Genomic DNA, 109,163 nt, shown 5'->3' with positions numbered 1-109,163 from the left:
CAGTTCTTGAAAGAATCCAGAATCAATTCTGTGAGCGAATTGCCACACGCTCCCAAATCGCCTAGTTCTTCAACTAAGTCATCTTCCATTTGATCGTCCTCGTCTTCTTCACTGTCGCTGTATTCGTCTGGAGGTTGGTATTCATCTTCATCTGTTACTTCGGATTTTTCAACATCATCTTCAAAAAATCCGCCACTTGTTTTCTGGATATTTCTGGTTGGACGTTTCTCCGCTCTAATCACAACGTTGCGATCAGCATCCCCTCCTTCCTTATGAAGCTTTTTCCCCTTCGGTGGAATGGTTGTACTAGCGGCTGCATCCCACAGTGTCGACTTTGGCTGTTCTCCGTGAAGACTGTCAGCCTCTCGATTGGGCAGTTTCTCTTGGTAGAAGATGCTTCGTTGTTTAGAAGGAGGTGATGAGGGGATGATGTCTTCATTTGCTTCATTGCTTACAAACGATTTATCTTTATTGTGCGAGCGCTTTTTGCGTTGGACTGGCGGAGAAGAGGTACTTGAGTCTGACGACCACGGGCTTAGCTTTGGAAGTTGAGGTTCTCCCCCCGACCTTCTCATTATAGATTTCGCTCTATCAGACTTTATCATTCTCAAGTTTCTGAGCATTTCTTCTTCCTCTTCAGATGACAACGAAGGTGAGCTCTGATGGTCATCATCTATTTCTATCTTGGCATCACGCTTGTTACGGCTGGCATGGGCATTATCCTCTTGGTCACTTATGTCAGACGCCGAAGATATAATCAATGGGTCGTCGTTAGTGCCTTCAAGCTCTACAAATCTTGCGTCTCTTAAGTATTCCTTGTACCGAGGGTCTTCTCTAGACAACTTATGCTTCCCGACAGTCAGATGGTGATGTATTTTACGAACGACCTTGTGGCACCCAGGGTAGGGGCATACATGGCGTTTGAATTCGCGTTTCTTCTTGTCTGAAGCTCCCTCTTCTCTTTGTGTAGTGGGCTGACACATAGCAGTTTCAATTTCTTCTTCGTTCATCCCATGCGCCATTTTGAGGTGACGATGTATGTCAGCTGCTGACTTGCTGCAATCTTTCACTGGACATAGGCCTTTATTTGCCTTGGCTCGCAGATCAAAAACTGACATGGCTTCCAGCGCTCTATCTTGCTCCCATTTATGTACCTTTCGAAGGTGACGCGGTATGTGTGTGACACTCTTATTGCACTCTTGGCAAACATGCTTTTTGCGTTCGTACTTGCGCTTCTTCTTAGTTACACCAGTGTCTGCCATCAAATTTTTAAAAGGAAACCACGCCTTTAATCATTTCGTAAATACTTTTTGGCCAGTTTATGCTAACATAGTCCACCATCATAAAGGGTGCCTGACCTTGTTTTGGTGCCGTTCATGAGCAGACACAGCCTACTTTTGTCAAAATTAAGCTATTAGTGAACATTGTCTGTTCAAGTATTAATAGCAACATGATTAGAGAAGCCCTCTGACGGGTGGCTCGTTACCTATTTTTTAGAGCTTTTTTTGATATTTACTTGTTTAAAAATTGACGTCTAAACTCGCAATCCCCGATTTCGTTCATGCTTTCACAGGATATTATTTAATCATTGCTGCTTAATTAACTACTGATTCATTTTATCAGATTCTTTTTCTTTAAATTTGAGGAGAGACATTACTTATACTAAGGAATGATGGTAATCTTAGTGGCAAGTCTAAACTGACCATGCAAATGTTTTTTGTCGCCATACTCCATTTTGTACCTTTGTATTGCGTTATCTTTCAATGTGTTTCAGAGAAAGCAAATACACATTTGTTGTTTTCACCCCATGAAAGCTTAGTGGTTGTCTTTATATGTACGCAAAGGGCAGGGTATATAGATTATTTCGATTAGACATGACCAAAGGGTGATTTCGTACAACTGTTATTTTGAAAACTCGAAATAAGCGATTTCTCGATACCTCGTTTTCGATACAGTTACTCGACAAGTTATGTCCCTATCCCGTCAGACAATATCAATAATGAACAAATTTTTACCCGTTTTCTATTCCGGGCCCAAAAACTTGCTCAATGGAAACCCTCTAATTATTCAAGTTGTAGGAGACATTTGCACGTGCAGAGACATTTCGAAAGGGAATAACGGGCGCTCTATGTATGGTCATGCAGCAAACTGATTATAAGATTGCGTCAACAGGATCACGGACAAAAAATGGGCAGAAGCGAGTCACTTAACCGTCTTTTTCATCGTACACCGCCTTAAGTCCTTGCATATGGTCGCAGGGCTTAAGGCGGAGTATGATAAGTTCAGCACTGATGCGGGGCTTCTATAATCAGTTTGCTGCATAACAATAAACGCCCGTTATTCCCTTGCGAAATGTCTCTGCAAGTGCAAATGTCCCCCAAGTCCGCAACATGAAAACTTTTAGAGGGTTTCGTTTGAACATAAGTTTTTTGGACCCGGAATAGAGAACAGGTAAAAATATTGACCCGGAATAGAGAACAGCTAAAAATCACTTCATTCTTGATATTGTTTGAAGGGTTCCCTAAGCTCCACTAAAATAAGGTATCACGAAATTGTCCTTTGCGTACATATAAAGACAAACCAAGGTGTATTTGCTTTCTCTGAAACACATTGAAATATAGCGCAATGTTGCCCAAAGCAAAGGTACAAAATGGAGTATTTAATGCACAGACAAAAACTGCGCATTCGGCAAATCGCGAGATTTTTTTAGACACAAAGTTGAATATTTTATGCAATAGACAAAAACTTAAATGTTTTGAAGCAAATTGTCTCAGTTCGTGACGCCAAGAGTCAGATATTGTTGGCGATTTGCATAATGTGCCATGACGCAAGCCTAAACATCCAATCGTGTGTGACAAATAGTCACATGTCGTTGTGCAAAAAGTCCAATGTCGTAACGCAAAAAGTGCAATCTCGTGAAGCACAAAGTGCGTTTGCAAAAAGTGAGTTTTTTTCTACATAGACCAGCATGCTTTGCGAATATACTAGAAACGTAATTGCAAAATCCTGAGCTTAAATTGAGATATATATGTAAATATAAACATTAAACCAAGATTATAAGCCATAAAGCTCAGTGAAATAAATAGCATTGTTGATAAGACAAAGTAAAAAGTTCAGCATTGCGACCTATTGTGAGTCGTTGCGATTGTCAAAAAAGTTAGATGTTATTAGTATTAATGCGATGAGCCGCCTAAGTTAAAAACAAAGTCAAATGCCGTGATTTATCGTTTGGAGGAGAGGCTTCCGATGTAGAGTAATCACTGGGGCCTTAGTCCCGACGGCGAGCTAGAGGTACCTGCATCTGTAGAACACTGAATTAAGCTCGAGCGGGTTCTCAACCAGTTCAGTCTTTGATCCCGTACCGCTAAGGCTTCTTTTCTTCGGCCTATCCTGAAGTTCTGTTTAGTTTTTAGACCTTGTAGGGAGCTCACAGGTCATTCGTATAGAATCCAGTTATTTGAAAATTTTCTTCAAATTTGTGAAATGAAGTTCTAAAGCACAAAGTTAAATTTTTTATGCATAGACAAAAACTGAAATTATTTGGCCATTCGGCAAATCGCGATATTTTAAAAGACACAAAGTGCCATGTTATAAAGCACAAAGTTAAATATTTTATGCAATAGACAAAACCTGAAATGATTTACGCATTCGGTAAATCGCGAGATTTTTTTAGACACAAAGTACCATGTTATGAAGCACAAAGTTAAAAATTTTATGCAATAGACAAAACCTGAAATTATTTGCGCATTCGGCAAATCGCGAGATTTTTTAAGACACAAAGTCCCATGTTATAAAGCACAAAGTCAAATATTTTATGCAATAGACAAATAGTTTTCTGTTATAAGCACAAAGTTGAACGTCGTGAACGATATACTGAAATGTTTTAAGCAAAGGCAAAATGATGCGTTTTTTAAGACACAAAGTGCGATGTTTTGAGACACAAAGTGCGATATGGTGCGATATAATAGTTCAAAGTCGTGACCGAAAGGTGATATGTTGTTAACGAAAACCTTGAGTGGCCCTCATGGGCTTCCGTAGGTTTTCGTCCAGAGGATAGCAAGGGAAGTGCACAAAGCAAGACTCTGATTGGCTCAGAATGGTTTTACTGACAGAACAGAAAACCAAAACAAATCGTGTTTTGAAAACGCGGGTCGCGATACAACGGATTCGACAGTAATGAAACTTCTTGCAGATTACTTCATGCTTACCCTATGAGAAAGCAAAAAAAAAAACTATTAATTAAGATGGTCTTTGTTATCCATCATTATGATCGAAAATCTAGCATGTCCACAATGCCCATTACATTCTTGCAAATGTTTAAACGGATAATCTAAGTATAGTTAGACAATGAGTTTAATAAAGCCTCTTGCAGTGTAAACTGAATTACAGGCAGTGGCCATAACAAAAAGCCATAAATATATAACAGTTGAACCGCTGACCATCATGGCGGCCAGTCACGTCTCCCTGAGATCTGTCATCATTTTGTTAGCTATACGATCCTTGCTACTTTTTGCTCAGCCACCTATTGCTAATCGCAATGGCAAAGAGACGTCATTCTATATATGGAGATTTTGCAAAGTGGGTTTCTCTAATAGGCCTGATTTCGGGAATCAACATCATTCCCTGTTTCGCCCAAGACGGGACTTCACCAGACCAAACTGCTACCTCGTTGGGCTTCTGCTTCTCTGCGGAGATGTTTCATCCCATCCTGGCCCACGGGCGTTCTCTAGAGGGAAAAGTTATTGCTGTACCACCGTGAAATGCTTGTATATGAATTCTAGGAGCGTCGCTAAAAAACGGAGCGAACTCCAAGCACTTTCCATTGGCAAGGACTTAATATTCTGTGTGGAGTCTTGGCTGAATCCAAATTATCTGGACTGCGAATTATTCCCTAGTTCCGCGGACTACACCATCCACAGACGGGACAGACAGTCCCGTAGAGGAGGAGGAGTGTTCCTGGCGGTCAAAAACAGTATCGTGAGCCTCCGTCGATGTGATTTAGAAACCGACGCTGAACTTTTAGCATGCGAGCTCCGTCCTAACTCACGACGCAAGATTCTGGCTATCATTTATTACCGACCGCAGGACACTGACCTAGAGTATCTAAAACAACTCAAGAAAACTCTGCGCCTAGCTTCTAAAGCGAAATACGATCAGTTAATAGTGATTGGCGACTTCAATCTCTCTGAGATCGACTGGACGACAGGAGCCGCTAAAACCGGCGATTGCCTCACAAACTATCTCTGCAAAATTATAAAGGATAACTATTTATGGCAGCTTATTGATTTTCCAACAAGGGGAAGGAACATTCTCGATTTAATTTTGACGAGTATCCCATCCAAATTTCATCACATACACGGATTCGATGACATTATTTCTACCGACCACAAGTTGATCAGTTTCGAACTAGACTTGAATATCTCTAAAAAAACAAAGACCAAACGCGTTGTGTACAACTTCAAGCGTGCAGACTGGACGGGACTTAATGAGTCGCTGAAGAACATCCCGTGGGACCTGTGTTTCTCTCAAAGCGATAACATCGATTCATCACTCGCTAATTGGACTGATCTATTTCTCGCCGCTGTTATCGAGCATATTCCAAAATCCAAACCAAGGAATGTGAGCGATTACCCGTGGATAGATCACGAACTGCGTTCTTTGCTCAAAAAGAAGGATGCGCAGCGTAAAAAAGCTAACAAAACCGGATCACTGGCTGCCGAAAGAAAATACAATGAGCTTCGACGCGCTGCGAAACAAATGCTTTCCAAAAAGAAAAAAGAGCACGACGAAAAACTAAAATCTGTTATATCCGACAACCCAAAGCGTTTCTGGACATACGTAAAATCATGCACTTCTAACAAGCCTTCGCCGAATTTTTTTCGCGATGGCCACGCCTTCGTTACAGATACCAAGAACATGGCTCTGTTAAACAGACATTTTCACCACATATTCAGTCCATCCGCCAGCGAGGAATTTGTTAGGGCCCAGCCTACCAACCGTGAGCCCGTGTTGGGTCTGGGCTCTATCCAACTCACTGTCCCTGAAGTACTGGATGTCTTACGAAATCTTGACTCCCATAAAGCCTGTGGAACGGATCAAATCCCTGGTATTCTGCTGAAAAACACCGCTCATCAAATCGCACCATCGTTATGTCGGTTGTTTAATCTGTCGCTGTCTCTTGGATCTGTTCCCGCGCTTTGGAAGGACGCAAATGTCACACCTGTGTTCAAGAAGGATGACCCCACCCTGGCAGAAAACTACAGGCCTATCTCTCTTCTGTGTATCCTGTCAAAAGTCCTTGAACGCTGCGTCTTCAAGCGCTGCTTCAACTTCATTTCCCCCCATATTTACCAGCTTCAACACGGATTCCTTAAGAGAAAATCCACCATGACGCAACTTGTTGAAGTCTATCATGACATCGTAGACAGACTAGCAGGGGGGCAGGACATTGATGTCATTCACCTAGACCTTTCCAAGGCCTTTGACAAGGCCTCTCATCATCTGCTTATTTCCAAGCTGCAGCAGTATGGAGTCACGGGTTCTCTGCTGAAATGGTTTGTGTCCTACCTAACGGGAAGGAGGCAGCGTGTTGTCCTCGATGGTGCGTCCTCCTCTTGGCTGCCAGTGACCTCAGGGGTCCCACAAGGATCTATCCTTGGGCCCCTGTTGTTCCTAGTATATGCCAACGATATGCCTAACTACGTGCAGCAAGGCTCAAACATCGCTCTTTATGCTGATGATTCTAAGCTCTACCGCTCTATAGACACTGCAAGTTCTTCAACCTCGTTGCTGGCTGACCTTGACTCCCTGTACAGCTGGAGTCTAGAGCACGGCATGGAGTTTAGTGCATCTAAGTGCAAAGTGGTGCACATGTCAAAGAAGCGTTCTACCAAGCGTCCTCCGTACCCTTACCAACTATGCGGTCGCACCCTGGATCCAGTAGCGCAGGTGACTGACCTCGGCGTTACAATTACTAACGATCTGTCTTGGGGTCCTCACATCGAGCCTATGTGCGCAAAAGCAAACAGGGTGCTTGGACTAGTGAAGCGGGTCTGTTCTGACATCCTCGACCCAACTACAAGACAGCTGCTGTACTGCACCCTTGTTAGGCCCCACCTGGAGTATGCTTCTTGCATTTGGTCGCCTTCGACAGGCAAGCACAAAGCTCTGATTGAGAACGTCCAGCGTCGAGCATCCAAGTTTATTTTGAACTATCCCGCCGATGTTTCATACACAGAAAGGCTGAAAACTCTTAAGCTCCTCCCATTAGAATATCGAAGAGACATAACCGATCTAGTTCTGTTATTTAAAATAAAAAATGGTGACGTGAGCATTAGTTTAGCTAGCCTTCTCTCTCCAGCCACGTCCCGATACAATACTCGAAATTACCATCCTAACAATTACCGCCTTTTTTCCACTCACAACCAAAATTATTACAGGAATTCGTATTTCCCTAGAACTGTCAAACTTTGGAATAGTCTTCCTTCACTTATGAAATCTTGCACTACGCTTTCGTCTTTCAGGTATCAGCTGACAACTCACTATTTAGAGAAACTTGCCTTTTACCAACCTCCATAATTTCAAAGATCTTAAATTTATGTAATTCAATTTTTATTTTCGTTTTAGAATTCTTATTGTTTGTAATTTGTTGGGAAAGAATTTCAATTGGGGCTTACGCCCTGTTTTCTTCTCCCGTCACATTGTTTCTTATTTTCTTTATTTTGTTTATTTCCTATTGTAAACCATAGTATTTTTTTTGTGTGACAAAGCCAATAAACTAAACTAAACTAAACTAAACAGACGCAAATAAACTCTTAATTGTTCACAATGTCCCTGACGAATTTGTGGTTAACGAAGTCTCTTAACCGGTTGGTATTACTGGTCTTTAACTGTGGGACAGTGTTTCGTTGGTACTAAGCACCTGAATGTGCCAGCCTGCACTTCACAAGATTATATGGGGAATTTCCTTAGGCATATTGCTAATAAACTTTGCGCATGCAAAATCACGTCTGTCAGCAAGTGATTCAAGACGGCTGATACCAGCGCTTCAGCGTATGACATATTTGGGTAGATGGATGCAAGTGCGCGCGTTTTCACTTTCTCAATAGCTCGAGAAGTTTACAGTCACTTCGTCCACAAACCATGTCGTCCACAACCATTTCGTCCACAAATTGAGTCAACTCGTCCACAAGTAGAGACAACTCGTCCACAAAAATAGAGTCAATTCGTCCACACATAGTTTTCAAAAAATGTAGCCTCATAAGTGTTTCATATAAAAACGGCTAACTGTGAAAAAGAGAGTCTTTTTAACTTCATATGCACAGTTATTCGGAACACCAATTCGACATAAAACATTGCATCAAAACGAACCCCTACGTAACTAGCACCGAATCAATCCCTGGAATACGTAGATTAAGGATTGTGTAGTTATTTTTATGGGATTTCAGTGAAGCGGCTAAGATTAGCGATGTCTTTCACACCGCTTCGAGACCGTTGTGTTGTTTGACAAGAAAACACTGCCGACACACATTCAATACGAAAATTTCGCTCTTATCCCTTTAATACATCACGAACCCCTACGTAACTAGCACCGTATTAATCCCTGGAATACGTAGATTAAGGATTGTATAGTTATTTTTGTACGATTTCAGTGATGCTGCTAAGATTAGCGATGTCTTTCACACCGCTTCGAGACCGTTGTGTTGTTTAACAAGAAAACACCGCCGACACACATTCTATACGAAAATTTCGCTCTTATTACTTTAAGACATCCCGATAACTCTTATTGTGGTAGGTTTGCAAATACCCCCGAGGCGTATTCTAACAGGTGACACAAGATATGGGTTCATTGCTGAAAAAAGTTGTATTAACATCTGCGCAGTCTCGTTCCCAGATCTTCTGGGGTGAGGGATTGAGGTGGATGGGAGACTAGGAAGAGGTAAGGGGAAAGCTTGAGTGTAGAGAGGAAGGGAGAGGAGAGGGAAACGCGCGCACGGAGAGGAAAGGATTTCATCTCCCTCTCCCCAACATGCACTATCAGCCTTTTTTTTTATTGTGTTTCGGAGGGGGGTGGGGGGTATCCAGAATCCTGTTTGCAAATTTGCAGAAGCAAGTATACACCAAAATCAAATGATCTATCTCTGTTTTAACATACAGGCACTAATATGAAAGGTATAAAGGTTATATCATCTATGTGACACAACTTACTTACCTTATCAATCAATCAATCAATGGTTTATTACACCATTTTGCAGCTAAAGGCTGAATTACAGTGCCCGTCAGCAGGACACGAATAATATTTAATACATTTGAAATTTAAATGTTACAAAATCGTAAATGCGGTTTGTCCTCGGCACTGCTTGCTTTGGGTTATAATCATCAGACTAGATCGATTGAAGACCACTCCCGACTGTCGGGCATATAGCCACTGCATTAATTATACTGGTAAAAATGTACCTAAAACATATAGCCTCCTCTACATGCCAATGTGATAACCATGTGACAGAAAATGGGCAAAACTGGCTTGACTATTACACTTTAACTATTACATTTTGTTGCACGGGATTTTGAAAACCGGATAAAAGCCGGATATCCTTTAAAAAAAGGATAATTTGCTTGACTTGGTAAGTAAAAAAATATATATATAATGGTAGCATCTGCCCCCACTTGCCTTGCTTATGAGTGCTTTGATGCAAAAGATGGCACGCATATAAATAAATAAATGAGTGGTACTGAGGAACAGTTTACGTATTCATAGGTGACTCATCATTGCTAACTTATTGTCTTCCAGTCCATCTATTATTCTATCAATGTGGCTAATTTTATAACTTTTATTATTAATTAGTTCTTTATATGAAAACCCTAGAGGATTTGCACTTTACCACTTTACTGTTAAGTATGAGATATTTGTTACTTTGGCGCCACAGAGCCGCTTAACCTCATCCCACCATTTCTTTGGGTTTTCGCCCTTTGGTTGTTTCACCTTCGAATCGTAAAACCGGCTTCTGCAGACCTCCCTCTCCCTATTCATCATGTTTCTGAAGAACTTGAATTGAACTGACTCGGGGCCGTGATTTTTAAAGGCCTCTTGTCTCTTGAGTATGATGGATTTAAGACCTGGCGTCATCCATGGTGCGTCAGCTGCACAAATGTGGTACTCTTTCTCGGGCATGATGATGTCAAGCCCAGTACTCACCACTTCAATAAATGTATTCCACATTTGATCGCAGTCCGATAAAAGGGCGAATAACAAGGACCAATTAATGCTGATCAGATATCTTCCGAGTGCGGCCTTGGAACTGGTGCGCAGGTCCCGCTTTATGATAGCACCGTGTTGTGGTCCGACAGACCAAAAGGTGGCGCGGCGTAATGATCGTGCATGTAGTAAGAATCAAATCCAAGGTTGCATCTTTCCGCGTTGGCACCTTCACAATTTGCTTCAGGCGAAAGTGTCTAAGCAGGCCGCTTACGTCCAGACGGTTGAAATCGCCAGTAAGCAGTATGCCAGAGTTGGGGAACTTTGACTCCACGAGCGCGAGGGACTGGAACAGATGCTCCCGCAGTGACTGGTCGTCTGCGCTGGGTGGGTGATATATTGCAGCGGCAATAATACAGTGGAAACCTCGAGGAAGGCGATTAGGTCTTAAATGCACCCACAAACTCTCATGATCTTCACAGCAGTTCAGCTCTTTTAGATGTTGGAATCTACAGCCATCTTTGATATACGCGCACACTCCACCATGCATCTGTTCCATCCGATCACGGCGTACTACACTAAAGTCAGGAATATTAATGACTCCGTCGGACACGCTTTCTTTTAACCAAGTTTCGGTAATAAAAACAAGGTCGGCTTCTTTGCGCAAAACGAGTTCTATTACTTCATCGATTTTTGGAGCAAGTGACATAACGTTAGAGACAATCACATTTGGAACTTTGGCGCGTAAATGTCTCCGAGTAGGTCCGGTTTCGGTTTCTCCAATGTTGTTTTTGTCGCTGGGCTGGGTGTCACATTGAATATATAATAAGTTCTGGTTTGGAGTATGCAAATTGATCCCTTCATTGAGGTTGGAAATATCGAGAACCGAATGCATTTCTGCCAAGCCAGGAACTGCACTTCCCTCTCTGCGACTAGTAGAACCCAAAGTAGGTCTTTGCTTCCGTTGTCCAGCCCGTTTGCTCAGACGAGTAGGACGAAAACGTGATATCTGTAGCCCGTTTAGAGTATCCCACAGGTTACGGCTGAGTGGTTTCGCCTTGGCTGATGTAAAAACTGCTTTTAAAGCTTCCCTGGTGTAGAATAAGGCCATTTCCAATCAATGAAGAGTAAAACACATGTAGGGAACTGTGTAGGTCTAATGGTGGTACGGATTTGGTCGTAAAACTGCAGCCGGTTAGGCGCACAACATTCATTTCCCTCAAATCTGTGTGAATAATTGTCAACAAAATAATTGACCATATTATGATTACTGATGCTTGAAGACTCTCTGTACTTAAAAGTTAATTACTACATCTGTACTTAACATTATTGCAAATTACCCAAACTGATTGCATTATTCTCATTACTCTCAATATTATTTGCATATGTAACAACAATGAATTCTGGTAACACTGTTATTAGCAAATGTAGATATTCTTTTTTTCTTGTAATTTTCTATGCATTTACTCAATGGCTTGGCCCTCTACATGACTGATTATCTTTTTCTTATTCATGAAATGGTTCAAGAGAGTTACTCATATGTAATAATGGCAGGGGAGAGGGCTTTGAATATTAAAATGTAATTTTATGAAATATGGATGTTTGTTATTAGATGGAAGATGGATTTCAAACAGGATATAAGAGAAAGGTTGGTGTATATAAAAAGGATTTGATTTATCAAAGATTTGTAGTTTGGTACAATTGATATAGCAATTAGTAAAAATGTATCAAAGGGATGAGTATGAGGTGGTGTAGAATTGAGGATCAGGTATTTTAGGGTGTTGAAAGTTTCAACACCCTATATAATTTTGGACTCTCTAAGACCCCATAGTATGATAATAGATTTGTAAAGAACTCTATAAAGGATATAAAAAAGTCTGTAATATCATCCTTTTTAGTACTCTTTACATATCTTTAATCATACTACTTCGTCTATTACCAAGTGCAACCAACCAACCACAGCATGCTGAACACTATCAAATATTGTATTGACTGTGTAAATCCAGTCATGATTTTCATTTTTGAAGAGTTTGAGAGCTCTATATACTGTTTACTTTTCTCTTATTTATTCAAGGGGAAAATAAACTTGAGGGAACTTATTTAGTATACTTCTCTGAAGTATACTAAATAAATAAAACAAGACTAAAATAAATAAATAAATAAGTGTGGACAAATTTAACAAGATCTGATTATATGGCAAAATAGAGATATATTTTCTGTATCAGTTGTCTATCAAGTACAACTCTAGACTTCAAATCCCTCTTTTTAAGCAAATGTGTCCTGAGTAATGTCTATAAAAACTACGAATAGTGTCATTGTTTTGGGTATTCTCTAGAAGGATTGGGAGGAGATCATTTTCATAATATAAAGAGTAAAAGTTATAAGCCATGTATTTTTATGCGTTTAGGTAGGGTTGATTTTAGGGAGATGGGATACCTGGAGCAAAATCAAAGTGTAGAATCCTGTTGTTATGTCCCTCACTGAAGTTTGGTCTCTTGTTGGGGGAGGGGGGTTGATGGGGACATACCCCTAAGTTAAGAGTAAAAAAATGCTGGCTCCGCTTTTAGGCAGTGCCTAAATCTATATATTTTATTATAAACTTGGGCTTGTTGTCCGTGAGGAAACAGTGAATACATCGTTGAAAACTTGACACCATGCCTGGCTAATCTTCGTCACCATTTGTCTTCAAGATATATTTGAAAAACTTCGCCAACAAGTGGTTGAGCTCGGTAGCTGGTAAGTGAAGAAAGTTGCTTTTCCTTTCTCTACCGACCAAAAGTAACGCTGGATTGTTTTCATGTCACTTGCTGCTCATTTTGTAAATATAACGTAAAAAACATTACAAAAAAAAAAACAACAACAACAACAGCAGATTGTGAAAAGTTTTCGTAGGGCAATACGCCCTCAATGGCATCAAGGGAATGTCATGACCACCAAATAGCCAATCACAGCGCGCATACAGTAGTTGCCATATAATAACATTATTGATTGACAGTGCCCAGGAAGATGGGTTATGGAAGAGTATGATAATTTTAATATATCTCGCCAGGTGCGGATCCATACCTTTTCACTTCTGTTTACTTAAACAGGTCAAAATGTTTGCAGTTAGTATATTTAGTATGAGCTGCATGTATTTATTCTGTTTATTGCGTTTTTGTTTTCGTGAACAGGTCAGGCTTTTACCTGGATCCGCGCCCGCCAAAGTCTTTTTTTATAGCGATGTACGGTGCAATGTACATTGCGTAGATGGATTAGGGTACAGGACAGGGTGTGGCGTTATACCTACTCTGTAGCCACATCTAGATGTCATGCTTCTCCGTAGCTACAGTATTGAATGGTATTCAGCTAGCTGTTGCGGCATTAATACCGAGGGTACTCTGTACGGTATGCAAGTTTCGTATAGATGATAATGAATTGATAAAAATGAATAGTATACATAAAGTTTATTAAACGATTTTTTATGTTTTAGTCTTTTCCAAAGCATCTCTCTGTGCTTGCCCATTTTCGCGGCACTTTTTTTCGCGTCAATTCATTTAAGCGAATTTTAGAAAAATCAGCGTACAAATATCTTCCAAAAGTCTCCGTCTGTCACTTGATTTAAGTTGTCGTCGCAATTTTTTATAACCGACAAATAAATAAAGCCATTGTCAAAGATCGCATGGTCATACATCCTCCTATCCGGGGCCAACCGGTCTGTTTCTCCCCAGACTCCCACATGGTAGTCGCCGCTTGCGTCTCTGCCCCATCTCGCACACCGACCGCTTAGCATCGAGTTGTCTGTGGCGCCCTTGGTGAAGGAGTCGCAGGCACGTGGGAAGTTGTTTGTCTTCGCGGTGAAGAAGTCCACGACGGCTTTTCCCTTGCTGTCAGGGGTGGTGATGATGTGCAGAGTTCGCCCCGCTTGCTGCTTGTGGCAAACGAATCGCATTTGGGTGAATGAGGTCAAATGTTGGAGTTCTCCCAATGCATCCGTGGTTATGCCTAAACGAGGGAGAGATGGTATATCAATACATCCGTTTTGGAAAACTTGTTTTTTCTAGTTTGCTCATTACATACCATATCAGGGAGTCCGCTTCAATAGTGTTTTTGCTATATTTTTTAGAACAGTGTAAGTCGTGAAATTTCACATTAAGTTATAGTCTCGATTTCCAGCTCGTTTCTGTGAGCCCGCAGTACTGCCCCCATCAACGGCTGGATAACTGGTCTGATCGTTTGTCTTGCGATAAGGGATTTCAGCCAATCAGAAAGCGCCTGGATAGCTCTCATGCAGAAAACCGCTAACCATTAGGAAGGCTCAAGTAAAAGCTTCAAGTCTTGAATTCAAAATCCGATGGATTAGGCGTGTTAAAATGTTTCCTATTAAGTTTTTTGTATTCCCTGTAAATGGCTTTGAATTGTCTTTTACACAGTTTACAACGTTTATCTTACAGGCTTCGGAGAATCGCTCGGGTTGAGAGTAGGAGCTTTTATAGGGATGTTTACAACCCTTGACCGATGAAGCGACGGCAGAACAATGAAAAAGTTCGAAAGTGTGTGAGGATGAGCGAGTTTCATACTTCACGGCCTCGGTAAAAATGTTTCACAGCTAGTCAAAATCCTTATTTTACTTTACTTTACTAAGGGACGAGGTCATAACAATCAGCCAAGCTAGGGACCCGATTTAGGAGGGTGGGGTATGACCCGCCGCCTTCCACCATTTTGGGGATGGGGGGGTATGGAAGCCCGCCGGTAACCTTACGACCCGGTGATGGCGGGGGAAGAGGGGGGTATGACAACTTTACGAGACCGACCGATGGTGATGACGGGGGGTGTGGTATGACCCGCCGCCACCCACTATTTTGGGGATGGGGGGGGGGGTATGGAAGCCGGTAACCTTATGACCCGATGATGGCGGGGGAAGGGGGGTGTGTATGACAACCTTACGAGACCGACCGATGGTGATGAAGGGGGGGGAAGACAGCCCGACGATTACGACAGATACACCAATTCAGGGAGGGTATGGAGCGCTTCCACTGGCAACTAGATTCCCATTTGAGGCAGCTTTCCATGCATAGGGCCTATTCGCACTAAGCAAATGTTTGTTTGTTTTGACAAAAAAAACTGTCAACGCTAGCGGGAACAAGCGAATGCGTTTGTTCCACCAGGACAATTTTCAACGATCTTCAAAGGCTACGCTGGCCTGTTCTGGAGGCGGCCAGAACTAGGTCAAACGTCAAGTTTTTCAATTCACACCAAGCTTTACTTGAGCAGAAGTTGTTGTTCTTGATATTCATAGAATGAATTTACTTCCAGTAAGGCGATGAGTCTAATAAGGTCTAACTGATATAAATGATATTGATTAGTATGATTAACCATACTGCAGGCGAGGAGTATTCTACCAAAGCAGACAAGGCTAGCCTAGCCGGAAACGGTAAAGATCCTGGCTCACTGAAAGAGTGAGAGCGAGTTCAGAGCGACTCATGGTGGAATTACTATTTTTATTTTGGGGCAATACAAATAGAGAATCTAAGGGTAGAGGCAAAGAAAGTAGCTGTTATTTACTCATTCTTTTTGATTGAACAATACCGACACAATTTCGAGCCTGATCCGAGATTGGTTTCCATATTTTTTCGTGATAACTGAAATTCATTGTTAGTTAGATAATCGAAAACCACAGTAAAGACAGTACCTGATTTTCAACATTCTCTACATGTGACTGGGAAGCCATTCAAGATTTCGGTATTGGGTTCATTCACTGTTACTGTTAACTCATCCATATTCAATAGGTGATTCGACCAATCGGATGACCCTCTTTAGACACGTGAGTAGGCTTTTACATAGGCAAGTCCCCAGCGATATAACTGTGTCCGAATCAGTTTCAAATCCTTGCACTTTCTCTAAATCAATTACAAAACAGCGCTATGCTGTTTTTTTGCGGACCCTTATTTTCTCTTACTATTTGCCATTTCGTGTAATTTCTGATCGACTTTGGATTACATAGTCTTCCAAAGTATTTTTGATCTTCAGTCTCAGGAGTTTGGCGGTATAAACTGCGACTTCGGAGGCATTTTGTTGTGAACTCAACAGCGCTCGAGGAATGCCTGAATTCATTTTAGTGTCTACTGTAGTTATCTGGATTCCCAGGAACGCAACATGCATACTTTTGACTTTTCATCTAATCAATGAAGTACTATTTTAGGCATTGAGTGCTCTTGAGTATATTTTTAATTCACTGATGGACTAGCTTTGATTCCCTGATGAACATAGACTTTGTGTTTTCACCTCGATTGGTCAAAAGCGCCTATTGAAATTGGATGAGTTAATCGTAACAGTGAAACTGGACCACTGGACTTAGCACCGAATTCTGGAAATGGCTTCCCAGTCGCACTTAACATTCGCGTCACGTGTTTTATCGGGTACGAAATTTTATACCCGATAAAACACTGCTACTACTGCTCGTGTTTTAAATAGTACATCGATACTAAGTGAAGGGAAATTTCTTGCTGAACATTCTATTTATTGTGTATCAGCCTTACAAACGAAAGCCATCAGCGGAAATAAAGAAAACCACGGATTATGCCTGGCACAACGCAAAAGCGATAATTGCCGATAAGAGTTGCCGCAGTGTCGCTCGATGTCCTGGGAAATCTTTACATAAAATCTACAGTAGATATCTTAAAGCGCAGCTGAAAATATCTGTAATTTGGGCCGTGTCGCGTATTGTCCCGAAATAAACATAATCATTCCACCATGAGTCGCCCTGAACTCGCTCGCATCCTTTCAGTGAGCCAGGATCCTATTACCGCAAGTGTCCGATGTCAGCTATGCTAGCCTTGTCTGCTTTGGTAGAATACTATTCGCCTTCACTATGGTTGATCATACTAATCAATGTCATTATAACTGTTAATAAATGGGACAGTTTTCCGTGGAAAAGAGGTTTACCCCTCGGAACCAAGTATAATAGAGAATTAGACCTTATTGTGACTATAGATAATAAAGCGCTTTTGACCTTTCAAACGACGCGCTATAAACCGCCGCCGCCTGGTAAATAAATAACACGACCCCGAGCGGCGCGTTTTTTTTCCTTCCCCATATATAAAATAATGGCTTTACCTCGGTGTAAGAACCTCACAACTGACGTCACAAGCCACTAACAGTGTTTATGCTGATAACATGTTATATCAGTACCTCTCAATCAACTGCATAAGTTATCTCAGGAGAAACTGACTCGATGGAACGCTAGATCCGCATATCTTTAAATCGCTAGACCGTTGGATCACTAGACCGTTGGGTTGATGGATCGCTGGGTCGATGGATCGCTAGGCCGATGAATATCTGGGTCGATGGTTCGCTGGGCCGATGGATCTCTGGGTCGATGGATTGCTGGGCCAATGGATCGCTAGGCCGATGAATATCTGGGTCGATGGTTTGCTGGGTCGATGGATCGCTGGGCCGATAGATCTCTGGGTCGATTGAAGAGGCCGCGTTTTTCGGTCTGCCTGTGTGGCTAGGGTCCAGTCGAAAAGGCTTCACGGCCAAGATGGCGGCATCAGTTGGACTTCGTGTTCGGCGTGTAACAAACGAAGAAATCACTTATATGTGGGTAAATGGCCGTAGTTAGTGAATAAGGTCACAATGTTGCTATTTTTAGTTATTCTGGACATTTTATTTTATTTCAGACTGAAGGGACTACCTCGGACCGATCCGAGGGCTCAAGAAGACCGCTGACAGGTCTCCCCGGTCGGCCATCTTGGATCACGGTCATTCGTAATGCTCCGAGATACAGAGACACACTGACTCTTATTCGTAAGTTTGTTACCTTAGATGATTAGCCAATTGTTTGTTTTAAGTGTTCATACGTTTGCATATCGGTTTGTATTGTAGAATCGTATCATCGTTTGTGATTAAAGACCATAAACAATCTACAATCGAGGAGTTTTCTTCATGGACAATTTAAAATACGGCTGCGCAGGAACCCTACCGATTTCGAGAAATTTCATCAGAAACAGCAGATTGTAGTAAAAAACAATCTCAAAGTAATTTCAGCAATTGTAAATAAACCCTTTTAAGGGGTATTTTCAAAGTACTAGTGAATTCTATGATTGTATTGCTTGCAGACATAATTGTTTTGTGTGGAAAGTTGTTCGGTACAATACACTCCAGGCAATTAGCTGAATAAAATTCACAAAGTGAGAATTAAGTGAGAATTAAGAATTCAAAACTTTCGTAGATTTGTTCCCAGACCGCTGTATTCAACAAGGCAAGGGTGTTCCATTTTTTGGCTAACAATAGTGTTCCTGATGAAATGCATGGGAGGGATGCTAAAGTAATAATAGAAAGGGAATAGGAAAGTGGATCTCCTACACCTCCAAAATATATATGGGTTACCCTGGGTACGCCCTTATTCACAATCTTTCATTTTGAAACAACTTTGGTTCACAGGAAGTGGCAACTGTCCCTTTATAATGAAGAATACAGAATCCACAAAGGAAAATTTATAAATACCAGGAGTTCAGCATTGTGAAGAACATGTTTCTCACAGTTTTCATTTATTTCTTGTTTCCTTATAGTAAATAATAAGAACTATAATACAATTCATTGATATTCATAACAATAACGTTTTGTTTCAAAGCTATTTACAAAAACATTAACTTGAAATATAGCAGAATATGAACATTTCTTTGAACAAGAAAAGCAAATAAGTTTTAAAAGTATTATGTACATGCTTAACAAGTCACTGTCATCCTTAGCCCATCCTCTGGTCCCTCATAGGGGGGTACCTCTGGCTGATCATCCTCAAAGACAACCCCACGTGGGGGTCTTATAATAGCAATGTTGTGCAAAACCGCACAAGCCCCTATTAGCAGGGTTGCCTTTGAGGGATCCACCCTGATCTCTGTATGCATGAGATGGAATCTCCGCTTAAATATGCCAAATGTCTGTTCAATCTTCACCCTTGTCTTTCCCAGTGCTTCATTGTAGGCCTCTTGTTTTGGGGTTTCAGGGTGAGGGAAAGGGGTCATTAAAAAAGGCTTGCAGCCATACCCACTATCACCAATTAGAACACCATCTTCGACGCTCTTGTGCTCCAGCTGCAGCTTGTCGTGTATTCCACTGTCTTCATGGGCATTTCCAGGCCATTTGGCTCAACATTGGTGAATAGCCCTAAGAGTGAAAAAAAAAATATTTATTACAAAAGATATTTTTCATTTGTTTGATGAGATGACAGAAAACAAATATTGTAAAAGATAGTTCATTTGACAGTATTTTTTGATCGTGGATAATTAATAATACAGTATAAAATACAGTAGCTGTGATTATTTGTTTGAGAAAATTCAGTTCGTAATTTAGAAAGGGTGGACCTATTAGGGAGAATGTGGATCTGATTTTCTTACAGGGGGCTGTCATACACCAAAAAGTTCACTAATTGGTCCCACCACCACTACCCTTGTTTATTATGAAACTTTACTGCCTTTGTTGTCACAAATGGCTTGAACGTTGATTGAATGGAATCCTTTCCTTTTTACGAAGTCGTTCTCGTTCCTGGGAGGTCCTTGAATGCGAACATGAGTGCCGTCGATGCAGCCTATCACTCCAGGAAACCCTTTTTTTGCGAAAAACGACTTTTTGATTTGTGTTTTTTCCTCGTCGCTTGGCCAAGCAATGAATTCTTTATTGTTGGCAACAAGTTCTTTTGAAACGTCAGTAATACACCGTGATACTGTAGACTTTGGAAGTCCAAATGTGTCCCCATAACCTCAAGAAAATTCCCTGAGGCAAAGTACCGAAGAGCAACAAGAACTTGCAAGGTCGGACTCAGTGCATGGTTTCGCTTTGTGCTCCTCGCTAATTGTGGTGAAAGTAAGTCCGCAATATAGCGAATAGAATCGCTATTGAAACGGAACCTCGACTTGACATTTTTATCATTATAGTAATCATCTAATTCTGTGCGGAAATGACGGAACCGACGCGGTTGAGCAGGCCTTTCTGCAAGATTACCAAACAATAACATGTCCGCCATTTTGTTTGTTGCTCGACTTTTATTCCCGGATTAGCGAGTTATACCCTCCTCGCTAGGTGGTATAAAGTTATGCCGATTTTATGCCTAGATTAGCGCTATTCCCGCTTTCAGGAACGCGATTTAATCCTGGTTTAAATTTATGCCCAGATTAGAGCAGATTTATGCCTGGATTAGCGCTAATCCTCTTTTCAGGAACCGGCCCCTGTTTATTATACATCATTGAATTTGTTTCATAAAATTCAAAAACAGCATTAAAGCATATTGTTTTCTTCACATGCAAATATATCAAGTTAACGTGCAAGAGACCATCTGGTGTTTATATAATAAAATGGAGGATTACATTGCTGTGTGGAGTTGAAAATGTATCCGAAGAGTGAGCACAATGATTAAGTTATTTAGGAAACAACAATGAGATAACACCAAATTGTAATTTTTATGAAACCTGAAAACAAGCATGACGCACATGCCAAATGTGATATTTCACATGTGAAATGATATGCCATTTTCATGTGTGAAGATATCAAGTTTTCACAAGGGAGATTACCTGGAGTTTCACTGTTGTTTATATAAATAATAAAGAATATTAACATCAGAAGGTATTGTCTAGTCATCTAGGTCAACATTTTGGTCTCTAAAATATTAACATCAGAAGGTACTGTCTAGTCATCTAGGTCAACATTTTGGTCTCTAAAATATTAACATCAGAAGGTACTGTCTAGTCATCTAGGTCAACATTTTGGTCTCTAAAATATTAACATCAGAAGGTACTGTCTAGTCATCTAGGTCAACATTTTGGTCTCTAAAATATTAACATCAGAAGGTACTGTCTAGTCATCTAGGTCAACATTTTGGTCTCTAAAATATTAACAACAGAAGGTACTGTCTAGTCATCTAGGTCAACATTTTGGTCTTAACATCATTTGTCTGGGGGTGATTTCCCAGCATGGACTGCTTTTGCAGAGATGTCAGCAGATCATCACTAGCTAAAAACTGCCCCTTGTATTCATTAATAGCAATATTGAAATTACCCAGCTCATGCTCTCTGTGCTGGAGGACAGACGGTAATTCTTTGTAAAAGACAGTCATCCTGCCAACCTTTTTGATGGTGCCCAGTTGTGCAGCCTTTAAATCTGACATATACTCTTCAACCTTTTGTGGCGATGGCCTTGCCGTTGAAGAGAAATGACTGTAAATCCTTTTACAGTTGCTGTAAGGCCCTGGGGTGGTAAGGATTCTGTGCTTCACATCCTGCTCTGAAATAGACATCCTTATACTTGCCCCTTTTTTCAACTGCAAAGACTGTAAAATTAAAAATTCAGTCAGAAAGTATTTTTTCTGTACCTGTCAGGGAATATTTCTAAAGCAGACCAGTGAAGCACAAGACAAGAGTGCTTCACTGATATCTTACAAAATACTCGCCAACATTTGAGAGAAATACATTCCATTCAGGGGGCACCAACCTTAAAGAAAAGAGCTCAATAGAGTTATGCTTCACACTGAGTAAGCTTACCGCTTCAGCAATGCCTCCAAACTGCAGCATGGTGTCATGTAGTGTCAAAGCATAGCCCATGGTAGTATTTGAGATTACTTGTGGAGTTGGTCCTGCCAGCCGATCCAGTGCCGCACCTAGCCTATGCCAAAGCACGTGAAGTGCCAGGGCCAGTCTGATTGCATTTTTCCCCGCCTTTGCATTGCATTCGGGACTGAAACCCCCTGCAGCTTCTGCTCCACTGCTCTTCTGTTTGCAGTATTTGTAATAGCGCTCCCTGGCAGAAGCACTTAGTAGATACTCTACTGGATGTTCTTGGTGGTGGTCGTTGTAGAGTTTTTCATACACAGTCCCAAGTGACTTCACCGCACATTCTTTGAGAAGTGTGCAATTCTCCTCCATCACCTCGATATCACGATCCTGGTTTTCCTGGTACCAAATTAAAATCCGGTCGACCAGGCCATTTCTACAAGAAATCATCTTTGGCCAGATCTCTGTCAGGAACCTTCGTGGTGTTGTGAATGTTACCATTCCCATCCTTGCGCTTGGGATACCGACACGTTTCCCCTTGCCCTTCACACAATACCAATAGTCCCCGTCGTACAGTTTGTACATTCTTTCCATGGTGAGAGTAGTTTGCGATGACGATTTCGATGTCGATGTAAGCTTGATCAAGAAGGTATAACCTTCGTCTATGCAGAGTAGTGTCACATGGTCTCCGGTCGGGCTTTGCTGGCTTACATAGTGATTGAAAAGTCCGTTAGAGGACGTTTCATCGACGAGGAGACTCCTCTCGACACGTGGCTCCAGGTGTGAAATTAGCGGACTCACACAACCGATGTTGCATGCTGGCGTTTTTTCTGCACCTGATGGCGCCAGGCCAATTACAAAGAAATTGCCATGTTCTTCGAAGCTGTCGAATAGTTTTACAGTGGTGTTGCCGATTAGGGAGCTTGAACATTACAGCATCGACGCCAAAAGCATAGCAATAGCATCATAATGGCCAAGACCAGATCGATCGAAGGCTAGATAGAGTGGTGTACTTATCACTGTACCTTTAGTTGGTGAAACAGGGACCACAGGGAAATTTTGCATTTGGGACAATAACACTATTGGCATTTTCAAAATATTTGCCATTCCTAGAACCATGATATTTCCAATAGCTGCATTGAAATATCCATCATTTAAAAAGGCATTTGCTTGATCTTCTAGCGATTCTCCGTTTAGCAGAAATAGCCTGTATGGTTCTGGGTCATTTAGCCACTCGTTAACATTGAGTAACCTCAACTTGAATGCCATATCGTACATGCCTTGTTCACCATGTAACCCAAGAGAAGACAGGTGCTTCCCAATATCAGATGAGGAAGTTATATTTGGTAAGCCTGTCGTAATAAGGCCATGCGCCACTGCATTGTAGAAACAATTTCCATCACCAGGGACTGGGACTTTAGTCATTGCAAAGTTTGCAAGTATGTCATCTAAACCTGAGGAGTTATATTTACCAGGCAAACTGGAACTGACTAGACCCAACATGCTACTCTCAAACATAGCAATGCTTGGTTTGAGCTTTCCATAACTCCCCTGAGACTGATCACCAAAATTTCTTATTAATTCTTCATATGCCTTCGATGTAGCACAAATAAACTCCTTCTCAGCATCCCCGAGACTGAATTCATGCTACTCAGAATCTTTGACATCTTCACTTCTATCTAATTCTTCATCTTCTGAAAGGTTATCACAATTTGTATTATAGGATTCCTGCAGTCTAATTAACACATCTAAAGCTGCATCCTCATTTGAAAGAACATCCTGTTCTCTCAAATATTGGTTGAAAATTGCATGATGTTCTGTCCCATTGCAATATGTTGTATCATTGAAGTGTGTTTCAACTGGGGGAGTAACCCTGATCTTTCTCTTTTTGTTTGTCATAGACAGTTTCTCCTCATTCCAAATATAGAAAAACACCTCAAGCAATGCCAAAGCATACTGTAGGCGAAGTCTCGATCTTTTCAGTGTTTTGTTGAGTACTCTGTGTATACCTTCATTACGATTGGTGCCACCTGAAGGAGGAATTCCAGATAAGCAACCTTTTCTGATATGAGCCAGCAATTTGTTTATCTCAGCTATACCTTTCTCCGGAACAATCTGTTCACCTTCATACTCAACACTTTCCCATTGCCTCAGAAAAGAGTCAATATTTGCTTCCATTATATTGCTTGATGGTGTTGATTTTACTCTGTCCTTCCCCTTGTCAGTTGGATCCCTCAGAAAATAATTAAACTCTGCCAGCATCTCAGATCTCAACTTCCTCATTGGCGAATTGTATCCACCTTTCTTCGGAATTGTAGAAGTAAAACGTTGTATAGCATGGAAAGGATCCAGCTTAACTGAAGATGCATCAAACACAGAATTAAGTTTCTGGCCCCATTGGCAGCAGTTATCTACATGTATTTATTCTATTTGGCAATTGAGTCTATCCAGATTTGCTTTCAGATCCCATAGCAACTCTTCAATTACTACAAAGCTAGTACCTTTACAAAGCTTCCAAGCCACAACAATTCCATCTTCATTCATCACAATAAAGAGGCTGTCATAAAGGCGGACCCACTTCTCATTTACCCAGCAACCAACATTGGCAGGTACCTTGAAAGTATTATCAGCACTTAAATACTTTGCAGTCATCTCTTGCATTCTCCTTTTGTACAGGTTACCCTTCTCAAAATAATCCTGAACAAAACAGGCAACTATTATTTTTTCTCCAACTTTGCTTGGCTGGGATATGAAATCAAGAAATGGGGAAGCAGTTGCAACGTTAGTTTTTACAAAAGAAAGTTTCCGTAAGCCGTACTCATCGTTTAACATTTGCTGCCAGAGTACCTGAATATCGCTAATTGACATCCCTGTTCTGACGTGTGAAACAAAAAACTTGAAGAGGTCCCTTGTGATACCACACTTGTGAAATAAAACAAACGGGACGTGTTCTGATCCGAGGGGTGTTACAATTCTCTTGTCGTGGCTAAGGATCTGATGTTGATTGTGGCAAAAATATACCCTGCTTACAAAAAGGGCACTGTAAACCAAATAGCATTCTTGGCTGGTCATGTACTGTTGCCCCATCCTTCCATCTTGTGGGACGAAGGTACTCTATTTCCGATATCTTCAAGCATGGTGGACACTGGAAAGAACTATCTGGGAACGCTGAAATGGGGTCCCAGAGAATAACGTCAGGGACAAGAAAGGCTTCTGCTGAGTTTCCAAGGGCTGTCTGAACACGTGGGCCGCGTGGGAACGCAGTTATAGGCGAAAATGTACATCTATCGATGTCGTCAGTAGTCTCAAGTACCAACTTGATAAATTTTACACTTTCCTCATTGATGTGGGCCGAAGAACGCATAAAAACAGCAACATAAAAGAGTAAAATCGGTAAGTAATAATAGTAGTTTACGATCGCCATGTTGTATTCCCTACCGCTGTCCAAAATACACAGGAATACCAACAAGTGAGAAATTACTTTTCTCTAACATTTATTTTTTCGTTTTTTTTTTCACGCAATACTTTACATGAAAACAATTAGCATTTGATGCTATAACCTTTTTTTAGACGGGGTCTTGCTTTTTTAAGATACAATATTAAATCATTTGATTAGTTTTATACGTACGGGGTCGACGGGATGCCGCCATCTTGGCCACACAGGCAGACCCAAAAATGCGGCCTCGACGACCCGATCGATCCATCGGCCCAGCGATCCATCGACCCAGAGATCCATCGACCCAGAGATCCATCGACCCAGATATTCATCGGCCTAGCGATCCATTGGCCCAGCGATCCATCGACCCAGAGATCCATCGACCCAGCGATCCATCGAACCATCGACCCAGCTATTCATCGGCCTAGCGATCCATCGACCCAGCGATGCATCGAACCAGCCATCCATCGGCCCGGCTACCCAACGGTCTAGTGATCCAACGGTCTAGCGATTTAAAGATATGCGGATCTAGCATTTCATTGAGTCAGTTTCTCCTTAGATAACTTATGCAGTTGATTGAGAGGTATTGATATAACATGTTATCAGCATAAACACTGTTAGTGGCTTGTGACGTCAGTTGTGAGGTTCTTACACCGAGGATCAGAGTAGGCAAGACAAGTTACTAGGGACAGTGATGACGGATCCGACCTTATCAAAACAAATCCAACCACCAACGCCCTCAGCTGGGACTGCTTTAGACTTGTCTTCACAAGGGAAATGTTCACAAAAGCGGCAGAGAATCTATTTGATAAAATGCTTTAGCTGACTTTTACGGGGCTTTCCTGTTCAATTTTATTGAAGGCAAGAATGAAACTTTGAATTTAACTATAAAATCAGTCTTATCTCTGTGTTGCATTCGTTAATGGCACACGGTGTCGCAACGTGAGTTCGCCGAAGTCCGGTCAATGAATAACTTGACAATGTGCTGGAGAAACGATAATTTTTGTGTTCCTGCACTTGCAACGCATGTATTGAGATGAAAGCCATTGTGATCTCAATCAATTTCCTCTAATCATCTCCGTCTTAAACAAGCATTTTTGCCTTTGGAGCTGAACTAAAGTTTAGTTCAACATCATAAATAGGACACAAAGGACTATTTATCGTTATATAGCCCTCCTGAATTATGTGAAATTTGCCGATCTAAAATTTGTACTCAGGGAGTAAGAAACTTTATTTTAGTTAGCTAAGGGGCATGATTGACTCATTTTTAGTGAATGAAGATGAAACGTAGTATTTCAGAGCTCTACATTTTTTTCCGTTTAGAGTGTCATTAGACCGGTACCCTGGGTACCAGAGGCTCCGAGCTTCGCGGCGAAAAAGATTTGTTGTCGCCGTGTTGGACGTGTATCAAATGGCAAAGGCGCTGTCCAATGTTTTAATCCTGAATGGCGTTTTCCGCACCTATTTCCTCTGAGGGGATTCCGTTTCAACTTGTAGCTTAATTAACTTTTTAATTGATCAGCAAGGAGTCTAAAGGCTTTAACGACTTACAAAATATCGTACTGCAAAAGGAGACTATATACCATAAAACGGTCGCGAGCCAAATATACGGATTGTGATTGGCTCGTATAGACAGTGTGTCAAGTGTATGTTGCAACAACTGTGTGTGTGTGGGAGGGGGGGTTATACAGCCCGCCACCACTGAAGTTGTGGGGGGGGGTATCACCCGCCACTAGCAAACTATTTTAAAAGTCGGGTCCCTAGCTTGGATGGTTTCTCGTCACCATGTGGGTGTTGATGGGGGGGGGGGGGGTATCACCCGCCACCCATCAACCTTTTTTTAAAGTCGGGTCCCTAGTTTGGAGAATTGTTTTGACCTCGTCCCTAAATGCCCGACAGTTTCTAATTACTTAGTGTTATAAGTTCAGATCCTCACGATTATGCTTTCAATTCGTGGTTTAATTCAACTAATATTTCTCAATATCTAAATTACAACTAACTCCGAGCTTCAACGAGGAACCAGCCCCTACGGGGGGTCCCAATCAAACATCAGAGGCCACAGGGAACCCAAGGAGGGCAATATACATATTACAACATCTCCCCCCTTTCAAAACTTCAATAAATGTTCAAAGAAAACCCAAAAAATGTTCTTAACATTGTTCAATAAGTCTTTGTGGCTTCTTCACTTCACGACCAGCTCTTGTTCTGATGGGTGAATGTGCTTCTGTTTCTCTCTGATCTTCCTGTACTTTCAATGGACTTGGCGGTTCATTGATCTGCGCTTTCCTAGCGACCACTTGAGGTTGAGGACTCATGTATGTGGGAGCCACTGGCATCTTCGGATTCATGGGTGTGTCCTTCGGGACAGAAATGATGTGCCTTCGATTTCTTCGAAATACACGTCCTTTCTCATCTTCAACTACATATGACCTTGGCAGGACTTCTGCTTTACACCATTCTTTATCTTTGTTTACACGAACTCTAACTTTGTCCCCAACTTCCAAAGGGGGAAGGTCCCGGCTGTGTTGATCATAGCTCATCCGTGAACTTGCTTGTCGATGGGCTAATGCCTTTACCACTCTGTGAGGGTCTACTGGGTGAGGTACCAACAAACGTCGATGGGTAGGTAGTGTTGACCGTGTACGCCTACTCATGAGTAGTTGGGCAGGTGAGACACCTATGTCGTCAAAAGGTGTATTTCTGTACTTTAATAAACCTTCAAATGGGTCTTTATTCTCTGCTGCTGCTTTCTTAAAGATTCGCTTTGCAGTCTGGACAGCTCTTTCCGCAGCACCATTGGACTGGGGATACTCGGGTGAGCTGGTTACATGCTGGAATCCCCAAGCTTCTGCAAACTGCTTAAACTCATGGGTAGTACTGAAAATATTGCGGGTGTTACTATATTGTGGGCCATTGTCGCTGATCACTTTGGCTGGAATGCCAAATCTTGCAAAGATTTGCTTCAAGGTGTTGACAACACACATGGCAGTGGACTGCCGAAGTAGTTCAACTTCAAAATACTTCGAATAGAAATCAACCACAATCAAGTAGGAATGGCCAGCAAATTCAAAAAGGTCAGTTCCAACAACCTGCCACGGTAGACCTGGAAGGTCATGTGGATGTAGGGTTTCTCTCTGCTGTTGGTTGCGGAATGCATTACAAATCTGACATGAACGTACTCGGTCCTTAATATGGGCAGTCATGGAGGGCCAAAAGACATAGTCTCTTGCCAAACTCAGACTCTTACTCTCACCCATGTGTGCTCCATGTATATCTTCAAGTACTTCAGCTCTCATGGATCTTGGTACTACAATTCTATCAGATTTGAACAGCAAACCATCTTCAACACTAAGCTCTTCCTTGTAATTCCAGTATTCTCTTGCCAGTTCGTCAACCTGATCCTTGTCTTCTGGCCAACCCTCTAGGACATATTCCATTACTACTCTTGAGGTTTCATCGTTACTTGATGCATCTCTGAATTTCTTTAATGTGGAATTCTCAATTCCCAGATTTTCAATCAGATTGATTCCAATCACATCCTCTGGTTCACTTACTGGCGTAGTGTCAGTGAGTGGGGCTCTACTCAAACAATCAGAGATGATTTGTTTCTTGCCTGGGACATATCTCACATCCAAATCATACTTGGTTAGCTTCAGAAGCATTCTCTGCAATCGTGGTGGGCATTCATTTAGGGGCTTCCTAAAAATTGCCTCCAATGGTTTGTGATCAGTTTCTACAATCACTCGCCTGCCATATACATACGTGTGGAACTTGTCTGCTCCCCATAGTATAGCTAACAACTCTCTTTCAATGTTAGCATATCTCTGCTCACAAGACGACAAAGTCTTTGAACCAAAGGCAATCGGCTTACCCTCTTGGATGATGACTGCACCAAGGCCAGTGCTACTCGCATCTACATTCAGAATGGTCTGTTTGTGATTGTCAAAATAGGCCAACACTGGTGCATGGGTGATCACAGCTTTGAGCTTCTCGAATGCCTCTTGTTGAGGCTTCTCCCAGGTGAAAGCTGCTACTTGCTGGGTCAGCTGGGAGATTGGGCCTTGCAGATCAGCTTTGTGTTCAATGAACTTGTCCAAGTAGTTGATTGTTCCTAAGAATCGCTGCACGCCATCTTTGTCTGATGGGGGTGGCATCTCACTAATTGCACGCACTTTCTCAGGATCTGGTTTCAAACCCTCGGATGTGAACACATGTCCGACATAGCTTACTTCTGGAACTCGAAGCTTGATCTTCTTTGGATTAAATTTCAGGCCCACCTCTCTGCTTCTTTCAAGTACTGCTATCATCTTCCTATCAACATCACTTATATCTTTTCCATGGATTAAAAAATCATCAACAATTATTTCAACTGCAACTCCAGCGAAGAGCCTGTCCATCTCTCGTTGGTATATCTCAGGAGCAGATGAAATTCCAAATGGCAGCCATGTAAATCTATACCGTCCCCAAGGTGTGTTGAATGTCAGAAGTTTCGAGCTTTCCTCATCTACCTCCACCTGCCAGTATCCACTGCATGCATCCAGTGTGGTGAACATTGTAGCTCCAGAAAGGCGATTGGCAACTTGCTCAACAGTGACCATGGGGTAGTGTGGCCTCTTGAGGGCCTTATTCAGATCCCTGGGATCGATGCAGATACGGACACTGTCTTTAGATGGTGGGTTGGCTCTGTCCTTCTCTTTTCGTTTGTCAACAACCAACATTGAAGACACCCACGGTGTGTGCTCTTCTTCTTTAACGATAATCCCATCTTGTTCCATCTCTTGGAGTTTTTCTCTTGTCGGTTCAAGCAGGGATATGGGGATCTTCCTAGGGGGGTGGACTACTGCAGGCACTGATGGATCTATCTCTAGGTGTACCTTGTTTGGCAGTCTTCCCGGTTTGTTACTAAAACAATCTTGGTACTGGGATAGAACCGGATCTTCTACCAACAATTCTGCATTCGGCTTGTTGCCATTCCCTTGTGTGGTCTCCTCGGCCAGTCTTTCTGGTGTGTCTATCAGGTCAAGATTCATAAACTTGAGCACCTCTAAGTCTAGGCAGGCTTCACAACTCAACAGGGGTGTAAACTCTCCATGCACAACAAGGTACAGCAGATCTATTTTTCGGTTCTTGTACTGGGTTGGAAGGCGAACACATCCAACAGGATGAATTGCCTTGTCTGCGAGCCATCCTTTAAGAGGCTGATGAATCTTTCGTAGCGGTTGTGTAGTGATGGCCTTATATACATGATATGGCATCACATTGGCCTCTGCACCTGTATCAGCTTTGACTTTCACCTCTTTTTGTGCAATCCTAAGGGTAATCACGCTCTTCTTTGTGCTATTGGGGCTGGACACAGTCCCAAGTTCTACTGATCCAAAGTATAAGTGTGGATCACCCCCACGATCACCTTGGCCCATACTCTCAACCTGGTTTTCTTGCTCTACTGTGCTGACCGGTGTTTCTTTCTTACCCTTAAGAGGACACAACTTTGCAAAGTGTCCCTCTTGTTGGCAATTTCTACATTTCTTTCTTAAGGCAGGACAAATACTTGGTTTTGTGAAACGGTGCTGAAAACCACAAAACTTACAGGTAGGATTAGGTGCTCTCTCCTTTCCTTGAACTGGGTGTACACTCAATGGCTGCTGTGAACCAGTTGGTGAAGCAAACTTGAATTTCTGCAACTCAGCAGCTTCATAGGTTCTACAGTAATCATGGGCACTTTGGAGTGTCAAATCTGGCTTTTTCAACAACTCCCCTCTCAACTCATTCGAGAGCACCCCTCCCACGATACGATCTCTGATCAGTGAATCTCTGAGGGTCCCAAACTCACATGTCAACGATAAGCGTTTCAGCTCACTCACGAAATTGTCCATCCTCTCACCTTCTTTCTGGTTTCTTTGATTAAACACAAGGCGCTCATAGATGACGTTTCTTGCTCCCTGACAGTGTTCCTTGAACTTTCTACACACATCTTCATAAGATTCATTGCTTTCTCCTTCGTTGAAAACAAAATGACTATATTCTTCAATTGCATCTGCTCCAGCACAATTGAGTAGCAAGTTCACCTTCAACTTGTCAGGTTTCTCATCCTTTCCTTTCGCCACTAGGTAAATTTCGAACTGCATAATAAATTTCCTCCAATTTTCTGAGGCTTGGGCATCCAGCACCAGTGGACCAGGAGTCCTGTGCGACTCTACTTCTGCCATAATTTCAATTCTTTTCTCGATATTCTTTACCTTGATTCTCGTTAAACTTTTACTTGACTTCTGACACCATGTTATAAGTTCAGATCCTCACGATTATGCTTTCAATTCGTGGTTTAATTCAACTAATATTTCTCAATATCTAAATTACAACTAACTCCGAGCTTCAACGAGGAACCAGCCCCTACGGGGGGTCCCAATCAAACATCAGAGGCCACAGGGAACCCAAGGAGGGCAATATACATATTACAACACTTAGGCTACCTGTGGCAGCACGATTCTAGATTTACCTTTCCTATAAGTCTATCTACCTATCCGTCCCTCCCTCCATCCATCCATCCATCCATGTCGAAAACGTGTAAGCCTGCGATGCTCAGAGGTCTGCGGTATACTCTGCCTGAAAGCGAGGCGGCTTTTGTGGAAGACTCTTTTCGTTCGCGAAATTCGGAGGGACGCTCACTACTCACACAAATGCAATCGCCGTCTGCGGTAAACCCACCATAAAAGATGTTTATAACCGTATATTTTGGCCAGGGTTGTTTCAAGGACTGTCTAGCATGTTCTATAACCAGATATTTGATGAAGTTTGAATTGTTTTGCTATAAAGAGACTCGCTCCGCCTCGGCCTTTTTTCTCTGCAGCTCGTAATGCAAATATTTCTTAGTTCTAACAACTTCAAAGGACACATGTGATTTCGAAAGAAGAAGAGAATCAATAACAGCGAAGATAAGTTTTGTGTTTATTGTTTTGTATGCAATTTTGAACAGTGTCTCAAGCATTTTGTTGTTAACCATTCGCCATCAGTAGCGAGCGTTTGGTGTCTTATCCCAATAAAGAGTCAAATTTATAACAAGAATGCCGGTCTCGTTACGTTAAATCCCATTCTCTTCGGTATGTCTAGCACCGTATTACGACGTAAAGCCCCGTGCCAGCACAAGCAAGCATTGCTGGCGAATTCTTGCTCGACTGACCACAAGACAAAGGAAATGTCAGAAAGTCAATTTCCATTTTGACATTTTCTTTGTCCTATAGTCAGTCGAGCGGAAATTCGCCAGCAATGCTGGCTGGTGCTGGCGCAGTTTGCACGGGGCTTTAATGTGCACGAGCACCCGAGAAAACAGCTCACCAGCAGGTACAAAATGCAGACTACATTTTTCGGTGATTCCTTTTGTAGCCCGAGTTAGTTTATTCAAATAAAACCCTAAATTGTCGATCTAGTGAGTTCAAAGTATTCTATATTTGTTGAAAAAGGGCAAGCAAATCTGAATTGAGATTTTTGTCTAATCTTGGTATCGCATATGATTTTTCGTGTCCACACCACAGGCTTCCCAGTCGGTTGATTTGTATTTTTATTTCATATAGATAGATAGAAACTTTATTAAAGTGTCATAAACAACCTCTAGCCGGGGATAAGACCCCTACTAATTGGGGGACACAAAAAAAAAAAAGATAAAATTATAAAAATTATACTGATTATTAAAAATTTAAAATTGTAGATTCTTACTGATAAAGCTAAATAAATATATATATATATATATAAATACATGTAAATTGATTGTAATCTATATGAAATTATGAAAAAAAAAAAAAAAATTTTGACTAGATTTAAAAATTATCATGCGGAAACATAGGGCACAGCCCTTGCAATTTTCTATAAATTCGAAATCCTTTTTTCTCATAGTCACTTTAAAACTTTTTAAACTGTCAATTGATCTTTCTGCCCTAGGTAGGCTATTCCATAGTTTAGCCCCCATATATCTTAGGGAATGTTTCCCGTAAGTGACTGTGTTAAATCTTGGAATAACAAAATCGGACAATCTTAAATTATAGTTCGTGTTTTTTTTAGAAAACAAATCACTAATCCCAGATGGACAAAGGCCATTTTTAACTTTGTACATTAAGATGCAAATGTCTTGCAGTCTACGATTACGTAGAGTAGATAAATTAGCCTTTATTAATAGTCCGTGGTAAGTGCAATTCCAGTCTTTAAAAACAGCTCTTGAGGCACGTTCCTGTAAACGCTCAAGCTTCCTACTATCGCTTGCCTTACAAAAATGCCAGGTCAAGTGGCAGTATGTCAAATAAGGCAGATCAGCGGTCTTTTTAGCGCATGCGCGAGTTTCATATAGTGGATGCGATTTTTCGTGTCCACACCACAGGTTTCCCAGTCGGCTGATATGTATTCTGATTTCATGCTGATCAGCGGTCTTTTTAGCGCATGCGCGAGTTTCATATAGTGGATGCGATTTTTCGTGTCCACACCAAGGCTTCCCAGTCGGCTGATTTGTATTTTGATTTCATGCTGATCAGCGGTCTTTTTCGAGAACCCCTGTACTTAAACATTTTCGTTCCGTCCTCCGAGCATTCACTTTCTATTAGAAAGTTCTAGTTTATTGTATTAAACGTTTTCCGTTGACTATGTACACTATAGAATCGTAATTTTAGTGGCACTGGATTTTTTTTACAATATGCTGCTAAATGTCGACAGTTCTCAATTTGCTAAAATATCATGGTATATTGTCAACCTTGTGAGCTCAAAGTATTACATATTTGTTTAGAAAGGCAAGCGAATCTGATGAGCTTTGTTGTCGAAAAAAAAGTTTTTTCTTGCTTGTATACACTATAAACAGTGCCGTACATTACTATTTTTGGTTTTATCGATTTACCTACTTATTATGCAAATATTCAAAATGGCCGCGCGGAGTTTGAAACTTGAATTTGTTTTGTTAGCGAGACGTCGCATCGCAAAAATCGACCAAAACAGCAAAATATCCTGCTCTATACCAAGTTTGATATTTGATTGATGAGTTCCTGTGCTCGAAAGTAAAATATCGTTTGGGAAACCTTTTCAAATTGAGCGCTTTTATTGGAGACTGCCGTAAAATCGAACTCTTTTCGTAATGTTTACGTTTAGAAAAAGAGAAATATGAGTGTGATGGACCAAATTCTACGGCTTAGAACCTTGACAGGACTAAACTAGGATAAATGGGGATCATGGCATACTAAAACAATTTTCACCACAAGCCGAAACGAGTGCCCACAGGGTATGGTGAAAGTTGAGGAGAGCGGAGGTTGAATTGTGAGGACGAAAGTGCGAGTCAAGGCCCAACGTCTATACAAAAGGGAAAAATCGCCGAAGAATAGGTATGAAAATTCGTGTCAACATTTAGACGAAAAGCATTTTACCCTACCCTTGTCTCTCGGGGGTTCGCTTCTTATCATTCTTTAGCTAAATGTCTGCGACCACCACAACAACATTGGGGGGGGGGGGGGGCACTCTAGCTGTAAACATGACTGTTGGTTCCGACAGATACGAACATTTTATGCCCCCAAAAGAATGGAACCGCGCCACCCATAAGAATATACCTGCATCTGAACTCTATACCCAAAACTCCACCAAGAATAGATAGCCCCCCCCCTTCCCCCCAAAAAAGTAACCCAAATCTGAGTTCTATTCGTAAATCATACAAAAGCTTGAAACTTGCCAGTCCCGTAAAAATGTTTTAGAAGGAAAATTTGCTTATCAAATTTAATTTATTTTTATTCCCTTTTATAAAATAAAACTCTATCCTCCTCACCTCCAAGGCCCTAGTCATCAAACCCGGTACAATTTTACTTCCTTGTCTTCGCACCTTGTGTGAGCACACCACATGTGACATGCCCTCAGTCATCACAACCTCACTCCCCTTACCATGCATTTCTCAACCATTAATTTTACACTCTATGCCTTTTCCTATTTGTCTGCACACACCATAAAATAGCCCTCATTGAGTAAGCGCATTACATAGCCACTCAAACCAGTGCCCCCTCTAAAATCTAATGCTAGAGGGGCATAATATGTTAAAATAAGCATTTGCGATAAAAACTTTTTGATGAATTAGCCCCCCCTACTCATCTTCAAAAATACCCAAACCTGAGTTCTATACATAAAATATACCAAGCATAGAAACTTACCTCCCAAATAAATAACCAAACCTAAATTCTATAGCCCAAGCATACAAAATCTTGCTATAAGGGAGCTTCAACTCTCAGATTTGCTTATTAAATAAAATCAATTTTATTCCATTTTTATAAAAAAGACAACAAACAAACTCTGTGCAATAGTCACTGAGATAAAAAATGCTCCTGAAGTATCACCAAATATAAATATTTATTTTCCATACAGTATGATATCTATGACTGCACAATCATTCTCCTAGAATCTCCAAGGCCTAGTAATCAAACCTGGTACAAGAGGGGTAAAAAGAAGGGCATAATATGCTAAAATAAGCATTTGCGATAAGGACTTTTTGTCAAATTAGCCCCCCCCCCCCCAAAAAAAAAAATACCCAAACCTGAGTTCTATACATAAAATATACCAAGTATAGAAACTTACCTCCCAAACAATTACTCAAACCTATATACCCCAAACATATAAATTCTTAATATCACTATAGTTTTAAAGGGGAGCTTCAACACTCAGACTTGCCTATCAAATCAAATTAATTTAATTCCCTTTTTATAAAAAAAAAAGAATCTTTGCGCATATAATAGAGACTGGCGAGTGAAAATATAAGCCTGAAGTATCACCAAATATGAATAGATATTTTCCATATGATATCTGCTCTAGTGAAGCTTGGAGCCTCTGGTACCCAGGGTATGACTATACTCCTATTCTCCTATTATCTCCAAGGCCTAGTAATCAAACATGGTACAAGTTTACTTCATCTTCACAACCTGTGTCAGCACCCCCAATTAGACATACCCTTAGTCACCACCCCTTTGCCCTTACCATGCCTTTTCCTCACCCTAGTTTACACTTTATGCCTTTTTTCATTTGTCTGCACACACAATGAAATACACCCTCAATGGCTCTAACTTGGTGTAAGAACCTGTGTATTAAGCACGATTTGTGTCACAAAACTTCCTTTTTTAATAAAATGAATCATGATGAAAACAGAGCTGGATACAATGAAGTCCTTTGGGGATGGTTCTGACACTGAGGTATACATACACCCCTCATTGAATAAGCACATTACATAGCCCCTCAAACAAGTGCCCCCTCTAAAATCCATTTATAAAAAAAAGCCATAATGTGAGCATTTGTGGTAAGGACTTTTTTTACAACGAGTAATAGCAAACTAATGCAGCAATGAATAATGACTGCCATCCCTAAGATTTACTGATCATAGCAAATCTATTTATTCCAGGATTAAATATAAACATCTAAACAGTACTTTCATGTAGTGTCTTTAAATTGCATACAACAAACAGTGAATCGCGGCCAATCTGTATACGATTTAGCTTCATTTTTTTTAATAAGACTCGCTGCCATTCTGTATAAGATTCATTTTAGTTTCAATATCCCAGCTAAAATTTTTCTTGGAGTGTCTTCATTCCGAGTGCGAAAGCAAGATAAATCCAGGGAAATTTTGTGCATTTGTATGACTTGATGAAACGTACAACTAGATAATTGGTGATCAATGTTATAGCCTGCTAGCAGTGGCTTACCCTTCCGCGTTCATTACAGTACGATTCGGTGAAGTCGTAAAAATAACCCTGCAAATGAGGTCTGTTGCCGATGAGAAACAACACAAATAGGGTATATATGACGCACTGAGTCGCTGAAATCCCTGCTTAAACAGATAAGAAGAAATCACTGCTAGCAGAGAGTTAAAAAGCGGCGTTCAACATGATTTTCCCGATTCAACGGAACCGCCATTTTGTTTTCCCACTCTGAGTTGAGGCGTGTCCGCGTGAGACTGGGCATAGTAATCCTCATCTCTGATTGGTTAATCAGATTGTTTATCAAATGTAACCAAAAATGGTAATGTTCCGCACTGATAAACACCCTTCCCGACTGTGTTCTTGTAACGGAAAAAAATTACTCGCGCCAGCGAGTGATCGCTAAAATCCGTTGGCACTTATTTTTTACTTTGCACAGTTTAGCGAGCTATTTTGGGCTTTGAAATGCTGATTTTGCAATCGTGTATTCGTTTACCTTTTCGAGTGTTTATGGGTACTCGAATAGATGCAAAGAAGTTGTAAAATATCGGAAGTGACGTCACGGACAAGCGTTTGTGACCATTGATCCAGCCGTTAGTGGGGCCGATGAGGGCTAGCGACGGCTGGAAATCGAGCCTAATAAAGTTACAGAACCCTAACGTTTTAGATAACTACAGGTCTCCTGCGCGATAGCCACATGCTCTTTTAGACAATTTAGAAAAATAACAGCCATTCATTGATATTGTATTTGCAATGTTGTATGTCGTATGCTCTGATTAGTTGCCACAAGTGGTCTATAAGTCACTGTGGTCCGCAATAAACAGAGAATACGATGCAAGAGCTTGGATTCTGGCTTTCGATTCCATAAGATCGTTGTTCTATCTCATTTGCATATCCGTAGACGAATAATCTTTGAAATGGGTAGTCCTTTAGATGGAGTTTGCCTCAGATCTAATGCCGCCATATCCATGAGCGTATCTAGTGTGTGCCATATCTAGGGGTGTACCTAGGGGTGTGTGCTATTTCCGTGGGTGTACCTGGGGAGTGTGTGCCATATCTAGGGGTGTACTTAGGGTGTGTGTGCAATACCCAGGGGTGTATCTAGGGGTGTGTGCCGTATCTAGGGGTGTACCTAGGGGGTGTGTGCCATATCTAGGGGTGTACCTAGGGGATGTGTGCAATATCTAGGGGTGTACCTAGGGAGAGTGTGCCATATCTAGGGGTGTACCTAGGGAGTGTGTGCCATATCTAGGGGTGTACCTAGGGGTGTGTGCCATATCTAGGGGTGTACCTAGGGGTGTGTTCAATATCTAGGGGTTTACCTAGGGAGTGTGTGCCATATCTAGGGGTGTACCTAGGGGGTGTGTGCCATATCTAGGGGTGTACCTAGGGGGAGTGTGCCATATCTAGGGGTGTACCTAGGGGATGTGTGCAATATCTAGGGGTGTACCTAGGGGGTGTGTGCCATATCTAGGGGTGTACCTATGGGGTGTGTTCAATATCCAGGGGTGTACCTATGGTATGTGTGCAATACCCAGGGGTGTATCTAGGGGTGTGTGCCGTATCTAGGGGTGTACCTAGGGGATGTGTGCCGTATCTAGGGGTGTAGCTAGGGGGTGTGTGCCTTATCCAGGGGTGTACCTAGTGGCGTGTGTTGATAGTTAGAGGTCCTTCTATCAAGTTCATATATAATATTTAACAATGCTGTGCTCTATTTACCAACATTTCGAACCATTTCCTATTTCCCCTTGAGGTTGGAGTTATGTGAATAAGGACAGACAAGTTCTTGTGTCTTTTTAGAAGCTGATAACACAATTTATAATATTACAGGTGACTATTGAAGTGAATTGATAAAAGATTTATTCGAGATGAATTGTCTTACCCATGTATCCCTCTTCGAACTTTGCCATTGAGCGAAAAGATCCCTCGGGCGTGAATGTAGTCCGTGTAGCTTCAAATGTCAAGTTCAACGTCATCATCCACCCTCCTGGAAAAATTTGAGATTTTTAAACATCAGATACAAGAATAAAACAAATATTTGAAAAAAAAGTAACGTATAAAAAAAAGTTACTTGGACTAGTAAATGTCAAATTCGAGTCATAAGGGTCACAGTATTGTAAATTTACATTGTATTTACTTTGGTCACTAGACCACCAGCTTAATTCAAAGGTTGTGAGTGATGGAGCTCCCTTGAGAATATTGTCTACAATTTTTTAAGGTCAACTTGTTGTTTTTAGGTCCCAAAATGTGAGTTTGACCTCGTGCTTCAGGCACCCCCTTACACTTTAAATCGTTCTTAACCCTCCCAAACCAGTCCCACCAAACATACCGTCCCCCTACGCCATCCATCTTCCAAAACACCATCCCCCACCCACGTCCTCTGAAAAAAATCCTAAATCCGTGCGAGCAGTTTTTCATTATTATAATGATGTACCTTCTTCGTCCACCATGTCGCAATATACAGGAAATACGGATCCTGTGTTTTCCGGGTCGATGAAGTACTTCCCACTTCCGCGGCTCCTTCCTTGGTCTAGAATATTTTTGCATGACAAACCTGGCGGCTCTGAAAGATGGAATAACACATGAGACCCTAATCTATATAGCTTTCGTAGGCGGTCATCTCAGGGATATAAAACAGAGTTGAACCCTAAAGGATGCAAAATGGGTTTTGGTTAACAGGATTGTTAAAACCTGTTGAAAAGCAAGATGGAGGGGTCTTGACCTAAACCAGCTCAAGACTCCCTTGGGGTAGCACACCTATAAAAAGTGAAACGATGAAAAACTCCTAATATATAGATTTATGCATTGCCTAAAAGCGTAACTCTAGCTACGTTTTAAAATTTAAATATAAAGCCTTAAGCTTGGTTGTCTGATGATGTTTCTACCATGAGATATCAATATTTTATGACGGAAGGACGGACTACCTAGGGGATGTGTGCCTTATCCAGGGGTGTACCTAGGGGTGTGTGCCATATCTAGGGATGTACCTACGGGAGGGTGTGCAACATCTAGGGGTGTACCTAGGGGTGTGTGCCATATCTAGGGGTGTACCTAGGGGAGGGTGTGCAATATCTAGGGATGTACCTAGGGTGTGTGTGCCATATCTAGGGGGTACAAAGGGGGTGTGTTTCATATCTATGGGTGTACCTAAAGGGTGTGTGCTGTATCCAGGGGTGTACCTAGGGGATGTGTGCAATATCCAAGGGTGTACCTAGGGGGAGGGGTTCGCAATATCTAGGGGTGTACCTAGGGGATGTGTGCAATATCTAGGGGTGTACCTAGGGGGTGTGTGCGATATCTAGGGGTGTACCTATGGGATGCGTGCAATATCCAGGGGTGTACCTAGGGAGTGTGTGCTATATCTAGATCTTTGGATTTCTTTGCAAAATGTTATCCATTACTGAGTTATCACATCCCATTTTCTAGGATTTCCTTTCCCCAACCTTGATTATTTCTCACTAATTCGGATATTAAATTATGACCAACTGTAATTAGCTGGGCCCAAAAGAAAATACAAACGAGAATTGTGAGAACCGTCAAACAGAGAGATTTGTCAAATTATCGGTACTTTAAACTTTGTTTCTAAATTCTGAAGCAATGATTATGACACTCCGGGTTAACGATTTGTATACAGTCGATTGACAAAACGTTGTCGTCAGCCGGCTTTACGACTACCCGACAAGTCCGCATGTAAGCATGGGTAAAAACCACTGAAGCGCCTAGTGCATATATCAGCCACTGCATAACTTCAGACTTAGACGCGGTAGCGGTGGCTAATATACGCAGCTAGGCGCTTCAGTGGTTTTTACCTATGCTTACATGCGGGCATGTCGGGTAGTCGTAAAGCCGGCTGACGACAACGTTTTGTCAATCGACTGTATACCTTCACAATGTCTTCCTGTGTACCCAGGACGACAGGCGCACGTGAAGTTGTCGTCATTGTAACTTGCTTGGCAGCTGCCGTTATTCTGGCAAGGTCGGAAGAAACACTGGGTCTGTAAAGATCATATAAAAATCGTTTTATTTTTTACAATAATTTGGATCTTACGCACGCTCTGATTGGTCCGATTAACACACTTTAGGAAAGTCGTGCGATGACCCAGCACAAAATAATGTAAAGAGAATTCTTACAGCATCAACAAACAACCCTGTGTTCCAACGATGATTTGCATTTGATCACTAAAAAAAATATTTCCTTTTTTTGAGGGGGGGGCATGCCCTATTTAAGTTAATTCCTCTGAATTGCATTGGTCTATTTTTGCTCGAAAAATGTATGCGGAATCTCGGGTTTCCAATATTCTGTCATTCGACATTCCACACGCCAAGGCTAGTACTTCGTGGATGTCATAAGGATTCTCATATTAGAGACGATCTCACAATTGAGTTCCTAAAATCAGACTACATGAAGTATATTGCTAAAGTCATCTCTCAAAATGATCCAGCCGCTCAAACCATGAAAGCTTTTAGCGAAGATTTGCGCTGAACAAACACGACCCAACTAGTAGAACCACCGAAAAATTAAGTAAATGCTGTTTAAAATACAAAACAAAAGTTCCCTATCTTCAAACTATGTATCTCTTGCGCGAGCTGACGTGGATTGGAATGACACCACAGTATTATAAAAGAATATTTTTTTATGTTTCGTTATTTTCCTTTTAAGGTGAATAAAAGATAATTATATTTTCAAGAAGAGCGAATCTAGCGGCATCTGATAATGCATAGATGTATTAATAAAATTTTAAAAAAATACGAAAATCGCGCAGAAAAGTAGTCTTCTTTAGGGAACTTAGTATAGCTTTTTATCCAAAACAACCTCGGCGCGCCACCTTAAAGGCTATCCTTTGTCTCAAAACAAATCAAAGCAATCATACAACAATTTTCACTATACAAAATTAATTTTCTGCCCCAAAATGGAAAATTTGTGTATATATTTAGAAGACCTGATCTTATAACATTTGAAGAAATATATATATTTAGGGCTGAAAAATAACCATTCGAAACAACTTTTCACGATTATTATATCGTTTTTTCGCTTGGTGTCAGTATCGGCTATTCGGTATCTTTGACATTGCAATCTGTCATAAATTGTGGCAGAATTTGAAACAGCATTATGCATAATGATAGAAAATTCCTGATCATAAAGTCACTTAAATTTAATGCTGTAGTGGGTCTGGTGTTTGTTTGTACTTACTTACATCAATACTATAATGGGTCCAACTGGTGTTATTCTGTACTTTAGTGGACGAGTTATAGATGTCGGTAGATAGCACTTCGCACAACAACTTGGACCTGCCGTCAGGTGTGTTCGCGAGGTTCAGCGAAAAGCAAGACTCATTCCGCAGACACGCCAAAACACACGCGCCTGGTCTTTCCACAATCAATGTTAGCTTTTCTGACACGTTCAAGTATTTGTTACTGTGTTTACGGAATTTTCCAAGACTTTTGGCATTTCTTCTATTAAGACCATTTGAAACAAGAAATACCTCCGCATTTGCCGACAATATGTACGACAACTGTACAATAATGTAACACGATAATGCTGCATCCATGTCTCTGGTTCCTAATGAACTTCGATCAACTCAAAGTATTTGTTATTTAAAAGCGCTTGTTTGAGCCTCGGATTTCCTCGGATACCGTTCTATACAATGCGTGCTACACAATAGCCTTGAGCGTTCACTATGGAGACAATAATGCCCATGGCCACATACTGTATATCAGAATTTTGTTACGATCTGACTAATTTCACCTAATCGTAACAAGGGAAAAGTGAATATTTTTTTTCGAAATTGGTTTCTTTCATGTAAATATCCGGGTTAATCCCTAGTGTTCTCTTCGGAATTCCTGTAGTTGGCCGTGAGGTAAGAGGGGCCTGGGCACTCTGACGTCACAACTGTACCAACCACAGAGAGAATAACCAAGGGGGACTAGAGGGACTAAATCCCTTTCTGCGCCACAATTCCCCTTAAGAACAACACACAAGGCTAATGTAGTAATGTAACTAGCTTTATTGAGAAAACAGTCAAGACACAACTTCAAATTATATTTTATTTTCCCGAACTCTAAAAATAAAAGAAACACACTTCTTCTCCAGTATTCGAACTCACCACGAGAGTATGAATAAGAAAGGAACTCTTTGTTATTACCCGCCCGCCATGTCAATTCCCATCTTTTTTTTTGTTTTTTAATAACAGCATTACTCGCCCTTTCCCGCGCTTTTGTATCGCCTTCTTGCCTTAACGTGATAAAAGGACTGTGATATTGAAATCGAAATAAGTTAAAGAAGGCCAATTACGCCGCCATTTTATGCTCCCGCTCAATGGCTAATTTAAGCAAGTAAATAAGGCTCAGTTCAAACGCCGTATTATCCATGAGCCGTATTCAATACAGATGCATGCAAATGAATATAGTCGATTGTTTCATCTTCCTTTCCAGTATTCGCATGTACTTGCATGTAGGTATTCTCAAACAATTATCGTCAATGACATATCAGAAGTCATCCTTTATTTTGAAGTTTCCTTGCGAATAAACAACTGTATTTTCAATGATAAACAATAACGAAGGAGTGGGCGATCGGCATTCTTTAAAGTCCGTAGGTCCGACTCTTTTGTTTTTGTTTTGAAAATTCAAAACTTGCGTCATTTTACAAAATACAACTTTCCCTGTATTATTTGATACTTTAAAAATATAATTGACCTATTTATAGTCATCGGATGGATTGAAATTAATCGTGATTAAAGCGGATTTTATTCACTTACTGAGACGAACGCCTCATTTACACGATTTCATTTCTGCATATATTACTATAGTCTCAATCTCTACCAAGTCATTGTGCAAAATCATCTCAAGCTGGATTGATTTCGCTGTATTTACTCGTGTTTCCATTTGCGACCCGATCAAGACCCGATACAAGTGGCGAGGCTCGAGATTAGAATTATCTATTGCCTGCTTTAGACAAATGCAGTTTACTTCAAGACGTAAATAAATGTACTTTGGACACTCATCATAAGTGGACTTGAGGTACTTAACTTGATTACTTAATCTATTTTGAAGTGGAAGAATTTTTTAGCTTATTGATGAAAATCGTCTCCTACAAATCGCGATATATATTAAATGAATCCCAAAGAAGTAATTACTACATCGCAACACTTGACCGGCTACCCATAAGACAAATTTTGTTTTCTTACTATAAAATATCTTGATCTTTCTCATTAAATGTCATGATTTTTTCACCACGTAGATTTCAATAAGTAGAGCATATGTGTAAATTGAGACAAGTTCCAACAGAATATCGAGCAGTTTTCATCAATATTCATAAAAAAGTATAAATAACTCAACTAGAAAAGCCTAAGCCTGCTGCTTTGGTTTGGTAACTTTTTTAGAGTAAACATGTCAGTAGCCATGTGTAGTGTAAGATATGTGAAACTATGAAAGTTATTTTGGTATTTTAGTGCTTATTTTTTGGTTTTTTGGTCCTTCCTTTAGATAATTTTTGTCTTCCCCCTAAAATAACTCATTGAATGTCATTTTCAATGAAATCTAGAGCCTTGTGTTGTCTTTCTAGTGCTATTAATATGTATATGCTATAATTTAAAGTCTGGATATTCTATAGCCATCTTATTTACTGCAAAATAAAAATGTTTGAACAATATGATAGCATAAAAATAGATATTGTTATTTACTTTGCACTAACATAATAAATTTAATATAAATTATATTGTTAATACAATATAGCTCACTTTGGGTGTTAACATAAATTTACCCCTAAGTGATAGCACATTGAGGGCAGTGAACAAATAAAATGTTTAAAAAATATTAAACAATTTTCAAACACATAATGTGTATGAATAAAAGTCAGAAGTGACAAAGCGTACCGCCCTTCGCTGCACTTTATCCTGCTCGTTTAGTAGATTTTAAGTATGAGGGGCCCAAACTGCACATGCGTAGTTCATGATCGGGCGGACCAAGCCAAAGTACGCTGCTTCCCTAGTCTTCACATCGCAGAAGTACAGGTTTATCATGAAAAGGCCTAGGATCTCGTTCGCCCTTTTCGTGACCTCAGCGACGTGCTTGTGCGAGCGGAGGTTGTGTGTTATAGTAACATCTAGGTACTTCACTTCCTTGACGGAGTCGAGCGCGCTACCCCTTAGGTGGTACGAATATGGGATGTAATTGCGCGTTTTCGTCGAGATTCGCATGGTTTTTCACTTAGAGGGGGCAAAGTGCATTAGGCAGGTATCAGCCCAGGATGATAGGCTGTCAATATCGCGCTGCAGCTGATTACAGTCCTCCGGTGAACGCACGGTCCTGTAGCAGATACAATCATCCGCAAAACGGAACTCTGAGCCGCTACTCACAACATTGACGATATCGTTAATAAATAAATTAAACAATACCGGTCCTAGAACGGTGCCTTGAGAGACGCCAGATGTCACGTGCGCCCACTCCGACTTTGATCCATACACCACTACCCGCTGCCTCCGGTGACATAAGAAGGCATCAATCCATAATAGCGTAGAACCTCATATGCCATCGCTGGCGAGCTTGGACTTTAGTCTTTCGTGCGGGACCTTGTCCAATGCTTTCGCAAAATCGATTATGAAAGCGTCGGTCTGCAATCCAAATTCAATAGCAAGAGCCCAGTCATGAATTACATGACACAGCTGTGTCACGCAACTATGATCCTCCTGAACGCGTGCTGGCGGTCTGACAATATGTTGTGAGATCCAATGTGAGCCATTATGTTAGTACAAATGATATGCTCCAGGACTTTGCACACAATACTAGTCAATGAGATTGGCCGATAGTTTTATTGCATGGGATCTATCGCCATTTTTGAAGAGCGGGCACACATTAGCGATGCGCCAGTCCTCCAAAAGTCAATTAGACTTTTGGAAAATGTGCGTCAGCATAGGTGTAATAGTGGTTGCTACCTCTTTAAGGATTGTAGGGTGCAACCCGTCGGGGCCGGCTGATTTTGATGTCTTGAGACCTTCTACGAATTTTAAGACGCCACCCTGTGTTACACGAATGTCAGTCATTTTCGGGCACCTGCGTTGGAGATGAGGGATCGAGTTAGTGTTCTCAGAGGAGAAGTTAAGGCAGAAATGCTGGTTTAAGACTGTCGCTTTCTCTGTATCTGATTTAGCGAGGGAGTGGTCATGGCTTTTGAGGGGTGGCATAGATTGGCCGTTTTTACGCTGGGAGGCGATGAGCTTCCAGAAGAGCTTGGAATTTAATCGGACATCCCCAATGACATCGGTGATGTAGTTATTGTAACTGCGTTCGTCTTGCATGTAGAAGGCCGGGTAATGGAGGTAGCGTTGTATTGTCGGCAGTTTTCAGGAGATGACGTCATCAGAGGTGTGAACGACGAGCCCAGAACTGGGTCTGTACCAGTTGATTCCAATGGAATATTTGTTGACAAAAGTCATGACATGACATGAAATATGTCGAGGAGAAGTTAGGAAATAGACAGGCACAACAGATCCAGGTCAGCTTGGAGTTATTGCAGAATGCCTCGTAAGGATTGCGTAGATTGGTAAATACACTTTTGTGATACCACAAAAGACACTCCTCGCACTCGAAAGCAGCTTGATGAGATTTAACAGGCTTCATACAAGCTCCGCAAGGGTGCTTGCAAGGTCCAGGGTTGTTCAGAAAACCCGTATCCCCTGCCATGACGAGTAATAACAGCAAATAGCCGATATGGACCGTGACTCAGATAGCTTGACGCGACGCGTAATAATAAAGATAATAGTAATAATACAGATAATAAGTTGTATAATCGCAGAAATTATCCACATGTTCATACAGTCAGTAGAAATTTGACAAGTTCTGTGGTATTTTTTGATAGAAGAACTGGCATTTGACAATGGCCATTTGCCGTTTGCACTGACAACGTTTATTGAAATAGGTGTATATAGCGACTGATAGAATAGGGTTATACTGCTAAATCTTCATATTACCATTAACATGGTTTGATTTTTTTCAAGTCTCCAGGTAAAGGGAATAAAGAGTAAAGGTATGCTAAATCTATCTATGAAGGTCCTTTGCACCGGCTCTGCTAATACGGTATTTTTCCCCGTCTCTTGCCTTATATTCGAAGTAAGTAATTTTATACTTTTGTAACGATTCCCTTTGTCTTTGTTACGCCCTGAAGAAGATAGGAACTTGAGACAAGACGTCAGCGACAAAGTCGATAACCTTAGACGTGCCCGTCCTCGCTAGACCGAAAAACTTCAAGTTTTCACAACTTGGCTCAGGTGAAAGCGTCTGAAATTCACCAGGCAGACTGAATTTAACGTCTTACTCTTCAGAGTTTCCATTTTTTCTTTCTTACTCCCTTTTTGTCGACGTTGTTAGGGCACGCCACCGGATGATAAGGCGAATGTCAGAATTAGGCCGGCACTTCCGGTACATTCCGCCCTAACAGTTTGTGCGGCATACGCATGCGCATAACAATAATCCAAGATGGCGGTCACCAAAACGAAATGAAGACGGAACTAGGATTTCAAGTTGTCTCTGACTGACATGGGATCACGGTTAAGGTACAGATCATTTCAATGGTAGATTATTCAAGTGATTCCTTTTAATCTTTTAAATTCTGTTTCAGAACGAATCCCGACAAGATTTTGGAATGTTTCCTCGAAGTTCTTCCTGCTTCGACTGATTCTAATGAAGGTCGGAAAAAATATTCTTCTTGTTTATCCTTATTATATTGTATAAATCGCCAAACTGGGTACTTTTGGACTTAATAGTTTGGGTATAAACTATTTGTTTTCGTGTGAGTGCAAGTTTCCGCCGTCAAGTAGAATGAAACTGCTTCGATAGCCTCAAAATAATAATTGTTTTGAGTCTTGCTATCTTAGACACCTCTGTATTATCAGCTTCGCTGCTAGTTTGCTATAACTAGCTCCTTTTGTATTTTGGTTTCCTCCGGACCTTATAATTTCTACAGGTTTGTTAAAAGGTTCTGTTTTTGTTGATAAAAAGTGGTAGTTGTTTAGTACCCTAAACTAAAAGCAACATAAACAGCCGAGATTTGTAGAACGTCCAAGAAGCTAGGAAAAAACGTTCCGTATTCCTTATTATTCCAGCCGGCGTACTTTACCTTATTTCAAAAAAGTCAAAATTCTTCTTAATAACTTTGAAGATTTGCCAAAGATACTCGACAATGCATTTTTAATTGCCAGAGCAAAATTCAGAGTAAGATGCAATATTCAAATCATAACTACTGTATAATGTACATATAGGCATAGCACATCGAAACTATGAATATTAACTGTATATCTTCTGAGAAAATTTCCAAGATTTTCCAATACATTTGTTGCATATTGTTGATAATACAATCTTGTGGTACTCAGGCTTAATTTCCTTGCCAAAATATATATCAATGAATAAATACTGTACATTCATACAGTCTCAGTTTTTTGATGGTTTAGGACCTTTAATAGGTGAAGGATATGAAATGGAGATATGGATTAATAAATGTCTTTTTGGCCAATTTTAGATAATCTGAAAACTGAAACTTATTAATTCAAATAGAAAAGAATCATCACAGCTTCTATCAGTCCAAAGCCTTGGGCTGTCATTGACCTACACTTTGATGGCTTCCAATCATACCATTACACGACAATGGGCTGACAAATCAGAGGGTACAAAATTTGTTCTGTTACAAATTCAAAACTTCATGAATAGAAGTGAGATGCAGCTTTAGTATTTTTTTGCATTTTGGCAAGAGTTTTCAGCATAATTTTAATTGCAGTGAGTCATTTATAGAAGTGTTGTCTTTGACCAATATTATTTTGTCAACAAATGTTGTCTGATTGATGCAGAAGACACTTTTATTCATTTATAAAACATTATTTCTGTTATAAAGTGGTTTGTCATCTTTCTTTATAAACAATACCTATGTACCTATGTTTTCCTTTTTCAATTTTGATGACTTTAATCTTTTTTTAAGAAAAACAAAAACATAGGAGAAATTAAACATATTTTTTAAATTATACAACTTACAAATGTATAAAGCATATACAAAGGATAGACTGAGATGGGAGTAAGGCTATTTGTAAATATAAAGTTACTGTGCAAATGTTGACATTTGTTTGTATTCTTAATTAAAGGAGCATCAATCAAGTTTATCCAGCCTCTGGATTTTGAGGATAAGGTACTGTAACTATATAGTATATGTATATAATTATATGTTTATACAGGGCTTCTGGAATTACGCGAAAAAAAACTCAAAATTACGCGGGATTCTTTGCTAGATTACGCACTAAATTACGCGGAAAATCAGTCATTACGCGCTAAATTACACGGGATTTTGCAATAAATTTTTCTTTAAAAATCAAAATTTTGCGGGATTCTTTACTGAATTATGCGCTAAATTACACGGAATATCAACTGTTACGCCCAAACTACATTTTGTACGAAAAAAGCACGAAATAACTTGAAAAGGTTTATTTTTGCGCGAAAATATCTTAGGCAAGTTTTTATTGGCTCCTAGCCACTAGCCAATTAAAAAAAGGTATTTTATTATTAGTCCTAGGCCTTCGTGGTTTAGCAAAGAACGCCTAGTCATTTTATTAGTTTTGGAAATTCAGTTTGAAATATCACACTCTTATGAAGAATATCTGTTTTTTTTTTACAAGAAAGAAGAACCCTAAAAAACCACATCAGCTGTGCACTTCAATGTTTTGTCTTTCAAAATTTAGCCAAATAACGCGGGATTACGCGGAAATTTGTGGATTACACAGATTACACGGAGAAAGCCAAATTACGCGCTTCCGCACAAGTGCGTAATTCCAGAAGCCCTGTTTATAGTATTTAACTATATGTATAATGTATATTTAACAATGAGACTACAAGCTCAAGTTTTCTATGAGTCAATAGATAGTCAACAAGGCGCGTAGCCTCGAAAATGAGAAGATTAGAAGATTGTTTTAGTATAATTCCACTCACATACTACCTTCGAAAAAAGTATGATTTTAATAATTCTTAGTAATAAATAACCACTTTTGGAGCAAGAACGCCAGCTTTTTCGCTATTCACTATCTATGGCTCGATAGATACAGAGTGAGTACAGGAGCCAGTCCAATCGTGAGATTCGTGATAGTATGTGAGTGGATTTATACTAAAGTATATAACTATATGTACAGTATTATTTTCTTAGATCAGCAGAGCCTACTTTTTTAGATATAAAGTAATGAGGTGAAATAAAAAACCTTCATTCATTTTACAACAACTGTATCTCATCTCTCCTGTCTACTAGCTTAGAAAATGATGAAATTAATAAAAATGAAGCATGATTTAACCAACAAGTTGTTTGTTTTACAGGAAGCCTTGAAGGCAATTCCAGGATTTTGTTTCCCATGCATTTCTAAGACGTAAGTACTTATCTGCTTGAACCTCATATGTGCTAGCATTAGATTTATTTCATGTTTTTTTATTCCACTTCTAGAAAGCTTATAACACAATAAGTACCTTACAAGTAAACATTATTATCTTGTGTCTGCCATTTCCATCGGCTAATTTAAGCGAGTATCCAATATATTTTTAAACAATTATCGCCAATAACATGAGGTAGTGGTACCTATTATCGGCAATGCCCCATTATCGGACTCTCAAAAAAAATCTTAGATATCTCAAGCAATAGGAAAACAGCACATTTCGCCATGCAGTTTGTCACGTGCGAGATGCATGTGTATTTAATCGCTTGCTACAGCGGAGAAAGAGTCTCAAACTAAATTCTATCATGACTTTTGCAAAGTACATTTGTCAACTATAATTGCCTGCTGTATTTTAGTGAAAATGAAGCATGATTTTCCCATTATTTTTCGCGAAGAAATCTGCTGTCCAATGAAAGGGCTAGGGTGTCAGATAATAGTTAAGAGCATCCGATAATAGGGCTTCACAAAACTTCTTACTAACGATTGTTTTCTCACAAATTAACTACAGAATATTTGTTATCTAGGTGGAATTATTATGTTTAATAGTCAGTGATTTCTAGCTGAAAACCTAAGATTCAATTGTGTTATTATGTGATATATTTTAGCGTAAATTTTGAGTGTCCGATAATAGGTATAATGACCTAATCAGACTTTATTTGTAGAGTATTTTGAAGTTACCTTGCGAAAATACTGCTGTATTTTCAGTGATAAACAATAACAAAGGAGTGGGTGATTGACATTCTTTAAGTGACCACAATCGTAGGTGATTGTAATCAGCGAAAAGCGACCCAGTACTACTCACCACAACATTTTATTTTTTAAAGCTTGTTTTGTTATAGTTCTGTTGCTTCTTGTGTGTTGTTAAAAAGCATTTGTTTATCTAGAAATTACATGGATTTTTGAATAAGCATATAAGCATCTCCCAGGGCTATACAAAATTAATCACCCTGGCGCTTATTCAGGCAATAAGGGCCATAAGAGATCACATGACTGTTTGGCACAACTCAATCGTTAATAAGTACTTTACAAGGAAAGGTACAGGGGCAGCAGAGTGGTCTCACAAGTGGTGGGGGGGGGGGGGGCAAAAATAGCCAGGGGGTACCTGGGTTTGACTTACAATACCGCTGAAAATGAATTTAAACAGTTTAAAAAATGTATAGTTTATCAAGCAATTGATATGTAATGCTTGATACATGCGCGCCCCTGCATCAGCTTGTGTATATATATTTTTTTATTATCACACTGAAATTTACTAAGCAGACTCTGATGATTCTTGGTTTCTTTGCAGGGAAGGAGTGCAGAACTACACATTTGTATTGACAGATATCCAAGGACAGTATAGATTTGGTTTTTGTAGATATTCCCCAAATGTCAAAAGCTGTCTTTGTATACTCAGGTGAGCATTAGATATTGTACCTAGGCACTTTGTTAAAGTTACTGTATACACCTACAGAATATTTCAAATAAGATTGCACTTGGGAATCGATGTGTCCAAAATGTATAAATGGTGGAATGCAGATCATTAACAATGTTTATGTTTACAGGCACTCAAACAAAAATGCTAAGCTTTCATAACCTGGATTTGGTTTTATTTATGCTTAAACGCTCATCTATTTGATACCCATGAAGAACTGCTGGTTATGACACATGGATTATCCAAGTGCAACCTTACTTGAAATAGGTGTATACAAATGGCAACATTTAATTGTAACTTTATTTACATGGTGAAAATGACTATAGTAGTTGTTATCAGGATTGAAATGATGGAGATAACAGCAATGCATAGGCAGGCAATACTGTACCATTATATTAATTACCATTTTATTTTCACAGTTATCTCCCATGGTTTGAAATATTCTATGATCTTCTCAACAAAATCTCAGACCTGATCAGATCATCAACAGATGAGGTACAGTGTACCCTTTATACACCAACCTCCTTAATCAGACAACCTTCATATAGTGAACACTTTAAAAAGTCTTGATTTTGATAAGCTTTAAATTATTTCCATTTGCCTCAGTGAGTGAGTGTGTTTTGGTATCTTTTAATGTCGAGTTTCCTTGTTTTCTGTTGTAGCATAATACCCAGGTGGTCTCTTTATTGAATGCTTTTGTAAAGGAGCCACTGCCCAAACCAGGAACACCATTCACAATAACCGCCCCTGGGACAACAAAGGTACATATGTTAAGACATTTCCTGTATGCAGCACATAATTTAAATACAAAAAGGCCAAATTGTCGTGTTCGTGAACCAGAAGAATAAACACAATGTTCCAAAATCTGGTATTCGGCTCTGCCAACTTCCCTGAAGAAGTCTTATTAAAGACAAAAAATTTGGCAGAGTTGAATACTAATTTTTGGTGTACTGCACATAATTTAAGTGGAGTATGCTATTCTATGTTAAACGTAATTCTAGGGGGTTACGCTGCTCTATGTTACACATAATTTGAAGGCGTGGCTCTGTTCAATTTTGTACTCACCAGTTTTTTTCTTTAGCAATATACCTACACTTCACCTGATCCAATGAAGCTGCCAACTATACCTGCAAATGTAAGTTCTATACCTGGAAATGTAAATGTTACACCAATGTAAATTATATAGCTTGATATGTAAATGTTATAGCTTGATATGTAAATGTTATACATGGAAATGTAAGTGCTATACCTGGGAACGTAACTGCTATACCTGGGAATGTAACTGCTATACCTGGGAATGTAACTGCTATACCTGGGAATGTAAGTGCTATACCTGAGAATGTAAGTGCTATACCTGAGAATGTAAGTGCTATACCTGGGAATGTAACTGCTATACCTGGGAATGTAACTGCTATACCTGAGAATGTAAGTGCTACTGTATACCTGGGAATGTAAGTGCTATACCTGGGAATGTAAGTGCTATACCTGAGAATGTAAGTGCTACTGTATACCTGGGAATGTAACTGCTATACCTGGGAATGTAACTGCTATACCTGGGAATGTAAGAACCTTAAAAATAAAGTATGTATTTGCCTGTCATTAGTCATATTTTCTTCTTTCTTACTGGTTGTTGACCGTGAATCATCCCATTTATTCCAGCGCAATCTGACAGACTACTATGCAGCTGTGGAGCCACAAAACATGATTACTATGTTTATAAGGTGGGTAGAGTAGAGCTTCAAGGAGGATAACTTTGCTTGAAATGTGCATTTTATATGGATTGTTCAATTTGCTAGATAGATAGATAGAAACTTTATTAAAGTGTCATAAACAACCTCTAGCCGGGGATAAGACCCCTACTAATTGGGGGACACAAAAAAAAGATAAAATTATAAAAATTATACTGATTATTAAAAATTTAAAATTGTAGATTCTTACTGATAAAGCTAAATAAATATATATATATATATATAAATACATGTAAATTGATTGTAATCTATATGAAATTATGAAAAAAAATTGACTAGATTTAAAATTTATCATGCGGAACATAGGGCACAGCCCTTGCAATTTTCTATAAATTCGAAATCCTTTTTTCTCATAGTCACTTTAAAACTTTTTAAACTGTCAATTGATCTTTCTGCCCTAGGTAGGCTATTCCATAGTTTAGCCCCCATATATCTTAGGGAATGTTTCCCGTAAGTGACTGTGTTAAATCTTGGAATAACAAAATCGGACAATCTTAAATTATAGTTCGTGTTTTTTTTAGAAAACAAATCACTAATCCCAGATGGACAAAGGCCATTTTTAACTTTGTACATTAAGATGCAAATGTCTTGCAGTCTACGATTACGTAGAGTAGATAAATTAGCCTTTATTAATAGTTCGTGGTAAGTGCAATTCCAGTCTTTAAAAACAGCTCTTGAGGCACGTTCCTGTAAACGCTCAAGCTTCCTACTATCGCTTGCCTGACAAAAATGCCAGGTCAAGTGGCAGTATGTCAAATAAGGCAACACAGCAGATTTATAGAGAACTAGTTTAGCGTTTGTAGGTATCAAGTTCCTGAGTCTCATCAGCACACCGATTCTTCTGCCAGCATTTTTACATGCTATGCTTATATGCTCCGAGAAATTGAGTTGAGAGTCTATTGTAACTCCTAGTAGCTTTAGGGAGTCCGCTGACCGTATTTCCTGGTTGTTGATAGAAATGCGTGAGATCGAGTCCACGGAGGCTAACTGAAAACTGCATTACCTTATTTCCTGGCGTATAATGCGCACTTTTTTACTCCCAAAATGACCTTGAAAAACAGGGTTTGCATTATACGCAGAACCCATTGTTGATAAAAAGCTTAAAACAATGAGAAAATGTGGCGATCCCATTTTATGTGAGAAACTGTCACAAAATCACTTAAACATAACATAGTAAAAGGTATTCCAAACCCAAGAATATCTTTAATTTCCTCATCATGTTTTTTGTAAGAAAATAAGCCCAAAAACTCAATAACTCAAAAAAACAGCAATTATTTATGCTTCCTTCGTGATTTTCTTGTTGTTGGAATTTACTTGACCCAGCCTCTTTGCACCTTGTCCAAAATGCCGGTAATTGCTGTGAACTGCTGGAATTTCAATGTTCCATTTATTGGTAATTGTCTTATTGTTTAAATATGCACATCTATCCACCCACCCATCAGTCTATCTGCTCTTTGTCAATATACTTATAGGGGGTTTTGTTGTTTGTCTGCGTACACACCTAAGTGGCTCCATTTGAAATAAGTGCACGGTTTGTTTTTGGATTCAAACCAGTGCATGTTATGTGTACAGCTGTCTTTTTGCTATGTTCTCCTCTGGCGGTTACAGAGGTCCCCACTCGACAAACTTGTGCACGAGTGTGTGAAAAAGGGGCGGAGCTTTTATAATGGGGCATTCATGTTTAAGATATGAACAGATAACTCATATTAAAACCTTTTAAGGTTTTTAAAAGAAAATGATTTTGGATGTCAGTTCAAAATTCATGGCTTCAACCCACTAGTTGGAGCACATTTTTTTGCACATTTTTACTCTATGTTCATCTCTTTCTCAGTATGAGTTTGTTCTATGTTCATTTGTTTTCCAGCATGTTTTTTGAAAGACGAATCATTATTACCTCAAAAAAATTGAATGTGGTAAGTGCAAAAACTAAATACCAGAAATCACAAGTCACTGTAAATTCAAATTGCTTTTTTGTTTTTCAAAAATATATTTTTTAACTTTGTATTTAAGGATGTACCAAACGAATAGAATTTCATCTTCTTTATAATAATGCAATTGAATTGACTTGTCATCTTCTTATGATAGAATAGGCCTGTCATCCTTTAGATGATGATTGAATGAACTTCTCATCGGCTATGTAATGATTGAATCGACATGGCATCATTCTTCTATGATGATTGAATGGTCATATCACCTTTTTTTTATAGCGATTGAATGAGCTTGCTATCATGCTACATAATTGGAATTGTTACCCTATTTTTCTTATTTTTCTCCTACAGTTGACAGCTTGTTGCTATGGTGCGATGTCACTTTTGTATCCCATGCACTGGTAGGTACTGTCTGTTGAAAAGACATTCTACTGCTATGAATAGTATTGCTAAAAGCTCTAAAACAGTCAAAATCATATGGAGTAACCTAGATAACCTTCTAGCTTCATTTAAAGAGTTTTTATCTTTATGTTATATACAATAATAATATAATTATTCAGATGTATATACAGATGGAAATAGGTTGAAAATAGTACTTATATGTTGTGGTAAAGTGATTAACCAGGTATTCAGCGTTTTTGTTCGTTTCCCTCTTTATAACACTTAGGTGAAGTTAACAGAAAAATATTTTTTATAGATTTGTTATGCCTTCACATTCCATTCTTTTTTATTTCTATTCATTCTATTCAGTGCTTCTTTAATGCAAAAAACTGTTTTGGGTTCTAGCAGACTTCAACATAACTTTATATTTCAGGCAACATATGTTTGTGCCAATTGTTCCACCTCACCTTTTAGACTACTGTTGGTATGTATCCTTATGAACTTAGATTAAAGGTATCCTTATGGACCCAGGGCATAGGTATCCTTATGGACCCAGGGCATAGGTATCCTTATGGACCCAGGGCATAGGTATCCTTATGGACCCAGGGCATAGGTATCCTTATGGACCCAGGGCATAGGTGTCCTTATGGACCCAGGGCATATGTATCCTTATGTACCCAGGGCATAGGTATCCTTATAGACCCAGGGCATAGGTATCCTTATGGATCCAGGGCATATGTATCCTTATGGACCCATAGCATAGGTATCCTTATGGACCCAGGGTATAGGTGTCCTTATGGACCCAGGGCATAGGTATCCTTACGGACCCAGGGCATAGGTATCCTTACGGACCCAGGGCATAGGTGTCCTTATGGACCCATAGCATAGGTATCCTTACGGACCCAGGGCATAGGTATCCTTACGGACCCAGGGCATAGGTGTCCTTATGGACCCAGGGCATAGGTGTCCTTAAGGACCCAAGGCATATGTATCCTTATGGACCCAGGGCATAGGTATCCTAATGGACCCAGGGCATATGTATCCTTATGGACCCAGGGCATATGTATCCTTAGGGACCCAGGGCATATGTATCCTTATGGACCCAGGGCATAGGTATCCTTATAGACACAGGGCATATGTATCCTTATGGACCCAGGGCATAGGTATCCTTATGGACCCAGGGCATAGGTGTCCTTATGGACCCAGGGCATAGGTATCCTTACGGACCCAGGGCATAGGTATCCTTATGGACCCAGGGCATAGGTATCCTTTACGGACCCAGGGCATAGGTATCCTTACGGACCCAGGGCATAGGTATCCTTATGGACCCAGGGCATAGGTATCCTTATGGACCCAGGGCATATGTATCCTTATGGACCCAGGGCATAGGTATCCTTACGGACCCAGGGCATAGGTATCCTTATGGACCCAGGGCATAGATATCCTTATGGACCCAGCTTTTGTATATAAAAATGCTAAAAAATTGTTTTCTTTCCTTGCAGTGCTCCTATGCCGTTCCTAGTAGGGGTTCACTCTTCCTTAATGGCGGTAAGCACTCTTTAATCTACCAATGGTGGTAAGCACTGTTTATCTACTAATGCCAGTGAGCACTCTTAATCTACTAATGGCGGTAAGCACTGTTTATCTACTAATGCGTGTAAGCACTCTTAATCTACTAATGGTGGTAAGCACTCTTTATCTACTAATGGCGGTAAGCACTCTTTATCTACTAATGGCGGTAAGCACTGTTTATCTACTAATGGCGGTAAGCACTCTTAACCTACTAATGGCGGTAAGCACTCTTAATCTACTAATGGCGGTAAGCACTCTTAACCTACTAATGGCAGTAAGCACTCTTAATCTACTAATGGCGGTAAGCACTCTTTATCTACCAATGGCGGTAAACACTCTTAACCTACTAATGGCAGTAAGCACTCTTAATCTACTAATGGCAGTAAGCACTCTTAATCTACTAATGGCGGTAAGCACTCTTAATCTACTAATGGCGGTAAGCACTCTTAATCTACTAATGGTTGTAATCACCCTATAGTTCACTCTACCTTAATGGCAAACAGGCCCATAGCCAGGACATTGAGCAGAGGTTTTTTTTACCCATTTAGCAATCCATTTTCTTTTAGTTTAGTAGCCCTATCTTGCATTGGTACTCAATTTTCCTTTATTAGATTGGACCTTCCAGTCGAGTAGGGTGGTTCTTCTGAACCCCCCCTGGCTTTGAGCCCGTGGAAAACACCCTATGGTTTGATCTACCTTAATAGCGGTAACCACCCCATGGTTTCCAATTCCCTAATGTAAGCACTAAATATAGTCTTGCACCTTGTGTTCCACAGCAAGTGCGCCGCATGCCTCTGGATGAGGTTGTTATACTTGATGCTGATACCAACCTGCTTGAGTGCCCCTTTGATGATGCTGCCGTCCTCCCACAAGATGTGGTATGGCCCATTCATCATTATTATATATTTGTGTAGTTGATGAAAGGTTCTCTATTTAATGAGTTCTTGAAGTCCTGCACATTTAAATTATTGATGGTATAAATAATTTAAGGTGGTACCCTCCTAATTAGTTAGAATGCTCTGAGATGTCATTGGTCTCAACTTCTACTGTATTCTACTGTATGCTGATATGTGATAGATAGCAAGATTTAAATAAAATCATGATGAGCATGTATTTGCTTAAATAACGTATTGGTGAATATCTGTGGTAAACAAATGAAAAGAGGCAAGTCTTGCCTTATTTTCCAAGGGTAATTTACAGTATCAAATAAGCTATGTTACAAAACCAATAACGTGAAAAATGAATTCTGTGCTACATTTATTAGGCCAATCAAATCAGCAAACACATTACCTAGTTGCCTTACTTGGAGTATTACTTATGTCCTCAGTATTAATTGAATGTTCTTAAGATATGGATGCCTGTTTGAATTTAGACTCACCACATGAAGAGTGCACTGAAGAAAACTGTGATTCCAATTGATGACTATGTCTCCAAGGTTTTTCTTAGTGCAATGGTATCACTGGTCGGAGGTTACCGGGATGCTTTGCGCTTCCACTTGGTGAGTCTGTTAGATGGGTAATATCTAGTAATTTTGAAATAGTTTCTTGCTACATGCCTTGAGACAATGGAATAAATTTCCACAGTTTATTATTGACATGAGAGTCTGCAAATATACATGTTAAACCAATGGATCACATATGTACAGTGTAAGAAATAGAACTTGAGGGAAAAGTGAAGAAGGCTGACATGAATAGACGGGTTTTGTAAAGGTTACTGTGAGTAATAAAGAAACAGTAAATGCCTTGATGGTTTACATGCTGTGATGGGGGGGAGGGGGGGGGCTGCAAAGCTGTTGGAGCACCAAGATATTATTTCTTTTTTTCAATGAAAGAAAAAAAGGGAGTTGCCTTGATTGTCAGTAAAGTGAGGAGAGGATGGGTGGGGTAAGGGTTTCTTGATAAGGAGAGAGCAAGTAACCCTAACAGTGGCCTGTAGTGACTTATAATGTGTCTATGTTTTTTTTCAGGGGCAACAAATAGTTTTCGACAGGGAAGCGTAAGTATTAGTTATAGTAGAGCTCTCATGCGGTACTTAGCTTCAGTGGACCAAAAATGGATATTTCTGTGTAGGGATATTATAGATGATATTAACATGAAGTGATCTTGTAAATGTTGCTATCATTTAGTAACATTGTTTATGTTGGTAACAGTAATTTTGTTTCGTTTTTCTGCAGTTTTGTGATGTCACGGTCCACCAGCATGCGTCCTCTCTTAGAGCAGATTTTACAGTTACAGACGTTTGAACAAGTATGTAGGACAAGCACATAAATGCAATCAGAATAAATAAAAGCCAGGCGCATACACCGGGGGGGGGGGGGGGTACGCAGGGTGAACGCGCACCCTCCTTTGGCAGCCAAAAGTGGATTATTTCTTATTAATTAAGGAATCTTCAAATACTATTCTTTTTCCATATCAGACCTATGACTGCGCCCCCCCCCCCCCCCTGACCAATCCTGGGAAGACGCCTGAAAACCCTTTCAAACTTGAATAATAGATAACTTGGTACTTAAATTAAAACGGAACTAAAATACATACACCAAATCTGCCTCTCTAGAATCCAAACACACTGAGATGCAAGCACTGTTGTGATGTTTACTCATATCAGATTTGGGCTTTTCACGTGTGACATAGCCAGACATTGACAAACCTTTAGTCTGTCTACTTTACAGAGGGGTAATGTGACACGATTGCAACATGATTTGACAATTTTTTCATAGTTCATCACAGAAAGACTAGACCTCTTGAACTCTGGCAAAGGGTTCAATGATGTTTTTGAAGAGCAAATTGGACTTCAGGCTGAGAGTAAGTATATAGTATCACACTCTTTTTGTGCACCTATTTCAAATTACAGCAAACCTTTCGATTCCATGTGTTGTGGCCACAGTGCATCGTAGGTAACACAAAAAGGCAATATCTCAGTCCTTAAAAGCAATATAGCTCTAATATAGCTATTGAAAATTAATAAGTTTAAATATAGTTCATTAATATACTGATGATATTTGAATATATAAACAGTTTATGATATATATTCAAATGCATATCATACATCCTTTATACCACAGATTATTGAGTTCTCATGTTTTTTTTATATACACAGATCACAACCAGATGAAAAATCAATATCAGAAATGGCTAAAAGAAATGAAGGTATTACCGTATCCCTCATAATTACAGTAGTTGTCAGACCAGAAAATAAACTTATGGGGTATGATTTCTCAGAGCATGGCGAAAGAATGCATTCAATTCTTTATTAATAAAGCGCTAATTACCATCTCTAAGTGTTTGGTCGTTCTGCCCTACATTTAGACTGATTATTACCTAAGACTGTTACCAAACAGATTGTAATGTTCGACATGAATCACAATATAGAGTAGCTTGCTCTATATTATGGCGTTTCTCTCTTCTTTCTTTCTAGCGTTCAAGTGGTGCATTCTTTGGAAAGGTGGGTTGCTACCATTGTTCTATACTATCATATTGATTATGAACCATAAGTGACAAGGAGAAGAGGGGTTGGTATGAAAATGGGTAATAGACATTTAAGAGTTTTTTTGGGGGGGAAGGATGTCAATGACTGTATTTTCCGTTTCTTTTTATCATTTTCTATCTTAGAAGTTTGAGAATGTCAACATCTTCCTGGGAAGCATGTCTTCTCGTCCACTGTATATACTATGAATTCTAAAGCTGGAGTTTGCCAACCGCAATTTGCTTTTTGCAATGAAAGCCTTTTTTTGAAATAGGTGGATATTCTCCCCTCCCCATTTTTATCTTTCTTTTTGACCCCCCCCCCCTTTGCTTTTGGGCCAGCTCTGCAGTCCATGTATACACAGCATTGATTTGAATGTCTAATAACTTTCTTTAGGCGGGTAAAACAGCCAAAAAAGGTTACAAAGAAACGAAAAAAGAACTGAAAGCCAACTTTACATTCATCAAGGACAACCTGGCCGAAGCCAGAAGCAACATCCGAGATAAACTGAAAGGAAAGGTGAGATGCGTAGAATATCAATTGTCACGGGAGTTGCAACTGCTTAGGTCTTTGTCTCTCGATTTAGCCCTTTGATCTGGACGCCCGTAGAATTCGCTAAACTAGAGCTGGAAGATAAGAATGACAAACTGCCCCAACTGGATATATGGCACTCCTTATAGTATGTTGCGCACGGGTATACATCAAATACACTCTTTTTTACAAGAACCATTTTATGAGAACGTCCAGCCTGAGATTTCACAAAATTTTAGGAACATGCTAAGAACATGTCGAGGCTGAGATAGCAGAAAAATGTTGAGTTTTGTTTGTGTGATGTGTTCTAAATACAGAATCGAATTGTGTTCATAATACACCCTTAAATATTATTGCTATTGATCATTTGTGTAATTCTCTTCCTAATAATTCATAGAGTATTATATTATCATATACACTAAAACTTAAGAACCAACAATAAAAACGGCCCAGCCTCAACTAAAAATTAGATGTTCTTATAAAAAAAGAGTGTAGTTTGCCTATTATATCATAATGTTAATGTAGCTGAATATGTAGACATGAGGCATAATGAAAATATACAAGAATTTCTTATTCTCTACTCATTTAGGAGGACGATGAAGAAATTGGAAGTGAGATTAAGAAATCTAATTCACTGCCGCACATCAAACACTACACGCTGGGTAGCAAGATCTCCCCTGTAGGCCGGCGTAGGGCCATCTCCCCAGGACAGGTATGCCTCTACTGTCTGTCTGTCTGTCTGTCTGTCTGTCTGTCTGTCTGTCTGTCTGTCTGTCTGTCTGTCTGTCTGTCTGTCTGTCTGTCTGTGTCTGTCTGTCTGTCTGTCTGTGTCTGTCTGTCTGTCTGTCTGTCTGTCTGTCTGTCTGTGTCTGTCTGTCTGTCTGTCTGTCTGTCTGTCTGTCTGTCTGTCTGTCTGTCTGTAGATTGTTTTTCTCGACTGCACTCTTCTCTCTTCTCCCACAACGACATTTTTGTAAGTAATTTACGCGTTTTGAGGATTGGAGATCTACGAAGACAGAAAATTTTAAATGTATAGACAACATAGCTTCCAACCAGAACTTTACAAAGGATAATCAAATTAGCGGACAAAAAACAATTCTGTATTTATTGGCAAAGAATTGCACATATAAATGTAGACCCAAATCCCATGATTGATACGGATGATTTCCCTTGCTACTTTTAAATTACATTTAAAAATGGAGACACATTATTTTCGTTGGCGCATCTCCTGTCGGTCTATCGGTTTGTATTCCTTTGTTCAGTTTATGTTTTCGCTATCACAGTCTCGCAAGGCAAAAAGTTTCAAGGTCAATTTAACAGATGTCAAAAGTGTTCCCCGGCGGCCCCCTCCACCGCGCCCCAATCCTTACCAGACAGCGGCACGACCACGGACATGCGCAATGTCCATTGAAATAGAGGAGTCCGGGAGTCTTGGTGAGGTGCCTCATCTAGAGGCAAGACACAGTGCTCCTAATCTCCTACTTGACCTCGAGGTCGCTAAAGAGGTTGAAAAGGTATGGTACTAACAGTATTATGATGTGCCTCGTGTCACATAGAGAGGTCGCTAAAGAGGTTGATCAGGCATGGTAACATATTACTATGATGTGCCTCGTGTCACATAGAGGGGTCGAGGTTAACAAAGTATGGTAACAGTATTGTGATGTGCCTCAAGAGGTCGCTAAAGAGGTTGATCAGGGATGGTAACATATTACTATGATGTGCCTTGTGTCACATAGAGAGGTCGCTAAAGAGGTTGAAAAGGTATGGTGACGGTACTATGATGTGCTTCTTGTCACATAGTGAGGTCGTTAAAGAGGTTGACAAGGTATGGTAACTGTACTATGGTGTGTCTTATTTCACAAGAAAAGGTCGGTAAAGAGGTTGACCAGAGATAATTATAGCATTGGTGATGGGTGATTATTTCGTTGTAGACCATCGCTGCCTCGTCTGAACTGAGCTTAAATGATTCATCTAAACATCCCCTGGTAGACCTCTCCGAGACTTCTCTCCGGAGTGACGACACGTTACTTGACGCTACCTCGCGTGAACCCGAAAACGAGGCCAAACCGCCTCCGCCGAAACCAAAGCCAAAGCACGAAAAGCCGGCAGAGGATGAAAAAGGTGAATTGAAAACTACCCCACCACGGCCAGTACCTCCTAGGCGTGACTCAAACTCGAAAAAACCTCGACCCGATGTTCCTCCGAGGCCATCACTCGGATCACGACTGTCCTCCGAGGGTAGCTCGTCCGAGCTCAAATCTGCAAATCGTGATTTAGCGACGCCGAATTTCTGTGGTGATAAACCTGTTAACTGTTCAGAGGGGAGTTTAGTTGTGACGGCCGATGACGTCGTGTCTCACGCAAACTCGCCAGTAGTGCCATTTCAACTGACTCCCTTGAGACCTGTATCTTTAGACTTGTACAAAGACACAATGGACTCGCTTCCAATAGAAGTGCGAGAGTTCCTAACCGAAAAACAAAATGCCGACGGGACAGGACTAGAATCTATGCCGATAACTTGCGAACTGCCGGAAAAATTAGCCGACAAGTTAACGAACGCTTTACCTCCTAGATTACACAAAAGTACTAACGCAGTACCAGACAACAGTGGTAATCTAGTGAATGTAAATAATCCATTTGATGCATTGGAAATAGAGAGTCGGGCCACACTTCGAGAGGATCCGGCTGTTCGTAGCACGGCAGGCTCAGGGTGGGTTAGTTTTAATTAGAAATTATTAGAATAATATAACATTTAGAGAGAATTAGAAGGCAGGCTTTCTGACGCAAATAATTGATGGTATATTTCGAATGACGTTTTTGCAGCGACGCGAGTGACTGTTGCGTGTGGTCATGTCCAGATTGCGCCGGAAAAAAGCGGGGTGCTTCTAAAATGACCAAAAGCTGCTGAAAGAGCTGCTAGATTTTTTACATAGAAAATATCCGCGTTTTTTCTTCACAATTTATTCATCCTTTTTGTTCCGAAGGGCGGAAAATATCATTTTGAGTCTCTACTTTTCCTAGTGTTCTGAAATGCACTGTCGTGACAATCATATTTCCGGCTCGGCAAAGTGCAAAGAAAATAAATGCTGTGGACACATGAGGAGAATTAAAATGAAGTGAATGAATAGAAGTTGTTTGTGGCTCTATTTTTGCACGTTCTAAATTGGGTCCTTTAGCACCTTTGTCGCTTTTCCCGACAATTGAAAATTGTGCAAAAAGATGCTGAAATGCCACGATACTCTAAATCCGAAAATATGCTCAGCGCAATCTTGGCATGTCTAGGAACGAGGAATACAAATTCCTAGTAAGTACGCAGCTGCTTTGTCTCCTATTATCTTTGTTCTTTTGTCTCTATTCTTTTCGTTCTTTGTGTCGAGGTGCGGATATTGTTCATTTGCCCAATCAAATTGCAGCTTGTAAGAGCTGCGTACTGACTCCGAATTCGCACTCTTCAAATCTAAATCTAAATTTAAAGTAGAATTGGGGTGAGCACTGATACATGCGGCATTCAAGTGTAAGCACAAGTTCACACACATGCTAGAATACTTGTGTCATGTGCCAGCAAGCACGAGGCACGTGTGCATTCCCTTAAGTACCGTGTTCACACACATGCTAGAATACTTGTGTCATGTGCCAGCAAGCACGAGGCACGTGTGCATTCCCTTAAGTACCGTGTTCACACACATGCTAGAATACTTGTGTCATGTGCTAGCAAGAACGAGGCACGTGTGCATTCCCTTAAGTACCGTGTTCACACACATGCTAGAATACTTGTGTCATGTGCTAGCAAGAACGAGGCACGTGTGCATTCCCTTAAGTACCGTGTTCACACACATGCTAGAATACTTGTGTCATGTGCCAGCAAGAACGAGGCACGTGTGCATTCCCTTAAGTACCGTGTTCACACACATGCTAGAATACTTGTGTCATGTGCTAGCAAGAACGAGGCACGTGTGCATTCCCTTAAGTACCGTGTTCACACACATGCTAGAATACTTGTGTCATGTGCTAGCAAGAACGAGGCACGAGTGCATTTCCCTAAGTAACGTGCTCAAACACGCTAATACTTGTGTCACGTGACAGCAAGCACATGTCCATGTCCCCAATGATCACACATAATAAAAGACTATTGTCACGTGACTGCAGGCACATCACGTGTTCATGTCAAACTTACGTCTCGTGACAGCGAGCATGCATCACGTGTTCATGTCGGTCAGGAAATTGAACTCCTTTCGACGGAAACACTCGGCTGTTCATTTGTTTGTCAAAAGTTGCACACATTTTGATTAATTCAAATATGGATTTATCTATTATATCATCTTTTATAAATTATGAAAAGGCTTGTACCGCGTTTTTATTTTTTGTGTGCATTGCACTGAACTGGGGTTGGTAAATTAACGTCAAAAATGGGATTGCTGTAACCGTGAATATTTAGAGGGATGGCGAATGGTCAATCTGAGAAATTCCGAGAAGGCCGTTTTCAAAATTCGAGAAAATGAGCTCTTGCTTTTCTCAAGATACGAAAACGAGAAACCCAATCACTAACATCCGAGAATTTGAGATGGCTTAAAATTTGGCAAGAAAATCAATATTTCGAGGGACAATTTGCCACCCTTGGAGGTGAAAGGAAACTTGGATCCAGACGCTCACTCCTCTAGGCCTCGAGGGATGAGCTCACACAGAGGCCGCCCTCGGATTACACTCTCTCTATTACACAATCGACAATCATCGATCTCTGTTTACAGCATACAATGAACCACTAATCGCTAAGTAAGCAAGACTTATTCACGCACTACACTTGTGCTAGCCCCTTCCTCCTCCCCCGTTTTAGAGTCTACTCTACTCTCGCCCTGAAACCTGGTGCAGTAGGTTGGCTTATCGAACGATTTCCAACTGGTTTCTGTGAGCCCGCGATCGCCCTGAAACCTGGTGCAGTAGGTTGGCTTATCGAACGATTTCCAACTGGTTTCTGTGAGCCCGCGATCGCCCTGAAACCTGGTGCAGTAGGTTTGCTTATCGAACGATTTCCAACTGGTTTCTGTGAGCCCGCGATCCGGGGCCCAATGAGGCCCCTAGCGACGGTTTGAAAATTTAGCCTATGGAGTGAGTGGCGCACACAGCCCGATTTTTTCAGCAAAATCGATTTTAACGTTAAGGGATGGCACTTTGGGCTTGGTCAACAAAAACTCTTAACCCTAAGAGATAGCAAATAGGGTGTGGTCGAAGGAATTTTTAGCCCTAAGAAATAGCCGAATGAAAGAAAAAAAAACGTTTAACAACCCCTTAGGAATATCAGTTGGACGAATTTTGTACCTTAAGAGATGGCAAAATCGGAACACCTTCGACAAACATCCCCTTAGTGATTGCAGTTAGCTGGTTAGCCGAAATTTTATACCCTAAAAGATTGGACGATCACCCCCGTCTAATTTTCTGGCGTCCTCCCCCGGGGGCATACAGACTTCCCTCGTGGCGCTTCTTACACACGACAGAAGCACCCAAAACCCCGACCTTACTTTGGCTTTTGCATGAGTCACGCATTGTAAGCATGAGTCACGCATTGTAAGCATGAGTCACGCATTGTAAGCATGAGTCACGCATTGTAAGCCTCTGAACAAACAGATGTGCCTAAAAATGATGAATTACTACTGTATACTTGCTACCTCCATCTAAAGTCTAAGTTGAGTTTCAGTCTGGCTCGTTTGCCTAGCCAAAATAGTATCACTCTCCTCCCAAGTTTCGCAAAAGAAAAAGAAAATAACATCACTAGCGAGGTTTTTCTATTCTATAAAACACCAACAAATGCATGGGCCTATGGGCGGGAAGCAATTTCCCACGGGCGTAGATTGTAATCGAGTCCGCGGACTCGGAAATTTAAATGAAAATGGTTGGAAAATTTCATTCAGCATACAACGAAGGCAGGAATTGTCTCTTATTCTTATGGGTACATAAGAGAGAGACGTAACTCTTTGTCATATGGCAAATGTTTATTCGGAAGTTTCCGATTGAGAGGTTGGGTATGACCGCTGCAAGGCCGCGGACTCGCCCACAATCTACGTCCGTGGAAAATTGCTTCCCCCTATGGGCCTGTACAGGACCCGAAATGATCCCAGGACCCGAAATGATCCCAAAAAGTACCCCAACTGATCCCGGGACCCGAAACGATCCCCAAGAGTCCCCGAAATGAACCCCAAGGAATTGCAGTAATGGACAAACAAAAGGAATGTGGAAGGATTGGCTTTCAGTTTTAAAAACATATGATACAGCGTCATTTTTGTTACTATCCAGAAATTTGAATTAACTAACCGACTGAGCGGGAAAACAGCTTTCGACAGCTTGGTAAAGTCAGCAGTTGGGGTCAAATTAAAATTCCCGTGATGGTAAGTTGAAGAACCAGGCGTGAATAAATAATTTATGCATAACAAGCCATAAACGAATGTCTCCACAGATTAGACATGCCTCTGCTTTCCCGTAGGAAAATGTTTGTTTTTGTTCAGTGAATGAAAGACATATCATAAAGAGAGATAGAGAGAAATCATGCAGTGGTGTACGCACTACTACATAAGGAAATTCAAAACTCACATATTGCTTTCAACAAAAGCCACATCTCTTAATATTTTGCAACGGTAGTAAAAGGGTTGTTCGAGTGCATTACTCAGTGTGCTTTTGTCATTCCATCTTCTCGGCCGAACCGGCTGTCGGTAAATATTCGCTCGTGTGAACATGGATTTCGTGGTGAAAAACACGTTTGGTTGTCAAATGAATATGGATTTTTAGGGGTGATGTTTACCGGAAACGAGATTTATAGTGTCAGAGTCATGTGCTGGAACTGCAAATGTTTCGAAGGTCAAAAGTTTGGTTGTTCTGAGCAAGGCTGTGCTTTGGCTGTGCTATGTTTATGTTGTACTCTTTCAGCAGCAATTAAAAGTTGTTTATTTGTTTTGGACTCTGTTTATGGGTTTACCGCCGGGGGAATGTAATAAATAGAAGTATTGTATTGGAATTTAAGTTTTTTAAGTCATGTTATTTAGAAATAGATTCGCTGTCAACCCTTAATTATGCTTTAAGAATTGAAAGTGCTTTCTTCTGCTTTCCCTTTGTCCATTACTGCAATTCCGTGGGGTTGATTTCAGGGACTCCTCGGTATCGTTTCGGGTCCCGGGATCAGTTGGGGTACTTTTGGGGATCATTTCGGGTCCTGGGATCATTTCGGATCCTGTACAGTCCTTGATCTTGATGGCATACCGAGAAGACCCTGGGCACAAGTTTGCTGTCATGCGCAGAACCGACGTAAAACGGCGCGGTGCAGTATCTTCGACCATCTTCGTGCCATCCGCGCCATTCAACATGGTGGAAAGACGGCTAGTTCAGCGATATCGTACAATGATTTAGGGTCTTCTCAAGGATACGGCTTATTTCTTTAACTGCCAACTGAAAGGTAAATTATTATTTGTTTTTATTGAGTGTGTGGGGGAGGGGGGATAAGAGATTTGCGACTGAATACACGGCTCTTTTTGCTTTTGCTTCCTGTCTCGAAGCGCATACTAGCGAATGCTGTTTACTCTCGTTATTTAGATGCCCTGTGAGAGCTGAGAAGTTCTGTTAGTAGGTCTGCCTTATAAGGCGTTAGTGTTAGCCTTTTGTAAAGGCTTCAGTATGCAGTATACGAGTGGTTAGACTCCTAAATAATGTCCCAAGCATTTTGCTGTTCGCCCACTTCTCTTGCCAAAGACCTCTTGCTCAACTCTCTCGATCCGCTGGTCCTTGCCGCGCGAGCCGCGTAATCAACATGGAGTTTTGAATTGCCTCTCTATAAGAAAACTTTTCATGGTTTCTTTTTCGGGGCTTAACCCTTCGAAAGTTTATCTCTATCTTTAAATAAAGTAATTGCTTATAGCTGACAAATGTGCTATAAATGCTTATAATTGCAATGGCATCACAAGGTCATGCCGGTATTCAAGGCTTCTAGTTTTGTGGGCCTTTACTATATCTAACTAGGGAGTTATTCCATACTTGAATGGTGTGAACAAAAAAGTGTTTGCAAGTGTTCACTGAACTAGCTAGCTGTCTGTATTTAAGTTTGTGTCCCCTGGTTTTTATGGTTTTTCTATGATCAAGATATTTTTGGTCCTAATTATATAGACCACTAATAAGTTATAGTAGTAATAATCAAATGTTAAAGGTCCTGTAAACCCCTAGTATCAAACAAACTATTTTGTCGATATTTAACAGAATTTCTGCCGTAGATTATGAATATCAAGGTCTCTTTGCCCGTTTCGGCCTAAAAGTTGACATTTTAGCGATTGCAATTTTACTTCCGGTCAAATATATGGCGGAAGTAAATTTACACTGAAGGTTTCGACACTAAATTGAGGCTTTAATACATTCACAATTCCTAAGCTATTACAAAAGTATACATGTGATTGTGATGCGCCCCTTGTATTGTCAACTCTACCAACAATTAATTTTGTTGTAGGTGTCTAAATATGACAAACTTCCTGTTGATGCTGTTATATCATGAATAATATACCTGTATCAAGCCATTTTTGTGGCTCAATCTCTCCATACCCACTCTTGTTGAGGACAGGGTCATCCAGGCCAGTGTGTTTGTTAACCCTTTCACGCCCAAGTTTTGTTGACTGACGCACACAAAATGACACCAGGTCTTCAGTTTTTATAGATTTTCTCTTTTTCCTTAGAATTTCATGGGCCGACATAGTAAGAACAAATATTGCCCACATAATTATTGATCGGAATAAAGTACTGGTTTTCCAAATATTGTATTGCAACAATTTTTATAAGCAGGCAAAGACAAACTTTTTTTAATTTAGCGCAATTTAACCGCGTGCTCGTCATTTGTTAGTTCCAGTTTATGCATGTTTTCAGATAAACTACATCAAATTAACTTCAAAGATTCAGAGTTAACTCTTTAGGGAAGCATATCCAAGCATTATACATAGCTATTTTTCAGGTTTAAGTGAGCTGGTTGTGATAGTCATGTCAGCACCGTTTCTACACAATACAGCATCAACATGGCGGCAATAAAAGCACGGCTTGCATGGTCATTTCATTTCTAAATTTTAGCGGCTTTATTTCATGGATTGAACAAAACTCAACTGTCCATTTTTGCTCATGATTGTCTAATTGATTGACAATTGGCCATAATCTGTGAATAAATCAAGTATAGCACAACAACACGAGGATTTGAGAACATCATCGAGCGGAACGAGTGGTGACTATTGAACAAATTCAAGATGGTATTGTGAAGAATTTTCTGCATTGTTGTTCAGATGCGGCCAAAATAGGCTTGCAAGAAAGTATTATTTGCTGCTATTGGTTTTGCAATATCCAACTGGACGAGAAACACTTAAATATTTGCGAATTGTTGGCAATAGTCCGTGCCATGAGTACTTACAAAAATACCGAGATGGTGGCTGAATTTATTCACCACTAGTTCGTGCATCGTTCGCTGTTGCTCTCAAACCACTCAGAATCTTTCTCTTCGTTTCCTTTTTGCCATTTAGAAGTGCCTCAAACAAGTTTGTTCGATTGACAAGAAATTAAATCAATTCAGAATGATGAAAATATAAAAAAAACAAAGTTCAAAGTCATTATTTGGATGATTCTTCGGTCCGATGAATGGAGTAGCTTCTTGTTCCTCAATGGCAGTACCAGTTCTGTACCAAAGTTGGTCTTTGGGTCGCAAAATACAGACATTTTTCTGCTAGAAATAGCCCACGGCCATCGTTGTTTACCGATTGTGAATCTGTCTCTCCCAGGCCTTAAAACTCTTTTAAATCGCTATCAAAATCACCCAAAATATCATGAGTCAAGTCCATGATCTAAAGGCAAGGTCCGTGGTCGTGGGTGGATTTCGAACGCGCGAAAAAGTTTTAACTTTGGATAAAAATTTCATGACGGACGGTTCGTTGTACTGACTTGAGCTGTAAGAGAGAAACGTGCAGAATTTCATGCTCTATCGATTCCACGTGTTAGGGGTCCATATAAGGCAGTCCTTTTGTCTTTTTGTCCAATGACAAAGAGGCATACAGCAAAATACGGAAAATTCCGTATCTGGGTGCGAAAGGGTTAACAATGACTCAAGAATGACCCTGCCATCTCCACTGGATGTCGTAGTCGCAGTCCAGTGCAGTTGATTTGCACAAGGACGGATCCACTCTTTCTGATGGGCACAGTTCTTGTCCAGGGCTATCTTTGTTATGACTTTCTTGATCTCTGATAAAGTGAAACAGACACAAATACAATGAAAATTTCAAATCCTTTGTTAGCCTACATTTTGTGAAAGATAAATCAGGTAAACTCCAAAATGAATATCACAGCTAAGATGTAAGAAAATGTAAGAAGGGTAAAGCACTCGGCAGAGGGGACGTGAAATGTCCAACTCTACTAAGCTGTGTGCTGGTTGGACAAAATATTTAGAACTAAAAGAGTTTAATACTCAAGCAATCCTAAAATGCTAACAGCTATATGCTTACTTATAGCTTACAGCTATATTTGTCACCTTTTAAGAAATTTAAACATTGCATTATTTAAATATCATAGGGCAATGGGGTCTTTCTTTCTTTAAGTGCCATAGATCGAAGTATTGCGTAATGTTGGTGACTGGCAATTTGTAGATGCCTGTCCGATACAAGCATTGTGACAACTACACCAGATTGCTGGAGGGATTCCATGCAGCAAATCCCATGAACTCCAGTGCAGGGCTGCTTCCTGCTTTGTTTCTCTGTTGGTCAGTTTAAAAGAGTAAAAGAACACAAAATTATTACAAACAAACGAAAACATAGCAATTACCAGAATAATCAGAGTTCAAAATGCAACTGCATATCATCATTGTAAGTAAACATCAATGTATGAGTGCATTTTAAAAACACCACGAATATTCACTGACAAAACCATACCTGCACAAGAGAGAAGTGTATGGTTGATGGAAGATAGGAGCAGCACAATACAGTATATGCTCCAAACTTTGCAGAATGACCCATACTGTCATGTCTCCCATCCCCAGCCACCACAATAGTACCCCCAAGACCTTAAAGCTTCTCCAGCATTTTTGCTTGATATCTTTTCCAAAACAGGTGAACTACTGGGAAGTGCTTATCCTAAAGTGAACAAAATATTTACAATTTAATCACAGAAAAACAGTAAATAGAAAGGAAAAATTATTTTTTCAAGGTTCAAGATTTTTTGGGTTTTCCAAAAAAAAAAACTCTGGCTGCAAAATCATCATATCTGTCCATACTTGCATGTTGATATTTGACGAAGGATGACGTTGATATACACCTTAGCCCCATGTGGTTACAAATCTGCCTAACTAAGAAATGGAGCCTCCAGCAAATGTGGCCATCCCAAGTAGAAAGTTCCCAGCTGCAATCCTTGTAGCAGGGAAGTTTGGTTGGCTTTGCCAGATAAATTCTTTTCCACGTCCTTGATTTGAGCAAACTGTCTTTACTGTGATGCTAGTTCCAAGGTGATGAGAGAAATATATAATGACTAACAGCTAGAAAAAACTACAGAAAAACTGTTGTGGCAGTTATTTTAGCACTATCTACCATAAAAGCTGTAGTAAGCCCCCACCCCCTGAGAACACAACAAGCTTTAAACTTACAGTGATCTCTATGAATCCCCCACCCCCTAAGGGATTATTAGAGCTTTTGAACTATTCTTCAAATATTGATACCTTGTGGGTCTCAACCAAAGGGTGGAATGCTCCCTTCGCAGGCATGGCAGGGGCGGAAAAGTAGCAGTAATTGTGAGATGAACATAATGAACTTCTGCTCGGTGCGCAGATTACCATCCATTGACGAACTAATCCTGAAAAGATAATATATCCCAACTTTTATTGAATGAGTCCACTGCAAAACGCATCTTTGAATGAGTTTAAAAGTTGGAATGTAGCAGAAACAGATGAGTGGGAGTGGATTTTGCCAAGCAGAAGTTTAAACCACAAGATAAAAAGAACAACCTTCAATTACCTACATGTAGTATTATCAGATGTAATATCTTCATCGTCACTCTGGAAAAAAATTTGAACCACTGGGTATTTCTGGTTCCTCAATAGTGTCCATATCATCATCATCATCGGTGTCAATCATTGCCATCAACACTGTTGCCATTGCCACTGGTCATCTTCAGCAGCACCATCATCATCACTTTCATCAGTGTGGTCACTATCTTGGCTTGAACTATCCATTGGTCCAAAAATCTTCTCGTCACAGGTAGGGCCATCACTTTCTGTGTCTTCTTCTTTCTTTAGCAATTCAATCTCGAGCCGTTTTACTGTAACAAATTCTATTTGTAAATTTATTTTGATTGGATAACTTTCCCATTTTCAAGGGGGACAAATAAAATGCACAAAAGGAGGAAGAACAAGAAATCTAGGTTTGAAAAAACATACATAATAAGGGACATACAGACAGATTTTGAATTCAAGACAATTATGAACACTAAGGACATTTGTTTTTGCAGCACATAACAATTAGAAATTAAAAATCCTGATTGAACACAGCACATACCTTTTCGCTCCATTTTAAATATGTACAACTTCTGCAATTTCAGAACATTTTTGGAGACATCCAGCCTCTTCAGCCAAAGAGTAAAACACAAATAGAACCAGAAATATATTAATATTGGGATTTGATCATTATAAAACTCTAACAAGCCTCAGGTACAGATGTGGTGTTATTGAAGGGCTCAATCTCAGTGGAACTTTCAGTAGTGGCTACAGCAGTCTACGAAATAAGTGTAACAAAACTATCAGAGTAAAACATATAGAACCAGAAATATTGATATTGGGATTTGGTCATTATAAAACTCTAACAAACCTCCGGTACAGATGTGGTGTTATTAAAGGGCTCAATCTCAGTCAAACTGTCAGGAGTGGCTACAGCAGTCTATAAAAAAAGTGTAGCAAAAACATAAAGAAATAAAATAGGGGATTTAATAAAGTTGACAGAATGGCACAAGTGTCAGGCATAAACAAACCAGTGCTGACATCAGTCTACAAAATAGCAAAATATAGGGTCAGAGCCTTAACATAGTGTAGATGAAACAATCACCCACGAAAAATACTGATACACGGGGATTATCTATGTAAAAGACTTGCTAACCTGAGGTGCAGATGAAGGGATGGCCCACGTGCCAGGCCCAAACAAATTCTCTGCGCGTTCCTTCGCTGCTTTCACCCTCTAAACAATTGGAACCATTTGCAAGTTTAAAAGGCATATAGACTTGAGTATGCCGAACTAATCGCTTACAAAATCACTGTTTCTGTCATTCACGCTAAATTTGTAAATATAGATCTCAACTCTTCATTCTTTTGGTGCGTTTTGTTGGGGAAGCTGTCTCCTCACCTGCCCTTCACATATGCACAGTTGGCCAAACAGAAACGCCGAAATCGTCTACTTTCAGCCGCCTTTTTCTCACCTCACCAGCATACACGTTTTGAAAATAATTCGGCAAAAAGTACCTGGCTCCCATACTCGACTTTCCTTTGCCTTTCTTTTAGAATTCATGAAGTCGATCCAGTGCCTTCTTCGACTATTTTCCTCGGGTCAGTCGTCACCATAAAATGGTATCAGATGCAGGGATATCCCTTCTTTTTGTGACAGTACATAGCAACCGTATTTAATGCACCGATTGGGCATTTTCGTCAATGAAAAACCTTTTTCTATGTAAAGAATCTGTAATAAATCGCTCTGGTTGGGCTATGGTCTTGTAGAAGTCGCTTGAATGCTGTTGTTTTGAGAATGTGTGAGTCACTTCCATTCCTGATATGACTTAAACCACTTGTTTCAGTTATCCTTGGCATGTTTGTTACCGCGTGGGGACTGATGCTCATTGAAAATGAAAAAGTGCGAATCCAGGAGAAATATCGAAAGTTTAAAAATACGCCAAAAATTGATGTTTTGATGGATTTCTTTTACTTTTTCGACAACAATGGACGCATTTATTGCTCTCGAGGCCAATTTTAATGCCATTTCAATTGAAAGAGCTGCTTTAATTTTGAATGAGCTGCAATGTTCCATGTGCTTGGTTACAACTTTGACATTTGACAAGATTTCTGTAAAAACAATGTGACATCATTTTCTAAACTCATCCTTACATGACTAATTTCCCTACTCGACCTCTTGACCGTCCAGATATTGCTGTCCTTGTTTTAAAACTTTATGCAAATCTTTGCTCTTCGTAATGGTAGGATCCTGTTGTGTGCTGTTGGATTGTGGTAATGGAACAAATACAGCATGGCTAAAAGGATGTCACTTCATACATCTCCAATGTCAAAGTCGAACTGATGTGAGGGTAAGCGATGTGAGTACTAATTGCTAGAACTTTTTCCCTAGGAATATGTCCTGATATGATTTAATTCAGAATTTTTAATGATTATTATTCTTCAAATGACTCCTATCTTCAAAGGCTTTTTCTATTCATTGATTATGTGTATAGATTCTGCTTGAAAGACAATAAGAATTAATTTATAACTTGATTAAAAAATCCGTTATTTTTTTAAATATAAAAAAACTATGAAATAGGTGTTTATACAGCACAATGCTTGCTGTGTAGTAATAATAATGATAATAATCACCTAGGAGCATAAAAAAACCTCATTCAAAATACTTACATGCCTAAAATACTAAATACTGTACAGTGAAAATACGCCTATATATACACCTATATATACCAGGTAAATTAGGTAAAGCCGGATGAAAAGTGACTACAAAAGGTACACGATCATTCTTACCTTTACGCCTGTCTTTCAATGTTGGAATTCGTCTAACCCGGTCAACCTCCCTCCCCACAAATCTACTGTCATAACCCCTATCAACTAAATAACCTTGTTACTCCAATACCCTGTTTTCGAAAGGAAAGTCTTCTGAACATATCCTACAAATACATACGCACCCTAGGTTACCCTAGAAAACAACCCTGCCGATTTCTAAAGCTTGCAACAAACAAGGGGATGGCTATTGTCACTGGAAAAAGGATTAATCGTGGAGCTGGCTATGGACTAGAGATTTCTTGCATTTATATATTTTCTGGAGACAAAGAAATGTCAATCCCATGCTTTTGTAAAGTATACAATATTTCCGCTTTATATGTGATTTCAGCATGCATTGCATATTATGTTTAGCAGGTGTTGACTGATGTTGTAAAGCCAAAAATCATTGTGTAAAATAAAATCTCGGTTGTTTGAAATTGTGGTAGTTAGCAGAGCTGGTTGCACCGATAAGTTGCTCGCTTATGAGAGCTAAAGATTACAGAGTTTGTCTGACAATTCAATTGGTGATCGGGTCGTTATCGGAGCTGGTCGCTTACGAGAGCAGTCGCTCAGAGAGCTTCGACTGTAATTACAATATGCATTTTGAAATACTATAAAATCGACTTTATCTTGGGGATTTACAAATTACGTCCAGAACTGCAGCCTTTTGCTTGGCAAAATTTTCTTTGGTAAGTACCCCCGCACTTTTAAGCTCCCTGAGCTCTTTTAGTTGATGCAATAGCTTTGTTCAGTCTAGTCGTGGTGTCTGTGAACAAGAAAAACAACATATTAAACTGTTAGTTATTGGTTCTAATATCATCATCCATCCATCTCCATGCAAAAAAAACACACACTCATTATAACACTCTGGAGTGATACGATGTTGGACATGACGGAAGTATTCACCTCTGCTGATTGTACGGTTGGGTTCTGCAGTGCCATCATGCATACCACTAATATCTTATATAAAGAGAATGTCAATTAATCAAGGCAAAAGTTGTATTCTACCGAGTACGGTTAGGGGCTTCAAAAGGATGGGCGTTTTGATGGGCGTTCCAGATGTGACAAAAATAACTTTGACAAAGATAACGTTAACGTTGACAATAGAGACAGCCCATAATCATCCCCCCTGAAAACATCATGTTCGTTAGTTAATGCGTACATAACGGGAATAGGTGCTCGATTCCCAACTCTCGTTAGGGTCAACTCCTATTCCTCCACTGTCCTGTTTCATAAATTCCTTCACCGAACAGTTAGGTTACTTGCTTGCTGACACCTCCTTCATCTCCTCGCAGGGGACCCGACAAAACCCAGCCCAGTGTTGTCTGAATAGCAACCGGCTCATCCCTTGCCCCTTGAATGGTTCTGCCGTTCTGAAATTGCCACAAACTATCGCTCCCCATGAGAATTTCGATTACAAGGACTTCGTCCTTTCTATTCACATCCGAAAACCACAAATTTTGGAGATGTGCATATTCAAGCTTTCTTTTTTCGACATGCACGTTTCTAATTTGCGTGATACTGGGAACTTTATACGCTTCTATCTTGACACTTTCGCCCCCTCTTATGGGATGGATTTCAAAGGAAAACACGTCACGTAATCCACTATCTTTTCCCTTTTGCCCAAAAGCACTTATTTCTAGCCCTTCCTTCCTAACCCCTTTTAACCCTGCTGCTTTCACCGTTTTGCTAGTAATAAAGGATTTATGGCTACCTGCATCAAAAAGTACTCGCTTTCACGCTTCTCTCCCCCCGTATAATTCCCTGGGCGGTCTGTAACGCGACCAGCCCCCCAGTACATACATGGACGCTAGTTTCCGTCACTCTAGCCCCATTCGTCACGTTCTCGTTAACTCTCTCTCGTAACAAATCGAAACGTGGTGCCTCCCACGACAATCGCTACACCCATCCTTGTTAAAACATTCGTTGGACCTATGTCCCTTTTTTAGGCAAATAAAACATCTTCCAAACTTACGCAATATATTTATTCTATCCTTTGGCAGCTTTACTTTGGAGCATTCGTCCTCTTGGTGTTCCCCGAGGCAGAAGGCGCATCTTTTTCTGGTCCGTGCCGTCGTCAAGGCGCTCGCTGAGTTTGGGCCTTGCTTCCCTCGGTTCTGCTCTTGGGGTGCGGGTCTCTCGTCTGGCTGGCATCGCTCTCATAGCTCAACCTCCTCGAGTAGCTCCGCTAGCATATCTTCAATCACCCAGTTCTTGTGGCTCTTTCCTCTCGTTATCGAGAGCCGCACCGCCTCTGGGTTTTTTTCTAACAAGGCCGGCACTAGTATGCTTTCATACTGGGCCGCCTCCACTCCCAGCGCCTGCAGCCCTCGGTGCTTGGTCTCCACCGCGTCGTAAAATCGGCAAAGACCAGCCGCGTCTTTCTCGCTCGTGACTCCTCGCACCTTCAGGCCTTTCAATAATTATTTGAGTAGGAGGCTGTGTGTTTAGTGTAGGCGGCTGTTAGTGAGTAGCGAGGGCCGTAAGGCCCGAGTAACCTAGGGGGGTCCTGGGGCATGCCCCTCCGGGAAATTTTGCAATTTAGTATATAAGGGATGCGTTTTCCAGCATTCTGAGGGCTGAAAATTTGGCTGTTATATGTGATCCACACAGCCCTTTTTTCAGCATTTTTGAGGGCAAAAAGTACAACTGAGACGTGTTCCATAGCTTTAGTATTTTCTGACTCAACTGATGTCTTTTACAACCCCGGGACACAAGGTATCATTATTGCTAATATCAAGATTGATGTCAAAAATTTGTCACTATTGTACTATCTGAAATGAAATTGTATCTGAAATAACAACGCCAAGATCCAGCTGTGTTTTATACAACAACTCACGGCACAACACCTGACTAATGAAATAATAATGTATCCAAATTTTACCGGAATACGCAAGATACAGCTGTGCTTTTTACAACCTCGGCACAAAAGCTCACTGAGTGAAATTTTGTCACTATTGTACTATCTGAAATAACAACGTCAAGATCCAGCTGTGTTTTGAACAACAACTCATGGCACAACACCTGACTGTAAATTAATAATGATCACTGAGCTGTTGTCAAAAGCATCAGACACATTCAGAGTCGCTGTATTCAAAGTCACTGTCTGAGTAATCGCCAAACAGATCATCAGGAGGGAGCTTCAAAAGCGCTGCGGTTGCCTCCATTTCTTCCTCCAGTGCAACCACATCCGCCTCTAGCGCCCTGGCAGTCTCCCACACATGCTCGATGTCTGTGATGTCCATGGGGATTGGGTCGACTTGAGTGCCTGCATCTGTTGTTGTGGGTTTGTGCAGTTGATGATCCTTTGATGGAGGATTTGCCAATTTGCGCCTGGGCTTGGCCAACCACTGCCTTGTCACCTCTTCTATGATAGGCTTGCACTCACTTGTACTAGGGCCATTGATGGTTACGTGCATGAGGGCCTGGAGCATGTCGTTTTTCATTGACGATCGGAGGCGAGTCTTGAGACGCTTGATAGCAGAGGCACCTCGCTCTGGCCAAGCATTGCTAACGGGCAGAGAAAGGCATATCTCTACTATTTGTAGGAGGCATGGACACATGTGTTGGTAGGTGGCTTTCATGGCCATCATGTGCTCAAGCAGCCATTCTGTCGGGGTCTTCCGGTTGGTCAGCTTCTTTGAAGGACGTCTGACGTCTGGGGGGACTTCGCTCTTTAAACTCAAGATGTTGTATTTGATCTTGGTCCACTCCGCCAGTAACTCGTCCTTCTTTTCAGCCTGGTCGTTGCTTCCATTGTAAAAGAAGTCGGCCAATACTATTGCTTCTTTCTTCCCGTACTCCTTAAAGCCAGGATCTGTCTTCTCTGGGACGGCGCATGGGTCAAAGATTTTGAAGGCTGTCAGGACTTCTAGGTTGCCAGAAAACCTGTTCACGATGTTGTCTTTCAGTGCCTGGACATATTGCCTTGTTAGGCTTTGCAGCATGCTCTTCTTCTCCGGTGTGAAATCTGGCAGGTCGCACCTTGAAAGTCTCCCTCCCTCGATCAGATCTTCCGTCATTCTGGCTAAGTGTGTTTGGTTCTTAGCGACATCATCTAGCTGATCCATGGTGTAGTCGATGGCTGGTGCGATTGAAGCAAAACACACTTCACCCTCTTGGAAGGCCTTACTCAGATGCCCGAGGATAGGAAGGACCTCATGCAATAAATACACAGTTCCTATAAATTTCAACTTCGAAGTTTGCTTCAAAAGGCCAGTTGCTGTTGCATCGTTGCTCTCTTTGAAGAATCTAAGGGTCTGAAGTAATGCTTCGTAATCTTCAAAGACCCCTTCGATAGCCTTCTCCGTTGAAAGCCATCTTGTCCTGCAGGCTTTTTTGAACCGCTTTCCAATTTGTTTCTTGCCTTTCGCGCTGACATTTATCTTCTTGACTTCAAGTACGGATTTCGCGTACGCCGCCGTTTTCTTCGCTGAGTTATCGAAGAAAGACCACAGTTGAATAAGGATACGCTCCACTTGTTTGATGTAATCTACTGTGTCGTTGGCGTCTCCGCACGCAAGGGCCAAACGGTGACAGATGCAATGGATGTTAAGCATGGCCTTGTTATCCGCTTTCAACCTTGTTGCTACTCCGGATCTTCGGCCTGTCATCACGGATGCCCCATCGCTTGAGAAACTTGACACATTTTCCATTTTCAGACCAGCATCTGTGACTTGGGAAATAATGGCCTCTGTGATGGACTTGGCGTCTGGTGATCCTGTTGTAGAACTCTCTAACAGGTCGCTGGCGGCCAGAAATGTCGTGTGAGCTTTGCCACTATTGGGGTCAACATATTTTACAAATGTTACCAGCTGCTCTATGTTGGAAACATCGCATACCTCGTCAGAGAGAATTCCAAAGCAGTTTGCGAGAGACAAGTTAGTCGTGAGCTGCTCTTTCAATACGCTGCCAATAAGGAGGAACATTTCTCGGACTGATCCTGCAGAGCGGTGTTGAAAGTACTTGATGTTGTCGAGACCTAGTTGCTCAAGCACTGACAGCAGACTAGTGAACTTCTTATTAGGCATCTCTTCTTTTGCTAGCCAGTACATGGCCAGAAATGTCTTATAGTACACCTCGTCCTTACTGCTTTGGATTTCTTTGATTGCTACTTCAAAGCTTGATACTCTGCTGAGTAGCTCCGCCTCGACTGCTGCTTTGTGCTGTTGTGATTGTGCATGATTCTCTAGAGCCGCTCGCTTAAATCGCACAGCAGGATCGAGGCTGTATTTTTTGCTTTTGTTTTGGGGGTTTGATGTCCCATGCTTTCGACAAAGCAAGCAGAACATTCCCTGGCCTTCAACATATATAAGCCAGTTGACATCAGTGGCGGTGGACAATGACAACTTCTCATCCATTATCCACCGATGCTGAAAGCGATCAGCAGCCCCCGTAGCCAGGCGGCGCGTTTCAGTGGGGCGCAGAGAGATGCACCTCCGGCTTCTACACGTGTGGAAGCTATGAATAACCTGAGGGTAATCAACAAATGAAGAGATTAAGAAATTCGACTCATCCTCTGCCGTCCATGCCTTTTTAACTTCGCCCTTTGCTCTGTTTTGCGGGGTCGGGTTGCTAGGTGTTTCATTTGCCTCATTTGTCTCGCCACCATGCACTATGAGATTGGCACCTGATGCCGTGCCATCTTGAACCTCTTGAGTAATGCTTGAAGCAGAGTTCGGCGATGGTAATGTAGTCTCTTCGTTTGGTTTGGCTGGAAAATACCACGTAAGTTATGTTATTTGAAATAAAAAGCTATGTTTGAAAAACGTTTTCTGACATACTGTTTTTCTGCCACATACTGTCTTTATGTAATTCAGTAAAAAATCTGATTGATATGGGACCGTTCTTATAATTTGGTTCCCAAACAAAAATCGCCTTTTTTACCACAACTGTTAGTAATCTCGCGCTCTGATTGGTCAATTCGCCGTGGTAAATAAGAGTCCATACCACGCGCGCGCACGCGTGCGGTACTTGCAACGGAAAGTCGCACGTGCTTCCTCGAAAATGAGTGAAATTGTGAAATGAGTGAAGTTGTTGTTGTGGTAAAAAACAAATTTCCAGGGGTTGAGCGTGGTATGTACTCTTATTTCCCACTCTACACGTCATCTTCGAGGCCAAAATTTGTTGTGGACTCACTCGACTTCGTCTCGTGAGTCCACAACATTTTGACCTCGAAGATGACGTGTAGCGTGGGAAATAAGAGTACATACCACGCTCAACCCCTGGAAATTTGTTAAATCTGCCAATTATAACTTTCCCTTCTTGCAAAACAATTTTTTTCTGCTTCTACTTTTATTTTTTGTGTCTCATGGTAATTACTCTTCTGTCTGTTGTGTTTTTTGACCCCCCAAAATAGCTCTGTTGACAAATAATCATTTTTCTGGCAGATGCGAGAAATAGCGTGAAAATTGATTTCCGCACCTATGTGCGTAAGTGCCAAAACCCGGGGGAAACGAGGGACTGTACTCCTACCAGAATTGTTAAACCAAGGGGAAACAAAATCGAAAAAATATATAACAGATTCGAGAAAAAAGAACATACCCTTATCAACGTACACCATATTTTCTTTTTTGCTTGGCCGTCACAAGAACAGTCGGCTGATATGCTTGTGCAACGCGCGCGATGAACGCGGGACTGTCCCGCGGACAGTGGTGACTTTTTGTTCTAACCTAATAGCGCGCGTAGTTTCATTTTGACGCCCATGATTTAGGACATCGACTAACTGGATATCAACATGGGCAATATGGATATCATATATGCGAGCCCCCCTCCCCGCCGAGTTTCCGATCAAACGGGCACTAAATAGCTTTCACTCAAATGAATATCTAGACAGTTCTTATGGAATGTTTCAAGAAAACCTCGAACAAGGCGAATTCTACTAAGATACTGCTTTCGTTTCCCAGGAGAGTTTGTATTGTAGATGATGAAAAAAAAAAACGTGAATCTGACGAATCTAGAAACCCATCAGGCCGTCACCAGACTGTCCAAGACAGTCAACCTCGGCAGAGGTCTCTCTTGCGAGCACACAAGAAACCGAAAATAATAGGCACAAGACACAAAAAAACTTGTAGTTTTTGTTCGTGATCGATACCCTGCGAGCCGGGCTTTCTCCTGTGAGTCTTTGATCTTTTCGTAAGCAGTCGTCTCTCAGACACGCCGACTTGCTACAAAATGAAACAGACCTCACAGGAGAAAGCTCGTTCACAGGATAAGTGATCGATGATAGATGTTCACAATTTAGTAGTTCAAAAGTTCAAACTAACTGGTTCAAACAACACAACGCATTTGTAATAATTTCAAAACCTCAATAAAGAAATGATATATTACCCGATCTATTTTCATTTACAAAATAGCTTCTGAAAGCATGAATATTCATGCCCGAACTCGCGGTCGCATCTCTCTTTGATCTCTTGTTGGACGTCGCCATGTTTGAAGAGAAATACCGCTGTACACAATTAGGCTCACACTACCCATAATCCATATCGATGCGAATCCAAGATGGCGGTCGTAAACAAAACAACACGCGACTTGAGTTATTTGGACGAGAATGCAATTGAACGAAGAAAAGTATTGCTAAAAAGACCCTGCTAAATAAGAAAATGATACAACAACATACTAGTGAGTATTTCATTTTCATTTGACAACGTTTCTAGAGCAAGTTTTAGGGCAGATTGCCCAACCTTTTTTTACTGTGTTTTGAAGTAGGCGGCGGTCAACGCCGAAGTAGGCGGCGGTTCACCGCCGGTAGCCGCCTTCTATTGAAAGGCCTGCACCTTCATCATCTCATTTAAGTGTTCCCTCTTTATCTTTTCTGTTTGGCCATAACGCCTCTTCAGGAGATCGATAGCCGACTGGTAATTTGCCGCCGTCAGGGCGAATCCTGCCACCGCTCCCCGCGCCAGTCCCACGAGCAGATTTCTCAGATAATTGAACTTATCGACGGTGGCCAGGCAAGGATTGGAATGGATACTACTCTCGAATCCATCCCAAAACTCCTGCCACTCACCGACAAAGCAAAGTTTCCTCCACCAAAGTTTCTCCCAGCAAAGTTCTTTAGCCTCAGCTTAGGCAATCGGGCTCTTGTCTCTTGGCCTTGCGCACTGCTCGCGGCGGCTTCACTCTCAATCTCACTTGCTACGCTGTTTTGGCGGCTCGTCCGTTCGGCTGCCTCGAGCGCCAATATCTTTTCTCTTATGGTCGTTTTTATCTTTCCTGCGTTCACCGTCTGTTCTTTTACATCTTCTTCGGTGAATACATCATCTCTGGACATCAACTCGAGCACTTCATCGTCGAGGGTCTTGAGGATCTGTAACCGGTCTCCCAGTACTTCGACCGCACTCTTTTCCTCGCACCCCTCAGCCATAAACCTCGTCACGAAGGCTCTGTGTCCCGCTATGGTTTTCCTCTTTGATTCTACAGTCGCCATTCTCCTATCCGGCTCGATCGGACCAAATGTCGTGGAAATTCGTTTCCCTGTGCAATCAATTTCCTTCGGTACCTGTTTGCGTTTACTAGCACTTCATGCTACGTACAATCAATAAAACTCTCAACGGTCAACGTTTTACAATCAATTTAATCAAAGCGATCAATGTGCTCCCTATTTATACCCCAGTTTACACCCTTCCAAACAATGGACAATACAGCGCTTCCTTTCATCTACCCACAACCGGATATTTACTAAATAGTTTACATTCCTTTCTTACTACGATTCATCGTGCTATTCACGTTCACAAGATTAAATCACTACTTAATTTCCTGATAAGATAGGACAATAACACCTAACGTAATTTCCTTCACGCTATCTTGCGTCACGTAAAACTAATAAACTCTTAATCCCCGACAGCCATCACACAACAAACAGGGCCGTGTTAGGTGCCTTTCTCGGACCCAGGTCAACAGAACGACTTGGACAATCGTTGCATTTGCAAGCAAAATAGCGCTCCTACACAAGGCCTGACTTTACTTGAAGCCCCAGCATTTTACACGCTTATTTTGATTGCCAGTTATAACATGGTCATGTCAGTTGGGATTGTAATAGATTTATACTGCTTACAATACCATAAAATATTATCAAATATAAGAATATAAATGTAAGAAAAAAATATAATTTAACAACAATTGCATTTTAGAACTTAAAAGCAAAATGCAATGCGTACAATGGTAAAAAAAATCTTGAAAATTGTGCAAATTTCGCCTGGAGATATATCTTAAACACTACTAGCCTTTTTAAGCTTCTTTTGCGATGAAATCATCTTTATGTGCTTTAATATCCTCTTCCTGTGTTTTTTTTTAAAGGAATGAAGGGTCGCCTTGTGCATATGCATAAAAAGGGACATCATTTTCTTTGCCTTCACTCTAGGAATGGTATAGAACCTCTGACAATTTCTACATCCACTGCCTTGCATTATTTCTGTACCGACTTTTAAAACTCACCGCCATTATCAGATTGTAACACTTGACGATAGAGGTTTGCAACCTTTTCAAGTTTAATCAAGGAGGTTAAATCAGTATGTACCTAGACTTCAGGCTAGACCTACAATTCAGTAGTCAATTTAAACAGCCAAAGGTCATACTCAAACACATTTAACCTTTAACTCATTTCAAACTTCCAGGTGTCTTTACCGGTCTTCTTATACCTTATACAAGAAAAAAAACAAATCATTATGTGAATTGCAGTAAAATTATCCTATCGACAAGTGAAAAAAAAAACATTTAATTTATTGACTCTGTAGCTTCTCGAGGTTGAGCATCCATCCTGGATGTCATTTTCATTGACTGGAACGCCGAGATGCAAAAACTGATAGTCATTCTCGTACGTTGGAAATTCAAATCAAAACAATTTCGCTTTTGAGCGCAAAATCTCTGATGAATAAATGCAGCTGGTATGCAACTACTATTTGACTTTGTTGATGACCTACGAAGCTAGAGTTATTTCTTTGACATTTAGAGGCTAGCTTGTGATTTCAATGATTTTAAATGCATGGCCGCTATTTCAAGGGATAATCAGACAACACTTGCATTTGTAGCAGCTTCTGGAAGATTTTTAATAGGACCAATTACAATGGTTTTTTAAACGGACCCTTAAGATGCAAAGAGTTACATACCCAAACAACAAAAACGTAACAAAAAATTAGGCGGGCTGTAACCCGCCTAATTGCAAATAAACGGAAGAGGAATGAACCCCGTTCTCTGCATTTTCGGCAATCTATGTTCGGGCATTATCTTCTGGTATGTCCGAAATCAAAGCACTCCATCCCGTATAACTGTTGGTTGGAGTGGATGATTCGGCACCATTCGTCCTTGATCTTGAGGGAATAGGGGATCAATGCGTTGTTCGACACCATCTTCACCAGCCTATTCTCGTTCTCCAGGCACTCTAGTTCGTGCCCGATCTTGTATTTAAGTCTTATTATCTCGCGTCTTATCTCTCCGTGATTTTTCAAGATCACTTTCTCGTCTACATAGGCTCTGAGGCCCATTATTGAGACGCTGGTGTAGTAGCCTCGAGGCGGGTGACAAGAGATGTTGTGATTCGATATTGAAGCCTTCTTTGATGAGCCGTTCCACGAGCGATTCCTCTTTCAACTCCACCAAATACTCCCCCGCTGTTAATTCCTGAACCACATTGTTGTCACAGTGCACCTCGGTCAAAATCTATCAGAAACCATCTGGGTACGAAATTGTCGTTTTTGCGACGAAGAAAAAGAAAAGTGCCCAATTTATGACTTCGGGATTCCACAGGAATCCCTCGTAAATATCTGTGCCGCCAATAAACTGTCGAACATCTCAGAGATTAGGGGTAGTGGGAAGTCTCGCCTGGTGACTGCATTGAGTTTGCGGAACCATCAGGTTTAGCAACTAAAACCACAGGTGATGCCCAAGCACTAGTTGATGGTTGTATGATATTGTTCCGTAACCTTTTTGTAACCTGCTTATCGATTTCCTTTCTTTGCTCAGGTGTGGTCTTATAAGACCTCTGCCTCACAGGCGAGGCATCCCCTGTGTCTATAATGCGTTCAATTATTGAGTATCTTCCTAATTGTTCAACTGATGATGCTAAACAGTCTCTGTCTGGAAGGTGTGACGGGTCAAAGGTTGAACCTGAAGTTGCACGACCTGACTGAAAGGTCATATCCTCTGGGAACTCGATTGTTTTAGTTTGGTTGTCTAGTTTTGAAAAAAGGCAACTCTAGTGTTCTCATACATTTCAATCCCTTCTGATGTAGGATTAGGCAGACGAATAGGTACCATATTTCCTTCTGAAACAGTGACTTATCTGTAGCACCTTTGATTGAAAACATATAAGGGAGATCCTCTCTCCGTTCAATAAGGACGTTCAATAACCTTTCTCCTCTAACGTGTTGTACCAAGAAAGAGCCTTTCCCCTAAGAGTTAAGTGGTAAAGCGAGGGCTTGTCTGGCGTCATTCGAATTACAAAAGGTTGCAAGCTGATGGAAAATTGTAAAAAATTCAGCATGTTTTTTCTTCCTCGCCTCCCGAAAGTATAGGAAATAAAGGCTTTTTAGCGCTACATTTTCTGTGGCTAGACCCGCGATACTAGCGTCGTGGGCTCTCTGTAAGTTTTGAAAACGATGGTTAACATTGGTGTGTAACGCCATGTAATTTTTACCACGAGCTAATCCATTTTTTTCCTTTTTTGTTCTTAAGCAATCGCTATGAAGTTCAACGAGTATGGTGTTGTCAGTGCCACTGTCCCTAAGGTTTAAATTAGTATCATAGTCAATTTTGTCACTGGCGTCTACGAAATCTTGTCGTCAGTTTGGCGTTGTTAAAGAATAAAATCTATAACTAAAAAAAGGTTGAACATACCCAATTGCTAAGCTCTGCCTTAATCAAAGTTGCCCAAAACGAAATGGAAAATTGCCCAAAACAAAGAAAATATACAAAAAGAAGTTCCTAACGGTGTGTGAAATGCTCGGTATTCCAATAACCTTGTTTTTGAAGAAGTCCGGGATCTCCAACCTCTGTAAAGAGACTACTGGAGAGTGTAGTGGGGACGGTACCAGGCTTTTAATTTCGATCATTTCATGCTCTGCTCACCCCCCCTATTTATATGTTCCTATGACGGCACCCCTCAGATAGTCCAACACCGACAGTCATAGAAAGCTTTTAGACTTGTTTTGATAAGGGCTTAGCCAGTGGGCGTCCAAGGGAAGACCTACCCCAATGGGTGTGTCGGTTGCTTTACCCTTGGGGTACCGTGACTTGCGTAATTTTTTACAATGTTAACGGTTACCGATTGTCGCGCATAGCTTACTACAATGCTAGTGCGCATGACAAGTGACACACGTGTCGTGTTTAATATGATTGACAGCATTCCGAACATTTTTGCAGTCAAAGTCTTGAACCGTACTAAAACCTAATTATACCCACGGCTAGGTCTGAAGCCCTTTTTTCCTTCCTTTCTTTAAGAAGTACGAAACGAGAATTGGCCAATTTCGGTTCTCAAGTACCACATGAAAAGGGACGCGCCACTCCCACTTTCCACTGTGTCAAGGGTAATTTTCCCATTCTCTACTATTCCGTTTCAGAGGAACTTTAGCCGAATGGTTAAAGTTTGTCAAATTATTTAACCAAAAGAAAACCCTTTTAGAGTAAACAAAACAAGCTGTCCATTAACTTCAGGAAGGTCGGCGACTTACTAAACTATAATAATTTAAGGTTATCCAAGATAACGTTATCCTCTATTGCGTTACTTTCCTCCGTCACAGAAGACTCCACTGTCCTCTAATATCATCAGACCAAAGCTATCACTTCTACAGGCAATGGCTTCTCAGACATCCAAATTTGGTTGGTTTACTGGTAGTGAAAGACTGTTATAGAGAACGTTTCCTTCCTTCATAGAGTTTACAAATGCAGCAACTGTTCTAAAGATGCTGCTCGGAGAAAGTACAGGAACAGTTCTTATCGAGTCATTCCATAAATTCCCGTAATACGTAACGCAATGAAAAAAAAAACGATTACTGTGAAAATGAAAAAAATAGATGTAGGGCAACATGGCATACACAATTAGTATGTTAAGCTTTGAAATTAGGCATATAGAATAAGGAAAAAAATAAGCTATGTGAGGTAAATAAAGCAACGCAAATCTGACCGTAGCATTAGCTACAGTCTTGATCTGCCCCTTTGGGTATAACTGGAAAGACTGTGGCTGGTTCTTTTGGCCCCGCACGCCCCTTCTCTCCAAGTTCATTTGACTAATATACACTAGGTAATAACAGGTCATCCGCTTTTATTAAAAAAAAACACAGACCTAACTTATATTCAGGCTTATTTACTATACTTAGATTTCCGACAAAAATGTCAAAGTTAACAAGAAAAGCAGTTGACGCTTCGCACAAACAAAAAACTTCCCCGTTTTACTGGCTTCATAGGCATGTATTGCACAAGACTCAGTTTGTTAAAATCGGGGTGAACTTGCGGGGGGCGGGGGGGCATATCGGTTTTATTGTTTAGATGGAGATAACATAGGATTTCAAAGAAGTAATTTCTTGGTAAGGGTTTGCAATCTCGTGTTGAAAGAGAAATGGATCGTCCTTGCTCCAATAATGAAGCATTGTTGGTGAACGCACGATGCCCATCATAACCAAAATCCCCAGGAAAGCCTTGAATTCGTCGAGCGTTTATTCCTTCATCATTCCATTGTTTTCAAACCAGTCTGGATCCTGTCTCTCATCATTTCCCTTTTCGGTATTTACTTGGGCCGCATACGAGTTCGTTTGATTGACGATCTATTCCGTCAATTCGGGGGTGAAAAACACTTGAAAATAACAGGGTTAAAAGTCGTTATTTGGCCGATACTTTGGTCCGATAAATGGAATAAACTCCGGTTTGTCGATTGCAGTGGCAAGTCAGGGGTGACAGACAAAAAGGAAATCAACCCTAAAAAAACATCACTGTCTTTCCAGGTCAACCATTTTTGGTTGTCCACAAAGTCAGGGAATCCAATCGTCCCGCCTTGTATCACTACTCTGCTCTCATCGGCCTCATGTGACACGTATCTTGTAAGGGTGCCGCCATGCTCTAATGAGCGAAGAGTGATGCTTAGAAACAAACAAAACACTTAAATCTATGTTTGGAATTTTTTCGGTAAAAGGGGTTGTTTTGTACCATATTCTTTTTTTCTTTCTTGTTTTAACGTTATTATTCAGAATTTACTTAGTCAGTAGAAACGAAAAAAAAAGATATAACGCAGTAGTTTTGTATTTTTTTTATGTCCTAGTAGTATTGTACTATTCAAATGGTATTTTTGTTTATATGTTTTTCGGATAGGGAAAGGGGGCTCCAAATTTCTTGTTCGAGGGGGTGCGCTTAATGACGGAGGGTGCTTATTGGAATTATTACGGTAAGCAAACCCTGGTCGAGTCTTTTTATTTTATTTTCTTTGATACTCCAATTCTAATTTTTTTTTTCCTTTTTCTCAAGAGATAAATATAAAATTTCGGCATTTTGTAGAAGAAAATGCAATTTTAGAGAATTAATTGTTTTTAGAGAATAAATTAAAGAAATGAAAAAGTTATTAAGAAATATGTAGTTTTCCAAGAACATAAAAATTAGCCATTTCTCGCGGTATCAAAATTTTACAAATCAGATGCGTGAAGTTTTAAAAAATAGTAATGTTAAAATATTTCTGCAAAAAATATGTTAGATTTGAACAGCAGCTTCTCCGACACGTTTTGCTGTTCTAGGTCACGTGATCATGGGAGGGGTCGGATGACGTCATAACTTGTGTCATTATGTTGAAAGTTCCAAGAGATTTGACAAAAAGCACAGGCTTTTATGAAACAAACAAATTTCCCTAGTAACGGCACTGTTACTACTTTTAGCAAGAATATGCCCTCTAATACGTTATTAAAAAACATTACGTAAAACCGTTTAGGATTTATTGTTAACAATCAAATTTCCGCCTAGACAAAACTCTGTAAAGAGCGGAACAAATTGGTCTAGGTTATGTAAGTTTATTACGTGGAAAATGCAATCCTATTAAATACCCTTGCATTCTTTGCCCGCATCCCAGAGGACAGTAACGCTGCGCTCGGGGGCAGCCTAGGCACCTATGCTCTTCCATTTGTTGAAGCTGGTGCACTGTGCAGCTTTTTCTGCAAACGGGCAGGCGTCCATATGCTCCTCCAGGTTTTCCTCTGCACGAGGGTCTGGCAGCCCACATTGCGGCAGGGGACAGGCTTCTTTGGCATGTTTCCGTATGCCACTGCCGCAAATCAAGCTTTTCTCTCCAGGGGCACTCTTCACAGTACAATGACGGCAACTTCCCCACTAGACTGTTGACCATCAGAACTGTTCTTATATCCTCAAGGGCAAGTTCTTATCCGTCTAGGGGACAGTTACCAAACTGCTGTAAGTGCATCTCCACACAACTTCTGAAGAAGAAGTGCCCCTGACGGCAACACACCGCGTCTCCTAAGAAGAACTGACTAAAATATAAAAAAAAATCAAAATATGACAAAATTGATTTAGCTTATTTAATATAATTCATATATGGCGGACAGTGGCCGCATAAACAACTGCAATCCGTTTTTCGTTTAAGGTGAAAGTCATGTCATGAATATTATCACGGAGATAAAAATGCCCTTTCAAGACAGACTCTTCTCTCAGTACAGTGTTGTGGTAATCATCAGTGTAGTCATGTTCTAGCTCCTCAGCACTTGCTGACGTGACTTTGAGGAGATAGTCGTACATTCTATCACCTTCAGCCTCAATGGCAACAGTGCTGCCGCACGCAGCCAGATCTGCCGTGTGTGATGCTGTATCATGATCAAGAGCAGGCTGCTCTGTGGCTTGACGAGTGATAGCAACTGAACCATCTCTAGGGATAGTCACTTCTTTCCACTCATCAAGCCATGCCTTATTGTTACATGAATCTTCATCTTTCACAATGCAGCTCACACAGTAGCATGTCCGATGCCGTACTAGGACCTTCTCTTGCTGGGGAAGTGTCTTGACACAGTGCCATTTTCTTATGCCCTTTGCTTCCTTGATTTTTCGCCCATCAAGGTTCCTGGAGACTGCACCCTCTCCTTTTGCCGGAACATAAAAGAAAACACGGTGCGTCAGCTGGATAGCCGTCCTACGAGCAGCATAGCTAGTTGCTGCTGGCTCTGTAAACTTTTCAACCAGATAAGCATACATGTCCTTGCAGAATTGATTTTAGCTTTTCTGCGTAGGACGGCTTGGCTGGTTTTCTGCTTTACATGAGAGCCAGCAGCATCTTGCTCTCCTTTAGCATGGGAGGTTTCGAAAAAGCTTCTTTGGACCGGATATCCAAAATCTGCCAGAGAACATGACAAATCTCCAATGCAGTGTCGTGACTTATATTGTGCTGCGCACCCATCTGTAAATTCATGCAAGAGCTCAATGCTATAGCCCACATCGTTGACGAGCAGACTTCTCAGATAATTGAACTTATCGACGGTGGCCAGGCAAGGATTGGAATGGATGCTACTCTCGAATCCATCCCAAAACTCCTGCCACTCACCGACAAAGCAAAGTTTCCTCCACCAAAGTTTCTCCCAGCAAAGTTCTTTAGCCTCAGCTTAGGCAATCGGGCTCTTGTCTCTTGGCCTTGCGCACTGCTCACGGCGGCTTCACTCTCAATCTCACTTGCTACGCTGTTTTGGCGGCTCGTCCGTTCGGCTGCCTCGAGCGCCAATATCTTTTCTCTTATGGTCGTTTTTATCTTTCCTGCGTTCACCGTCTGTTCTTCTACATCTTCTTCGGTGAATACATCATCTCTGGACATCAACTCGAGCACTTCATCGTCGAGGGTCTTGAGGATCTGTAGCCGGTTTCCCAGTACTTCGACCGCACTCTTTTCCTCGCACCCCTCAGCCATTAACCTCGTCACGAAGGCTCTGTGTCCCGCTATGGTTTTCCTCTTTGATTCTACAGTCGCCATTCTCCTATCCGGCTCGATCGGACCAAATGTCGTGGAAATTCGTTTCCCTGTGCAATCAATTTCCTTCGGTACCTTTTTGCGTTTGCGTTTACTAGCACTTCATGCTACGTACAATCAATAAAACTCTCAACGGTCAACGTTTTACAATTCAGACTTGAATAAACAGCCAAAGGTCATACTCAAACACATTTGTTGACCCTTTAACTCATTTCAAACTTCCAGGTGTCTTTACCGGTCTTCTTATACCTTATACAAGAAAAAAAACAAATCATTATGTGAATTGCAGTAAAATTATCCTATCGACAAGTGAAAAAAACATTTAATTCATTGACTCTGTAGCTTCTCGAGGTTGAGCATCCATCCTGGATGTCATTTTCATTGACTGGAACGCCGAGATGCAAAAACTGATAGTCATTCTCGTACGTTAGAAATTCAAATCAAAACAATTTCGCTTTTGAGCGCAAAATCTCTGATGAATAAATGCAGCTGGTATGCAACTACTATTTGACTTTGTTGATGACCTACGAAGCTAGAGTTATTTCTTTGACATTTAGAGGCTAGCTTGTGATTTCAATGATTTTAAATGCATGGCCGCTATTTCAAGGGATAATTAGCCAACACTTGCATTTGTAGCAGCTTCTGGAAGATTTTTAATAGGACCAATTACAATGGTTTTAAACGGACCCTTAAGATACAAAGAGTTACATACCCAAACAACAAAAACGTAACAAAAAATTAGGCGGGCTGTAACCCGCCTAATTACAAATAAACGGAAGAGGAATGAACCCCGTTCTCTGCATTTTCGGCAATCTATGTTCGGGCATTATCTTCTGGTATGTCCGAAATCAAAGCACTTCATCCCGTATAACTGTTGGTTGGAGTGGATGATTCGGCACCATTCGTCCTTGATCTTGAGGGAATAGGGGATCAATGCGTTGTTCGACACCATCTTCACCAGCCTATTCTCGTTCTCCAGGCACTCTAGTTCGTGCCCGATCTTGTATTTAAGTCTTATTATCTCGCGTCTTATCTCTCCGTCATTTTTGAAGGTCTCAATCACTTTCTCGTCTACATAGGCCCTGAGGCCCATAATTGAGACGCTGGTGTAGTAGCCTCGAGGCGGGTGACAAGAGATGTGTTGTGATTCGATATTGAAGCCTTCTTTGATGAGCCGTTCCACGAGCGATTCCTCTTTCAACTCCACCAAATACTCCCCCGCTCTTAATTCCTGAACCACATTGTTGTCACAGTGCACCTCGGTCAAAATCTATCAGAAACCATCTGGGTACGAAATTGTCGTTTTTGCGACGAAGAAAAAGAAAAGTGCCCAATTTATGACTTCGGGATTCCACAGGAATCCCTCGTAAATATCTGTGCCGCCAATAAACTGTCGAACATCTCGGAGATTAGGGGTAGTGGGAAGTCTCGCCTAGTGACTGCATTGAGTTTGCGGAACCATCAGGTTTAGCAACTAAAACCACAGGTGATGCCCAAGCACTAGTTGATGGTTGTATGATATTGTTCCGTAACCTTTTTGTAACCTGCTTATCGATTTCCTTTCTTTGCTCAGGTGTGGTCTTATAAGACCTCTGCCTCACAGGTGAGGCATCCCCTGTGTCTATGATGCGTTCAATAATTGAGTATCTTCCTAATTGTTCAACTGATGATGCTAAACAGTCTGTCTGGAAGGTGTGACGGGTCAAAGGTTGAACCTGAAGTTGCGCGACCTGACTGAAAGGTCATATCCTCTGGGAACTCGATTGTTTTAGTTTGGTTGTCTAGTTTTGAAAAAAGGCAACTCTAGTGTTCTCATACATTTCAATCCCTTCTGATGTAGGATTAGGCAGACGAATAGGTACCATATTTCCTTCTGAAACAGTGACTTATCTGTAGCACCTTTGATTGAAAACATATAAGGGAGATCCTCTCTCCGTTCAATAAGGACGTTCAATAACCTTTTTCCTCTAACGTGTTGTACCAAGAAAGAGCCTTTCCCCTAAGAGTTAAGTGGTAAAGCCGAGGCTTGTCTGGCGTCATTCCAATTACAAAAGGTTGCAAGCTGATGGAAAATTGTCAAAAATTTATCATGTTTTTTCTTCCTCGCCTCCCGAAAGTATAGGAAATAAAGGCTTTTTAGCGCTACATTTTCTGTGGCTAGACCCGCGATACTAGCGTCGTGGGCTCTCTGTAAGTTTTGAAAACGATGGTTAACATTGGTGTGTAACGCCTCTATTTTTACCACGAACTCATCCATTTTTTCCTTTTTGAACATACCCAATTGCTAAGCTCTGCCTTAATCAAAGTTGCCCAAAACGAAATGGAAAATTGCCCAAAACAAAGAAAATATACAAAAAGAAGTTCCTAACGGTGTGTGAAATGCTCGGTATTCCAATAACCTTGTTTTTGAAGAAGTCCGGGATCTCCAACCTCTGTAAAGAGACTACTGGAGAGTGTAGTGGAGACGGTACCAGGCTTTTAATTTCGATCATTTCATGCTCGGCTCACCCCCCCCCCCCCCCCTATTTATATGTTCCTATGACGGCACCCCTCAGATAGTCCAACACCGACAGTCATAGAAAGCTTTTAGACTTGTTTTGATAAGGGCTTAGCCAGTGGGCGTCCAAGGGAAGACCTACCCCAATGGGTGTGTCGGTCAAAGTCTTGAACCGTACTAAAAACCTAATTCTACCCACGGCTAGGTCTGAAGCCCTTTTTTCCTTCCTTTCTTTAAGAAGTACGAAACGAGAATTGGCCAATTTCGGTTCTCAAGTACCACATGAAAAGGGACGCGCCACTCCCACTATCCACTTTGTCAAGGGTAATTTTCCCATTCTCTACTATCCCGTTTTAGAGGAACTTTAGCCGAATGGTTAAAGTTTGTCAAGATAAATTATTTAACCAAAAGAAAACCCTTTTAGAGTTAACAAAACATGCTGTCCATTAACTTCAGGAAGGTCGGCGACTTACTAAACTATAATAATTTAAGGTTATCCAAGATAACGTTATCCTCTATTGCGTTACTTTCCTCCGTCACAGAAGACTCCACTGTCCTCTAATATCATCAGACCAAAGCTATAACTTCTACAGGCAATGGCTTCTCAGACATCCAAATTTGGTTGGTTTACTGGTAGTGAAAGACTGTTATAGAGAACGTGTCACCTCCTCGCGCAGGCCCACGAGGCGAAGGGGCTCATAAACCACGACGACAACCGATTATAAACACAACAATTTATTCCGATGCTTGAATAACACACTTATTAACTTCCGGAACCTGGCAGCTCCTTCTACAATGTAGCTTTCTAGCGGTTTTCTACAATAAAATTACAGCTATAAGTGCGAATAACAAACGACATAAGAATCGAGAAAATGAAAAACTCACCAAGCTGTCGGCCATTACAAACTCTGACTTTCTGACTTGTACAAACTTGTTTAGTCATGTGACACCGATATAATTACCACAGGTATACCGCGCGTCGGTAGCCACACCGGCCCCTAAATATAAACTACCTGAAAGTTTTTATTTACACTTAATCAAGCGGCAACCGACGATATCTCCGTTACTTTACATTACGCAGTTCACTCTCTAGTTATCCATCTCCAATTTACAGAGACGCGTCACCGGTCGCGTAAGTATAGTGCTGCTCACTTGAACATCTCCTCGCCTCCGTCTTTTCGCTCGCGTCGCGACAGTAGATACCGTCTTCACCATGGCGCTGCGCACACGGCCATCACTACTTGGTAGGACTTCCATCACACGTGCAAGTGGCCATTCGCCTCTCCGAAAGTTCTCATCAGCCAAAAGAACTACATCACCTTCCTTGAGGTTTTCTCTGACAGTAGTCCACTTCGTTCTCTCCATCAGCGTTGGGAGATATTCACTTGTCCACCGACGCCAAAATCTGTTGCTCAGATATTGGGCTTGTCTCCAGGCTCGCCTACAATACATATCTTCCTTTCCAAATACGCCTGGTGGCACACTAGGCGTTGGTCTCAAGTGAAGCAAATGGTTGGGAGTTAAGGGCATCTCATCCTCGATATCATCACTGTTACGTGTCAGTGGTCTGCTATTGATGATGTTCACGGTCTCCGCCATTACCGTGAGAAGCACCTCATCGGAAACTATTTGTTCATTCAACAGCGACTTCAACACACGCTTGGTAGTCTGTACCATCCTTTCCCATGCACCACCCATGTGGCTTGCCGCAGGTGGGATAAAGCTCCACTTAATCCGCCTTTGGATACAAAACCTGTTGATCCTCTCGAGATCCCATTCTCCGAGGGCTTGCTTTAGCTCCTTATCTGCCTTCGTAAAATTTGTACCATTATCACTATGGATCTCTTTAGGATATCCTCTAAGACTGATAAACCGTCGCAGGGCGTTAATCATGGAGTCCGTGTCCATTGAATGCGTTATCTCAACATGCACAGCTCTCATGCTGAGGCACGAAAACAAACATCCATACCTCTTAACCTTTGACCTTCCGACCTTGACCTCCATTGGGCCAAAGTAATCGACCCCTACGTAAGTGAAGGGTGGCTCCTCAGCTGCAACTCGCATAGCCGGAAGGTCTGCCATGAATTGCTCCATTGGCTTTGCTCTTCTTCTCTGACACTTAAGACACTTGCCAATCACTCGACGAACTGCAGATCGTCCCTTTATTACCCAATACTCGTTTCTCAGAGACGACAAAACTGACTCTTGACCCATATGTCCAACACCCTGATGATGATCCATAATAATCAGGTCTGTAACATGATTCTTGTAGGGTAGTATTATAGGATGTCGCAACTCGTAGTCAACCTGTGCCTTCCCGATCCGTCCTCCGACACGTATCAGTCCGTTTTCTTTCTGCGGACATAACTTACTGATTGACTTGTCAGATTTCTCATGCAATCTCTCGTCAGGGAATTCTTCTCGTTGAACATGCCGCAGAATTATGCACTCTGCCTCTTGCAACTCCTCAACCGTCATTAATCCTCCGACGTCCCTCTTCTCATGCTCACCTTGGGCTTCCTTGCGTTGCAACACCTTACTCCTTAAGAATTGCTTGTATCGCAATAACCAGGCGATCGATAACTTCAACTTCTGCCACGAAGAGTGGTACATGATGATGTTATTAATAACATTTCTCCGTTTCTCCTCACATGTCACATACACTTGCGCTTCCTTTCTGACTTCTGGGTCATCGTCCGTAATCTCGGGGATTGTGATCACCTTAGGCCAGTCTGCATCGTCCTCCAATAGGAAGCTCGGTCCCTTCAGCCACCGATCGTTCCTGATTAGAGTGTCCATCTTGAGTCCCTTTGAGCCATCATCAGCTGGGTTGTCATCCCTATTCACATACCGCCATTCTCCAGCATTGGAACCATCATGTATAATTGTCAAACGATTGGACTCAAAGGTGTGAAACCTCTTCGTTTCATTGTTAATGCACTTAAGCACCGACATTGAATCAGTCCAGTAGTTCACTTTGTTTACCTTAAGATCCAGCTCTTCCCGGATAATCTTACTCAACTTTACCGAAATAACAGCAGCGGTTAGTTCTAGTCTTGGAATAGAGATCTCTCGCAGGGGAGCTAGTCGTGCCTTCCCCATGACAAATGAGCAATGTTTACGACCCTCTACATCTTCTAGTCGTAAGTAAGCCACCGCTGAATAACCTTGCCTTGATGCATCCGAGAACACATGTAGTTGAGCGTCTTTGAGTTCCTTGAAATCTTTCGGCTTAAAACATCGATCAACCTTCACCTCTTCTAGCTTGGGAAGATCTTCCACCCACCGCATCCACTGGGCAGAATCATCTGGGTTCATGGGATCATCCCATCCAACTTGCTTTCTGGTCAACACTTGTAGAAGCAGCTTTCCTTTCATGGTATAGGGTGCAATAAATCCAAGAGGATCAAACAGAGAGTAGACAATTGATAATACACTCCGCTTGGTTGCAGGTTTCTCCTTTGCACGTCTGTTGCTGTCCGCAACATCCCATACAAATTGATCATCTTCCACATTCCACTTCAAACCGAGTGTCGAAGTCGTCGGCCGCTCTAACTCGTTCAACATTGACTTGGCTCGTTGCTTCTCTGGTACCGATGCAATCACATCCTTGTCGTTACTGCACCACTTGGTCAAGTTGAACCCTCCCTTGTCCAACACTTCTCTGATATCACTTACAAGTTTAACTGCATTCTCAGTCGTATTCGTAGACTTCATAAGATCATCCACATACATATTTCTAACTATTGCGTCAGACACTTCCGGGTTGGTGTTATCCTTAAGTTCTATTGTCTTCTTCAAACAATAGTTCACTACACTTGGTGACGATGTCGCACCGAACAAGTGTTTCACCATCCTGTACTCCTCCAACTCTCCAGATAAATCAGAGTTGGGCCACCATAAAAACCTTAATGCATCACAGTCCTTTGGATTCACCCGTACCTGATGAAACATTGACTCCACATTCGCGACTAATCCGATCTTCTCCTCCCGAAAACGACTTAATACTGCAACAAGATTGTTTGTCAAGTCCGGTCCTTGTAACAATTGTTCATTTAACGAAGTTCCTCCATACTTTGCTGCACAGTCAAAAACAATTCGCACTTTATCCTTCTTCAATGGGTGTGTCACTGGGTGGTGGCTTAAGTACCACAACCGCCCATCACTTCGCGCCAACTCTTCAGCCGGTACCTTCTCTGCATGACCTCGCTCGATGTAATCATTCATTGTCTCCTTATACTTATCAAACAGAACACCGTCTCTAAGAAATCTCTTCTTCAGAAGACCGCACCTTCTTTCCGCCATAATCTTGTTATATGGTAAATAAGGCGGGTCTCTCCTCCAAGGAAGTGCTACCTGATAGTGCCCGTCGACTATCTCTAGTGTATCTTCCATTATCTCTAGTGCACGCTTATTTTCAATAGAAGGACAGACGTTTGAACTGACAACTGAATCCGCAAAGTCAGTTTGCCAGAGTCTTTCTAATTGTTGCTGCAATACCTCTTTATCAATCTCCTTCTCTATTTCTAAATCCGCAGTCTTGAGCTTAGCAGTTCTAGAGACATTGTCCTTAAACGAACAATGCTGTGGTGTACCTGTACCATCATGCTCAGCAAGCTTGGTATCTTCCGGGTGGGTATGTGCTACAAGACATGATTCCTCATTATAAAGTTCTTCAGGAAATTGCTTATTCGCTACATTAATAAGGTTAACCGAGCACTGGTCACTGTCCCTTTTTCCGCACATGGGACCCATCACCGTCCATCCAAGAGAATATCTCACACCGACCGGTTCTCCATCGTTACCAGCCTTGTATTCTAGTGGTACAAACAGCAATGGATTTTCCTTAAGTCCAATAATGAGTCCAACTTCTGACGCACCGCATTCTTGCAAGTTAATGCTCCTCAAATGAGTAAATTGTTCAACATCTTCCCTCCTTGGTATACAACTAGAAGATACAGGAATTTCCTTCACTGTCCTGACATTTAACAACTCACTTTCTACCATTCCATCTTGTGACATTACTACGAGATCAACCATGTGACCTTTGAGTTTCCTCGTTCCCGTTACACCAGCTAGTTCAAAGTTCATGGCAATGCCATCACATCCAAGGTCAGTAAACAATTGTTCCTTACACAATGACACTTCACTGCCACTATCTAGCAATGCATAAGTCTCCAATACCCTGTCATCTCCTTTCACCTTGACCTTGACCGGAATGACACCCAGGCACACTCTGCGCTCACCGGCCCCAGTTGCGACAGAAACTGAGGCTACACTTGTACTACCCGCATTAACACCTGTTGTTTCTGGTGCCGATGCGTTAGGTCTAGCTTGTCCGGGTGACTTGTCAATCTTGTTGTCAACCGTATTATCCTTTCTTTCTTGCACCGAAAAATGTAGTAAAGTATGGTGTTCTTTACCACAACCCTTCACTTGGCACTTAAAGGTTGTCTTAGGACATGTGTCCCTAAAATGCCCTCCACTTAAACACTTAACACATAATCTATTAGACAAGACTAATTTGTTTCTCTCTTCACTGTTCAGTTCCTTAAACTGTGCACACTTCCATAATCCATGAGGTCCAGAACAAATCACACACTTCCAGCTTGCATTCCCCTGTCCCCTCTGTTGTCTCTGTTCACTATTCTGGGGTGGGGTCACTCCAGTTGCCATGCTTGACCTAGGGGTTTGTTTCTTATCACTGTTATTCCCTTTCTTACCCCTCTGAGAGCTGGCAGACACAAGATCTTCCCCAAACTCATTGTTCACAAGTTTGGCTCTTTCCTTGATAAACTTCAAGAAATCCGAAAAATTAGGCCTTGACCCTGATTCAATAATCCTGCCCGCACGTTCGGTCCATTTTCCCTTCATGAAATATGGTAGCTTGTTGTTTAGTTCTCTAAGAGTACTTGTGTAATTTAATTCACTAACATAATCGCTTCCCATGCCTGACAATGTGCGGTGAGCTACTTCAAGGTGTCTAGAAAATTCCAATAAAGCTGGCCCTCCACCGTTCCGCAATGGCGGGAGGTCTTGTAACCTTTTCAGGTGTGCCTTAGCAATAATGTGCGGAAGTCCAAAATTCTCCTTCAAGGTGTTCTTTGCTGTATTATAGCCCTCCGAAGTAGGCAAGTTCACACAACTTTCAATTGCATCCCTTGCCTTGCCTGTGCAATGTTGTATTAAGTACTGTAATTTCCTAGAATTATCACTAGTTAGGCTCTCGAGGCATGTCTCAAAGTTATGCATAAATGAAACATAGTTTATGGGATTACCGTCAAAGTGCATGTATTCAATCCTTGGGGTACTCATTGCCTGAGACAGTACTCTAGCCACATGTTCTCCACTATCAAATAATCCATTGTTGCTGTTAGTTGATGGTTGTGAGCCAGGTAAATTCAACCCAGCTTGGGCTTCCTTTGTTCCATTATTCAGCATAGTTTCTTCACCACCCCGCACATGGCTACTAATCTCCCGATTCACCCTTTCACTCTCATGACTCTTGTCAACACTTAACTCCGATGATAAACAAACAGACACACAGGATTCCTTTAATCCAGCACTAGACGATACCTTGTTATTATTTCCAATACAAGGCTCCACCATTAGCTCCTCATTAACAACAATTTCCTCTGTTAATTTCACAGTAGGGTTTGTACTCACATTTCCAATAGGTGCATGCTGCTCAATTTTGTTTTCAGATTGAGCCTTGAAAACATCACATACATCCTCTGACACAGCAGACTTATTACTCTGATCCACATTCAAGTCTTCCCTTTCCTTCTTATAAATCATGTAGCTTGTTTGAGCCTTTTCACATTTTACTTCAGCTTCCAAAAGTTCATGAGCATATTTTAACTCATCAAATTTTCTATTGAGCTGCTGTTTTTTCCGTAAATGTCCCAGATCTAATTTACTCAATGCTGCTCTCTCCTCTAAGGCAGCAACACTCTTAACACTTGATCTTGAATATCTTGAACTATGTCTACTAGAAACATGTGATCTGCTTTCTCTATCACTCACCCTTGACTTCGTGTGTCTCTCAGAAACCTGAGATCCACTTTCAATATCCTGCATATCCTGTTCGTCAACAGCAGAGTAAAGTTCGAGTTTCAGCGTGAGTTCCATGTCATAAACTCTTTGGGCCTCCATTTTCTCTTCCCCTTCATCCATTAAGTCCATAAGATCGGAGTGAACACGCACGAATTTCACCCACGTGTTGTGGTAAGACTGAAGTTTGCGGCTAACTTCATTCTTGTTTCCCTTGTACATCAATTCTTCGATTTCCTTTCAAAACCTTCTCAAACTGCCGAGGCAACCCGACCTCGAACGCTTTAAACTGACAATCCTCTCTTCCACGTCTTCTCCTCGATTTCTTCGAGTATTATACCTCCTCGATCGAGCTCCTAAACCTGCAGGACAAGACCGAGCTGACATTGCGAAATCCGTATTCGCTCCACTCGTAACCGAAACGTTCACACAATAAAATCCAATATTCACTCTTGTTATGGCCACAATCACGCCACAAATCCTTCTGTATCACCGTAAATACTTCCTTCTCGTCGAACTAGCTCCAAATCCTCAGACTAGCTTGACCACTTGACTCTAAAGCTTGAAAACTGTCACCTCCTCGCGCAGGCCCGCGAGGCGATGGGGCTCATAAACCACGACGACAACCGATTATAAACACAACAATTTATTCCGATGCTTGAATAACACACTTATTAACTTCCGGAACCTGGCAGCTCCTTCTACAATGTAGCTTTCTAGCGGTTTTCTACAATAAAATTACAGCTATAAGTGCGAATAACAAACGACATAAGAATCGAGAAAATGAAAAACTCACCAAGCTGTCGGCCATTACAAACTCTGACTTTCTGACTTGTACAAACTTGTTTAGTCATGTGACACCGATATAATTACCACAGGTATACCGCGCGTCGGTAGCCACAGAACGTTTCCTTCCTTCATAGAGTTTATAAATGCAGCAACTGTTCTAAAGATGCTGCTCGGAGAAAGTACAGGAACAGTTCTTATCGAGTCATTCCATAAATTCCCGTAATACGTAACGCAATGAAAAAAAAAAAACGATTACTGTGAAAATGAAAAAAATAGATGTAGGGCAACATGGCATACACAATTAGTATGTTAAGCCTTGAAATTAGGCATATAGAATAAGGAAAAAAATAAGCTATGTGAGGTAAATAAAGCAACTCAAATCTGACCGTAGCATTAGCTACAGTCTGGATCTGCCCCTTTGGGTATAACTGGAAAGACTGTGGCTGGTTCTTTTGGCCCCGCAAGCCCCTTCTCTCCAAGTTCATTTGACTAATATACACTAGGTAATAACAGGTCATCCGCTTTTATTAAAAAAAAAACACAGACCTAACTTATATTCAGGCTTATTTACTATACTTAAATTTCCGACATAAATGTCAAAGTTAACAAGAAAAGCAGTTGACGCTTCGCACAAACAAAAAACTTCCCCGTTTTACTGGCTTCATAGGCATGTATTGCACAAGACTCAGTTTGTTAAAATCGGGGTGAACTTGCGGGGGGCGGGGGGGCATATCGGTTTTATTGTTTAGATGGAGATAACATAGGATTTCAAAGAAGTAATTTCTTGGTAAGGGTTTGCAATCTCGTGTTGAAAGAGAAATGGATCGTCCTTGCTCCAATAATGAAGCATTGTTGGTGAACGCACGATGCCCATCATAACCAAAATCCCCAGGAAAGCCTTGAATTCGTCGAGCGTTTATTCCTTCATCATTCCATTGTTTTCAAACCAGTCCGGATCCTGTCTCCCATCATTTCCCTTTTCGGTATTTACTTGGGCCGCATACGAGTTCGTTTGATTGACGATCTATTCCGTCAATTCGGGGGTGAAAAACACTTGAAAATAACAGGGTTAAAAGTCGTTATTTGGCCGATACTTTGGTCCGATAAATCGGTTTGTCGATTGCAGTGGCAAGTCAGGGGTGACAGACAAAAAGGAAATCAACCCTAAAAAAACATCACTGTCTTTCCAGGTCAACCATTTTTGGTTGTCCACAAAGTCAGGGAATCCAATCGTCCCGCCTTGTCTCACTACTCTGCTCTCATCGGCCTCATGTGACACGTATCTTGTAAGGGTGCCGCCATGCTCTAATGAGCGAAGAGTGATGCTTAGAAACAAACAAAACACTTAAATCTATGTTTGGAATTTTTTTCGGTAAAAGGGGTTGTTTTGTACCATATTCTTTTTTTCTTTCTTGTTTTAACGTTATTATTCAGAATTTACATAGTCAGTAGAAACGAAAAAAAAAAGATATAACGCAGTAGTTTTGTATTTTTTTTATGTCCTAGTAGTATTGCACTATTCAAATGGTATTTTTGTTTATATGTTTTTCGGATAGGGAAAGGGGGCTCCAAATTTCTTGTTCGAGGGGGTGCGCTTAATGACGGAGGGTGCTTATTGGAATTATTACGGTAAGCAAACCCTGGTCAAGTCTTTTTTTATTTTATTTTCTTTGATACTCCAATTCTATTTTTTTTTCCTTTTTCTCAAGAGATAAATATAAACTTTCGGCATTTTGTAGAAGAAAATGCAATTTTAGAGAATAAATTGTTTTTAGAGAATAAATTAAAGAAATGAAAAAGTTATTAAGAAATATGTAGTTTTCCAAGAACATAAAAAATTAGCCATTTCTCGCGGTATCAAAATTTTACAAATCAGATGCGTGAAGTTTTAAAAAATAGTAATGTTAAAATATTTCTGCAAAAAATATGATGTTAGATTTGAACAGCAGCTTCTCCGACACGTTTTGCTGTTCTAGGTCACGTGATCATGGGAGGGGTCGGATGACGTCATAACTTGTGTCATTATGTTGAAAGCTCCAAGAGATTTGACAAAAAGCACAGGCTTTTATGAAACAAACAAATTTCCCTAGTAACGGCACTGTTACTACTTTTAGCAAGAATATGCCCTCTAATACGTTATTAAAAAACATTACGTAAAACCGTTTAGTTCTTATTGTTAACAATCAAATTTCCGCCTAGACAAAACGCTGTAAAGAGCGGAACAAATTGGTCTAGGTTATGTAAGTTTATTACGTGGAAAATGCAATCCTATTAAATACCGTTGCATTCTTTGCCCGCATCCCAGAGGACAGTAACGCTGCGCTCGGGGGCAGCCTAGGCACCTATGCTCTTCCATTTGTTGAAGCTGGTGCACTGTGCAGCTTTTTTCTGCAAACGGGCAGGCGTCCATATGCTCCTCCAGGTTTTCTTCTGCACGAGGGTCTGGCAGCCCACTTTGCGGCAGGGGACAGGCTTCTTTGGCATGTTTCCGTATGCCACTGCCGCAAATCAAGCTTTTCTCTCCAGGGGCACTCTTCACAGTACAATGACGGCAACTTCCCCACTAGACTGTTGACCATCAGAACTGTCCTTATATCCTCAAGGGCAAGTTCTTATCCGTCTAGGGGACAGTTACCAAACTGCTGTAAGTGCATCTCCACACAACTTCTGAAGAAGAAGTGCCCCTGACGGCAACACACCGCGTCTCCTAAGAAGAACTGACTAAAATATAAAAAAAAATCAAAATATGACAAAATTGATTTAGCTTATTTAATATAATTCATATATGGCGGACAGTGGCCGCATAAACAACTGCAATCCGTTTTTCGTTTAAGGTGAAAGTCATGTCATGAATATTATCACGGAGATAAAAATGCCCTTTCAAGACAGACTCTTCTCTCAGTACAGTGTTGTGGTAATCATCAGTGTAGTCGTGTTCTAGCTCCTCAGCACTTGCTGACGTGACTTTGAGGAGATAGTCGTACATTCTATCACCTTCAGCCTCAATGGCAACAGTGCTGCCGCACGCAGCCAGATCTGCCGTGTGTGATGCTGTATCATGATCAAGAGCAGGCTGCTCTGTGGCTTGACGAGTGATAACAACTGAACCATCTCTAGGGATAGTCACTTCTTTCCACTCATCAAGCCATGCCTTATTGGTACATGAATCTTCATCTTTCACAATGCAGCTCACACAGCAGTAGCATGTCCGATGCCGTACTAGGACCTTCTCTTGCTGGGGAAGTGTCTTGACACAGTGCCATTTTCTTATGCCCTTTGCTTCCTTGAACTTTCGCCCATCACGGTTCCTGGAGACTGCACCCTCTCCTTTTGCCGGAACATAAAAGAAAACACGGCGCGTCAGCTGGGTAGCCGTTCTACGAGCAGCATAGCTAGTTGCTGCTGGCTCTGTAAACTTTGCAACCAGATAAGCATACATGTCTTTTGCAGAATTGATTTTAGCTTTTCTGCGTAGGACGGCTTGGCTGGTTTTCTGCTTTACATGAGAGCCAGCAGCATCTTGCTCTCCTTTAGCATGGGAGGTTTCGAAAAAGCTTCTTTGGACCGGATATCCAAAATCTGCCAGAGAACATGACAAATCTCCAATGCAGTGTCGTGACTTATATTGTGCTGCGCACCCATCTGTAAATTCATGCAAGAGCTCAATGCTATAGCCAACATCGTTGACCAGGTAATCATGAATAAGCTCTTGGGCTTTGTGCACACTGTCATGGTCTTGCGTCGGATCATCGGAAACCACAAACAAGTGCTCTTTGATCAAGTGTGGCTCAGCCTCTGTGCTTGTGATCCCGTCTGTACTTTCAACACCATGGCGATGTAAGATGGTAACATGTAGAGAAGCCTTGGCTACGTCAAAGAACTCTGATTGGATCTCATCTTGCTGGCGACACACATACCCCTCAGAATAGTCGTTAATGCACACGACATGGCCAAGTGGCAAGTGTTCCAAAAGATTATCAAGTTGCTCACGTTGCCATTTAGCCATGAACGAATGCAGGGGATAGGCTTCCAAAAGCTTTTTGAAATATGTAAACATTTCTGAGGGTGGTGTTTCTTTGGGGACCAAGGCTATCTTCTTTTTCTCTTGACCATTGGCAAGGAATTTTCCAGTGGGTAGGTACTCGTACCTAGACCAACAAACACTTCCTTCATTGCTAGACTCCTCTGGAAGTAGTTTTATTTTCTCCACAGAGCATCTGTTGCAATCTCGCTCCAAGCACTTGATTTTATGGTGCTCTATCCCATATTCCTTTGAGCATAAGGTTGCATCAGCCGCTTCTGTCAACGTTTTGAAAATGGGCGACTCTTCACTCTCGTTTCCCGTCGTCTTGACCACACCCTTTCGAAACTTCATACATGCGTCGAAAAGAATTTTCGTTTCCACGTTTTCTGTCCCTTTCTCTTGCTTGTTTTACAAAGTAAGGTTTTAACATCTCGAATTTGCGTTGCGCTACTTTTACTTCAGGGTGAAGCTTCGCAAATTCCTGGAAAGCCTCCGTTTGGCTCGTTTCGAGAACATGCTTGGGGTGGGTTAAATACTGGTTTTTGCCAACTCTGTTTTTCACAAAGTCACTTTTGTCTCCTGTAGGACGACTAGCCGAACTGGCCCAGAAGCAGTAATTTTTTTCAACGTCTTCTGGGAGCGCATCTCGTCGTGTTTTTCTTTTTACATAAAGCCAGCTTTCTCCTTCTCCCTTTAAAATCTCCTCCCTTGTTTTGATGGCTTTACTGATGCTCTTTTCGTTAAGGCCGACTAACTTTCCTAGGGACTTTTTTTGCTCTCGACTTTTTTATATTACCCAAGGCAAGTGATTTAAGTGCTTTGTAGGCAGCACGTTTTTCGTTCGATCCCGAACGTTTGACGTGTTTCAAACCTTCAGAGATATCAGACGCGAGGGCTTTCAACGTGTTAGTTTCTTTTTCTTCTTCTGGAGTTTTCACTACCCCTTGCCTGGAAAGTATTTTTTTTTTTTGTTCTCGGGCTGTTTATCAAAGTTTCTAGTACTTCGGCTTTTTTCTCGGGAGTTTGCGGAAGTTTATCTTTGACCTTGTCAGTAACACGTTTTTTGGACGTGCGGTTCTTGAATCTCTCCCCAGTGTTCTGCAAAATTTCTTTCTCCTGTCCTTGTTCTTCCTTATTTTCTGGCGGTATCTACGGACCCTTTCCCTTTCCTTTCCCTTCCCCTGTCTTTTCTCTTGCTATTTGTCTTTTTCTTTCAAGTTCTTCTCTGGCGGTAGCTTGTTGTTCTTTGCGTTTCTTCTTTGACGCAGCTTTCTATATTTTTGTTCTTGTTCGTGACTTGCCTTTTGTCTCCTCTCGTCTCGCTTTTCGCCGCTCAATTACTTGAGCTATTTTCTTTTCGCGATTTTTCTCGTAGTAATCTTTGTCTTTCGCCCTTTTTATTTCTTTTTTCTTGAGTGCTGCAGCTTGCTTACGTGAAACAGGATTTTCCATATGAATATTCAAAGGTTAGCTTGTGTATTGTGTTTCTAAACCCCTAGAATTACACGAGCTGACACTCGCTTGGAGTGAGCTAAAAAAAACCTACAAGCTACATTTATTCTGTTCCGTAACAGAAATAAATAAAATTTCTGAAGCTCAAACAAAAATGAGTGTGATATTTCTTGTAATTTCGTAGTGCAAACGATTTTTCTCTCAAAATTAAGAAATCGGAAACGATCGAAACTCTATCTTATCTGCGGTTCACTCTAGCAGCAAGGAATTCTGGTTCCTTGAATTAGTTTTTCTTGGGTTTAAGAACACGAGTCTGAGCCA

General features: G+C 41.0%; 4 protein-coding genes, 2 long non-coding RNA genes and 2 pseudogenes across 8 annotated transcripts; 2 read left to right on the top strand and 6 right to left on the bottom strand.

Moving 5' to 3' along the window:
- Window positions 1-13,324: 13,324 nt before the first annotated feature.
- LOC125570081 lies at window positions 13,325-17,935 on the bottom strand. Its single transcript, XR_007312419.1, has 2 exons — window positions 17,363-17,935; window positions 13,325-14,176 (listed from the first exon to the last, which is right to left on the bottom strand). It is a non-coding gene; the product is annotated as an uncharacterized LOC125570081 (long non-coding RNA).
- A 771-nt stretch (window positions 17,936-18,706) lies between these two features.
- Window positions 18,707-20,402, bottom strand: LOC116619390 (annotated as a pseudogene).
- A 415-nt stretch (window positions 20,403-20,817) lies between these two features.
- On the bottom strand, window positions 20,818-23,289 carry LOC116619405. Of its 2 annotated transcripts, XM_048730899.1 has the most exons (3): window positions 23,158-23,289; window positions 21,706-22,321; window positions 20,818-21,494 (listed from the first exon to the last, which is right to left on the bottom strand). In XM_048730899.1, exons 1-3 carry the CDS (start codon window positions 23,160-23,162, stop codon window positions 21,087-21,089), a joined length of 1,029 nt encoding a protein of 342 aa, XP_048586856.1. In that variant the 5' UTR covers window positions 23,163-23,289; the 3' UTR covers window positions 20,818-21,086. The 2 variants fall into 2 exon arrangements, with proteins under 2 accessions (XP_048586856.1, XP_048586857.1); XM_048730900.1 differs by lacking the exon at window positions 23,158-23,289 and having other exon boundaries at window positions 21,706-23,048.
- Window positions 23,290-38,696: 15,407 nt separating this feature from the next.
- Window positions 38,697-42,386, bottom strand: LOC116619389 (venom prothrombin activator vestarin-D2). The gene is made up of 4 exons (XM_032384138.2): window positions 42,033-42,386; window positions 40,721-40,832; window positions 39,272-39,400; window positions 38,697-38,824 (listed from the first exon to the last, which is right to left on the bottom strand). The coding sequence occupies exons 1-4, from the start codon at window positions 42,384-42,386 to the stop codon at window positions 38,697-38,699; spliced, it is 723 nt and encodes a 240-aa protein (XP_032240029.2).
- A 4,808-nt stretch (window positions 42,387-47,194) lies between these two features.
- Window positions 47,195-65,663, top strand: LOC5514490 (DENN domain-containing protein 1B). Its single transcript, XM_032384131.2, has 24 exons — window positions 47,195-47,384; window positions 47,450-47,517; window positions 48,960-49,003; window positions 50,173-50,222; window positions 51,574-51,681; window positions 52,119-52,194; window positions 52,362-52,460; window positions 52,781-52,834; window positions 53,359-53,420; window positions 55,312-55,360; window positions 55,727-55,776; window positions 56,190-56,240; window positions 57,259-57,304; window positions 58,105-58,206; window positions 58,701-58,826; window positions 59,295-59,323; window positions 59,502-59,574; window positions 60,045-60,129; window positions 60,425-60,474; window positions 60,743-60,769; window positions 61,187-61,309; window positions 61,911-62,033; window positions 62,605-62,835; window positions 63,253-65,663. Exons 1-24 carry the CDS (start codon window positions 47,368-47,370, stop codon window positions 64,048-64,050), a joined length of 2,541 nt encoding a protein of 846 aa, XP_032240022.1. The 5' UTR covers window positions 47,195-47,367; the 3' UTR covers window positions 64,051-65,663.
- A 2,927-nt stretch (window positions 65,664-68,590) lies between these two features.
- Window positions 68,591-90,189, top strand: LOC116619402. 2 transcript variants are annotated; one of them, XR_007312642.1, is made up of 3 exons: window positions 68,591-68,756; window positions 75,534-75,631; window positions 87,054-87,991. It is a non-coding gene; the product is annotated as an uncharacterized LOC116619402 (long non-coding RNA). The 2 variants fall into 2 exon arrangements; XR_007312641.1 differs by lacking the exon at window positions 87,054-87,991 and adding an exon at window positions 90,026-90,189 and having other exon boundaries at window positions 68,592-68,756.
- Window positions 90,190-91,163: 974 nt separating this feature from the next.
- LOC116619386 lies at window positions 91,164-108,842 on the bottom strand (annotated as a pseudogene).
- On the bottom strand, window positions 96,263-102,839 carry LOC116611996. The gene is made up of 2 exons (XM_048731780.1): window positions 96,410-102,839; window positions 96,263-96,340 (listed from the first exon to the last, which is right to left on the bottom strand). The coding sequence occupies exon 1, from the start codon at window positions 102,797-102,799 to the stop codon at window positions 96,614-96,616; it is 6,186 nt and encodes a 2,061-aa protein (XP_048587737.1). The 5' UTR covers window positions 102,800-102,839; the 3' UTR covers window positions 96,263-96,340; window positions 96,410-96,613.
- Window positions 108,843-109,163: the final 321 nt, after the last annotated feature.

This window comes from Nematostella vectensis, chromosome 8 (assembly GCF_932526225.1).
Source record: "Nematostella vectensis chromosome 8, jaNemVect1.1, whole genome shotgun sequence".
Taxonomy (NCBI): domain Eukaryota; kingdom Metazoa; phylum Cnidaria; class Anthozoa; order Actiniaria; family Edwardsiidae; genus Nematostella; species Nematostella vectensis.
This window is presented reverse-complemented; position numbering and strand designations above follow the sequence as displayed.

What these genes read in the sequence shown, in the direction of transcription:
- LOC116619405 (XM_048730899.1), bottom strand. An exon ending in TTGGAGGCATTGCTGAAGCG is followed by an intron (nt 21,495 to 21,705) that starts GTAAGCTTACTC and finishes TTAATTTTACAG; the next exon opens with TCTTTGCAGTTGAAAAAAGG.
- LOC116619389 (XM_032384138.2), bottom strand. Translation starts at nt 42,386, where the DNA reads ATGGATGCAGCATTATCGTGTTACATTATTGTACAGTTGTCGTACATA. An exon ending in GGACCCATTATAGTATTGAT is followed by an intron (nt 40,833 to 42,032) that starts GTAAGTAAGTAC and finishes TGATCTTTACAG; the next exon opens with ACCCAGTGTTTCTTCCGACC. An exon ending in CGACATGGTGGACGAAGAAG is followed by an intron (nt 38,825 to 39,271) that starts GTACATCATTAT and finishes AAATTTTTCCAG; the next exon opens with GAGGGTGGATGATGACGTTG.
- LOC5514490 (XM_032384131.2), top strand. An exon ending in TCAGATCATCAACAGATGAG is followed by an intron (nt 52,195 to 52,361) that starts GTACAGTGTACC and finishes TTTCTGTTGTAG; the next exon opens with CATAATACCCAGGTGGTCTC. An exon ending in CACCTTTTAGACTACTGTTG is followed by an intron (nt 56,241 to 57,258) that starts GTATGTATCCTT and finishes CTTTCCTTGCAG; the next exon opens with TGCTCCTATGCCGTTCCTAG.
- LOC116611996 (XM_048731780.1), bottom strand. Translation starts at nt 102,799, where the DNA reads ATGTACAAGGGAAACAAGAATGAAGTTAGCCGCAAACTTCAGTCTTAC.